This window comes from Taudactylus pleione, unplaced genomic scaffold, assembly GCF_031769625.1.
Source record: "Taudactylus pleione unplaced genomic scaffold, aTauple2 ptg000405l, whole genome shotgun sequence".
Lineage (NCBI taxonomy): Eukaryota > Metazoa > Chordata > Amphibia > Anura > Myobatrachidae > Taudactylus > Taudactylus pleione.
Window position 1 is genome coordinate 1,832,196 of NW_028284807.1, and position 144,179 is coordinate 1,976,374.

General features: G+C 50.4%; 1 protein-coding gene across 3 annotated transcripts; it reads right to left on the reverse strand.

The window, feature by feature from the left end:
* Positions 1–42,624: 42,624 nt before the first annotated feature.
* IGSF3 (immunoglobulin superfamily member 3) lies at positions 42,625–116,914 on the reverse strand. Of its 3 annotated transcripts, none has more exons than XM_088446801.1 (11): positions 116,893–116,914; positions 114,753–114,929; positions 99,836–100,213; positions 96,606–97,013; positions 95,295–95,684; positions 94,275–94,676; positions 87,065–87,469; positions 53,223–53,624; positions 45,106–45,522; positions 44,597–44,995; positions 42,625–44,111 (listed from the first exon to the last, which is right to left on the reverse strand). In XM_088446801.1, exons 2-11 carry the CDS (start codon positions 114,799–114,801, stop codon positions 43,861–43,863), a joined length of 3,501 nt encoding a protein of 1,166 aa, XP_088302927.1. In that variant the 5' UTR covers positions 114,802–114,929; positions 116,893–116,914; the 3' UTR covers positions 42,625–43,860. The 3 variants fall into 3 exon arrangements, with proteins under 3 accessions (XP_088302927.1, XP_088302926.1, XP_088302928.1); XM_088446800.1 differs by having other exon boundaries at positions 116,821–116,905; XM_088446802.1 differs by lacking the exon at positions 116,893–116,914 and adding an exon at positions 116,707–116,727.
* Between the last annotated feature and the right edge of the window lie 27,265 nt (positions 116,915–144,179).

Sequence of the window (144,179 nt, forward strand, 5' to 3'; positions counted from 1 at the left end):
AGAAGGCAGCAGTGGGTGTCCCTATGCTGGGCTGTGCTTACACTGTACGGATATGAGAAGGCAGCAGTGGGTGTCCCTATGCTGGGCTGTGATTACACTGTTCAGATATGAGAAGGCAGCAGTGGGTGTCCCTATGCTGGGCTGTGATTACACTGTTCAGATATGAGAAGGCAGCAGTGGTGTCCCTGTGCTGGGCTGTGATTACATTGTACAGATATGAGAAGGCAGCAGTGGGTGTCCCTATGCTGGGCTGTGCTTACACTGAACAGATATGAGAAGGCTGCAGTGGGTGTCCCTATGCTGGGCTGTGCTTACACTGTACGGATATGAGAAGGCAGCAGTGGGTGTCCCTATGCTGGGCTGTGATTACACTGTTCAGATATGAGAAGGCAGCAGTGGGTGTCCCTATGCTGGGCTGTGATTACTCTGTACAGATATGAGAAGGCAGCAGTGGTGTCCCTATGCTGGGCTGTGATTACATTGTACAGATATGAGAAGGCAGCAGTGAGTGTCCCTATGCTGGGCTGTGATTACGCTGTACGGATATGAGAAGGCAGCAGTGGGTGGCTCTATGCTGGGCAATGCTTACACTGTACGGATATGAGGAGGCAGCAGTGGGTGGCTCTATGCTGGGCAATGCTTACACTGTACGGATATGAGAAGGCAGCAGTGGGCGTCCCTATGCTGGGCTGTGCTTACACTGTACAGATATGAGAAGGCAGCAGTGGTGTCCCTATGCTGGGCTGTGATTACGCTGTACGGATATGAGGAGGCAGCACTGGGCGTCCCTATGCTGGGCTGTGCTTACTCTGTACGGATATGAGAAGGCAGCAGCGGGTGTCACTATGCTGGGCTGTAATTATGCAGGGCTGTGATTACGCTGTACGGATATGAGGAGGCAGCAATGGGCGTCCCTATGCTGGGCTGTGCTTACACTGTACGGATATGAGAAGGCAGCAGTGGGCGTCCCTATGCTGGGCTGTGCTTACACTGTACGGATATGAGGAGGCAGCACTGGGCGTCCCTATGCTGGGCTGTGCTTACTCTGTACGGATATGAGAAGGCAGCAGTGGGCGTCCCTATGCAGGGCTGTGCTTACACTGTACGGATAAGAGGAGGCAGCAGTGGGCGTCCCTATGCTGGGCTGTGCTTACACTGTACGGATATGAGGAGGCAGCAATGGGCGTCCCTATGCTGGGCTGTGCTTACACTGTACAGATATGAGGAGGCAGCAGTGGGCGTCCCTATCCTGGGCTGTGCTTACACTGTACGGATATGAGGAGGCAGCAGGGGGTGTCCCCTATGCTGGGCTGTGCTTACACTGTACGGATATGAGGAGGCAGCAGTATCGTCCCTCTGCTGGGCTGTGCTTACACTGTACAGATATGAGAAGGCAGCAGTGGGTGGCCCTTTGCTGGGCTGTGCTTACACTGTACAGATATGAGGAGGCAGCAGTGGGCGTCCCTATGCTGGGCTGTGCTTACACTGTACGGATTTGAGGAGGCAGCAGTGGGCGTCCCTATGCTGGGCAGTGCTTACACTGTACGGATATGAGAAGGCAGCAGGTGGTGTCCCTATGCTGGGCTGTGCTTACACTGTATGGATAGGAGGAGGCAGCAGGTGGTGTCCCTATGCTGGGCTGTGCTTACACTGTACAGATATGAGGAGGCAGCAGGTGGTGTCCCTATGCTGGGCTGTGCTTACACTGTACAGATATGAGAAGGCAGCAGTGGGTGTCCCTATGCTGGGCTGTGCTTACACTGTACGGATATGAGAAGGCAGCAGTGGGCGTCCCTATGCTGGGCTGTGCTTACACTGTATGGATATGAGAAGGCAGCAGTGGGTGTCCCTATGCTGGGCTGTGCTTACACTGTACGGATATGAGAAGGCAGCAGTGGGTATCCCCATGCTGGGCTGGGCATACGCTGTACGGATATGAGAAGGCAGCAGGGGTGTCCCTATGCTGGGCTGTGCTTACACTACGGATATGAGGAGGCAGCAGTGGGGGCTCTATGCTGGGCTGTGCTTACACTGTACTGATAGGAGAAGGCAGCAGTGGGTGGCCCTATGCTGGGCTATGCTTACTCTGTACGGATATGAGAAGGCAGCAGTGGGCGTCCCTATGCTGGGCTGTGCTTACACTGTACAGATATGAGAAGGCAGCAGTGGTGTCCCTATGCTGGGCTGTGATTACGCTGTACGGATATGAGGAGGCAGCAGAGGGCGTTCCTATGCTGGGCTGTGATTATGCTGGGCTGTGCTTACACTGTACAGATATGAGAAGGCAGCAGTGGGCGTCCCTACGCTGGGCTGTGCTTACACTGTACGGATATGAGAAGGCAGCAGGGGGCGTCCCTATGCTGGGCTGTGCTTACACTGTATGGATATGAGAAGGCAGCAGTGGGCGTCCCTATGCTGGGCTGTGCTTACATTGTACGGATATGAGAAGGCAGCAGTGGGTGTCCCTATGCTGGGCTGTGCTTACACTGTACAGATATGAGAAGGCAGCAGTGAGCGTCCCTATGCTGGGCTGTGATTACACTGTACAGATTTGAGAAGGCAGCAGTGGTGTCCCTATGCTGGGCTGTGCTTACACTGTACGGATATGAGAAGGCAGCAGTGGGCGTCCCTATGCTGGGCAGTGCATACACTGTACGTATATGAGAAGGCAGCAGTGGGCGTCCCTATGCTGGGCTGTGCATACACTGTACGGATTTGAGGAGGCAGCAATGATGTCCCTATGCTGGGCTGTGCTTACACTGTATGGATATGAGGAGGCAGCAGTGGGCGTCCCTATGCTGGGCTGTGCTTACAAACTACGGATATGAGAAGGCAGCAGTGGGCGTCCCTATGCTGGCCTGTACTTACACTGTACGGATATGAGAAGGCAGCAGTGATGTCCCTATGCTGGGCTGTGCTTACACTGTACGAATATGAGAAGGCAGCAGTGGGCGTCCCTATGCTGGGCTGTGCTTACACTGTATGTATATGAGAAGGCAGCAGTGGGCGTCCCTATGCTGGGCTGTGATTACACTGTACGGATATGAGAAGGCAGCAGTGGGCGTCCCCATGCTGGGCTGTGATTACACTGTATGGATATGAGAAGGCAGCAGTGGGCGTCCCTATGCTGGGATGTGCTTACACTGTACAGATATGAGAAGGCAGCAGTGGGCGTCCATATGCTGGGCTGTGCTTACACTGTACGGATATGAGGAGGCAGCAGTGGGCGTCCCTATGCTGGGCTGTGCTTACACTGTATGGATATGAGAAGGCAGCAGTGGGCGTCCCTATGCTGGGATGTGCTTACACTGTACAGATATGAGAAGGCAGCAGTGGGCGTCCCTATGCTGGGCTGTGCTTACACTGTACGGATAAGAGGAGGCAGCAGTGGGCGTCCCTATGCTGGGCTGTGATTACACTGTACAGATATGAGGAGGCAGCAGTGGGTGTCCCTATGCTGGGCTGTGATTACACTGTACGGATATGAGATGGCAGCAGTAGCGTCCCTATGCTGGGCTGTGCTTACACTGTATGGATATGAGGAGGCAGCAGGGGGCGTCCCTATGCTGGGCTGTGCTTACACTGTACGGATATGAGATGGCAGCAGTAGCGTCCCTATGCTGGGCTGTGCTTACACTGTATGGATATGAGGAGGCAGCAGTGGGCGTCTCTATGCTGGGCTGTGCTTACGCTGTACGGATATGAGAAGGCAGCAGTGGGCGTCCCCTATGCTGGGCTGTGCTTACACTGTACGGATATGAGGAGGCAGCAGTGACGTCCCTTTGCTGGGCTGTGCTTACACAGTACAGATATGAGGAGGCAGCAGTGGGCATCCCTATGCTGGGCTGTGATTACACTGTATGGATATGAGAAGGCAGCGGTGGGCGTCCCTATGCTGGGCTGTGATTACACTGTACTGATATGAGAAGGCAGCAGGTGGGCGTCCCTATGCTGGGATGTGCTTACACTGTACAGATATGAGGAGCCAGCAGTGGGTGTCCCTATGCTGGGCTGTGCTTACACTATACGGATATGAGAAGGCAGCAGTGACGTCCCTATGCTGGGCTGTGCTTACTCTGTACAGATATGAGATGGCAGCAGTGGGCGTCCCTATGCTGGGCTGTTCTTACACTGTATGGATATGAGGAGGCAGCAGGGGGTGTTCCCTATGCTGGGCTGTGCTTACACTGTACGGATATGAGGAGGCAGCAGTATTGTCCCTATGCTGGGCTTTGCTTACACTGTACGGATATAAGGAGGCAGCAGTGGGCGTCCCTATGCTGGGCTGTACTTACACTGTACAGATATGAGGAGGCAGCAGGTGGTGTCCCTATGCTGGGCTGTGCTTACACTGTACAGATATGAGGATGCAGCAGTGGGTGTGCCTATGCTGGGCTGTGCTTACACTGTACGGATATGAGAAGGCAGCAGTGGGCGACACGATGCTGGGCTGTGCTTACACTGTACGAATGAGAAGGCAGTAGTGGGTATCCCTATGCTGCGCTGGGCATACGCTGTACGGATATGAGAAGGCAGCAGGGGTGTCCCTATGCTGGGCTGTGCTTACACTACGGATATGAGGAGGCAGCAGTGGGCGTCCCTATGCTTGGCTGTGCTTACACTGTACAGATATGAGAAGGCAGCAGTGGGTGGCTCTATGCTGGGGTGTGCTTACACTGTACGGATATGAGAAGGCAGCAGTGGACGTCCCTATGCTGGGCTGTGCTTACACTGTACAGATATGAGAAGGCAGCAGTGGTGTCCCTATGCTGGGCTGTACTTACACTGTGCGGATATGAGGAGGCAGCACTGGGCATCCCTATGCTGGGCTGTGCTTACACTGTACGGATATGAGAAGGCAGCAGTGGGCGTCTCTATGTTGGGCTGTGCTTACACTGTACGGATATGAGGAGGCAGCAGTGAGCGTCCCTATGCTGGGTTGTGATTACACTGTACGGACATGAGGAGGCAGCAGTTGGCTTCACTATGCTGGGCTGTAATTATGCAGGGCTGTGATTACGCTGTACGGATATGAGGAGGCAGCAGTGGGCGTCCCTATGCTGGGCTGTGCTTACACTGTACGGATATGAGAAGGCAGCAGTGGGCGTCCCTATGCTGGGCTGTACTTACACTGTACGGATTTGAGGAGGCAGCACTGGGAGTCCCTATGCTGGGCTGTGCTTACACTGTACGGATATGAGAAGGCAGCAGTGGGCGTCTCTATGCTGGGCTGTGCTTACACTGTACAGATATGAGGAGGCAGCAGTGAGCGTCCCTATGCTGGGTTGTGATTACACTGTACGGACATGAGGAGGCAGCAGTGGGCGTCCCTATGCTGGGCTGTGCTTACACTGTACTGATATGAGGAGGCAGCAGTGGGTGTCCCTATGCTGGGCTGTGCTTACACTGTACGGATATGAGAAGGCAGCAGTGGGCGTCCCTATGCTGGGCTGTACTGACACTGTACAGATATGAGGAGGCAGCAGTAGGTGTCCCTATGCTGGGCTGTGCTTACACTGTACAGATATGAGAAGGCAGCAGTGGGCGTCACGATGCTGGGCTGTGCTTACACTGTACAGATTTGAGAAGGCAGCAGTGGGCGTCACGATGCTGGGCTGTGCTTACACTGTACGGATTTGAGAAGGCAGCAGAGGGCGTCCCTATGCTGGGCTGTGCTTACACTGTACAGATATGAGAAGGCAGCAGTGGGCGTCACGATGCTGGGCTGTGCTTACACTGTACGGATTTGAGGAGGCAGCAGTGATGTCCCTATGCTGGGCTGTGCTTACACTGTATGGATATGAGGAGGCAGCAGTGGGTGTCCCTATGCTGGGCTGTGCTTACACTGTACGGATATGAGAAGGCAGCAGTGGTGTCCCTATGCTGGGCTGTGCTTACACAGTACGGATATGAGAAGGCAGCAGTGGGCGTCCCTATGCTGGGCTGTGCTTACACTGTACGTATATGAGGAGGCAGAAGGGGGTGTCCCCTATGCTGGGCTGTGCTTACACTGTACGGATATGAGGAGGCAGCAGTATCGTCCCTATGCTGGGCTGTGCTTACACTGTACAGATATGAGAAGGCAGCAGTGGGTGTCCCTTCGCTGGGTTGTGCTTACACTGTACGGATATGAGGAGGAAGCAGTGGGCGTCCCTATGCTGGGCTGTGTTAACACTGTACAGATATGAGGAGGCAGCAGTGGGCGTCCCCATGCTGGGCTGTGCTTTCACTGTACAGATATGAGAAGGCAGCAGGTGGGCGTCCCTATGCTGGGCTGTGCTTACACTGTACGGATATGAGAAGGCAGCAGGTGGTGTCCCTATGCTGGGCAGTGCTTACACTGTATGGATATGAGGAGGCAGCAGGTGGTGTCCCTATGCTGGGCTGTGCTTACACTGTACAGATATGAGGAGGCAGCAGGTGGTGTCCCTATGCTGGGCTGTGCTTACACTGTACAGATATGAGGAGGCAGCAGTGGGTGTCCCTATGCTTGGCTGTGCTTACACTGCATGGATATGAGAAGGCAGCAGTGGGCATCACGATGCCGGGCTGTGCTTACTCTGTACGGATATGAGAAGGCAGCAGTGGGTATCCCCATGCTGGGCTGGGCATACGCTGTATGGATATGAGAAGGCAGCAGGGGTTTTCCTATGCTGGGCTGTGCTTACACTACGGATATGAGGAGGCAGCAGTGGGCATCCCTATGCTGGGCAGTGCTTACACTGTACGGATATGAGAAGGCAGCAGTGGGTGGCTCTATGCTGGGCTGTGCTTACTCTGTACAGGTATGAGAAGGCAGCAGTGGGTGGCCCTATGCTGGGCTATGCTTACACTGTACGGATATGAGAAGGCAGCAGTGGGCGTCCCTATGCTGGGCTATGCTTACACTGTACGGATATGAGAAGGCAGCAGTGGGCGTCCCTATGCTGGGCTGTGATTACTCTGTACGGATATGAGGAGGCAGCAGTGGGCATCCCTATGCTGGGCTGTACTTACACTGTACGGATATGAGGAGGCAGCAGTGGGCGTCCCTATGCTGGGCTGTGCTTACACTGTACGGATATGAGAAGGCAGCAGTGGGCGTCCCTATGCTGGGCTGTGATTACACTGTTTGGATATGAGAAGGCAGCGGTGGGCGTCCCTATGCTGGGCTGTGATTACACTGTACGGATATGAGAAGGCAGCAGGTGGGCGTCCCTATGCTGGGATGTGCTTACACTGTACGGATATGAGGAGCCAGCAGTGGGTGTCCCTATGCTGGGCTGTGCTTACACTATACGGATATGAGAAGGCAGCAGTGGGTGTCCCTATGCTGGGCTGTGCTTACACTGTACGGATATGAGAAGGCAGCAGTGGTGTCCCTATGCTGGGCTGTGCTTACACTGCACGGATATGAGGAGGCAGCAGTGGGTGTCCCTATGCTGGGCTGAGCTTACTCTATACGGATATGAGAAGGCAGCAGTGGGTGTCCCTATGCTGGGCTGTGCTTACACTGTACGGATATGAGGAGGCAGCAGTGGGCGTCCCTATGCTGGGCTATTCTTACACTGCACGGATATGAGGAGGCAGCAGTGGGCGTCCCTATGCTGGGCTGTGCTTACATTGTATGGATATGAGAAGGCAGCAGTGGGTGTCCCTATGCTGGGCTGTGCTTACACTGTACGGATATGAGAAGGCAGCAGTGGGCGTCCCTATGCTGGGCTGTGATTACACTGTACGGATATGAGAAGGCAGCATTGGGCGTCCCCTATGCTGGGCTGTGCTTACACTGTATGGATATGAGGAGGCAGCAGTGACGTCCCTATGCTGGGCTGTGCTTACACAGTACAGATATGAGAAGCAGCAGTGGGCGTCCCTATGCTGGGCTGTTCATACACTGTACGGATATGAGAAGGCAGCAGTGGGCGTCCCTATGCTGGGCTGTGCTTACACTGTACGGATATGAGAAGGCAGCAGTGGGCGTCCCCTATGCTGGGCTGTGCTTACACTGTATGGATATGAGGAGGCAGCAGTGACGTCCCTATGCTGGGCTGTGCTTACACAGTACAGATATGAGAAGCAGCAGTGGGCGTCCCTATGCTGGGCTGTTCATACACTGTACGGATATGAGAAGGCAGCAGTGGGCGTCCCTATGCTGGGCTGTGCTTACACTGTACGGATATGAGGAGGCAGAAGGGGGTGTCCCTAAGCTGGGCTGTGCTTACACTGTACGGATATGAGAAGGCAGCAGTGGTCGTCCCTATGCTGGGCTGTGATTACACTGTTCGGATATGAGAAGGCAGCAGTGGGCGTCCCTATGCTGGGCTGTGATTACACTGTATGGATATGAGAAGGCAGCAGTGGGTGTCCCTATGCTGGGCTGTGCTTACACTGTACGGATATGAGGAGGCAGCAGTGGGTGTCCCTATGCTGGGCTGAGCTTACTCTATACGGATATGAGAAGGCAGCAGTGGTGTCCCTATGCTGGGCTGTGCTTACACTGTACGGATATGAGGAGGCAGCAGTGGGTGTCCCTATGCTGGGCTGTGCTTACTCTGTACGGATATGAGAAGCAGCAGTGGTGTCCCTATGCTGGGCTGTGCTTACACTGTACAGATATGAGAAGGCAGCAGTGGGCGTCCCTATGCTGGGCTGTTCTTACACTGCACGGATATGAGGAGGCAGCAGTGGGTGTCCCTATGCTGGGCTGTGCTTACACTCTATGGATATGAGAATGCAGCAGTGGGTGTACCTATGCTGGGCTGTGCTTACACTGTACGGATATGAGAAGGCAGCTGTGCTTACACTGTACGGATATGAGAAGGCAGCAGTCGGTGTCCCTATGCTGGGCTCTGCTTACACTGTACGGATATGAGAAGGCAGCAGTGGGTGTCCCTATGATGGGCTGTACTTACGCTGTACGGATATGAGAAGGCAGCAGTGGGCGTCCCTATACTGGCCTGTGCTTACACTGTACGGATATGAGAAGGCAGCAGTGGGCGTCCCTATGCTGGGCTGTGCTTACACTGTACGGATATGAGAAGGCAGCAGTGGGCGTCCCTATGCTGGACTGTACTTACACTGCACGGATATGAGAAGGCAGCAGTGGGCGTCCCTATGCTGGGCTGTGCTTACACTGTACGGATATCAAGAGGCAGCAGTGGGCGTCCCTATGCTGGGCTGTGCTTACACTGCACGAATATGAGAAGGCAGCAGTGAGCGTCCCTATGCTGGGCTGTGCTTACACTGTACGGATATGAGGAGGCAGCAGTGATATCCTTATGCTGGGCTGTGCTTACACTGTACGGATATGAGAAAGTAGCTGTGGGTGTCCCTATGCTGGGCTGTGCATACACTGTACGGATATGAGGAGGCAGCAGTGGGCGTCCCTATGCTGGACTGTGCTTACACTGTACGGATATGAGATGGCAGCAGTGGGCGTCCCTATGCTGGGCTGTGCTTACACTGTACGGATATGAGGAGGCAGCAGGGGGTGTCCCCTATGCTGGGCTGTGCTTACACTGTACGGATATGAGGAGGCAGCAGTGGGCGTCCCTATGCTGGGCTGTGCTTACACTGTACGGATATGAGGAGGCAGCAGGGGGTGTCCCCTATGCTGGGCAGTGCTTACACTGTACGGATATGAGAAGGCAGCAGTGGGTGGCTCTATGCTGGGCTGTGCTTACTCTGTACAGGTATGAGAAGGCAGCAGTGGGTGGCCCTATGCTGGGCTATGCTTACACTGTACGGATATGAGAAGGCAGCAGTGGGTGTCCCTATGCTGGGCTATGCTTACACTGTACGGATATGAGAAGGCAGCAGTGGGCGTCCCTATGCTGGGCTGTGATTACTCTGTACGGATATGAGGAGGCAGCAGTGGGCATCCCTATGCTGGGCTGTGCTTACACTGTACGGATATGAGGAGGCAGCAGTGGGCGTCCCTATGCTGGGCTGTGCTTACACTGTACGGATATGAGAAGGCAGCAGTGGGCGTCCCTATGCTGGGCTGTGATTACACTGTATGGATATGAGAAGGCAGCGGTGGGCGTCCCTATGCTGGGCTGTGATTACACTGTACGGATATGAGAAGGCAGCAGGTGGGCGTCCCTATGCTGGGATGTGCTTACACTGTACGGATATGAGGAGCCAGCAGTGGGTGTCCCTATGCTGGGCTGTGCTTACACTATACGGATATGAGAAGGCAGCAGTGGGTGTCCCTATGCTGGGCTGTGCTTACACTGTACGGATATGAGAAGGCAGCAGTGGTGTCCCTATGCTGGGCTGTGCTTACACTGCACGGATATGAGGAGGCAGCAGTGGGCGTCCCTATGCTGGGCTATTCTTACACTGCACGGATATGAGGAGGCAGCAGTGGGCGTCCCTATGCTGGGCTGTGCTTACATTGTATGGATATGAGAAGGCAGCAGTGGGTGTCCCTATGCTGGGCTGTGCTTACACTGTACGGATATGAGAAGGCAGCAGTGGGCGTCCCTATGCTGGGCTGTGATTACACTGTACGGATATGAGAAGGCAGCAGTGGGCGTCCCTATGCTGGGCTGTGCTTACACACTACAGATATGAGATGGCAGCAGTGGGCGTCCCTATGCTGGGCTGTGCTTACACTGTACGGATATGAGAAGGCAGCAGTGGGCGTCCCCTATGCTGGGCTGTGCTTACACTGTACGGATATGAGGAGGCAGCAGTGACGTCCCTATGCTGGGCTGTGCTTACACAGTACAGATATGAGAAGCAGCAGTGGGCGTCCCTATGCTGGGCTGTTCATACACTGTACGGATATGAGAAGGCAGCAGTGGGCGTCCCTATGCTGGGCTGTGCTTACACTGTACGGATATGAGGAGGCAGAAGGGGGTGTCCCTATGCTGGGCTGTGCTTACACTGTACGGATATGAGAAGGCAGCAGTGGTCGTCCCTATGCTGGGCTGTGATTACACTGTACGGATATGAGAAGGCAGCAGTGGGCGTCCCTATGCTGGGCTGTGATTACACTGTTCGGATATGAGAAGGCAGCAGTGGGCGTCCCTATGCTGGGATTTGCTTACACTGTACGGATATGAGGAGGCAGCAGTGGGTGTCCCTATGCTGGGCTGAGCTTACTCTATCCGGATATGAGGAGGCAGCAGTGGGTGTCCCTATGCTGGGCTGTGCTTACACTGTATGGATATGAGAATGCAGCAGTGGGTGTCCCTATGCTGGGCTGTGCTTACACTGTACGGATATGAGAAGGCAGCTGTGCTTACACTGTACGGATATGAGAAGGCAGCAGTCGGTGTCCCTATGCTGGGCTCTGCTTACACTGTACGGATATGAGAAGGCAGCAGTGGGTGTCCCTATGATGGGCTGTACTTACGCTGTACGGATATGAGAAGGCAGCAGTGGGCGTCCCTATACTGGCCTGTGCTTACACTGTACGGATATGAGAAGGCAGCAGTGGGCGTCCCTATGCTGGGCTGTGCTTACACTGTACGGATATGAGAAGGCAGCAGGTGGGCGTCCCTATGCTGGGCTGTGCTTACACTGTACGGATATGAGAAGGCAGCAGGTGGTGTCCCTATGCTGGGCTGTGCTTACACTGTATGGATATGAGGAGGCAGCAGGTGGTGTCCCTATGCTGGGCTGTGCTTACACTGTACAGATATGAGGAGGCAGCAGGTGGTGTCCCTATGCTGGGCTGTGCTTACACTGTACAGATATGAGGAGGCAGCAGTGGGTGTCCCTATGCTTGGCTGTGCTTACACTGCATGGATATGAGAAGGCAGCAGTGGGCATCACGATGCCGGGCTGTGCTTACACTGTACGGATATGAGAAGGCAGCAGTGGGTATCCCCATGCTGGGCTGGGCATACGCTGTATGGATATGAGAAGGCAGCAGGGATTTTCCTATGCTGGGCTGTGCTTACACTATGGATATGAGGAGGCAGCTGTGGGCATCCCTATGCTGGGCAGTGCTTACACTGTACGGATATGAGAAGGCAGCAGTGGGTGGCTCTATGCTGGGCTGTGCTTACTCTATACAGGTATGAGAAGGCAGCAGTGGGTGGCCCTATGCTGGGCTATGCTTACACTGTACGGGTATGAGAAGGCAGCAGTGGGCGTCCCTATGCTGGGCTATGCTTACACTGTACGGATATGAGAAGGCAGCAGTGGGCGTCCCTATGCTGGGCTGTGATTACTCTGTACGGATATGAGGAGGCAGCAGTGGGCATCCCTATGCTGGGCTGTGCTTACACTGTACGGATATGAGGAGGCAGCAGTGGGCGTCCCTATGCTGGCTGTGCTTACACTGTACGGATATGAGAAGGCAGCAGTGGGCGTCCCTATGCTGGGCTGTGATTACACTGTATGGATATGAGAAGGCAGCGGTGGGCGTCCCTATGCTGGGCTGTGATTACACTGTACGGATATGAGGAGGCAGCAGGTGGGCGTCCCTATGCTGGGATGTGCTTACACTGTACGGATATGAGAAGGCAGCAGTGGGTGTCCCTATGCTGGGCTGTGATTACGCTGTACGGATATGAGGAGCCAGCAGTGGGTGTCCCTATGCTGGGCTGTGCTTACACTATACGGATATGAGAAGGCAGCAGTGGGTGTCCCTATGCTGGGCTGTGCTTACACTGTACGGATATGAGAAGGCAGCAGTGGTGTCCCTATGCTGGGCTGTGCTTACACTGTACGGATATGAGAAGGCAGCAGTAGCGTCCCTATGCTGGGCTGTGCTTACACTGTATGGATATGAGAAGGCAGCAGGGGGTGTCCCTATGCTGGGCTGTGCTTACACTGTACGGATATGAGGCAGCAGTGGGCGTCCCTATGCTGGGCTGTGATTACACTGTACGGATATGAGATGGCAGCAGTGGGCGTCCCTATGCTGGGCTGTGCTTACACTGTATGGATATGAGGAGGCAGCAGGGGGTGTCCCCTATGCTGGGCTGTGCTTACACTGTACGGATATGAGGAGGCAGCAGTGGGCGTCCCTATGCTGGGCTGTGCTTACACTGTACAGATATGAGGAGGCAGCAGTGGGCGTCCCTATGCTGTGCTGTGCTTACACTGTACAGATATGAGAAGGCAGCAGTGGGTGTCCCTTTGCTGGGCTGTGCTTACATTGTACGGATATGAGGAGGCAGCAGTGACGTCCCTATGCTGGGCTGTGCTTACACAGTACAGATATGAGAAGGCAGCAGGGGGCGTCCCTATGCTGGGCTGTGCTTACACTGTACGGATATGAGGAGGCAACAGTGGGCGTCCCTATGCTGGGCTGTGCTTACACTGTACGGATATGAGGAGGCAGCAGTGACGTCCCTATGCTGGGCTGTGCTTACACAGTACAGATATGAGAAGGCAGCAGGGGGCGTCCCTATGCTGGGCTGTGCTTACACTGTACGGATATGAGGAGGCAACAGTGGGCGTCCCTATGCTGGGCTGTGCTTACACTGTACAGATATGAGGAGGCAGCAGTGGGCGTCCCTATGCTGGGCTGTGCTTACACTGTACAGATATGAGAAGGCAACAGGTGGGCGTCCCTATGCTGGGCTGTGCTTACACTGTATGGATATGAGGAGGCAGCAGGTGGTGTCCCTATGCTGGGCTGTGCTTACACTGTACAGATATGAGGAGGCAGCAGGTGGTGTCCCTATGCTGGGCTGTGCTTACACCGTACAGATATGAGGAGGCAGCAGTGGGCGTCACGATGCTGGGCTGTGCTTACACTGTGCGGATATGAGAAGGCAGCAGTGGGTATCCCCATGCTGGGCTGGGCATACGCTGTATGGATATGAGAAGGCAGCAGGGGTTTTCCTATGCTGGGCTGTGCTTACACTATGGATATGAGGAGGCAGCAGTGGGCATCCCTATGCTGGGCTGTGCTTATACTGTACGGATATGAGAAGGCAGCAGTGGGTGGCTCTATGCTTGGCTGTGCTTACTCTGTACAGATATGAGAAGGCAGCAGTGGGCGTCCCTATGCTGGGCTGTGCTTACACTGTACGGATATGAGAAGGCAGCAGTGGGCGTCCCTATGCTGGGCTATGCTTACACTGTACGGATATGAGAAGGCAGCAGTGGGCGTCCCTATGCTGGGCTGTGATTACTCTGTACGGATATGAGGAGGCAGCAGTGGGCGTTCCTATGCTGGGCTGTGATTACGCTGTACTGATTTGAGGAGGCAGCAGTGGGCGTCCCTATGCTGGGCTGTGCTTACACTGTACGGATATGAGGAGGCAGCAATGGGCGTCCCTATGCTGGGCTGTGCTTACACTGTACGGATATGAGAAGGCAGCAGTGGGCGTCCCTATGCTGGGCTGTGATTACACTGTACGGATATGAGAAGGCAGCAGTGGGCGTCCCTATGCTGGGCTGTGATTACACTGTACGGATATGAGGAGGCAGCAGTGGGCGTCCCTATGCTGGGCTGTGATTACACTGTACGGATATGAGGAGGTAGGAGTGGGCGTCCCTATGCTGGGCTGTGCTTGCACTGTACGGATATGAGGAGGCAGCACTGGGCGTCCCTATGCTGGGCTGTGCTTACACTGTACGGATATGAGGAGGCAGCAGTGGGCTTCCCTATGCTGGGCTGTGCTTACACTGTACAGATATGAGAAGGCAGCAGTGGGCGTCCCTATGCTGGGCTGTGATTACACTGTACAGATATGAGAAGGCAGCAGTGGGTGTCCCTATGCTGGGCTGTGCTTACACTGTACGGATATGAGAAGGCAGCAGTGGGTGTCCCTATGCTGGGCTGTGATTACACTGTACGGATATGAGAAGGCAGCAGTGGGCGTCCCTATGATGGGCTGTGCTTACACTGTACGGATATGAGAAGGCAGCAGTGGGCGTCCCTATGCTGGGCTATGCTTACACTGTACGGATATGAGAAGGCAGCAGTGGGCGTCCCTATGCTGGGCTATGCTTACACTGTACGGATATGAGAAGGCAGCAGTGGGCGTCCCTATGCTGGGCTGTGATTACTCTGTACGGATATGAGGAGGCAGCAGTGGGCATCCCTATGCTGGGCTGTGCTTACACTGTACGGATATGAGGAGGCAGCAGTGGGCGTCCCTATGCTGGGCTGTGCTTACACTGTACGGATATGAGAAGGCAGCAGTGGGCGTCCCTATGCTGGGCTGTGAATACACTGTATGGATATGAGAAGGCAGCGGTGGGCGTCCCTATGCTGGGCTGTGATTACACTGTACGGATATGAGAAGGCAGCAGGTGGGCGTCCCTATGCTGGGATGTGCTTACACTGTACGGATATGAGGAGCCAGCAGTGGGTGTCCCTATGCTGGGCTGTGCTTACACTGTATGGATATGAGAAGGCAGCAGTGGGCGTCCCTATGCTGGGCTGTGCTTACACTGTACGGATATGAGAAGGAAGCAGTGGTGTCCCTATGCTGGGCTGTGCTTACACTGTACGGATATGAGAAGGCAGCAGTAGCGTCCCTATGCTGGGCTGTGCTTACACTGTATGGATATGAGAAGGCAGCAGGGGGTGTCCCTATGCTGGGCTGTGCTTACACTGTACGGATATGAGGCAGCAGTGGGCGTCCCTATGCTGGGCTGTGATTACACTGTACGGATATGAGATGGCAGCAGTGGGCATCCCTATGCTGGGCTGTGCTTACACTGTATGGATATGAGGAGGCAGCAGGGGGTGTCCCCTATGCTGGGCTGTGCTTACACTGTACGGATATGAGGAGGCAGCAGTATCGTCCCTCTGCTGGGCTGTGCTTACACTGTACAGATATGAGAAGGCAGCAGTGGGTGTCCCTTTGCTGGGTTGTGCTTACACTGTACGGATATGAGGAGGCAGCAGTGGGCGTCCCTATGCTGGGCTGTGCTTACACTGTACAGATATGAGGAGGCAGCAGTGGGCGTCCCTATGCTGGGCTGTGCTTACACTGTACAGATATGAGAAGGCAGCAGTGGGTGTCCCTTTGCTGGGCTGTGCTTACACTGTACGGATATGAGAAGGCAGCAGGTGGGCGTCCCTATGCTGGGCTGTGCTTACACTGTATGGATATGAGAAGGCAGCAGGTGCTGTCCCTATGCTGGGCTGTGCTTACACTGTATGGATATGAGGAGGCAGCAGGTGGTGTCCCTATGCTGGGCTGTGCTTACACTGTACAGATATGAGGAGGCAGCAGGTGGTGTCCCTATGCTGGGCTGTGCTTACACCATACAGATATGAGGAGGCAGCAGTGGGTGTCCCTATGCTGGGCTGTGCTTACACTGTACGGATATGAGAAGGCAGCAGTGGGCGTCACGATGCTGGGCTGTGCTTACACTGTGCGGATATGAGAAGGCAGCAGTGGGTATCCCCATGCTGGGCTGGGCATACGCTGTACGGATATGAGAAGGCAGCAGGGGTTTTCCTATGCTGGGCTGTGCTTACACTATGGATATGAGGAGGCAGCAGTGGGCATCCCTATGCTGGGCTGTGCTTACACTGTACGGATATGAGAAGGCAGCAATGGGCGTCCCTATGCTGGGCTATGCTTACACTGTACGGATATGAGAAGGCAGCAGTGGGCGTCCCTATGCTGGGCTGTGATTACTCTGTACGGATATGAGGAGGCAGCAGTGGGCGTTCCTATGCTGGGCTGTGATTACGCTGTACTGATTTGAGGAGGCAGCAGTGGGCGTCCCTATGCTGGGCTGTGCTTACACTGTACGGATATGAGGAGGCAGCAATGGGCGTCCCTATGCTGGGCTGTGCTTACACTGTACGGATATGAGAAGGCAGCAGTGGGCGTCCCTATGCTGGGCTGTGATTACACTGTACGGATATGAGAAGGCAGCAGTGGGCGTCCCTATGCTGGGTTGTGATTACACTGTACGGATATGAGGAGGCAGCAGTGGGTGTCCCTATGCTGGGCTGTGATTACACTGTACGGATATGAGGAGGCAGCAGTGGGCGTCCCTATGCTGGGCTGTGATTACACTGTACGGATATGAGGAGGCAGCAGTGGGCGTCCCTATGCTGGGCTGTGCTTGCACTGTACGGATATGAGGAGGCAGCACTGGGCGTCCCTATGCTGGGCTGTGCTTACACTGTACGGATATGAGGAGGCAGCAGTGGGCATCCCTATGCTGGGCTGTGCTTACACTGTACAGATATGAGAAGGCAGCAGTGGGCGTCCCTATGCTGGGCTGTGATTACACTGTACAGATATGAGAAGGCAGCAGTGGGTGTCCCTATGCTGGGCTGTGTTTACACTGTACAGATATGAGAAGGCAGCAGTGGGCGTCCCTATGCTGGGCTGTGATTACACTGTATGGATATGAGAAGGCAGCAGTGTGCGTCCCTATGATGGGCTGTGCTTACACTGTACGGATATGAGAAGGCAGCAGTGGGCGTCCCTATGCTGGGCTGTGCTTACACTGTACGGATATGAGGAGGCAGCAATGGGCGTCCCTATGCTGGGCTGTGCTTACACTGTATGGATATGAGAAGGCAGCAGTGGGCGTCCCTATGCTGGGCTGTGACTACACTGTACGGATATGAGAAGGCAGCAGTGGGCGTCCCTATGCTGGGCTGTGCTTACACTGCACGGATATGAGGAGGCAGCAGTGGGCGTCCCTATGCTGGGCTGTGCTTACACTGTACGGATATGAGAAGGCAGCAGGGGGCGTCCCTATGCTGGGCTGTGCTTACACTGTACGGATATGAGAAGGCAGCAGGGGGCGTCCCTATGCTGGGCTGTGCTTACACTGTACGGATTTGAGAAGGCAGCAGTGGGTGTCCGTATGCTGGGCTGTGCTTACACTGTACGGATATGAGGAGGCAGCAGTGGGCGTCCCTATGCTGGGCTGTGACTACACTGTACAGATATGAGAAGAAGCAGTAGGTGTCCCTATGCTGGGCTGTTCTTACACTGTACAGATATGAGAAGGCAGCAGTGGGTATCCCTATGCTGGGCTGTGCTTACACTGTACAGATATGAGGAGCCAGCAGTGGGAGTACCTAGTACCTATGCTGGGCTGTGCTTACACTGTACAGATATGAGGAGGCAGCAGTGACGTCCCTATGCTGGGCTGTGCTTACACTGTACGGATATGAGGAAGCAGCAGTGGGCATCCGTATGCTGGGCTGTGCTTACACTGTACAGATATGAGAAGGCAGCAGTGGGCGTCCCTATGCTGGGCTGTGCTTACACTGTACAGATATGAGAAGGCAGCAGTGGGCGTCCCTATGCTGGGCTGTGCTTACACTGTATGGATATGAGAAGGCAGCAGTGGGTGTCCCTATGCTGGGCTGTGCTTACACTGTACATATATGAGAAGGCAGCAGTGGGCGTCCCTATGCTGGGCTGTGCTTACACTGTACGGATATGAGAAGGCAGCAGTGGGCGTCCCTATGCTGGGCTGTGCTTACACTGTACGGATATGAGAAGGCAGCAGTGGGCGTCCCTATGCTGGGCTGTGCTTACACTGTACAGAAATGAGGAGCCAGCAGTGGGCGTCCCTATGCTGGGCTGTGATTACACTGTACGTATATGAGGAGGCAGCAGTGACGTCCCTGGGCTGGGCTGTGCTTACACTGTACGGATATGAGGAGGCAGCAGTGGGCGTCCCTATGCTGGGCTGTGCTTACACTGTACAGATATGAGAAGGCAGCAGTGGGCGTCCCTATGCTGGGCTGTGATTACACTGTACGGATATGAGAAGGCAGCAGTGGGCGTCCCTATGCTGGGCTGTGCTTATACTGTACGGATATGAGAAGGCAGCAGTGGGCGTCCCTATGCTGGGCTGTGCTTACACTGTACGGATATGAGAAGGCAGCAGGGGGCATCCCTATGCTGGGCTGTGCTTACACTGTACAGATATGAGAAGGCAGCAGTGGGTGACCCTATGCTGGGCTGTGCTTACACTGTACAGATATGAGGAGCCAGCAGTGGGCGTCCCTATGCTGGGCTGTGCTTACACTGTACGGATATGAGAAGGCAGCAGGGGGCATCCCTATGCTGGGCTGTGCTTACACTGTACAGATATGAGATGGCAGCAGTGGGTGTCCCTATGCTTGGCTGTGCTTACACTGTATTGAAATGAGAAGGCAGCAGTGGGCGTCCCTATGCTGGGCTGTGCTTACACTGTACGGATATGAGAAGGCAGCAGTGGGCATCCCTATGCTGGGCTATGCTTACACTGTACAGATATGAGAAGGCAGCAGTGGGCGTCCCTATGCTGGGCTGTGATTACTCTGTACGGATATGAGGAGGCAGCAGTGGGCGTTCCTATGCTGGGCTGTGATTACGCTGTACTGATTTGAGGAGGCAGCAGTGGGCGTCCCTATGCTGGGCTGTGCTTACACTGTACGGATATGAGGAGGCAGCAATGGGCGTCCCTATGCTGGGCTGTGCTTACACTGTACGGATATGAGAAGGCAGCAGTGGGCGTCCCTATGCTGGGCTGTGATTACACTGTACGGATATGAGAAGGCAGCAGTGGGCGTCCCTATGCTGGGTCGTGATTACACTGTACGGATATGAGGAGGCAGCAGTGGGCGTCCCTATGCTGGGCTGTGATTACACTGTACGGATATGAGGAGGCAGCAGTGGGCGTCCCTATGCTGGGCTGTGATTACACTGTACGGATATGAGGAGGCAGCAGTGGGCGTCCCTATGCTGGGCTGTGCTTGCACTGTACGGATATGAGGAGGCAGCACTGGGCGTCCCTATGCTGGGCTGCGCTTACACTGTACGGATATGAGGAGGCAGCAGTGGGCATCCCTATGCTGGGCTGTGCTTACACTGTACAGATATGAGAAGGCAGCAGTGGGCGTCCCTATGCTGGGCTGTGATTACACTGTACAGATATGAGAAGGCAGCAGTGGGTGTCCCTATGCTGGGCTGTGTTTACACTGTACAGATATGAGAAGGCAGCAGTGGGCGTCCCTATGCTGGGCTGTGCTTACACTGTATGGATATGAGAAGGCAGCAGTGGGTGTCCCTATGCTGGGCTGTGATTACACTGTATGGATATGAGAAGGCAGCAGTGTGCGTCCCTATGATGTGCTGTGCTTACACTGTACGGATATGAGAAGGCAGCAGTGGGCGTCCCTATGCTGGGCTGTGCTTACACTGTACGGAAATGAGGAGGCAGCAATGGGCGTCCCTATGCTGGGCTGTGCTTACACTGTATGGATATGAGAAGGCAGCAGTGGGCGTCCCTATGCTGGGCTGTGACTACACTGTACGGATATGAGAAGGCAGCAGTGGGCGTCCCTATGCTGGGCTGTGCTTACACTGCACGGATATGAGGAGGCAGCAGTGGGCGTCCCTATGCTGGGCTGTGCTTACACTGTACGGATATGAGAAGGCAGCAGGGGGCGTCCCTATGCTGGGCTGTGCTTACACTGTACGGATATGAGAAGGCAGCAGGGGGCGTCCCTATGCTGGGCTGTGCTTACACTGTACGGATTTGAGAAGGCAGCAGTGGGTGTCCGTATGCTGGGCTGTGCTTACACTGTACGGATATGAGGAGGCAGCAGTGGGCGTCCCTATGCTTGGCTGTGCTTACACTGTATGGATATGAGAAGGCAGCAGTGGGCGTCCCTATGCTGGGCTGTGACTACACTGTACAGATATGAGAAGAAGCAGTAGGTGTCCCTATGCTGGGCTGTTCTTACACTGTACAGATATGAGAAGGAAGCAGTGGGTGTCCCTATGCTGGGCTGTGCTTACACTGTACGGATATGAGAAGGCAGCAGTGGGCGTCCCTATGCTGGGCTGTGCTTACACTGTACAGATATGAGGAGCCAGCAGTGGGAGTACCTAGTACCTATGCTGGGCTGTGCTTACACTGTACAGATATGAGGAGGCAGCAGTGATGTCCCTATGCTGGGCTGTGCTTACACTGTACGGATATGAGGAAGCAGCAGTGGGCATCCGTATGCTGGGCTGTGCTTACACTGTACAGATATGAGAAGGCAGCAGTGGGCGTCCCTATGCTGGGCTGTGATTACACTGTACAGATATGAGAAGGCAGCAGTGGGCGTCCCTATGCTGGGCTGTGCTTACACTGTACAGATATGAGAAGGCAGCAGTGGGCGTCCCTATGCTGGGCTGTGCTTACACTGTACAGATATGAGAAGGCAGCAGTGGGTGTCCCTATGCTGGGCTGTGATTACACTGTACAGATATGAGAAGGCAGCAGTGGGTGTCCCTATGCTGGGCTGTGTTTACACTGTACAGATATGAGAAGGCAGCAGTGGGCGTCCCTATGCTGGGCTGTGCTTACACTGTATGGATATGAGAAGGCAGCAGTGGGTGTCCCTATGCTGGGCTGTGATTACACTGTATGGATATGAGAAGGCAGCAGTGTGCGTCCCTATGATGTGCTGTGCTTACACTGTACGGATATGAGAAGGCAGCAGTGGGCGTCCCTATGCTGGGCTGTGCTTACACTGTACGGATATGAGGAGGCAGCAATGGGCGTCCCTATGCTGGGCTGTGCTTACACTGTATGGATATGAGAAGGCAGCAGTGGGCGTCCCTATGCTGGGCTGTGACTACACTGTACGGATATGAGAAGGCAGCAGTGGGCGTCCCTATGCTGGGCTGTGCTTACACTGCACGGATATGAGGAGGCAGCAGTGGGCGTCCCTATGCTGGGCTGTGCTTACACTGTACGGATATGAGAAGGCAGCAGGGGGCGTCCCTATGCTGGGCTGTGCTTACACTGTACGGATATGAGAAGGCAGCAGGGGGCGTCCCTATGCTGGGCTGTGCTTACACTGTACGGATTTGAGAAGGCAGCAGTGGGTGTCCGTATGCTGGGCTGTGCTTACACTGTACGGATATGAGGAGGCAGCAGTGGGCGTCCCTATGCTTGGCTGTGCTTACACTGTATGGATATGAGAAGGCAGCAGTGGGCGTCCCTATGCTGGGCTGTGACTACACTGTACAGATATGAGAAGAAGCAGTAGGTGTCCCTATGCTGGGCTGTTCTTACACTGTACAGATATGAGAAGGAAGCAGTGGGTGTCCCTATGCTGGGCTGTGCTTACACTGTACGGATATGAGAAGTCAGCAGTGGGCGTCCCTATGCTGGGCTGTGCTTACACTGTACAGATATGAGGAGCCAGCAGTGGGAGTACCTAGTACCTATGCTGGGCTGTGCTTACACTGTACAGATATGAGGAGGCAGCAGTGATGTCCCTATGCTGGGCTGTGCTTACACTGTACGGATATGAGGAAGCAGCAGTGGGCATCCGTATGCTGGGCTGTGCTTACACTGTACAGATATGAGAAGGCAGCAGTGGGCGTCCCTATGCTGGGCTGTGATTACACTGTACAGATATGAGAAGGCAGCAGTGGGCGTCCCTATGCTGGGCTGTGCTTACACTGTACAGATATGAGAAGGCAGCAGTGGGCGTCCCTATGCTGGGCTGTGCTTACACTGTACGGATATGAGAAGGCAGCAGTGGGTGTCCCTATGCTGGGCTGTGCTTACACTGTACATATATGAGAAGGCAGCAGTGGGCGTCCCTATGCTGGGCTGTGCTTACACTGTACGGATATGAGAAGGCAGCAGTGGGCGTCCCTATGCTGGGCTGTGCTTACACTGTACGGATATGAGAAGGCAGCAGTGGGCGTCCCTATGCTGGGCTGTGCTTACACTGTACAGAAATGAGGAGCCAGCAGTGGGCGTCCCTATGCTGGGCTGTGATTACACTGTACGTATATGAGGAGGCAGCAGTGACGTCCCTGGGCTGGGCTGTGCTTACACTGTACGGATATGAGGAGGCAGCAGTGGGCGTCCCTATGCTGGGCTGTGCTTACACTGTACAGATATGAGAAGGCAGCAGTGGGCGTCCCTATGCTGGGCTGTGATTACACTGTACGGATATGAGAAGGCAGCAGTGGGCGCCCCTATGCTGGGCTGTGCTTATACTGTACGGATATGAGAAGGCAGCAGTGGGCGTCCCTATGCTGGGCTGTGCTTACACTGTACAGATATGAGGAGCCAGCAGTGGGCGTCCCTATGCTGGGCTGTGCTTACACTGTACAGAAATGAGGAGCCAGCAGTGGGCGTCCCTATGCTGGGCTGTGATTACACTGTACGTATAAGAGGAGGCAGCAGTGACGTCCCTGGGCTGGGCTGTGCTTACACTGTACGGATATGAGGAGGCAGCAGTGGGCGTCCCTATGCTGGGCTGTGCTTACACTGTACAGATATGAGAAGGCAGCAGTGGGCGTCCCTATGCTGGGCTGTGATTACACTGTACAGATATGAGAAGGCAGCAGTGGGCGTCCCTATGCTGGGCTGTGCTTATACTGTACGGATATGAGAAGGCAGCAGTGGGCGTCCCTATGCTGGGCTGTGCTTACACTGTACAGATATGAGGAGCCAGCAGTGGGCGTCCCTATGCTGGGCTGTGCTTACACTGTACGGATATGAGAAGGCAGCAGGGGGCATCCCTATGCTGGGCTGTGCTTACACTGTACAGATATGAGAAGGCAGCAGTGGGTGTCCTTATCCTTGGCTGTGCTTACACTGTATTGATATGAGAAGGCAGCAGTGGGCGTCCCTATGCTGGGCTGTGCTTACACTGTACGGATATGAGAAGGCAGCAGTGGGCGTCCCTATGCTGGGCTGTGCTTACACTGTACGGATATGAGAAGGCAGCAGAGGGCGTCCCTATGCTGGGCTGTGCTTACACTGTACGGATATGAGAAGGCAGCAGTGGGCGTCCCTATGCTGGGCTGTGATTACACTGTACGGATATGAGGAGGTAGCAGTGGTGTCCCTATGCTGGGCTGTGCTTACACTGTACGGATATTAGAAGGCAGTAGTAGCGTCCCTATGCTGGGCTGTGATTACACTGTACAGATATGAGAAGGCAGCAGTGGGTGTCCCTATGCTGGTCTGTAATTACACGTATATGAGAAGGCAGCAGTGGGTGTCCCTATGCTGGGCTGTGCTTACACTGTACAGATATGAGGAGGCAGCAGTGACGTGCTTATGCTGGGCTGTGCTTACACTGTACGGATATGAGGAGGCAGCAGTGGGCATCCCTATGCTGTGCTTACACTGTACAGATATGCGAAGGCAGCAGTGGGCGTCCCTATGCTGGGCTGTGCTTACACTGTACGGATATGAGAAGGCAGCAGTGGGTGTCCCTATGCTGGGCTGTAATTACACATATATGAGAAGGCAGCAGTGGGTGTCCCTATGCTGGGCTGTGCTTACACTGTACGGATATGAGAAGGCAGCAGTGGGCGTCCCTATGCTGGGCTGTGCTTACACTGTACGGATATGAGAAGGCAGCAGTGGGTGGCTCTATGCTGGGCTATGCTTACACTGTACAGATATGAGGAGGCAGCAGTGACGTCCTTATGCTGGGCTGTGCTTACACTGTACGGATATGAGGAGGCAGCAGAGGGCATCCCTATGCTGGGCTGTGCTTACACTGTACAGATATGAGAAGGCAGCAGTGGGCGTCCCTATGCTGGGCTGTGCTTACACTGTACGGATATGAGAAGGCAGCAGTGGGTGTCCCTATGCTGGGCTGTGCTTACACTGTACGGATATGAGAAGGCAGCAGTGGGCGTCCCTATGCTGGGCTGTGCTTACACTGTACAGATATGAGGAGCCAGCAGTGGGCGTCCCTATGCTGGGCTGTGCTTACACTGTACGGATATGAGAAGGCAGCAGGGGGCATCCCTATGCTGGGCTGTGCTTACACTGTACAGATATGAGAAGGCAGCAGTGGGTGTCCCTATGCTGGGCTGTGCTTACACTGTACTGATATGAGAAGGCAGCAGTCGGAGTCCCTATGGTGGGCTGTGCTTACACTGTACGGATATGAGAAGGCAGCAGTGGGCGTCCCTATGCTGGGCTGTGCTTACACTGTACTAATATGAGAAGGCAGCAGTGGGCGTCCCTATGCTGGGCTGTGCTTACACTGTACGGATATGAGAAGGCAGCAGTGGGCGTCCCTATGCTGGGCTGTGCTTACACTGTACGGATATGAGAAGGCAGCAGTGGGCGTCCCTATGCTGGGCTGTGATTACACTGTACAGATATGAGGAGGTAGCAGTGGTGTCCCTATGCTGGGCTGTGCTTACACTGTACGGATATTAGAAGGCAGTAGTAGCGTCCCTATGCTGGGCTGTGATTACACTGTACAGATATGAGAAGGCAGCAGTGGGTGTCCCTATGCTGGGCTGTAATTACACGTATATGAGAAGGCAGCAGTGGGTGTCCCTATGCTGGGCTGTGCTTACACTGTACAGATATGAGGAGGCAGCAGTGTCGTCCTTATGCTGGGCTGTGCTTACACTGTACGGATATGAGAATGCAGCAGTGGGCGTCCCTATGCTGGGCTGTGCTTACACTGTACGGATATGAGAAGGCAGCAGTGGGCGTCCCTATGCTGGGCTGTGCTTACACTGTACAGATATGAGGAGCCAGCAGTGGGCGTCCCTATGCTGGGCTGTGCTTACACTGTACAGATATGAGGAGGCAGCAGTGACGTCCCTGGGCTGGGCTGTGCTTACACTGTACGGATATGAGGAGGCAGCAGTGGGCGTCCCTATGCTGGGCTGTGCTTACACTGTACAGATATGAGAAGGCAGCAGTGGGCGTCCCTATGCTGGGCTGTGATTACACTGTACAGATATGAGAAGGCAGCAGTGGGCGTCCCTATGCTGGGCTGTGATTACACTGTACAGATATGAGAAGGCAGCAGTGGGCGTCCCTATGCTGTGCTTACACTGTACGGATATGAGAAGGCAGCAGTGGTTGTCCCTATGCTGGGCTGTGCTTACACTGTACATATATGAGAAGGCAGCAGTGGGCGTCCCTATGCTGGGCTGTGCTTACACTGTACGGATATGAGAAGGCAGCAGTGGGCGTCCCTATGCTGGGCTGTGCTTACACTGTACGGATATGAGAAGGCAGCAGTGGGCGTCCCTATGCTGGGCTGTGCTTACACTGTACAGAAATGAGGAGCCAGCAGTGGGCGTCCCTATGCTGGGCTGTGATTACACTGTACGGATATGAGGAGGCAGCAGTGACGTCCCTATGCTGGGCTGTGCTTACACTGTACGGATATGAGAAGGCAGCAGTGGGCGTCCCTATGCTGGGCTGTGCTTACACTGTACAGAAATGAGGAGCCAGCAGTGGGCGTCCCTATGCTGGGCTGTGCTTACACTGTACAGATATGAGGAGGCAGCAGTGGGCGTCCCTATGCTGGGCTGTGCTTACACTGTACAGATATGAGAAGGCAGCAGTGGGCGTCCCTATGCTGGGCTGTGATTACACTGTACAGATATGAGAAGGCAGCAGTGGGCGTCCCTATGCTGGGCTGTGCTTACACTGTACGGATATGAGAAGGCAGCAGTGGGCGTCCCTATGCTGGGCTGTGCTTACACTGTACAGATATGAGGAGCCAGCAGTGGGCGTCCCTATGCTGGGCTGTGCTTACACTGTACGGATATGAGAAGGCAGCAGGGGGCATCCCTATGCTGGGCTGTGCTTACACTGTACAGAAATGAGAAGGCAGCAGTGGGTGTCCCTATGCTGGGCTGTGCTTACACTGTACTGATATGAGAAGGCAGCAGTGGGCGTCCCTATGCTGGGCTGTGCTTACACTGTACGGATATGAGAAGGCAGCAGTGGGCGTCCCTATGCTGGGCTGTGCTTACACTGTACGGATATGAGAAGGCAGCAGAGGGCGTCCCTATGCTGGGCTGTGCTTACACTGTACGGATATGAGAAGGCAGCAGTGGGCGTCCCTATGCTGGGCTGTGATTACACTGTACGGATATGAGGAGGTAGCAGTGGTGTCCCTATGCTGGGCTGTGCTTACACTGTACGGATATTAGAAGGCAGTAGTAGCGTCCCTATGCTGGGCTGTGATTACACTGTACAGATATGAGAAGGCAGCAGTGGGTGTCCCTATGCTGGTCTGTAATTACACGTATATGAGAAGGCAGCAGTGGGTGTCCCTATGCTGGGCTGTGCTTACACTGTACAGATATGAGGAGGCAGCAGTGATGTCCTTATGCTGGGCTGTGCTTACACTGTACGGATATGAGGAGGCAGCAGTGGGCATCCCTATGCTGGGCTGTGCTTACACTGTACAGATATGCGAAGGCAGCAGTGGGCGTCCCTATGCTGGGCTGTGCTTACGCTGTACGGATATGAGAAGGCAGCAGTGGGTGTCCCTTTGCTGGGCTGTAATTACACGTATATGAGAAGGCAGCAGTGGGTGTCCCTATGCTGGGCAGTGCTTACACTGTACGGATATGAGAAGGCAGCAGTGGGTGTCCCTATGCTGGGCTGTGCTTACACTGTACGGATATGAGAAGGCAGCAGTGGGTGGCTCTATGCTGGGCTATGCTTACACTGTACAGATATGAGGAGGCAGCTGTGACGTCCTTATGCTGGGCTGTGCTTACACTGTACGGATATGAGGAGGCAGCAGAGGGCATCCCTATGCTGGGCTGTGCTTACACTGTACAGATATGAGAAGGCAGCAGTGGGAGTCCCTATGCTGGGCTGTGCTTACACTGTACGGATATGAGAAGGCAGCAGTGGGTGTCCCTATGCTGGGCTGTGCTTACACTGTACGGATATGAGAAGGCAGCAGTGGGCGTCCCTATGCTGGGCTGTGCTTACACTGTACGGATATGAGAAGGCAGCAGGGGGCATCCCTATGCTGGGCTGTGCTTACACTGTACAGATATGAGAAGGCAGCAGTGGGTGTCCCTATGCTGGGCTGTGCTTACACTGTACTAATATGAGAAGGCAGCAATGGGCGTCCCTATGCTGGGCTGTGCTTACACTGTACGGATATGAGAAGGCAGCAGTGGGCGTTCCTATGCTGGGCTGTGCTTACACTGTACAGATATGAGAAGGCAGCAGTGGGCGTCCCTATGCTGGGCTGTGATTATACTGTACGGATATGAGGAGGTAGCAGTGGTGTCCCTATGCTGGGCTGTGCTTACACTGTACGGATATTAGAAGGCAGTAGTAGCGTCCCTATGCTGGGCTGTGATTACACTGTACAGATATGAAAAGGCAGCAGTGGGTGTCCCTATGCTGGGCTGTAATTACACGTATATGAGAAGACAGCAGTGGGTGTCCCTATGCTGGGCTGTGCTTACACTGTACAGATATGAGGAGGCAGCAGTGACGTCCTTATGCTGGGCTGTGCTTACACTGTACGGATATTAGAAGGCAGTAGTAGCGTCCCTATGCTGGGCTGTGATTACACTGTACATATATGAGAAGGCAGCAGTGGGTGTCCCTATGCTGGGCTGTAATTACACGTATATGAGAAGGCAGCAGTGGGTGTCCCTATGCTGGGCTGTGCTTACACTGTACAGATATGAGGAGGCAGCAGTGTCGTCCTTATGCTGGGCTGTGCTTACACTGTACGGATATGAGAATGCAGCAGTGGGCGTCCCTATGCTGGGCTGTGCTTACACTGTACGGATATGAGAAGGCAGCAGTGGGCGTCCCTATGCTGGGCTGTGCTTACACTGTACAGATATGAGGAGCCAGCAGTGGGCGTCCCTATGCTGGGCTGTGCTTACACTGTACAGATATGAGGAGGCAGCAGTGACGTCCCTGGGCTGGGCTGTGCTTACACTGTACGGATATGAGGAGGCAGCAGTGGGCGTCCCTATGCTGGGCTGTGCTTACACTGTACAGATATGAGAAGGCAGCAGTGGGCGTCCCTATGCTGGGCTGTGATTACACTGTACAGATATGAGAAGGCAGCAGTGGGCGTCCCTATGCTGGGCTGTGATTACACTGTACAGATATGAGAAGGCAGCAGTGGGCGTCCCTATGCTGTGCTTACACTGTACGGATATGAGAAGGCAGCAGTGGTTGTCCCTATGCTGGGCTGTGCTTACACTGTACATATATGAGAAGGCAGCAGTGGGCGTCCCTATGCTGGGCTGTGCTTACACTGTACGGATATGAGAAGGCAGCAGTGGGCGTCCCTATGCTGGGCTGTGCTTACACTGTACGGATATGAGAAGGCAGCAGTGGGCGTCCCTATGCTGGGCTGTGCTTACACTGTACAGAAATGAGGAGCCAGCAGTGGGCGTCCCTATGCTGGGCTGTGATTACACTGTACGGATATGAGGAGGCAGCAGTGACGTCCCTATGCTGGGCTGTGCTTACACTGTACGGATATGAGAAGGCAGCAGTGGGCGTCCCTATGCTGGGCTGTGCTTACACTGTACAGAAATGAGGAGCCAGCAGTGGGCGTCCCTATGCTGGGCTGTGCTTACACTGTACGGATATGAGGAGGCAGCAGTGGGCGTCCCTATGCTGGGCTGTGCTTACACTGTACAGTTATGAGAAGGCAGCAGTGGGCGTCCCTATGCTGGGCTGTGATTACACTGTACAGATATGAGAAGGCAGCAGTGGGCGTCCCTATGCTGGGCTGTGCTTACACTGTACGGATATGAGAAGGCAGCAGTGGGCGTCCCTATGCTGGGCTGTGCTTACACTGTACAGATATGAGGAGCCAGCAGTGGGCGTCCCTATGCTGGGCTGTGCTTACACTGTACGGATATGAGAAGGCAGCAGGGGGCATCCCTATGCTGGGCTGTGCTTACACTGTACAGAAATGAGAAGGCAGCAGTGGGTGTCCCTATGCTGGGCTGTGCTTACACTGTACTGATATGAGAAGGCAGCAGTGGGCGTCCCTATGCTGGGCTGTGCTTACACTGTACGGATATGAGAAGGCAGCAGTGGGCGTCCCTATGCTGGGCTGTGCTTACACTGTACGGATATGAGAAGGCAGCAGAGGGCGTCCCTATGCTGGGCTGTGCTTACACTGTACGGATATGAGAAGGCAGCAGTGGGCGTCCCTATGCTGGGCTGTGATTACACTGTACGGATATGAGGAGGTAGCAGTGGTGTCCCTATGCTGGGCTGTGCTTACACTGTACGGATATTAGAAGGCAGTAGTAGCGTCCCTATGCTGGGCTGTGATTACACTGTACAGATATGAGAAGGCAGCAGTGGGTGTCCCTATGCTGGTCTGTAATTACACGTATATGAGAAGGCAGCAGTGGGTGTCCCTATGCTGGGCTGTGCTTACACTGTACAGATATGAGGAGGCAGCAGTGATGTCCTTATGCTGGGCTGTGCTTACACTGTACGGATATGAGGAGGCAGCAGTGGGCATCCCTATGCTGGGCTGTGCTTACACTGTACAGATATGCGAAGGCAGCAGTGGGCGTCCCTATGCTGGGCTGTGCTTACGCTGTACGGATATGAGAAGGCAGCAGTGGGTGTCCCTTTGCTGGGCTGTAATTACACGTATATGAGAAGGCAGCAGTGGGTGTCCCTATGCTGGGCAGTGCTTACACTGTACGGATATGAGAAGGCAGCAGTGGGTGTCCCTATGCTGGGCTGTGCTTACACTGTACGGATATGAGAAGGCAGCAGTGGGTGGCTCTATGCTGGGCTATGCTTACACTGTACAGATATGAGGAGGCAGCTGTGACGTCCTTATGCTGGGCTGTGCTTACACTGTACGGATATGAGGCAGCAGAGGGCATCCCTATGCTGGGCTGTGCTTACACTGTACAGATATGAGAAGGCAGCAGTGGGAGTCCCTATGCTGGGCTGTGCTTACACTGTACGGATATGAGAAGGCAGCAGTGGGTGTCCCTATGCTGGGCTGTGCTTACACTGTACGGATATGAGAAGGCAGCAGTGGGCGTCCCTATGCTGGGCTGTGCTTACACTGTACGGATATGAGAAGGCAGCAGGGGGCATCCCTATGCTGGGCTGTGCTTACACTGTACAGATATGAGAAGGCAGCAGTGGGTGTCCCTATGCTGGGCTGTGCTTACACTGTACTAATATGAGAAGGCAGCAATGGGCGTCCCTATGCTGGGCTGTGCTTACACTGTACGGATATGAGAAGGCAGCAGTGGGCGTCCCTATGCTGGGCTGTGCTTACACTGTACAGATATGAGAAGGCAGCAGTGGGCGTCCCTATGCTGGGCTGTGATTATACTGTACGGATATGAGGAGGTAGCAGTGGTGTCCCTATGCTGGGCTGTGCTTACACTGTACGGATATTAGAAGGCAGTAGTAGCGTCCCTATGCTGGGCTGTGATTACACTGTACAGATATGAAAAGGCAGCAGTGGGTGTCCCTATGCTGGGCTGTAATTACACGTATATGAGAAGACAGCAGTGGGTGTCCCTATGCTGGGCTGTGCTTACACTGTACAGATATGAGGAGGCAGCAGTGACGTCCTTATGCTGGGCTGTGCTTACACTGTACGGATATGAGAATGCAGCAGTGGGCGTCCCTATGCTGGGCTGTGCTTACACTGTACGGATATGAGAAGGCAGCAGTGGGCGTCCCTATGCTGGGCTGTGCTTACACTGTACAGATATGAGGAGCCAGCAGTGGGCGTCCCTATGCTGGGCTGTGCTTACACTGTACAGATATGAGGAGGCAGCAGTGACGTCCCTGGGCTGGGCTGTGCTTACACTGTACAGATATGAGGAGCCAACAGTGGGCGTCCCTATGCTGGGCTGTGCTTACACTGTACAGATATGAGGAGGCAGCAGTGACGTCCCTGGGCTGGGCTGTGCTTTCACTGTACGGATATGAGGAGGCAGCAGTGGGCGTCCCTATGCTGGGCTGTGCTTACACTGTACAGATATGAGAAGGCAGCAGTGGGCGTCCCTATGCTGGGCTGTGATTACACTGTACAGATATGAGAAGGCAGCAGTGGGCGTCCCTATGCTGGGCTGTGCTTACACTGTACGGATATGAGAAGGCAGCAGTGGGCGTCCCTATGCTGGGCTGTGCTTACACTGTACAGATATGAGGAGCCAGCAGTGGGCGTCCCTATGCTGGGCTGTGCTTACATTGTACGGATATGAGAAGGCAGCAGGGGGCGTCCCTATGCTGGGCTGTGCTTACACTGTACAGATATGAGAAGGCAGCAGTGGGTGTCCCTATGCTGGGCTGTGCTTACACTGTACGGATATGAGAAGGCAGCAGTGGGCGTCCCTATGCTGGGCTGTGATTACACTGTACGGATATGGAGGTAGCAGTGGTGTCCCTATGCTGGGCTGTGCTTACACTGTACGGATATTAAAAGGCAGTAGTAGCGTCCCTATGCTGGGCTGTGATTACACTGTACAGATATGAGAAGGCAGCAGTGGGTGTCCCTATGCTGGGCTGTAATTACACGTATATGAGAAGGCAGCAGTGGGTGTCCCTATGCTGGGCTGTGCTTACACTGTACAGATATGAGGAGGCAGCAGTGACGTCCTTATGCTGGGCTCTGCTTACACTGTACGGATATGAGAAGGCAGCAGGGGGCATCCCTATGCTGGGCTGTGCTTACACTGTACAGATATGAGAAGGCAGCAGTGGGTGTCCCTATGCTGGGCTGTGCTTACACTGTACTGATATGAGAAGGCAGCAGTGGGCGTCCCTATGCTGGGCTGTGCTTACACTGTACGGATATGAGAAGGCAGCAGTGGGCGTCCCTATGCTGGGCTGTGCTTACACTGTACGGATATGAGAAGGCAGCAGAGGGCGTCCCTATGCTGGGCTGTGCTTACACTGTACGGATATGAGAAGGCAGCAGTGGGCGTCCCTATGCTGGGCTGTGATTACACTGTACGGATATGAGGAGGTAGCAGTGGTGTCCCTATGCTGGGCTGTGCTTACACTGTACGGATATTAGAAGGCAGTAGTAGCGTCCCTATGCTGGGCTGTGATTACACTGTACAGATATGAGAAGGCAGCAGTGGGTGTCCCTATGCTGGTCTGTAATTACACGTATATGAGAAGGCAGCAGTGGGTGTCCCTATGCTGGGCTGTGCTTACACTGTACAGATATGAGGAGGCAGCAGTGACGTCCTTATGCTGGGCTGTGCTTACACTGTACGGATATGAGGAGGCAGCAGTGGGCATCCCTATGCTGGGCTGTGCTTACACTGTACAGATATGCGAAGGCAGCAGTGGGCGTCCCTATGCTGGGCTGTGCTTACACTGTACGGATATGAGAAGGCAGCAGTGGGTGTCCCTTTGCTGGGCTGTAATTACACGTATATGAGAAGGCAGCAGTGGGTGTCCCTATGCTGGGCAGTGCTTACACTGTACGGATATGAGAAGGCAGCAGTGGGCGTCCCTATGCTGGGCTGTGCTTACACTGTACGGATATGAGAAGGCAGCAGTGGGTGGCTCTATGCTGGGCTATGCTTACACTGTACAGATATGAGGAGGCAGCTGTGACGTCCTTATGCTGGGCTGTGCTTACACTGTACGGATATGAGGAGGCAGCAGAGGGCATCCCTATGCTGGGCTGTGCTTACACTGTACAGTTATGAGAAGGCAGCAGTGGGCGTCCCTATGCTGGGCTGTGCTTACACTGTACGGATATGAGAAGGCAGCAGTGGGTGTCCCTATGCTGGGCTGTGCTTACACTGTACGGATATGAGAAGGCAGCAGTGGGCGTCCCTATGCTGGGCTGTGCTTACACTGTATAGATATGAGGAGCCAGCAGTGGGCGTCCCTATGCTGGGCTGTGCTTACACTGTACGGATATGAGAAGGCAGCAGGGGGCATCCCTATGCTGGGCTGTGCTTACACTGTACAGATATGAGAAGGCAGCAGTGGGTGTCCCTATGCTGGGCTGTGCTTACACTGTACTAATATGAGAAGGCAGCAATGGGCGTCCCTATGCTGGGCTGTGCTTACACTGTACGGATATGAGAAGACAGCAGTGGGCGTCCCTATGCTAGGCTGTGCTTACACTGTACGGATATGAGAAGGCAGCAGTGGGCGTCCCTATGCTGGGCTGTGATTACACTGTACGGATATGAGGAGGTAGCAGTGGTGTCCCTATGCTGGGCTGTGCTTACACTGTACGGATATTAGAAGGCAGTAGTAGCGTCCCTATGCTGGGCTGTGATTACACTGTACAGATATGAGAAGGCAGCAGTGGGTGTCCCTATGCTGGGCTGTAATTACACGTATATGAGAAGGCAGCAGTGGGTGTCCCTATGCTGGGCTGTGCTTACACTGTACAGATATGAGGAGGCAGCAGTGATGTCCTTATGCTGGGCTGTGCTTACACTGTACGGATATGAGAAGGCAGCAGTGGGCGTCCCTATGCTGGGCTGTGCTTACACTGTACAGATATGAGGAGCCAGCAGTGGGCGTCCCTATGCTGGGCTGTGCTTACACTGTACAGATATGAGGAGGCAGCAGTGACGTACCTGGGCTGGGCTGTGCTTACACTGTACAGATATGAGGAGCCAGCAGTGGGCGTCCCTATGCTGGGCTGTGCTTACACTGTACAGATATGAGGAGCCAGCAGTGGGCGTCCCTATGCTGGGCTGTGCTTACACTGTACAGATATGAGGAGGCAGCAGTGACGTCCCTGGGCTGGGCTGTGCTTACACTGTACAGATATGAGGAGCCAGCAGTGGGCGTCCCTATGCTGGGCTGTGCTTACACTGTACAGATATGAGGAGGCAGCAGTGACGTCCCTGGGCTGGGCTGTGCTTTCACTGTACGGATATGAGGAGGCAGCAGTGGGCGTCCCTATGCTGGGCTGTGCTTACACTGTACAGATATGAGAAGGCAGCAGTGGGCGTCCCTATGCTGGGTTGTGATTACACTGTACAGATATGAGAAGGCAGCAGTGGGCGTCCCTATGCTGGGCTGTGCTTACACTGTACGGATATGAGAAGGCAGCAGTGGGCGTCCCTATGCTGGGCTGTGCTTACACTGTACGGATATGAGGAGGCAGCAGTGGGCGTCCCTATGCTGGGCTGTGCTTACACTGTACGGATATGAGAAGGCAGCAGGGGGCGTCCCTATGCTGGGCTGTGCTTACACTGTACAGATATGAGAAGGCAGCAGTGGGTGTCCCTATGCTGGGCTGTGCTTACACTGTACGGATATGAGAAGGCAGCAGTGGGCGTCCCTATGCTGGGCTGTGATTACACTGTACGGATATGGAGGTAGCAGTGGTGTCCCTATGCTGGGCTGTGCTTACACTGTACGGATATTAGAAGGCAGTAGTAGCGTCCCTATGCTGGGCTGTGATTACACTGTACAGATATGAGAAGGCAGCAGTGGGTGTCCCTATGCTGGGCTGTAATTACACGTATATGAGAAGGCAGCAGTGGGTGTCCCTATGCTGGGCTGTGCTTACACTGTACAGATATGAGGAGGCAGCAGTGACGTCCTTATGCTGGGCTGTGCTTACACTGTACAGATATGTGGAGGCAGCAGTGGGCATCCCTATGCTGGGCTGTGCTTACACTGTACAGATATGAGAAGGCAGCAGTGGGCGTCCCTATGCTGGGCTGTGCTTACACTGTACGGATATGAGAAGGCAGCAGTGGGTGTCCCTATGCTGGGCTGTAATTACACGTATATGAGAAGGCAGCAGTGGGTGTCCCTATGCTGGGCTGTGCTTACACTGTACGGATATGAGAAGGCAGCAGTGGGCGTCCCTATGCTGGGCTGTGCTTACACTGTACGGATATGAGAAGGCAGCAGTGGGTGGCTCTATGCTGGGCTATGCTTACACTGTACAGATATGAGGAGGCAGCAGTGACGTCCTTATGCTGGGCTGTGCTTACACTGTACAGATATGAGGAGGCAGCAGTGGGCGTCCCTATGCTGGGCTGTGATTACACTGTACGGATATGAGAAGGCAGCAGTGGGTGTCCCTATGCTGGGCTGTGCTTACACTGTACTGATATGAGGAGGCAGCAGTGGGCATCCCTATGCTGGGCTGTGCTTACACTGTACAGATATGAGAAGGCAGCAGTGGGCGTCCCTATGCTGGGCTGTGCTTACACTGTACGGATATGAGAAGGCAGCAGTGGGTGTCCCTATGCTGGGCTGTAATTACACGTATATGAGAAGGCAGCAGTGGGCGTCCCTATGCTGGGCTGTGCTTACACTGTACGGATATGAGAAGGCAGCAGTGTGCGTCCCTATGCTGGGCTGTGCTTACACTGTACGGATATGAGAAGGCAGCAGTGGGCGTCCCTATGCTGGGCTGTGCTTACACTGTACGGATATGAGAAGGCAGCAGTGGGCGTCCCTATGCTGGGCTGTGCTTACACTGTACGGATATGAGATGGCAGCAGTGGGCGTCCCTATGCTGGGCTGTGCTTACACTGTACGGATATGAGAAGGCAGCAGTGGGCGTCCCTATGCTGGGCCGTGCTTACACTGTACGGATATGAGAAGGCAGCAGTGGGCGTCCCTAAGCTGGGCTGTGATTACACTGTATGGATATGAGGAGGCAGCAGGGGGTGTCCCTATGCTGGGCTGTGCTTACACTGTATAGATATGAGGAGCCAGCAGTGGGAGTACCTATGCTGGGCTGTGCTTACACTGTACGGATATGAGGAGGCAGCAGTGGGCGTCCCTATGCTGGGCTTACACTGTACAGATATGAGGAGGCAGCAGTGGGCGTCCCTATGCTGGGCTGTGATTACACTGTACAGATATGAGAAGGCAGCAGTGGGTGTCCCTATGCTGGGCTGTGCTTACACTGTATAGATATGAGGAGGCAGCAGTGGGCGTCCCTATGCTGGGCTGTGCTTACACTGTACGGATATGAGAAGGCAGCAGTGGGCGTCCCTATGCTGGGCTGTGATTACACTGTACAGATATGAGAAGGCAGCAGTGGGTGTCCCTATGCTGGGCTGTGCTTACACTGTACGGATATGAGGAGGCAGCAGTGGGCGTCCCTATGCTGGGCTGTGATTACACTGTACAGATATGAGAAGGCAGCAGTGGGCGTCCCTATGCTGGGCCGTGCTTACACTGTACGGATATGAGAAGGCAGCAGTGGGCGTCCCTATGCTGGACTGTGATTACACTGTATGGATATGAGGAGGCAGCACGGGGTGTCCCTATGCTGGGCTGTGCTTACACTGTATAGATATGAGGAGCCAGCAGTGAGAGTACCTATGCTGGGCTGTGCTTACACTGTACGGATATGAGGAGGCAGCAGTGGGCGTCCTTATGCTGGGCTTACACTGTACAGATATGAGGAGGCAGCAGTGGGCGTCCCTATGCTGGGCTGTGATTACACTGTATGGATATGAGAAGGCAGCAGTGGGTGTCCCTATGCTGGGCTGTGCTTACACTGTACAGATATGAGGAGGCAGCAGTGGGCGTCCCTATGCTGGGCAGTGCTTACACTGTACGGATATGAGAAGGCAGCAGTGGGCGTCCCTATGCTGGGCAGTGCTTACACTGTATAGATATGAGGAGCCAGCAGTGGGAGTACCTATGCTGGGCTGTGCTTACACTGTACGGATATGAGGAGGCAGCAGTGGGCGTCCTTATGCTGGGCTTACACTGTACAGATATGAGTAGGCAGCAGTGGGCGTCCCTATGCTGGGCTGTGCTTACACTGTATGGATATGAGAAGGCAGCAGTGGGCGTCCCTATGCTGGGCTGTGCTTACACTGTACAGATATGAGTAGGCAGCAGTGGGCGTCCCTATGCTGGGCTGTGCTTACACTGTATAGATATGAGGAACCAGCAGTGGGAGTACCTATGCTGGGCTGTGCTTACACTGTACGGATATGAGGAGGCAGCAGTGGGCGTCCCTATGCTGGGCTTACACTGTACAGATATGAGGAGGCAGCAGTGGGCGTCCCTATGCTGGGCTGTGATTACACTGTACAGATATGAGAAGGCAGCAGTGGGTGTCCCTATGCTGGGCTGTGCTTACACTGTACAGATATGAGGAGGCAGCAGTGGGCGTCCCTATGCTGGGCTGTGCTTACACTGTACGGATATGAGAAGGCAGCAGTGGGCGTCCCTATGCTGGGCTGTGATTACACTGTACGGATATGAGGAGGCAGCAGTGGGCGTCCCTATGCTGGGCTTACACTGTACAGATATGAGGAGGCAGCAGTGGGCGTCCCTATGCTGGGCTGTGATTACACTGTACAGATATGAGAAGGCAGCAGTGGGCGTCCCTATGCTGGGCCGTGCTTACACTGTACGGATATGAGAAGGCAGCAGTGGGCGTCCCTATGCTGGGCTGTGATTACACTGTACGGATATGAGGAGGCAGCAGTGGGCGTCCCTATGCTGGGCTTACACTGTACAGATATGAGGAGGCAGCAGTGGGCGTCCCTATGCTGGGCTGTGATTACACTGTACAGATATGAGAAGGCAGCAGTGGGCGTCCCTATGCTGGGCCGTGCTTACACTGTACGGATATGAGAAGGCAGCAGTGGGCGTCCCTATGCTGGGCTGTGATTACACTGTATGGATATGAGGAGGCAGCAGGGGGTGTCCCTATGCTGGGCTGTGCTTACACTGTATAGATATGAGGAGCCAGCAGTGGGAGTACCTATGCTGGGCTGTGCTTACACTGTACGGATATGAGGAGGCAGCAGTGGGCGTCCTTATGCTGGGCTTACACTGTACAGATATGAGAAGGCAGCAGTGGCGTCCCTATGCTGGGCTGTGCTTACACTGTATGGATATGAGAAGGCAGCAGTGGGCGTCCCTATGCTGGGCTGTGCTTACACTGTACAGATATGAGAAGGCAGCAGTGGGTGTCCCTATGCTGGGCTGTGCTTACACTGTATGGATATGAGGAGGCAGCAGTGGGTGTCCCTATGCTGGGCTGTGCTTACACTGTATGGATATGAGAAGGCAGCAGTGGGCATCCCTATGGTCGGCTAAGCTTTGGAAGCCATTAGCATATTTTCGCAATTGCGACCCGTGAGATCGCAGTTGCATTGTATTAGCGTAAATCTCTAAAGCCGGCGCAAAGGATGCGAGAAGGTTGCCGCGCCCAATAGACTCTGCTGTAACAAGAACTAAAGGTTCTTCTACCGAGCGTACAATGTGATTACGTATTGACTGTTATATTTATTTATCTAATATTTTTTTTCAGTCATCTGAGGAACATGTATGAAGGTATGATCAGCCCGTTGTCTGTACACGCGTGTGCATGCGTTTAGACTTCCATGTCTCCTGCATAATTGATACAAATAGAGCTGCATAAAGTCATTAAGCCGGGCGCACGGGCAGCTCCGGATCTGCAGATAAATCCCCATCATCGGCTTTTTGTTTATGCATTTTAATATTTCATTGTCAGAGAGCGGACGGAGCCCCCAGGGCGCAGTATACGCTCATATTACATCTCCCTGTCTAATTACTTCTGTTCCAAGGTTATATAAAGAAAGTTCTGGAAGAATTAGCATTCTGTATACAGCTTATATCCCTCACTGATCATCATACACAATCAGAGGCTCCATAATCCTATAAATACATGAAATTGGGAGATGGGCCCAGTACACAGCGCCTCCGGGACATCATGTGTGCGAAGGCCTCAGTCTGTTACATATAATACTGCTGACCCTGCCTACACCCGGGGGACCCTCTTCCCACTGATACCATGTGCCGTCCCCCCACTGCACCCAAAGTCATACCCTCCCCTATCCTGACTACCACCAGTGTCCTCCTTCCCACTCCCACCTATACCGTGTGCCCCCCCCCCCACTGCACCCAAAGTCATACCCTCCCCTATCCTGACTACCACCAGTGTCCTCCTTCCCACTCCCACCTATACCATGTGCCCCCCCCACCTGCACCCAAAGCCATACCCTCCCCTATCCTGACTACCACCAGTGTCATCCTTCCCACTCCCACCTATACCGTGTGCCCCCCCCACTGCACCCAAAGCCATACCCTCCCCTATCCTGACTACCACCAGTGTCCTCCTTCCCACTCCCACCTATACCGTGTGCCCCCCCCACTGCACCCAAAGTCATACCCTCCCCTATCCTGACTACCACCAGTGTCCTCCATCCCACTCCCACCTATACCATGTGCCCCCCCCACTGCACCCAAAGTCATACCCTCCCCTATCCTGACTACCACCAGTGTCCTCCTTCCCACTCCCACCTATACCGTGTGCCCCCCCCACTGCACCCAAAGCCATACCCTCCCCTATCCTGACTACCACCAGTGTCCTCCTTCCCACTCCCACCTATACCGTGTGCCCCCCCCACTGCACCCAGTCATACCCTCCACTATCCTGACTACCACCAGTGTCCTCCTTCCCACTCCCACCTATACCATGTGCTCCCCCCCACTGCACCCAAAGTCATACCCTCCCCTATCCTGACTACCACCAGTGTCCTCCTTCCCACTCCCACCTATACCATGTGCCCCCCCCCACTGCACCCAAAGTCATACCCTCCCCTATCCTGACTACCACCAGTGTCCTTCCCACTCCCACCTATACCATGTGCCCCCACTGCTCCCAAAGTCATACCCTCCCCTATCCTGACTACCACCAGTGTCCTCCTTCCCACTCCCACCTATACCATGTGCCCCCCCCCCCACTGCACCCAAAGTCATACCCTCCACTATCCTGACTACCACCAGTGTCCTTCCCACTCCCACCTATACCGTGTGCCCCCACCCCCCCACTGCTCCCAAAGTCATACCCTCCCCTATCCTGACTACCACCAGTGTCCTCCTTCCCACTCCCACCTATACCATGTGCCCCCCCACTGCACCCAAAGTCATACCCTCCCCTATCCTGACTACCACCAGTGCCCTCCTTCCCACTCCCACCTATACCGTGTGCCCCCCCCCCACTGCACCCTAAGTCATACCCAATCCTACTACCACCAGTGTCGTCCTTCCCACTCCCACCTATACCGTGTGCCCCCACCCAAAGTCATATCCTCCCCTATCCTGACTACCACCAGTGTCCTCCTTCCCACTCCCACCTATACTGTGCGCCCCCCCCCACTGCACCCAAAGTCATACCCTCCTCTATCCTGACTACCACCAGTGTCCTCCTTCCCACTCCCACCTATACCGTGTGCCCCCCCCACTGCACCCAAAGTCATACCCTCCCCTATCCTGACTACCACCAGTGTCCTTCCCACTCCCACCTATACCATGTGCCACCCCCACTGCACCCAAAGTCATACCCTCCCCTATCCTGACTACCACCAGTGCCCTCCTTCCCACTCCCACCTATACCGTGTGCCCCCCCCACTGCACCCTAAGTCATACCCAATCCTACTACCACCAGTGTCGTCCTTCCCACTCCCACCTATACCGTGTGCCCCCACCCAAAGTCATATCCTCCCCTATCCTGACTACCACCAGTGTCCTCCTTCCCACTCCCACCTATACTGTGCGCCCCCCCCCACTGCACCCAAAGTCATACCCTCCTCTATCCTGACTACCACCAGTGTCCTCCTTCCCACTCCCACCTATACCGTGTGCCCCCCCCACTGCACCCAAAGTCATACCCTCCCCTATCCTGACTACCACCAGTGTCCTTCCCACTCCCACCTATACCATGTGCCACCCCCACTGCACCCAAAGTCATACCCTCCCCTATCCTGAGTACCACCAGTGTCCTCCTTCCCACTCCCACCTATACCGTGTGCCCCCCCCACTGCACCCAAAGTCATACCCTCCCCTATCTTGACTACCACCAGTGTCCTCCTTCCCACTCCCACCTAGGCCCAAAATCATACCAACCTTCCTGACTGAACCCACTGCTGTTCCTGTATGTGCCAAGTGTCCCTTCTTCCTTCCTACACCCAGTGCCCTCCTCCCCACACCCACAATCATACCACCCACCTTCCAGACTGCAACCAGTGCCCCCTCTGTTCCCAGTATCCTCCTTCCCATTCCTGCCTAGACAATATCATAATGACCTTACTGTCTGCTCCCAGTGTCCTTCTACCCCCTCCAACCTACACCTAAAATTAGACCCCTTTACTGACTGGACCTAGTCTCCCCCCCCCTCTACTTTCCCACCTGCGCCCAGTGTCTCCCCCCCCCCCCGGCTCCACTTGCTATGTCTGTATGGTACTGATTGCCTCTATCCCCCTGTAATGTATACAGCCATTCCGCCTATATGTAATTACTGCTGATAGTCCGGCTATGTGCCATGTTCTGTCTCCCTCGCGGTCAGCAAGCTGGTGAGGACGGAGGTGGGCAGGCTTGGGAACATCTCTCTATATCTATGTATTCTATATCCCCTGTAACCTGCTGTATACAGGGACCTCAGTGTACACAATGGGAGGGCTGTACATACCACTAATTGTATAGCAGTAATAATACGTCATTCCGGACCCACCTCATATTTCCTGCTACACTCAGGCTTGTGTTTATTATACAGTGGAAGATGTATATTATAAAGGTCACTTTATTGCTTTGTTTCGGGGACTCCGTTCCTTCGGGAACCACTGCTGCGGTTGTATTTACCTCAGAGGAGCAGTATACATGGTGCCCGCTGCCCCCTGTAGATATGAGGGCTCTCTCAAACATCACCGCCATAGTCTCCCCCTATCTGCGAGATCACCGACTTCATGTGGTTCCATCACATCTACAAAATAATCTTCATCCACCTCCTTCCAGTGACATCACAGCTCCAGTGCACAGGAGGCATGATGTCACTGGGGGGTGGGGCCAGATTCCCGTTATTTGCAGGGTATATTATCCGCTTCCACTAAATCTCCCCAACAGCCAATCTGATCCCCCCCAATCCATGAGGAGCAGAAAGCGACAGTGAAACAGAAACGCCCACAAGACCCCCGAACAGCACAACGCGTCCCCCACAAATAAGAACAAAACACAGATTTTACTATTGTCAAACAAAGATCATATAAAACAAGCTTCAGTGCAACAGATCACAAAATGGAGTTTGGGGGAGGAGTGGGGGGGGTAACAGGTATAAAAGGTACCAGCCTGGGTCATCGGTAACATGGTATTAACCATTGCGCATCCAGAAATGAAACCAGTGGCTGTAGCACCAATTTATCACAGAATAATGAGAGCGCTCGGCCGCATACAGCGGAGCGCCGGGCTCGCAATGGGAGGTTGAGTGTCGGGAAGTCGGCCATATTTACAATGCTCCTTGTAAGCGCAAACAGGAGTGGAGACTGGAATGGGACGGTATGAGAAGGAAGACGAGTTGGCAGCAGGGCGCACTTTGTGTGCAGAGCTACACTGGTTTCATTCCTAAGAGCTCTCCTCACAAAAAAAATGCTGCTAAAATTAACATATTCACCCAGAGTCCGGCGCCTGAGCCATTCAGCAGGCTGAGAGATTTACAAGATGGCCGCCCCATGGGCAAAGCCGTAGGAAGACCGGGCTGATCTCGGCGAGGAGTCAGGGTCATCGGGAGATCCTGAAACGCTCCCATTAATACTTTCACTCCTGGAGTGTATTTACAGGCTGCACCGTCAACCACGGAACGGATGCAGCAGTTACCCATAACCCCACAGTGCAACAAATAAAACATACAGAAAATATTCAGGGCTAAAAACATGATGTACATAAATGATCCACAGGCAGATACAGCTGGGCGGGCACAGAAGAGGCCACCGGAAGCTATTAAACAGGCATTACTGCGCTACGGTCTGTGCCGAGACCCTCCTGCCAGATATAACAGCAGAGCGGCAGCGGCAACCTGTCCCAGCGGGGCCCCAGGAGGCCACACTAACGTCCTTCATGTGAATGAAATGCACTTCTCAGAAATAATACAATCTCTTGCTGATTGCAGGAACGTATCCCGTTATTCCAAGCCCCCCCCCCCCACCCCAAGCTTCCAGAGCAGGGGTGGCAGCAAGACGTATCAGTAACCCATCCATTGGGAGGTCTGCGTACAACGCGGAGGCCCGGAAATCAGCCAAACCATTCTCCTCAATCCTAAAGCATCCGCGGGGGTCACCCCTCTGTACAAGGCTTTGTCGAGGGCCACAGAAAACGTTTCCAGCACAAATATCCCCAGGTCCGTCAACAATTTATACGGTTCCCCTCCCTGGAGCCGGCACAACACGAAGCTTCGGTATATCTCTAGTCTATGGTGCCGGGGTGGATACTGAGGACGGGGGGCTCCAGGCAGGTAGGAGAATAATTCAGGTGTGGTTCCTTGATCCATAGGAGGGGAACCCCGTTTTTCCCCTCGCCCGTCTTTCCCGACGGCCGGCTGCGAAACCTCACCAGCAGGATTGTGATGATGAGGATGCCGAATATTGGGAAAGGGTAGAAGAAGACCAAGTAGAAGAGGGCATCGTTGGAGCAGATGACGGACTGCAAGTTGGATTCTGTAAGAGACAAAATGAGACAAAAGTAGACCTTTAACACTTGCCCGAATCTTACCCCCAAGTCTAACTGGTATTTTAGGGAATACACTACTAATGTGCATCCATCTACTGACTAAGCCCTAGAACGCTGGAAGGATTCGGTCTGGTTTGGACAATCCCCCTAAAACCCCCATGACAAATGGGCGGAGGGGAATAAGATGACGGAACCGGAGGCCGCAGCGAGGAGTCAACTGCTCCCTGAACACGTGACGGCCCCAAACTGCTCAGGTCACAGGTTTATGTCATACCGGAGAATTCGGGGCGCACTATAATTTAGGTATAGGTACCAGGAAGGGAGGATTAGGATTCTGACGGTCAGGATCCAGAGCACCGGCATTCCGCACCAAACCCTTCTAACGGGCAGTCCGAGCCTGGCTCAGTTCTTCCATACCGCAATAATATTACTACTGAATCAGCACAAAGATGGAGCCTTGGCCCCTCCCTACCTTTGCTCTGCACGGTGATCCAACCAATCAGGGCTTCGTCCTGAGCCAGGAGGTACCAGTCGCCCCGCGGCCCCATCAGCCACTCCTGCACAGAGCAGGTGTAATTCCCAGAGTCCACTGCACCAGCCTGAGGAACACGCAATTTAAAGACTGTGGGAGACAACTGCAGCTGCTGCAGGCGACCCTCCCAGCGTGGGGCGAGGGGGCTCCACACCCCGGATCGGTCTGTACTTAGTATGGTCTCTGGATCTGCCGCCCGGCCCCCTCTGTGGAAAGACCAGGACACAGCTAACTGGGAGTCCATGCGAGATCGAGACAAGACGGTACAGTCCAGAATAAAATGGCCGCCATCCAACACAGAGATATTTTGAGGATTGACATCCAGCTGCAACGTGGCATCTGCGGGAGAAGAAGAGGGGGTTACAATCGCTGTGTCATCTATCATCTCTGCACGTATGGGTCTTTCCTATGAGCCTCACACATTTCAGGTGGTTCAGTCAGATACTCACCCGGCCGTCGCACGCTCACATAGGTGGCTGCTGATCGGTCGTCTGCCCTCTTGTACCACTGGCGACTTGGATCCTGCAGCCATTCTTGCACCCGGCAGCTATAGGCTCCGCTGTCCTGGTCCATGGCCGCATGCAGAGTAAGGGTGTAGAGCCCGGGGGCCGGCTGGGTGAGCTGCAGGCGACCGGCCAGGTCAGAGTTCCCCCGATATTCCTCCTCAGAGGGCGGCAGAGTGATCCCGTCAGTTGACAACCTGGCCAAGGCTCTTCTCTCAGACTCAGCCGCCGGCCAGACGAGCCACTCCAGGGACAGGCGAGACTCTGGTAAAGTGCGGTTCAGGACCTGGCAGGTCACAGTCAGGCTCTCGCCCTCTAAGACGGACACATTCCGAGGGAGCTGATCCAATTGTAAGTTACTATCTGGAGAGAAGAGAAAGAACAGGTCACTAGGAGATGGGAGACTGGGGCCGTGTTCGACCTACAGAGCACTCCTATCCGCTCACTACACCATATGGTCCTAACACTCTTCTCATACTGTCTCACCAGCACTACTCCACCGTACCCCGCTCACTAGCACTGTCTCACCACCACTACTCTACCGTACCCCGCTCACTAGCACTGTCTTACCACCACCACTCCATCCCTCCTGCTCACTAGTACTGTCTCACCACCACTACTCCACCGTACCCCGCTCACTAGTACTGTCTCACCACCACTACTCCACCACCGTACCCCGCTCACTACACCATATGGTCCTAACACTCTCCTCATACTGTCTCACCACCACTACTCCACCGTACCCCGCTCACTAGTACTGTCTCACCACCACTACTCTACCGTACCCCGCTCACTACACCATATGGTCCTAACATTGTCCTCATACTGTCTCACCAGCACTACTCCACCGTACCTCGCTAACTAGCACTGTCTCACCACCACTACTCCACCGTACCCCGCTCACTACACCATATGGTCCTAACATTATCCTCATACTGTCTCACCAGCACTACTCCACCGTACCCCGCTCACTAGCACTGTCTCACCACCACTACTCTACCGTACCCCGCTCACTACACCATATGGTCCTAACATTGTCCTCATACCGTCTCACCAGCACTACTCCACCGTACCCCGCTCACTAGCACTGTCTCACCACCACTACTCTACCGTACCCCGCTCACTAGCACTGTCTTACCACCACCACTCCATCCCTCCTGCTCACTAGTACTGTCTCACCACCACTACTCCACCGTACCCCGCTCACTACACCATATGGTCCTAACACTCTCCTCATAGGGTCTCACCAGCACTACTCCATCGTACCCCGCTCACTAGCACTGTCTTACCACCATTACTCCACCGTACCCCGCTCACTAGCACTGTCTTACCACCATTACGCCACCATACCCTGCTCATTAGTACCGTCTCTCTACCACTACTCCACCGTACCCCGCTCACTAGTACTGTCTCACCATCACTACTCCACCGTACCCCGCTCACTAGCACTGTCTCACCACCATTACTCCATCCCTCCCGCTCACTACACCATATGGTCCTAACACTCTCCTCATACTGTGTCACCACCACTACTCTACCGTACCCCGCTCACTAGCACTATCTCACCACCACTATGCCATCCCTCCCGCTCACTACACCATATGGTCCTAACACTCTCCTCATACTGTGTCACCACCACTACTCTACCGTACCCCGCTCACTAGCACTATCTCACCACCACTACTCCACCGTACGCCGCTCACTACACCATATGGTCCTAACATTGTCCTCATACTGTCTCAGCAGCACTACTCCACCGTACCCCGCTTACTAGCACTGTCTCACCACCACTACTCCATCCCTCCCGCTCACAAGCACTGTCTCACCACCACTTCACCGTACCCGGCTCACTAGCACTGTCTCACCATCACTACTCCATCCCTCCCGCTCACTACACCATATGGTCCTAACACTCTCCTCATACTGTCTCACCATCACTACTCCACCGTACCCCGCTCACTAGCACTGTCTCACCACCACTACTCCACCGTACGCCGCTCACTACACCATATGGTCCTAACATTGTCCTCATACTGTCTCACCAGCACTACTCCACCGTACCCCGCTCACTAGCACTATCTCACCACCACTATGCCATCCCTCCCGCTCACTACACCATATGGTCCTAACACTCTCCTCATACTGTGTCACCACCACTACTCTACCGTACCCCGCTCACTAGCACTATCTCACCACCACTACTCCACCGTACGCCGCTCACTACACCATATGGTCCTAACATTGTCCTCATACTGTCTCACCAGCACTACTCCACCGTACCCCGCTTACTAGCACTGTCTCACCACCACTACTCCATCCCTCCCGCTCACAAGCACTGTCTCACCACCACTTCACCGTACCCGGCTCACTAGCACTGTCTCACCATCACTACTCCATCCCTCCCGCTCACTACACCATATGGTCCTAACACTCTCCTCATACTGTCTCACCATCACTACTCCACCGTACCCCGCTCACTAGCACTGTCTCACCACCACTACTCCACCATACCCTGCTCATTAGTACCGTCTCACCACCACTACTCCACCGTACCCCACTCACTAGTACTGTCTCACCACCATTACTCCACCGTACCCCGCTCACTAGTACTGTCTCACCATCACTACTACACCGTACCCCGCTCACTAGCACTGTCTCACCACCACTACTCCAACCCTCCTGCTCACTAGTACTGTCTCACCACCACTACTCCACTGTACCCCGCTCACTAGCACTGTCTCACCACCACTACTCCATCCCTCCTGCTCACTAGTACTGTCTCACCACCACTACTCCAACCCTCCTGCTCACTAGTACTGTCTCACCACTACTCCACTGTACCCCGCTCACTAGCACTGTCTCACCACCACTACTCAATCCCTCCCGCTCACTCGTACTGTCTCACCACTACTCGACTGTACCCTGCTCACTAGCACTGTCTCACCACCACTACTCCACCGTACCCCGCTCACTAGCACTGTCTCACCACCACTACTCCACCGTACCCCGCTCACTAGCACTGTCTCACCACCACTACTCCATCCCTCCCGCTCACTAGTACTGTCTCACCACCACTACTCCATCCCTCCCGCTCACTAGTACTGTCTCACCACTACTCCACCGTACCCCGCTCACTAGCACTGTCTCACCACCACTACTCCACCGTACCCCGCTCACTAGCACTGTCTTACCACCACTACTCGATCCATCCCGCTCACTAGCACTGTCTCACCACCACCACTCCATCCCTCCCGCTCACTAGTACTGTTTCACCACTACTCCACCGTACCCCGCTCACTAGCACTGTCTCACCACCACTACTCCACCGTACCACGCTCAATAGCACTGTCTCACCACCACTACTACAACCCTCCTGCTCACTAGTACTGTCTCACCACCACTACTCCACTGTACCCGCTCACTAGCACTGTCTCACCACCACTACTCCATCCCTCCTGCACACTAGTACTGTCTCACCACCACTACTCCAACCCTCCTGCTCACTAGTACTGTCTCACCACTACTCCACTGTACCCCGCTCACTAGCACTGTCTCACCACCACTACTCCATCCCTCCCGCTCACTCGTACTGTCTCACCACTACTCCACCATACCCAGCTCACTACCACTGTCTCACCACCACTACTCCATCCCTCCCGCTCACTAGTACTGTCTCACCACCACTACTCCATCCCTCCCGCTCACTAGTACTGTCTCACCACCACTACTCCACCGTACCCCGCTCACTAGCACTGTCTCACCACCACTACTCCATCCCTCCCGCTCACTCGTACTGTCTCACCACTACTCGACTGTACCCCGCTCACTAGCACTGTCTCACACCACTACTCCACCGTACCCCGCTCACTAGCACTGTCTCACCACCACTACTCCATCCCTCCCGCTCACTCGTACTGTCTCACCACTACTCGACTGTACCCCGCTCACTAGCACTGTCTCACACCACTACTCCACCATACCCTGCTCACTAGCACTGTCTCACCACCACTACTCCACCGTACCCCGCTCACTAGCACTGTCTCACCACCACTACTCCATCCCTTCCGCTCACTCGTACTGTCTCACCACTACTCGACTGTACCCCGCTCACTAGCACTGTCTCACACCACTACTCCACCATACCCTGCTCACTAGCACTGTCTCACCACCACTACTCCACCGTACCCCGCTCACTAGCACTGTCTCACCACCACTACTCCATCCCTTCCGCTCACTAGTACTGTCTCACCACCACTACTCCATCCCTCCCGCTCACTAGTACTGTCTCACCACTACTCCACCGTACCCCGCTCACTAGCACTGTCTTACCACCACTACTCGATCCATCCCGCTCACTAGCACTGTCTCACCACCACCACTCCATCCCTCCCGCTCACTAGTACTGTCTCACCACTACTCCACCGTACCCCGCTCACTAGCACTGTCTCACCACCACTACTCCACCGTACCCCGCTCACTAGCACTGTCTCACCACCACTACTCCAACCCTCCTGCTCACTAGAACTGTCTCACCACCACTACTCCACTGTACCCCGCTCACTAGCACTGTCTCACCACCACTACTCCATCCCTCCTGCTCACTAGTACTGTCTCACCACCACTACTCCAACCCTCCTGCTCACTAGTACTGTCTCACCACTACTCCACTGTACCCCGCTCACTAGCACTGTCTCACACCACTACTCCACCATACCCCGCTCACTAGCACTGTCTTACCACCACCACTCCATCCCTCCCGCTCACTAGTACTGTCTCACCACCACTACTCCACCGTACCCCGCTTACTAGTACTGTCTCACCACCACTACTCCACCGTACCCCGCTCACTAGTACTGTCTCACCACTACTCCATCCCTCCCGCTCACTCGTACTGTCTCACCACCACTACTCCACCATACCCCGCTCACTAGTACTGTCTCACCACTACTCCATCCCTCCCGCTCACTCGTACTGTCTCACCACTACTCCACCGTACCCCGCTCACTAGCACTGTCTCACCACCACTACTCCACCGTACCCCGCTCACTAGTACTGTCTCACCACCACTACTCCACCGTACCCCGCTCACTACACCATATGGTCCTAACATTGTCCTCATACTGTCTCACCAGCACTACTCCACCGTACCCCGCTCACTAGCACTGTCTCACCACCACTACTCTACCGTACCCCGCTCACTAGCACTGTCTTACCACCACCACTCCATCCCTCCTGCTCACTAGTACTGTCTCACCACCACTACTCCACCGTAACCCGCTCACTACACCATATGGTCCTAACACTCTCCTCATAGGGTCTCACCAGCACTACTCCATCGTACCCCGCTCACTAGCACTGTCTTACCACCATTACTCCACCGTACCCCGCTCACTAGCACTGTCTTACCACCATTACGCCACCATACCCTGCTCATTAGTACCGTCTCTCTACCACTACTCCACCGTACCCCGCTCACTAGCACTGTCTCACCATCATTACTCCATCCCTCCCGCTCACTACACCATATGGTCCTAACACTCTCCTCATACTGTGTCACCACCACTACTCTACCGTACCCCGCTCACTAGCACTATCTCACCACCACTACTCCATCCCTCCCGCTCACTACACCATATGGTCCTAACACTCTCCTCATACTGTGTCACCACCACTACTCTACCGTACCCCGCTCACTAGCACTATCTCACCACCACTACTCCACCGTACCCCGCTCACTACACCATATGGTCCTAACATTGTCCTCATACTGTCTCACCAGCACTACTCCACCGTACCCCGCTCACTAGCACTGTCTCACCACCACTACTCCATCCCTCCCGCTCACTAGCACTGTCTCACCACCACTACTCCACCGTACCCTGCTCACTAGCACTGTCTCACCATCACTACTCCATCCCTCCCGCTCACTACACCATATGGTCCTAACACTCTCCTCATACTGTGTCACCACCACTACTCTACCGTACCCCGCTCACTAGCACTATCTCACCACCACTACTCCACCGTACCCCGCTCACTACACCATATGGTCCTAACACTCTCCTCATACTGTCTCACCAGCACTACTCCACCGTACCCCGCTCACTAGCACTGTCTCACCACCACTACTCCACCGTACCCCGCTCACTACACCATATGGTCCTAACACTCTCCTCATACTGTCTCACCACTACTCCACCATACCCCGCTCACTAGTACTGTCTCACCACTACTCCATCCCTCCCGCTCACTCGTACTGTCTCACCACCACTACTCCACCATACCCCGCTCACTAGTACTGTCTCACCACTACTCCATCCCTCCCGCTCACTCGTACTGTCTCACCACTACTCCACCGTACCCCGCTCACTAGCACTGTCTCACCACCACCACTCCACCGTACCCCGCTCACTAGTACTGTCTCACCCCTACTCCATCCCTCCCGCTCACTAGTACTGTCTCACCACCACTACTCCACCATACCCCGCTCACTAGTACTGTCTCACCACTACTCCACTGTACCCCGCTCACTAGCACTGCCTCACCACCACTACTTCACTGTACCCCGCTCACTAGCACTGTCTCACCACCACTACTCCATCCCTCCCGCTCACTAGTACTGTCTCACCACCACTACTCCACCATACCCCGCTCACTTGTACTGTCTCACCACTACTCCATCCCTCCCGCTCACTAGTACTGTCTCACCACCACTACTCCACCATACCCCGCTCACTAGTACTGTCTCACCACTACTCCATCCCTCCCGCTCACTAGTACTGTCTCACCACCACTACTCCACAGTACCCCGCTCACTAGCACTTTCATACCACCACTACTCCATCCCTCCCGCTCACTAGTACTGTCTCACCGCCACTAGCATTGTCTCACATATACGGCATCAGTGGGAGATAATTCCCTGTGACCTCTGAGTGGGAGCACTGTGCCTTCCTCAGGTCACTGGGTGGGGAACAAAGAACTAGTACAGAATATACAGAGAATCAATGGCTGCTCCTTCCACAGCCCAGCAGCATCCACTCATCCTGCCTGCTCCTGCCTCCTTCCCAATCATCCTGCCTGCTCCTGCCTCCTTCCCAATCATCCTGCCTGCTCCTGCCTCCTTCCCAATCATCCTGCCTGCTCCTGCCTCCTTCCCAATCATCCCGCCTGCTCCTCCCCCATCAACCTGCCTGCTCCTCCCTCCTTCCCAGTCATCCTGCCTGCACCTTCCTCCTTCACAATCATCCTGCCTGCTCCTCCCTCCTTCCCCATCATCCTGCCTGCTCCTCCCTCCTTCCCCATCATCCTGCCTGCTCCTCCCTCCTTCCCCATCATCCTGACTGCTCCTTCCTCCTTCCCAATCATCCTGCCTTCTCCTGCCTCCTTCCCAATCATCCTGCCTGCTCCTGCCTCCTTCCCAATCATCCCACCTGCTCTTCCCTCCTTCCCAATCATCCCGCCTGCTCCTCCCTCCTTCCCAATCATCCCGCCTGCTCCTTCCTCCTTCCCAATCACCCTGCCTGCTCCTTCCTCCTTCCCAATCATCCTGCCTGCTCCTTCCTCCTTCCCAATCATCCTGCCTGCTCCTTCCCAATCATCCTGCCTGCTCCTTCCCAATCATCCTGCCTGCTCCTTCCTCCTCAATCATCCTGCCTGCTCCTTCCTCCTTCCCAATCATCCTGCCTGCTCCTTCCTCCTTCCCAATCATCCTGCCCGCTCCTTCCCAATCATCCTGCCTGCTCCTTCCTCCTTCCCAATCATCCTGCCTGCTCCTTCCCAGTCATCCTGCCTGCTCCTTCCTCCTTCCCAATCATCCTGCCCGCTCCTTCCCAGTCATCCTGCCCGCTCCTTCCCAGTCATCCTGCCTGCTCCTCCCTCCTTCCCAATTATCCTGCCCGCTCCTTTCTCCTTCCCAATCATCCTGCCTGCTCCTTCTCAATCATCCTGCCTGCTCCTTCCCAGGAAGCCTCCCATTGCTCTATAGCCCCAAAATAGTATACTCTGTCACTCCCTGCCCTCTCTCTCCGTGACGCTGTATCTGCTCCCCCCTACATCTTCCTTACCAGGTATTTTCACAACAAGCTCAGTGAGCCCCGAGGCGTCCTTAGCCAGCTGGTACCAAGCCTGGTTGGGGTCCAGCACCCACTCCTCCACATGGCAGTAGTAGCTGCCACTGTCCTCACGTCGAGCCCCCAGCAAGGTGAGAGTGTACTGCCCCGGAGAGAGCACTTCTAGCTGCAGCCTGTCCTTCAGAGACGCCTCATCTGCGTAGGTACCATACTCCATCCCAGCTCCGCTGCGCACAATCAGCTTTCCGTCAGCACCGGAGGGGCGGTGAGCAAACCACAGCACTGAGAAGCGGGAATCCGGGCTGGTCTGAGAGCGCACAGAGCAGGTCAGAGAGACCGCTGAGCCCTCCAACACGATGAGGGAGCGCTTCACCTTACTAACCTGCAGGCGAGACACTGAGAGAAGAAGAGACAGTCATTACCAGTACCATACACTACAACAAGGGTACTACAAACCCCAGCATGCCCAACCTATGAGCCTTGTAGTTCCAGTACAGCTGGATAGCCCCCTACCTGCCTAATCCCGCAATAGACGGATAATATATTATCTAAATAAATACGCTTTTCAATAAGACCACACGTGTGTGACAGCAGGAGGAGTGATAATTGTAGTGACCCATCTGCCAACAGCGCAGGTAGCCATCTTTTCACACTGCTAGAATGGCTGCTTAATGTGTCTCCTCCCTGTCACTGGTGACAGATCATCATCAGGGAGCAGAGGAGACGGCATAAAGAAGGGAAACAGATTGCATAACATGTGGCTATACAGTAAGGGAATTAGAGGTCTATGTACTTAGCCTTGGAAGGAAATAGAGTACTAGCCAATCAGCTCCTGTCATTTTTCAAACACAGCCTGTAACGTGACAGTTAGGAACTAATTGGTTGGTACTTTATCTCTCTCCAAGGCTTAGTACATAGACTCCTTAAGTGCCTGGCGTCCATCCAGTTATATAGTAATCTATGGACCGGCGCCACAAATAGTAGCAGGATCACCAGGCGTACTCTCAGACCTGGGACTAATCTATTCATAGCGCTCCCACACGCTGCTTAATATTCCAGGTCCCCCGTGCCCCATTTGTACTGCTTCCAAATGATACTGGTACCCTCAGACTGCGATCACCTCCTGCCTAGGAAACGGTTACTAAGGAGATCCAGGTTTCCAGGGGAACTGTACGCACGGTGCAGCGAGGAGTGGGCGGCGGAGGACAGTGGTAGAAATAGGAATGCCACAACTCACTGATACGTAATTAGCTGTGGTGGGACTAGACTGCAATGAGACATTATGAATGATACCTGGCTGCTATGGGCCATTATGCATGGTACCTGGTTGCAATGGGCCATTATGCATTGTACCTGGTTGCAATGGGCCAGTATGCATGGTACCTGGATGCAGTGGGCCATTATGCATGGTACCAGGATGGAGTGGGCCATTATGCATGGTACCTGGATGCATTATGCATGGTACCAGGATGGAGTGGGCCATTATGCATGGTACCTGGATGCAGTGGGCCATTATGCATGGTACCTGGATGCACTGGGCCATTATGCATGGTACTTGGATGCAGTGGGCCATTATGCATGGTACCTGGATGCACTGGGCCATTATGCATGGTACCTGGATGCACTGGGCCATTATGCATGGTACCTGGATGCACTGGGCCATTATGCATGGTACCTGGATGCACTGGGCCATTATGCATGGTACCTGGATGCACTGGGCCATTATGCATGGTACCTGGATGCAATGGGCCATTATGCATGGTACCTGGATGCAATGGGCCATTATGCATGGTACCTGGATGCAGTGGGCCATTATGCATGGTACCTGGATGCAGTGGGCCATTATGCATGGTACCTGGATGCAGTGGGCCATTATGCATGGTGCATGGATGCAGTGGGCCATTATGCATGGTGCCTGGATGCAATGGGCCATTATGCATGGTACCTGGATGCAGTGGGCCATTATGCATGGTGCCTGGATGCAATGGGCCATTATGCATGGTACCTGGATGCAATGGGCCATTATGCATGGTACCTGGATGCATTGGGTTCCCCCTATAAATCAGAGAGAATACAGCAAATGTTCCAGGTACAGGAGCCGGGATTCTGTGCAAAGCATCTGATGTTTCCTGGGACCCCCGTGGAGAAATAGAGAGGAAGGGGGGAGAGAGGGGGAGGACCCTGCTCATTACTAATAAACACAAACTGCCCTTCTGGGCATAGAGGAACGATCATTACTGAGCGAGAGCTGCGCAGAGACATCCGGGGGGGGGAACAGCTAATGGTTTCCAGTTTATGAGCTGAAAGGGGGGGTCGGGGGAAGAGACACAAAGAATATGAGACAGCTACACCAGCAGAGAGAGCGCGGACGTCAAGGAGAGAACGCAAAGAGGCAGAAAGGGGGAGATGCACTAAGCCTTGGAGAGAGATAAAGTACCAACCACTCAGCTCCTGTCATGTTACAGGCCATGTATGAAAAATGGCAGTTAGGTTGGTACTTTATGCTATGAAGAGACATACAGAGACCGACAGTGAGAGAAAGAGTCAGAGACAGATACTGTAAGAGAGAGACAGGCAAACAATAGGTACAAATCAAAGTCAGAGAAAGAAAGCCAGGGAGACGGAGACAGATTTGAGAGAGAAACACAGATAAATAGAGATGCAGAGTGAGACAAGAGAGACAGCTAGAGAGAGAAAGAGACACACTAAGAGTAGGGCACCATACAAAAGAGAGCCGAGATAATCTGCTGTGACAGAAAATGAGACCACGTAATAAAGAGGGAGAACATACAGACCAGCACTAATAGAGGGAGAGCAGAGAGACATAGTAAGAGACATAGACCAGCACTAATACAGGGAGAGCAGAGAGACATAGTAAGAGACAGAGACCAGCACTAATAGAGGGAGAGCAGAGAGACATAGTAAGAGACAGAGACCAGCACTAATAGAGGGAGAGCAGAGAGACATAGTAAGAGACAGAGACCAGCACTAATAGAGGGAGAGCAGAGAGACATAGTAAGAGACAGAGACCAGCACTAATAGAGGGAGAGCAGAGAGACATAGTAAGAGACAGAGACCAGCACTAATAGAGGGAGAGCAGAGAGACATAGTAAGAGACAGAGACCAGCACTAATAGAGGGAGAGCAGAGAGACATAGTAAGAGACATAGACCAGCACTAATAGAGGGAGAGCAGAGAGACATAGTAAGAGACAGAGACCAGCACTAATAGAGGGAGAGCAGAGAGACATAGTAAGAGACAGAGACCAGCACTAATAGAGGGAGAGCAGAGAGACATAGTAAGAGACATAGACCAGCACTAATAGAGGGAGAGCAGAGAGATATAGACCAGCACTAATAGAGGGAGAGCACAGAGACATAGTAAGAGACATAGACCAGCACTAATAGTGGGAGAGCACAGAGACATAGTAAGAGACAGAGAACAGCACTAATAGAGGGAGAGCACAGAGACATAGTAAGAGACAGAGACCAGCACTAATAGAGGGAGAGCAGAGAGACATAGTAAGAGACAGAGACCAGCACTAATAGAGGGAGAGCAGAGAGACATAGTAAGAGACAGAGACCAGCACTAATAGAGGGAGAGCAGAGAGACATAGTAAGAGACAGAGACCAGCACTAATAGAGGGAGAGCAGAGAGACATAGTAAGAGACAGAGACCAGCACTAATAGAGGGAGAGCAGAGAGATATAGACCAGCACTAATAGAGGGAGAGCAGAGAGACATAGTAAGAGACATAGACCAGCACTAATAGAGGGAGAGCAGAGAGACATAGTACGAGACAGAGACCAGCACTAATAGAGGGAGAGCAGAGAGATATAGACCAGCACTAATAGAGGGAGAGCAGAGAGACATAGTAAGAGACATAGACCAGCACTAATAGAGGGAGAGCAGAGAGACATAGTAAGAGACAGAGACCAGCACTAATAGAGGGAGAGCAGAGAGACATAGTAAGAGACAGAGACCAGCACTAATAGAGTGAGAGCAGAGAGACATAGTAAGAGACAGAGACCAGCACTAATAGAGTGAGAGCAGAGAGACATAGTAAGAGACAGAGACCAGCACTAATAGAGGGAGAGCAGACAGACATAGTAAGAGACAGAGACCAGCACTAATAGAGGGAGAGCAGACAGACATAGTAAGAGACAGAGACCAGCACTAATAGAGGGAGAGCAGAGAGACTTAGTAAGAGACAGAGACCAGCACTAATAGTGGGAGAGCAGAGAGAGATAGTAAGAGACATAGACCAGCACTAATAGAGGGAGAGCAGAGAGACATAGTAAGAGACAGAGACCAGCACTAATAGAGGGAGAGCAGAGAGATATAGACCAGCACTAACAGAGGGAGAGCAGAGAGACATAGTAAGAGACATAGACCAGCACTAATAGAGGGAGAGCACAGAGACATAGTAAGAGACAGAGACCAGCACTAATAGAGGGAGAGCAGAGAGACATAGTAAGAGACAGAGACCAGCACTAATAGAGGGAGAGCAGAGAGACATAGTAAGAGACAGAGACCAGCACTAATAGAGGGAGAGCAGAGAGACATAGTAAGAGACATAGACCAGCACTAATAGTGGGAGAGCAGAGAGACATAGTAAGAGACAGAGACCAGCACTAATAGAGGGAGAGCAGAGAGATATAGACCAGCACTAATAGAGGGAGAGCAGAGAGACATAGTAAGAGACATAGACCAGCACTAATAGAGGGAGAGCAGAGAGACATAGTACGAGACAGAGACCAGCACTAATAGAGGGAGAGCAGAGAGATATAGACCAGCACTAATAGAGGGAGAGCAGAGAGACATAGTAAGAGACATAGACCAGCACTAATAGAGGGAGAGCAGAGAGACATAGTAAGAGACAGAGACCAGCACTAATAGAGGGAGAGCAGAGAGACATAGTAAGAGACAGAGACCAGCACTAATAGAGTGAGAGCAGAGAGACATAGTAAGAGACAGAGACCAGCACTAATAGAGTGAGAGCAGAGAGACATAGTAAGAGACAGAGACCAGCACTAATAGAGGGAGAGCAGACAGACATAGTAAGAGACAGAGACCAGCACTAATAGAGGGAGAGCAGACAGACATAGTAAGAGACAGAGACCAGCACTAATAGAGGGAGAGCAGAGAGACTTAGTAAGAGACAGAGACCAGCACTAATAGTGGGAGAGCAGAGAGAGATAGTAAGAGACATAGACCAGCACTAATAGAGGGAGAGCAGAGAGACATAGTAAGAGACAGAGACCAGCACTAATAGAGGGAGAGCAGAGAGATATAGACCAGCACTAACAGAGGGAGAGCAGAGAGACATAGTAAGAGACATAGACCAGCACTAATAGAGGGAGAGCAGAGAGACATAGTAAGAGACATAGACCAGCACTAATAGAGGGAGAGCAGAGAGACATAGTAAGAGACAGAGACCAGCACTAATAGAGGGAGAGCAGAGAGATATAGACCAGCACTAATAGGAAGGAGAGCAGAGAGACATAGTAAGAGACATAGACCAGCACTAATAGAGGGAGAGCAGAGAGACATAGTAAGAGACAGAGACCAGCACTAATAGAGGGAGAGCAGAGAGACAAAGTAAGAGACAGAGACCAGCACTAATAGAGGGAGAGCAGAGAGACATAGTAAGAGACAGAGACCAGCACTAATAGAGAGAGAGCAGAGAGACATAGACCAGCACTAATAGAAAGAGAGCAGAGAGACATAGACCAGCACTAATAGAGAGAGAGCAGAGAGACAGAGACCAGCACTAATAGAGGGAGAGCAGAGAGACATAGTAAGAGACATAGACCAGCACTAATAGTGGGAGAGCAGACAGACATAGTAAGAGACAGAGACCAGCACTAATAGAGGGAGAGCAGAGAGACATAGTAAGAGACAGAGACCAGCACTAATAGAGGGAGAGCAGAGAGACATAGTAAGAGACAGAGACCAGCACTAATAGAGGGAGAGCAGAGACAAATAGTAAGAGACAGAGACCAGCACTAATAGAGGGAGAGCAGAGAGACATAACAAGAGACATAGACCAGCACTAATAGAGGGAGAGCAGAGAGACATAGTAAGAGACAGAGACCAGCACTAATAGAGGGAGAGCAGAGAGACATAGTAAGAGACAGAGACCAGCACTAATAGAGGGAGAGCAGAGAGACATAGTAAGAGACAGAGACCAGCACTAATAGAGGGAGAGCAGAGAGACATAGTAAGAGACAGAGACCAGCACTAATAGAGGGAGAGCAGAGAGACATAGTAAGAGACAGAGACCAGCACTAATAGAGGGAGAGCAGAGAGACATAGTAAGAGACAGAGACCAGCACTAATAGAGGGAGAGCAGAGAGACATAGTAAGAGACATAGACCAGCACTAATAGAGGGAGAGCAGAGAGACATAGTAAGAGACAGAGACCAGCACTAATAGAGAGAGAGCAGAGAGACATAGACCAGCACTAATAGAAAGAGAGCAGAGAGACATAGACCAGCACTAATAGAGGGAGAGCAGAGAGATATAGTAAGAGACAGAGACCAGCACTAATAGAGGGAGAGCAGAGAGACATAGTAAGAGACAGAGACCAGCACTAATAGAGGGAGAGCAGAGAGACATAGACCAGCACTAATAGAGGGAGAGCAGAGAGACATAGTAAGAGACAGAGACCAGCACTAATAGAGGGAGCGCAGAGAGACATAGTAAGAGACAGAGACCAGCACTAATAGAGTGAGAGCAGAGAGACATAGTAAGAGACAGAGACCAGCAATAATAGTGGGAGAGCAGAGAGACATAGTAAGAGACATAGACCAGCACTAATAGAGGGAGAGCAGAGAGACATAGACCAGCACTAATAGAGGGAGAGCAGAGAGACATAGTAAGAGACACAGCACTAATAGAGGGAGAGCAGAGAGACATAGTAAGAGACAGAGACCAGCACTAATAGTGGGAGAGCAGAGAGACATAGTAAGAGACAGAGACCAGCACTAATAGAGGGAGAGCAGAGAGACATAGTAAGAGACAGAGACCAGCACTAATAGAGGGAGAGCAGAGAGACATAACAAGAGACATAGACCAGCACTAATAGAGGGAGAGCAGAGAGACATAGTAAGAGACATAGACCAGCACTAATAGAGGGAGAGCAGAGAGACATAGTAAGAGACATAGACCAGCACTAATAGAGGGAGAGCAGAGAGACATAGAACAGCACTAATAGAGGGAGAGCAGAGAGACATAGTAAGAGACACAGCACTAATAGAGGGAGAGCAGAGAGACATAGTAAGAGAAAGAGACCAGCACTAATAGAGAGAGAGCAGAGAGACATAGTAAGAGAAAGAGACCAGCACTAATAGAGAGAGAGCAGAGAGACATTGTAAGAGACAGAGACCAGCACTAATAGAGGGAGAGCAGAGAGACATAGACCAGCACTAACAGAGGGAGAGCAGAGAGACATAGTAAGAGACAGAGACCAGCACTAATAGAGGGAGAGCAGAGAGACTTAGTAAGAGACAGAGACCAGCACTAATAGTGGGAGAGCAGAGAGACATTGAAAGAGACATAGACCAACACTAATAGAGGGAGAGCAGAGAGACATAGTAAGAGACAGAGACCAGCACTAATAGAGGGAGAGCAGAGAGATATAGACCAGCACTAATAGTGGGAGAGCAGAGACATAGTAAGAGACAGAGACCAGCACTAATAGAGGGAAAGCAGAGAGACATAACAAGAGACATAGACCAGCACTAATAGAGAGAGAGCAGAGAGACATAGTTAGAGACAGAGACCAGCACTAATAGAGGGAGAGCAGAGAGAAATAGTAAGAGGCATAGACCAGCACTAATAGAGGGAGAGCAGAGAGACATAGTAAGAGACAGAGACCAGCACTAATAGTGGGAGAGCAGAGACATAGTAAGAGACAGAGACCAGCACTAATAGAGGGAGAGCAGAGAGACATTGTAAGAGACAGAGACCAGCACTAATAGAGGGAGAGCAGAGAGACATAGACCAGCACTAATAGAGGGAGACCAGAGAGACATAGTAAGAGACAGAGACCAGCACTAATAGAGGGAGAGCAGAGAGACATAGTAAGAGACATAGACCAGCACTAATAGAGGGAGAGCAGAGAGACATAGTAAGAGACAGAGACCAGCACTAATAGAGGGAGAGCAGAGAGATATAGACCAGCACTAATAGAGGGAGAGCAGAGAGATATAGACCAGCACTAATAGAGGGAGAGCAGAGAGACATAGTAAGAGACATAGACCAGCACTAATAGAGGGAGAGCAGAGAGACATAGTACGAGACAGAGACCAGCACTAATAGAGGGAGAGCAGAGAGATATAGACCAGCACTAATAGAGGGAGAGCAGAGAGACATAGTAAGAGACATAGACCAGCACTAATAGAGGGAGAGCAGAGAGACATAGTAAGAGACAGAGACCAGCACTAATAGAGGGAGAGCAGAGAGACATAGTAAGAGACAGAGACCAGCACTAATAGAGGGAGAGCAGAGAGACATAGTAAGAGACAGAGACTAGCACTAATAGAGGGAGAGCAGAGAGACATAGTAAGAGACAGAGACTAGCACTAATAGAGGGAGAGCAGAGAGACATAGTAAGAGACAGAGACCAGCACTAATAGAGGGAGAGCAGAGAGATATAGTAAGAGACATAGACCAGCACTAATAGAGGGAGAGCAGAGAGACATAGTAAGAGACATAGACCAGCACTAATAGAGGGAGAGCAGAGAGACATAGTAAGAGACGGAGACCAGCACTAATAGAGGGAGAGCACAGAGACATAGTAAGAGACAGAGACCAGCACTAATAGAGGGAGAGCAGAGAGATATAGACCAGCACTAACAGAGGGAGAGCAGAGAGACATAGTAAGAGACATAGACCAGCACTAATAGAGGGAGAGCAGAGAGACATAGTAAGAGACAGAGACCAGCACTAATAGAGGGAGAGCACAGAGACATAGTAAGAGACAGAGACCAGCACTAATAGAGGGAGAGCAGAGAGACATAGTAAGAGACAGAGACCAGCACTAATAGAGGGAGAGCAGAGAGACATAGTAAGAGACAGAGACCAGCACTAATAGAGGGAGCGCAGAGAGACATAGTAAGAGACAGAGACCAGCACTAATAGAGAGAGAGCAGAGACATAGTAAGAGAAAGAGACCAGCACTAATAGAGGGAGAGCAGAGAGACTTAGTAAGAGACAGAGACCAGCACTAATAGTGGGAGAGCAGAGAGACATAGTAAGAGACATAGACCAGCACTAATAGAGGGAGAGCAGAGAGACATAGTAAGAGACAGAGACCAGCACTAATAGAGGGAGAGCAGAGAGACATAGTAAGAGACAGAGACCAGCACTAATAGAGGGAGAGCAGAGAGACATAGTAAGAGACAGAGACCAGCACTAATAGTGGGAGAGCAGAGACATAGTAAGAGACAGAGACCAGCACTAATAGAGGGAGAGCAGAGAGACATAACAAGAGACATAGACCAGCACTAATAGAGGGAGAGCAGAGAGACATAGTAAGAGACACAGCACTAATAGAGGGAGAGCAGAGAGACATAGTAAGAGAAAGAGACCAGCACTAATAGAGAGAGAGCAGAGAGACATAGTAAGAGAAAGAGACCAGCACTAATAGAGAGAGAGCAGAGAGACATTGTAAGAGACAGAGACCAGCACTAATAGAGGGAGAGCAGAGAGACATAGACCAGCACTAATAGAGGGAGAGCAGAGAGACATAGTAAGAGACAGAGACCAGCACTAATAGAGGGAGAGCAGAGAGACATAGTAAGAGACAGAGACCAGCACTAATAGAGGGAGAGCAGAGAGACATAGTAAGGGACAGAGACCAGCACTAATAGAGGGAGAGCAGAGAGACATAGTAAGAGACAGAGACCAGCACTAATAGAGGGAGAGCAGAGAGACATAGTAAGAGACAGAGACCAGCACTAATAGAGGGAGAGCAGAGAGACATAGTAAGAGACAGAGACCAGCACTAATAGAGTGAGAGCAGAGAGACATAGTAAGAGACAGAGACCAGCACTAATAGAGTGAGAGCAGAGAGACATAGTAAGAGACAGAGACCAGCAATAATAGTGGGAGAGCAGAGAGACATAGTAAGAGACATAGACCAGCACTAATAGAGGGAGAGCAGAGAGACATAGACCAGCACTAATAGAGGGAGAGCAGAGAGACATAGTAAGAGACACAGCACTAATAGAGGGAGAGCAGAGAGACATAGTAAGAGAAAGAGACCAGCACTAATAGAGAGAGAGCAGAGAGACATAGTAAGAGAAAGAGACCAGCACTAATAGAGAGAGAGCAGAGAGACATTGTAAGAGACAGAGACCAGCACTAATAGAGGGAGAGCAGAGAGACATAGACCAGCACTAATAGAGGGAGACCAGAGAGACATAGTAAGAGACAGAGACCAGCACTAATAGAGGGAGAGCAGAGAGACATAGTAAGAGACAGAGACCAGCACTAATAGTGGGAGAGCAGACAGACATAGTAAGAGACAGAGACCAGCACTAATAGAGGGAGAGCAGAGAGACATAGTAAGAGACAGAGACCAGCACTAATAGAAGGAGAGCAGAGAGACATAGTAAGAGACAGAGACCAGCACTAATAGAGGGAGAGCAGAGACAAATAGTAAGAGACAGAGACCAGCACTAATAGAGGGAGAGCAGAGAGACATAACAAGAGACATAGACCAGCACTAATAGAGGGAGAGCAGAGAGACATAGTAAGAGACAGAGACCAGCACTAATAGAGGGAGAGCAGAGAGACATAGTAAGAGACAGAGACCAGCACTAATAGAGGGAGAGCAGAGAGACATAGTAAGAGACAGAGACCAGCACTAATAGAGGGAGAGCAGAGAGACATAGTAAGAGACAGAGACCAGCACTAATAGAGGGAGAGCAGAGAGACATAGTAAGAGACAGAGACCAGCACTAATAGAGGGAGAGCAGAGAGACAAAGTAAGAGACAGAGACCAGCACTAATAGAGGGAGAGCAGAGAGACATAGTAAGAGACAGAGACCAGCACTAATAGAGGGAGAGCAGAGAGACATAGTAAGAGACATAGACCAGCACTAATAGAGGGAGAGCAGAGAGACATAGTAAGAGACAGAGACCAGCACTAATAGAGAGAGAGCAGAGAGACATAGACCAGCACTAATAGAGAGAGAGCAGAGAGACATAGACCAGCACTAATAGAGGGAGAGCAGAGAGATATAGTAAGAGACAGAGACCAGCACTAATAGAGGGAGAGCAGAGAGACATAGTAAGAGACAGAGACCAGCACTAATAGAGGGAGAGCAGAGAGACATAGTAAGAGACAGAGACCAGCACTAATAGAGGGAGCGCAGAGAGACACAGTAAGAGACAGAGACCAGCACTAATAGAGGGAGAGCAGAGAGACATAGACCAGCACTAATAGAGGGAGAGCAAAGAGACATAGTAAGAGACATAGACCAGCACTAATAGAGGGAGAGCAGAGAGACATAGTAAGAGACAGAGACCAGCACTAATAGAGGGAGCGCAGAGAGACACAGTAAGAGACAGAGACCAGCACTAATAGAGGGAGAGCAGAGAGACATAACAAGAGACATAGACCAGCACTAATAGAGGGAGAGCAGAGAGACATAGTAAGAGACAGAGACCAGCACTAATAGTGGGAGAGCAGAGAGACATAGTAAGAGACATAGACCAGCACTAATAGAGGGAGAGCAGAGAGACATAGTAAGAGACAGAGACCAGCACTAATAGAGGGAGAGCAGAGAGACATAACAAGAGACATAGACCAGCACTAATAGAGGGAGAGCAGAGAGACATAGTAAGAGACATAGACCAGCACTAATAGAGGGAGAGCAGAGAGACATAGTAAGAGACATAGACCAGCACTAATAGAGGGAGAGCAGAGAGACATAGAACAGCACTAATAGAGGGAGAGCAGAGAGACATAGTAAGAGACACAGCACTAATAGAGGGAGAGCAGAGAGACATAGTAAGAGAAAGAGACCAGCACTAATAGAGAGAGAGCAGAGAGACATAGTAAGAGAAAGAGACCAGCACTAATAGAGAGAGAGCAGAGAGACATTGTAAGAGACAGAGACCAGCACTAATAGAGGGAGAGCAGAGAGACATAGACCAGCACTAATAGAGGGAGAGCAGAGAGACATAGTAAGAGATATAGACCAGCACTAATAGAGGGAGAGCAGAGACATAGTAAGAGACAGAGACCAGCACTAATAGAGGGAGAGCAGAGAGACATAACAAGAGACATAGACCAGCACTAATAGAGAGAGAGCAGAGAGACATAGTTAGAGACAGAGACCAGCACTAATAGAGGGAGAGCAGAGAGACATAGTAAGAGACAGAGACCAGCACTAATAGAGGGAGAGCAGAGACATAGTAAGAGACAGAGACCAGCACTAATAGAGGGAGAGCAGAGAGACATAACAAGAGACATAGACCAGCACTAATAGAGAGAGAGCAGAGAGACATAGTTAGAGACAGAGACCAGCACTAATAGAGGGAGAGCAGAGAGAAATAGTAAGAGGCATAGACCAGCACTAATAGAGGTAGAGCAGAGAGACATAGTAAGAGACAGAGACCAGCACTAATAGAGAGAGAGCAGAGACATAGTAAGAGACAGAGACCAGCACTAATAGAGGGAGAGCAGAGAGACTTAGTAAGAGACAGAGACCAGCACTAATAGTGGGAGAGCAGAGAGACATAGTAAGAGACATAGACCAGCACTAATAGAGGGAGAGCAGAGAGACATAGTAAGAGACAGAGACCAGCACTAATAGAGAGAGAGCAGAGAGACATAGACCAGCACTAATAGAGAGAGAGCAGAGAGACATAGTAAGAGACAGAGACCAGCACTAATAGAGGGAGAGCAGAGAGACATAGTAAGAGACAGAGACCAGCACTAATAGAGGGAGAGCAGAGAGACATAGTAAGAGACAGAGACCAGCACTAATAGAGGGAGAGCAGAGAGACTTAGTAAGAGACAGAGACCAGCACTAATAGTGGGAGAGCAGAGAGACATAGTAAGAGACATAGACCAGCACTAATAGAGGGAGAGCAGAGAGACATAGTAAGAGACAGAGACCAGCACTAATAGAGGGAGAGCAGAGAGACATAGTAAGAGACAGAGACCAGCACTAATAGTGGGAGAGCAGAGAGACATAGTAAGAGACAGAGACCAGCACTAATAGAGGGAGAGCAGAGAGATATAGACCAGCACTAATAGAGGGAGAGCAGAGAGACATAGTAAGAGACAGAGACCAGCACTAATAGAGGGAGAGCAGAGAGGTATATACCAGCACTAATAGAGGGAGAGCAGAGAGACATAGTAAGAGACAGAGACCAGCACTAATAGAGGGAGAGCAGAGAGATATAGACCAGCACTAATAGAGGGAGAGCAGAGAGACATAGTAAGAGACATAGACCAGCACTAATAGAGGAAGAGCAGAGAGACATAGTAAGAGACAGAGACCAGCACTAATAGAGGGAGAGCAGAGAGACATAGTAAGAGACAGAGACCAGCACTAATAGAGGGAGAGCAGAGAGACATAGTAAGAGACAGAGACCAGCACTAATAGAGGGATAGCAGAGAGATATAGACCAGCACTAATAGAGGGACAGCAGAAAGACATAGTAAGAGACAGAGACCAGCACTAATAGAGGGAGAGCAGAGAGACATAGTAAGAGACATAGACCAGCACTAATAGAGGGAGAGCAGAGAGACATAGTAAGAGACATAGACCAGCACTAATAGGAAGGAGAGCAGAGAGACATAGTAAGAGACATAGACCAGCACTAATAGTGGGAGAGCAGAGAGACATAGTAAGAGACAGAGACCAGCACTAATAGAGGGATAGCAGAGAGATATAGACCAGCACTAATAGAGGGAGAGCAGAGAGACATAGTAAGAGACAGAGACCAGCACTAATAGTGGGAGAGCAGAGACATAGTAAGAGACAGAGACCAGCACTAATAGAGGGAGAGCAGAGACATAGTAAGAGACAGAGACCAGCAATAATAGTGGGAGAGCAGAGACATAGTAAGAGACAGAGACCAGCACTAATAGAGGGAGAGCAGAGAGACATAACAAGAGACAGAGACCAGCACTAATAGAGGGAGAGCAGAGAGATATAGACCAGCACTAATAGAGGGAGAGCAGAGAGACATAGTAAGAGACATAGACCAGCACTAATAGAGGGAGAGCAGAGAGACATAGTAAGAGACAGAGACCAGCACTAATAGAGGGAGAGCAGAGAGACATAGTAAGAGACAGAGACCAGCACTAATAGAGGGAGAGCAGAGAGACATAGTAAGAGACAGAGACCAGCACTAATAGAGGGAGAGCAGAGAGACATAGTAAGAGACAGAGACCAGCACTAATAGAGTGAGAGCAGAGAGACATAGTAAGAGACAGAGACCAGCACTAATAGAGGGAGAGCAGAGAGATATAGACCAGCACTAATAGAGGGAGAGCAGAGAGACATAGTAAGAGACACAGCACTAATAGAGGGAGAGCAGAGAGACATAGTAAGAGAAAGAGACCAGCACTAATAGAGAGAGAGCAGAGAGACATTGTAAGAGACAGAGACCAGCACTAATAGAGGGAGAGCAGAGAGACATAGACCAGCACTAAAAGAGGGAGACCAGAGAGACATAGTAAGAGACAGAGACCAGCACTAATAGAGGGAGAGCACAGAGACATAGTAAGAGACAGAGACCAGCACTAATAGAGGGAGAGCAGAGAGACATAGTAAGAGACAGAGACCAGCACTAATAGAGGGAGAGCAGAGAGACATAGTAAGAGACAGAGACCAGCACTAATAGAGTGAGAGCAGAGAGACATAGTAAGAGACAGAGACCAGCACTAATAGAGTGAGAGCAGAGAGACATAGTAAGAGACAGAGACCAGCACTAATAGAGGGAGAGCAGAGAGACATAGTAAGAGAAAGAGACCAGCACTAATAGAGAGAGAGCAGAGAGACATTGTAAGAGACAGAGACCAGCACTAATAGAGGGAGAGCAGAGAGACATAGACCAGCACTAATAGAGGGAGACCAGAGAGACATAGTAAGAGACAGAGACCAGCACTAATAGAGGGAGAGCACAGAGACATAGTAAGAGACATAGACCAGCACTAATAGTGCGAGAGCAGAGAGACATAGTAAGAGACAGAGACCAGCACTAATAGGAGAGCAGAGAGACATAGTAAGAGACATAGACCAGCACTAATAGTGGGAGAGCAGAGAGACATAGTAAGAGACAGAGACCAGCACTAATAGGAGAGCAGAGAGACATAGTAAGAGACATAGACCAGCACTAATAGAGGGAGAGCAGAGAGACATAGTAAGAGACATAGACCAGCACTAATAGAGGGAGAGCAGAGAGACATAGTAAGAGACAGAGACCAGCACTAATAGTGGGAGAGCAGAGACATAGTAAGAGACAGAGACCAGCACTAATAGAGGGAGAGCAGAGAGACATTGTAAGAGACAGAGACCAGCACTAATAGAGGGAGAGCAGAGAGACATAGACCAGCACTAATAGAGGGAGACCAGAGAGACATAGTAAGAGACAGAGACCAGCACTAATAGAGGGAGAGCAGAGAGACATAGTAAGAGACATAGACCAGCACTAATAGAGGGAGAGCAGAGAGACATAGTAAGAGACAGAGACCAGCACTAATAGAGGGAGAGCAGAGAGATATAGACCAGCACTAATAGAGGGAGAGCAGAGAGATATAGACCAGCACTAATAGAGGGAGAGCAGAGAGACATAGTAAGAGACATAGACCAGCACTAATAGAGGGAGAGCAGAGAGACATAGTACGAGACAGAGACCAGCACTAATAGAGGGAGAGCAGAGAGATATAGACCAGCACTAATAGAGGGAGAGCAGAGAGACATAGTAAGAGACATAGACCAGCACTAATAGAGGGAGAGCAGAGAGACATAGTAAGAGACAGAGACCAGCACTAATAGAGGGAGAGCAGAGAGACATAGTAAGAGACAGAGACCAGCACTAATAGAGGGAGAGCAGAGAGACATAGTAAGAGACAGAGACTAGCACTAATAGAGGGAGAGCAGAGAGACATAGTAAGAGACAGAGACTAGCACTAATAGAGGGAGAGCAGAGAGACATAGTAAGAGACAGAGACCAGCACTAATAGAGGGAGAGCAGAGAGATATAGTAAGAGACATAGACCAGCACTAATAGAGGGAGAGCAGAGAGACATAGTAAGAGACATAGACCAGCACTAATAGAGGGAGAGCAGAGAGACATAGTAAGAGACGGAGACCAGCACTAATAGAGGGAGAGCACAGAGACATAGTAAGAGACAGAGACCAGCACTAATAGAGGGAGAGCAGAGAGATATAGACCAGCACTAACAGAGGGAGAGCAGAGAGACATAGTAAGAGACATAGACCAGCACTAATAGAGGGAGAGCAGAGAGACATAGTAAGAGACAGAGACCAGCACTAATAGAGGGAGAGCACAGAGACATAGTAAGAGACAGAGACCAGCACTAATAGAGGGAGAGCAGAGAGACATAGTAAGAGACAGAGACCAGCACTAATAGAGGGAGAGCAGAGAGACATAGTAAGAGACAGAGACCAGCACTAATAGAGGGAGAGCAGAGAGACATAGTAAGAGACAGAGACCAGCACTAATAGAGGGAGCGCAGAGAGACATAGTAAGAGACAGAGACCAGCACTAATAGAGAGAGAGCAGAGACATAGTAAGAGAAAGAGACCAGCACTAATAGAGGGAGAGCAGAGAGACTTAGTAAGAGACAGAGACCAGCACTAATAGTGGGAGAGCAGAGAGACATAGTAAGAGACATAGACCAGCACTAATAGAGGGAGAGCAGAGAGACATAGTAAGAGACAGAGACCAGCACTAATAGAGGGAGAGCAGAGAGACATAGTAAGAGACAGAGACCAGCACTAATAGAGGGAGAGCAGAGAGACATAGTAAGAGACAGAGACCAGCACTAATAGTGGGAGAGCAGAGACATAGTAAGAGACAGAGACCAGCACTAATAGAGGGAGAGCAGAGACATAGTAAGAGACAGAGACCAGCAATAATAGTGGGAGAGCAGAGAGACATAGTAAGAGACATAGACCAGCACTAATAGAGGGAGAGCAGAGAGACATAGTAAGGGACAGAGACCAGCACTAATAGAGGGAGAGCAGAGAGACATAGTAAGAGACATAGACCAGCACTAATAGAGGGAGAGCAGAGAGACATAGAACAGCACTAATAGAGGGAGAGCAGAGAGACATAGTAAGAGACACAGCACTAATAGAGGGAGAGCAGAGAGACATAGTAAGAGAAAGAGACCAGCACTAATAGAGAGAGAGCAGAGAGACATAGTAAGAGAAAGAGACCAGCACTAATAGAGAGAGAGCAGAGAGACATTGTAAGAGACAGAGACCAGCACTAATAGAGGGAGAGCAGAGAGACATAGACCAGCACTAATAGAGGGAGACCAGAGAGACATAGTAAGAGACAGAGACCAGCACTAATAGAGGGAGAGCAGAGAGACATAGTAAGAGACAGAGACCAGCACTAATAGTGGGAGAGCAGACAGACATAGTAAGAGACAGAGACCAGCACTAATAGAGGGAGAGCAGAGAGACATAGTAAGAGACAGAGACCAGCACTAATAGAGGGAGAGCAGAGAGACATAGTAAGAGACAGAGACCAGAACTAATAGAGGGAGAGCAGAGAGACATAACAAGAGACATAGACCAGCACTAATAGAGGGAGAGCAGAGAGACATAGTAAGAGACAGAGACCAGCACTAATAGAGGGAGAGCAGAGAGACATAGTAAGAGACAGAGACCAGCACTAATAGAGGGAGAGCAGAGAGACATAGTAAGAGACAGAGACCAGCACTAATAGAGGGAGAGCAGAGAGACATAGTAAGAGACAGAGACCAGCACTAATAGAGGGAGAGCAGAGAGACATAGTAAGAGACAGAGACCAGCACTAATAGAGGGAGAGCAGAGAGACATAGTAAGAGACAGAGACCAGCACTAATAGAGGGAGAGCAGAGAGACATAGTAAGAGACAGAGACCAGCACTAATAGAGGGAGAGCAGAGAGACATAGTAAGAGACATAGACCAGCACTAATAGAGGGAGAGCAGAGAGACATAGTAAGAGACAGAGACCAGCACTAATAGAGAGAGAGCAGAGAGACATAGACCAGCACTAATAGAGAGAGAGCAGAGAGACATAGACCAGCACTAATAGAGGGAGAGCAGAGAGATATAGTAAGAGACAGAGACCAGCACTAATAGAGGGAGAGCAGAGAGACATAGTAAGAGAAAGAGACCAGCACTAATAGAGGGAGAGCAGAGAGACATAGACCAGCACTAATAGAGGGAGAGCAGAGAGACACAGTAAGAGACAGAGACCAGCACTAATAGAGGGAGAGCAGAGAGACATAGACCAGCACTAATAGAGGGAGAGCAAAGAGACATAGTAAGAGACATAGACCAGCACTAATAGAGGGAGAGCAGAGAGACATAGTAAGAGACAGAGACCAGCACTAATAGAGGGAGCGCAGAGAGACACAGTAAGAGACAGAGACCAGCACTAATAGAGGGAGAGCAGAGAGACATAACAAGAGACATAGACCAGCACTAATAGAGGGAGAGCAGAGAGACATAGTAAGAGACAGAGACCAGCAATAATAGTGGGAGAGCAGAGAGACATAGTAAGAGACATAGACCAGCACTAATAGAGGGAGAGCAGAGAGACATAGTAAGAGACAGAGACCAGCACTAATAGAGGGAGAGCAGAGAGACATAACAAGAGACATAGACCAGCACTAATAGAGGGAGAGCAGAGAGACATAGTAAGAGACATAGACCAGCACTAATAGAGGGAGAGCAGAGAGACATAGTAAGAGACATAGACCAGCACTAATAGAGGGAGAGCAGAGAGACATAGAACAGCACTAATAGAGGGAGAGCAGAGAGACATAGTAAGAGACACAGCACTAATAGAGGGAGAGCAGAGAGACATAGTAAGAGAAAGAGACCAGCACTAATAGAGAGAGAGCAGAGAGACATAGTAAGAGAAAGAGACCAGCACTAATAGAGAGAGAGCAGAGAGACATTGTAAGAGACAGAGACCAGCACTAATAGAGGGAGAGCAGAGAGACATAGACCAGCACTAATAGAGGGAGAGCAGAGAGACATAGTAAGAGATATAGACCAGCACTAATAGAGGGAGAGCAGAGACATAGTAAGAGACAGAGACCAGCACTAATAGAGGGAGAGCAGAGAGACATAACAAGAGACATAGACCAGCACTAATAGAGAGAGAGCAGAGAGACATAGTTAGAGACAGAGACCAGCACTAATAGAGGGAGAGCAGAGAGACATAGTAAGAGACAGAGACCAGCACTAATAGAGGGAGAGCAGAGACATAGTAAGAGACAGAGACCAGCACTAATAGAGGGAGAGCAGAGAGACATAACAAGAGACATAGACCAGCACTAATAGAGAGAGAGCAGAGAGACATAGTTAGAGACAGAGACCAGCACTAATAGAGGGAGAGCAGAGAGAAATAGTAAGAGGCATAGACCAGCACTAATAGAGGTAGAGCAGAGAGACATAGTAAGAGACAGAGACCAGCACTAATAGAGAGAGAGCAGAGACATAGTAAGAGACAGAGACCAGCACTAATAGAGGGAGAGCAGAGAGACTTAGTAAGAGACAGAGACCAGCACTAATAGTGGGAGAGCAGAGAGACATAGTAAGAGACATAGACCAGCACTAATAGAGGGAGAGCAGAGAGACATAGTAAGAGACAGAGACCAGCACTAATAGAGAGAGAGCAGAGAGACATAGACCAGCACTAATAGAGAGAGAGCAGAGAGACATAGTAAGAGACAGAGACCAGCACTAATAGAGGGAGAGCAGAGAGACATAGTAAGAGACAGAGACCAGCACTAATAGAGGGAGAGCAGAGAGACATAGTAAGAGACAGAGACCAGCACTAATAGAGGGAGAGCAGAGAGACTTAGTAAGAGACAGAGACCAGCACTAATAGTGGGAGAGCAGAGAGACATAGTAAGAGACATAGACCAGCACTAATAGAGGGAGAGCAGAGAGACATAGTAAGAGACAGAGACCAGCACTAATAGAGGGAGAGCAGAGAGACATAGTAAGAGACAGAGACCAGCACTAATAGTGGGAGAGCAGAGAGACATAGTAAGAGACAGAGACCAGCACTAATAGAGGGAGAGCAGAGAGATATAGACCAGCACTAATAGAGGGAGAGCAGAGAGACATAGTAAGAGACAGAGACCAGCACTAATAGAGGGAGAGCAGAGAGGTATATACTAGCACTAATAGAGGGAGAGCAGAGAGACATAGTAAGAGACAGAGACCAGCACTAATAGAGGGAGAGCAGAGAGATATAGACCAGCACTAATAGAGGGAGAGCAGAGAGACATAGTAAGAGACATAGACCAGCACTAATAGAGGAAGAGCAGAGAGACATAGTAAGAGACAGAGACCAGCACTAATAGAGGGAGAGCAGAGAGACATAGTAAGAGACAGAGACCAGCACTAATAGAGGGAGAGCAGAGAGACATAGTAAGAGACAGAGACCAGCACTAATAGAGTGAGAGCAGAGAGACATAGTAAGAGACAGAGACCAGCACTAATAGAGTGAGAGCAGAGAGACATAGTAAGAGACAGAGACCAGCACTAATAGAGGGAGAGAAGACAGACATAGTAAGAGACAGAGACCAGCACTAATAGAGGGAGAGCAGAGAGACATAGTAAGAGACAGAGACTAGCACTAATAGAGGGAGAGCAGAGAGACATAGTAAGAGACAGAGACCAGCACTAATAGAGGGAGAGCAGAAAGACATAGTAAGAGACAGAGACCAGCACTAATAGAGGGAGAGCACAGAGACATAGTAAGAGACATAGACCAGCACTAATAGTGGGAGAGCAGAGAGACATAGTAAGAGACAGAGACCAGCACTAAAAGAGGGAGAGCAGAGAGATATAGACCAGCACTAATAGAGGGACAGCAGAAAGACATAGTAAGAGACAGAGACCAGCACTAATAGAGGGAGAGCAGAGAGACATAGTAAGAGACATAGACCAGCACTAATAGAGGGAGAGCAGAGAGACATAGTAAGAGACATAGACCAGCACTAATAGGAAGGAGAGCAGAGAGACATAGTAAGAGACATAGACCAGCACTAATAGTGGGAGAGCAGAGAGACATAGTAAGAGACAGAGACCAGCACTAATAGAGGGATAGCAGAGAGATATAGACCAGCACTAATAGAGGGAGAGCAGAGAGACATAGTAAGAGACAGAGACCAGCACTAATAGTGGGAGAGCAGAGACATAGTAAGAGACAGAGACCAGCACTAATAGAGGGAGAGCAGAGACATAGTAAGAGACAGAGACCAGCAATAATAGTGGGAGAGCAGAGACATAGTAAGAGACAGAGACCAGCACTAATAGAGGGAGAGCAGAGAGACATAACAAGAGACAGAGACCAGCACTAATAGAGGGAGAGCAGAGAGATATAGACCAGCACTAATAGAGGGAGAGCAGAGAGACATAGTAAGAGACATAGACCAGCACTAATAGAGGGAGAGCAGAGAGACATAGTAAGAGACAGAGACCAGCACTAATAGAGGGAGAGCAGAGAGACATAGTAAGAGACAGAGACCAGCACTAATAGAGGGAGAGCAGAGAGACATAGTAAGAGACAGAGACCAGCACTAATAGAGGGAGAGCAGAGAGACATAGTAAGAGACAGAGACCAGCACTAATAGAGTGAGAGCAGAGAGACATAGTAAGAGACAGAGACCAGCACTAATAGAGGGAGAGCAGAGAGATATAGACCAGCACTAATAGAGGGAGAGCAGAGAGACATAGTAAGAGACACAGCACTAATAGAGGGAGAGCAGAGAGACATAGTAAGAGAAAGAGACCAGCACTAATAGAGAGAGAGCAGAGAGACATTGTAAGAGACAGAGACCAGCACTAATAGAGGGAGAGCAGAGAGACATAGACCAGCACTAATAGAGGGAGACCAGAGAGACATAGTAAGAGACAGAGACCAGCACTAATAGAGGGAGAGCACAGAGACATAGTAAGAGACAGAGACCAGCACTAATAGAGGGAGAGCAGAGAGACATAGTAAGAGACAGAGACCAGCACTAATAGAGGGAGAGCAGAGAGACATAGTAAGAGACAGAGACCAGCACTAATAGAGTGAGAGCAGAGAGACATAGTAAGAGACAGAGACCAGCACTAATAGAGTGAGAGCAGAGAGACATAGTAAGAGACAGAGACCAGCACTAATAGAGGGAGAGCAGAGAGATATAGACCAGCACTAATAGAGGGAGAGCAGAGAGACATAGTAAGCGAAAGAGACCAGCACCAATAGAGAGAGAGCAGAGAGACATAGTAAGAGAAAGAGACCAGCACTAATAGAGGGAGAGCAGAGAGACATAGACCAGCACTAATAGAGGGAGACCAGAGAGACATAGTAAGAGACAGAGACCAGCACTAATAGAGGGAGAGCAGAGAGACATAGTAAGAGACATAGACCAGCACTAATAGTGGGAGAGCAGAGAGACATAGTAAGAGGCATAGACCAGCACTAATAGAGGGAGAGCAGAGAGACATTGTAAGAGACAGAGACCAGCACTAATAGAGGGAGAGCAGAGAGACATAGACCAGCACTAATAGAGGGAGACCAGAGAGACATAGTAAGAGACAGAGACCAGCACTAATAGAGGGAGAGCACAGAGACATAGTAAGAGACATAGACCAGCACTAATAGTGCGAGAGCAGAGAGACATAGTAAGAGACAGAGACCAGCACTAATAGGAGAGCAGAGAGACATAGTAAGAGACATAGACCAGCACTAATAGTGGGAGAGCAGAGAGACATAGTAAGAGACAGAGACCAGCACTAATAGGAGAGCAGAGAGACATAGTAAGAGACATAGACCAGCACTAATAGAGGGAGAGCAGAGAGACATAGTAAGAGACATAGACCAGCACTAATAGAGGGAGAGCAGAGAGATATAGTAAGAGACAGAGACCAGCACTAATAGAGGGAGAGCAGAGAGACATAGTAAGAGACAGAGACCAGCACTAATAGTGGGAGAGCAGAGAGACATAGTAAGAGACATAGACCAGCACTAATAGAGGGAGAGCAGAGAGATATAGTAAGAGACAGAGACCAGCACTAATAGAGGGAGAGCAGAGAGACATAGTAAGAGACAGAGACCAGCACTAATAGAGGGAGAGCAGAGAGACATAGACCAGCACTAATAGAGGGAGAGCAGAGAGACATAGTAAGAGACAGAGACCAGCACTAATAGAGAGAGAGCAGAGAGACATAGACCAGCACTAATAGAGAGGGAGCAGAGAGACATAGACCAGCACTAATAGAGGGAGAGCAGAGAGACATAGACCAGCACTAATAGAGAGAGAGCAGAGAGACAGAGACCAGCACTAATAGAGGGAGAGCAGAGAGACATAGTAAGAGACATAGACCAGCACTAATAGTGGGAGAGCAGACAGACATAGTAAGAGACAGAGACCAGCACTAATAGAGGGAGAGCAGAGAGACATAGTAAGAGACAGAGACCAGCACTAATAGAGGGAGAGCAGAGAGACATAGTAAGAGACAGAGACCAGCACTAATAGAGGGAGAGCAGAGAGACATAGACCAGCACTAATAGAGGGAGAGCAGAGAGATATAGTAAGAGACAGAGACCAGCACTAATAGAGGGAGAGCAGAGAGACATAGTAAAAGACAGAGACCAGCACTAATAGAGGGAGAGCAGAGAGACATAGACCAGCACTAATAGAGGGAGAGCAGAGAGACATAGTAAGAGACAGAGACCAGCACTAATAGAGGGAGAGCAGAGAGACATAGACCAGCACTAATAGAGGGAGAGCAGAGAGACATAGTAAGAGACAGAGACCAGCACTAATAGAGGGAGAGCACAGAGACATAGTAAGAGACATAGACCAGCACTAATAGAGGGAGAGCAGAGAGACATAGTAAGAGATAGAGACCAGCACTAATAGAGGGAGAGCAGAGAGACATAGTAAGAGACAGAGACCAGCACTAATAGAGGGAGAGCAGAGAGACATAGTAAGAGACATAGACCAGCACTAATAGAGGGAGAGCAGAGAGACATAGTAAGAGACATAGACCAGCACTAATAGAGGGAGAGCAGAGAGACATAGTAAGAGACATAGACCAGCACTAATAGAGGGAGAGCAGAGAGATATAGTAAGAGACAGAGACCAGCACTAATAGAGGGAGAGCAGAGAGACATAGTAAGAGACAGAGACCAGCACTAATAGTGGGAGAGCAGAGAGACATAGTAAGAGACATAGACCAGCACTAATAGAGGGAGAGCAGAGAGATATAGTAAGAGACAGAGACCAGCACTAATAGAGGGAGAGCAGAGAGACATAGTAAGAGACAGAGACCAGCACTAATAGAGGGAGAGCAGAGAGACATAGACCAGCACTAATAGAGGGAGAGCAGAGAGACATAGTAAGAGACAGAGACCAGCACTAATAGAGAGAGAGCAGAGAGACATAGACCAGCACTAATAGAGAGAGAGCAGAGAGACATAGACCAGCACTAATAGAGGGAGAGCAGAGAGACATAGTAAGAGACATAGACCAGCACTAATAGAGGGAGAGCAGAGAGACATAGTAAGAGACAGAGACCAGCACTAATAGAGAGAGAGCAGAGAGACCTAGTAAGAGACAGAGACCAGCACTAATAGAGAGAGAGCAGAGAGACCTAGTAAGAGACAGAGACCAGCACTAATAGAGAGAGAGCAGAGAGACCTAGTAAGAGACAGAGACCAGCACTAATAGAGGGAGAGCAGAGAGACCTAGTAAGAGACAGAGACCAGCACTAATAGTGGGAGAGCAGAGAGACATAGTAAGAGACATAGACCAGCACTAATAGAGGGAGAGCAGAGAGACATAGTAAGAGACAGAGACCAGCACTAATAGAGGGAGAGCAGAGAGACATAGACCAGCACTAATAGAGGGAGAGCAGAGAGACATAGTAAGAGACAGAGACCAGCACTAATAGAGAGAGAGCAGAGAGACATAGACCAGCACTAATAGAGAGAGAGCAGAGAGACATAGACCAGCACTAATAGAGGGAGAGCAGAGAGATATAGTAAGAGACAGAGACCAGCACTAATAGAGGGAGAGCAGAGAGACATAGTAAGAGACAGAGACCAGCACTAATAGAGAGAGAGCAGAGAGACATAGTAAGAGACAGAGACCAGCACTAATAGAGAGAGAGCAGAGAGACCTAGTAAGAGACAGAGACCAGCACTAATAGAGGGAGAGCAGAGAGACCTAGTAAGAGACAGAGACCAGCACTAATAGTGGGAGAGCAGAGAGACATAGTAAGAGACAGAGACCAGCACTAATAGAGGGAGAGCAGAGAGACATAGTAAGAGACATAGACCAGCACTAATAGAGGGAGAGCAGAGAGACATAGTAAGAGACAGAGACCAGCACTAATAGAGGGAGAGCAGAGACACATAGACCAGCACTAATAGAGGGAGAGCAGAGAGACATAGTAAGAGACAGAGACCAGCACTAATAGAGAGAGAGCAGAGAGACATAGTAAGAGACATAGACCAGCACTAATAGAGAGAGAGCAGAGAGACATAGTAAGAGACATAGACCAGCACTAATAGAGGGAGAGCAGAGAGACATAGTAAGAGACAGAGACCAGCACTAATAGAGGGAGAGCAGAGAGACATAGTAAGAGACAGAGACCAGCACTAATAGAGGGAGAGCAGAGAGACATAGACCAGCACTAATAGAGGGAGAGCAGAGAGACATAGTAAGAGACATAGACCAGCACTAATAGAGGGAGAGCAGAGAGACATAGTAAGAGACATAGACCAGCACTAATAGAGGGAGAGCAGAGAGACATAGTAAGAGACATAGACCAGCACTAATAGAGGGAGAGCAGACAGACATAGTAAGAGACAGAGACCAGCACTAATAGAGGGAGAGCAGAGAGACATAGTAAGAGACATAGACCAGCACTAATAGTGGGAGAGCAGAGAGACATAGTAAGAGACAGAGACCAGCACTAATAGAGGGAGAGCAGAGAGACATAGTAAGAGACAGAGACCAGCACTAATAGAGGGAGAGCAGAGAGACATAGTAAGAGACAGAGACCAGCACTAATGGAGGGAGAGCAGAGAGACATAGTAAGAGACAGAGACCAGCACTAATAGAGGGAGAGCAGAGAGACATAGTAAGAGACAGAGACCAGCACTAATAGAGAGAGAGCAGAGAGACATAGACCAGCACTAATAGAGAGAGAGTAGAGAGACAGAGACCAGCACTAATAGAGGGAGAGCAGAGAGACATAGAAAGAGACATAGACCAGCACTAATAGTGGGAGAGCAGACAGACATAGTAAGAGACAGAGACCAGCACTAATAGAGGGAGAGCAGAGAGACATAGTAAGAGACAAAGACCAACACTAATAGAGGGAGAGCAGAGAGACATAGTAAGAGACAGAGACCAGCACTAATAGAGGGAGAGCAGATAGACATAGTAAGAGACAGAGACCAGCACTAATAGAGGGAGAGCAGAGAGACATAGTAAGAGACAGAGACCAGCACTAATAGAAGGAGAGCAGAGAGACATAGTAAGAGACATAGACCAGCACTAATAGAGGGAGAGCAGAGAGACATAGTAAGAGACAGAGACCAGCACTAATAGAGGGAGAGCAGAGAGACATAGTAAGAGACAGAGACCAGCACTAATAGAGGGAGAGCAGAGAGACATAGTAAGAGACATAGACCAGCACTAATAGAGGGAGAGCAGAGAGACACAGTAAGAGACATAGACCAGCACTAATAGAGGGAGAGCAGAGAGACACAGTAAGAGACATAGACCAGCACTAATAGAGGGAGAGCAGAGAGACATAGACCAGCACTAATAGAGGGAGAGCAGAGAGACATAGTAAGAGACAGAGACCAGCACTAATAGAGAGAGAGCAGAGAGACATAGTAAGAGACATATACCAGCACTATTAGAGAGAGAGCAGAGAGACATAGTAAGAGACAGAGACCAGCACTAATAGAGGGAGAGCAGAGAGACCTAGTAAGAGACAGAGACCAGCACTAATAGAGTGAGAGCAGAGAGACATAGTAAGAGACAGAGACCAGCACTAATAGAGGGAGAGCAGAGAGACATAGTAAGAGACAGAGACCAGCACTAATAGAGGGAGAGCAGAGAGACATAGTAAGAGACATAGACCAGCACTAATAGTGGGAGAGCAGAGAGACATAGTAAGAGGCATAGACCAGCACTAATAGAGGGAGAGCAGAGAGACATAGTAAGAGACAGAGACCAGCACTAATAGAGGGAGAGCACAGAGACATAGTAAGAGACAGAAACCAGCACTAATAGAGGGAGAGCAGAGAGACAGAGACCAGCACTAATAGAGGGAGAGCAGAGAGACAGAGACCAGCACTAATAGAGGGAGAGCACAGAGACATAGTAAGAGACAGAGACCAGCACTAATAGAGGGAGAGCACAGAGACATAGTAAGAGACAGAGACCAGCACTAATAGATGGAGAGCAGAGAGACATAGTAAGAGACATAGACCAGCACTAATAGAGGGAGAGCACAGATACATTGTTATAAGACAGAGAGGACTAATAAAGAGAGTACAGAGAGACATTTAAGAGAGCTATACTAATAACATCACAGCAGAAAGACAGCTTATAAAGGGAGCGCTGCACTAGGGATAATGATTATGGGAGATCTGTCAGATGTGGACGGAGGTGGGTGGGTCTGCTGTAGGGACAGACAGGGGCGCGGGGGGGCAGGTAAGAGCGCGGGTGGGCAGTAGGAGCGTGGACTGGCATCTCTGCAGCAATCAGTGAGGGAGGTCACGCACCATGAAGGGATTCTCTGCGCTCAATCCAATTAGGGGCCTCATTTATTATCATACGCAACGAGTGATAAAACTTGTTGTATATGATAATGATGCCCCAGACAATCAGCTCCTACTTGTCAACTGTTTGATAAATGACAGTTGGGAGCTGATTGGCTGGAGCACCATTATCATACACAGTGACATATGGGAGGTGATTGGCTGGAGCACCATTTATCATACACAATGACAGTTGGGAGCTGATTGGCTGGAGCACCATTTATTATACACAGTGATAGTTGGGAGCTGATTGGCTGGAGCACCATTTATCCTACACAGTGACAGATGGGAGCTGATTGGCCAGAGCACCATTTATCATACACAGTGACAGTTGGGAGCTGATTGGCTGGAGCACCATTTATCATACACAGTGACAGTTGGGAGGTGATTGGCTGGAGCACCATTATCATACACAGTGACAGTTGGGAGCTGATTGGCTGGAGCACCATTTATCCTACACAGTGACAGATGGGAGCTGATTGGCCAGAGCACCATTTATCATACACAGTGACAGATGGGAGCTGATTGGCTGGAGCACCATTTATCATACACAGTGACAGTTGGGAGCTGATTGGCTGGAGCACCATTTATCATACACAGTGACAGTTGGGAGCTGATTGGCTGGAGCACCATTTATTATACACAGTGACAGTTGGGAGGTGATTGGCTGGAGCACCATTTATCATACACAGTGATAGTTGGGAGCTGATTGGCTGGAGCACCATTTATCATACACAGTGATAGTTGGGAGCTGATTGGCCGGAGCACCATTTATCCTACACAGTGACAGTTGGGAGCTGATTGGCTGGAGCACCATTTATCATACACAGTGACAGTTGGGAGCTGATTGGCTGGAGCACCATTTATCATACACAGTGACAGTTGGGAGCGGATTGGCTGGAGCACCATTTATCATACACAGTGACAGATGGGAGGTGATTGGCTGGAGCACCATTTATCATACACAGTGACAGTTGGGAGGTGATTGGCTGGAGCACCATTTATCATACACAGTGACAGTTGGGAGCTGATTGGCTGGAGCACCGTTTATCATACACAGTGACAGTTGGGAGCTGATTGGCTGGAGCACCATTTATCATACACAGTGACAGTTGGGAGCTGATTGGCTGGAGCACCATTTATCATACACAGTGACAGTTGGGAGCTGATTGGCTGGAGCACCATTTATCATACACAGTGACAGTTGGGAGGTGATTGGCTGGAGCACCATTTATCATACACAGTGACAGTTGGGAGCTGATTGGCTGGAGCACCATTTATCATACACAGTGACAGTTGGGAGGTGATTGGCTGGAGCACCATTTATCATACACAGTGACAGTTGGGAGCTGATTGGCTGGAGCACCATTATCATACACATGACAGTTAGGAGCTGATTGGCTGGAGCACCATTTATCATACACAGTGACAGTTGGGAGCTGATTGGCTGGAGCACCATTTATCATACACAGTGACAGTTGGGAGCTGATTGGCTGGAGCACCATTTATCATACACAGTGACAGTTGGGAGCTGATTGTCTGGAGCATCATTTATCATACACAGTGACAGTTGGGAGCTGATTGGCTGGAGCACCATTTATCATACACAGTGACAGTTGGGAGGTGATTGGCCGGAGCACCATATATCATACACAGTGACAGTTGGGAGCTGATTGGCTGGAGCCCCATTTATCACACACAGTTACAGTTGGGAGCTGATTGGTTGGAGCACCATTTATTATACACAGTGGCAGTTGGGAGCTGATTGGCTGGACCCCCATTTATCATACACAGTGACAGTTGGGAGCTGATTGGCTGGAGCACCATTTATCATACACAGTGACATGTATCACTCGTTGTGTATGATAAAACCAGTGGCGTAACTACCGTAGGTGCACGGGGTGCAGCTGCTATGGGGCCCGGACCAACCTCTGCACCTACAGTGGCCAGGCCTCGGTCTGCGACCCCCCTCCCCTCCCCCACCCTCCTCACTCCCCTCGAGTCGACTTACCTGCTCCGTGGTGGCCTCTCCCTGGCTGTTCTGTCTTCTCATGGACTGATGCTGGGAGGAGGTGTGGCCGCCGCTTCCTCCCAGCATCAAATCAGTGAGGACTGAGGAGATGGAGCCATCCGGGAGAGGCAGCGTGACCACGAAGCAGGTAATTCTACTGTCGAGGAGAGGGGAGTGAGGAGGGTGCAGGGGGAGGGGGTCGCAGACCTAGGGGAGCCCGTGAAAATTTTGCTATGAGGCCCCCCTAGGTCCAGTTACGTCCCTGTATGAAACTCGTTGATAAATGAGGCCCTAGGCCTAAGCGAATAAGTGCGGCTGTATGTGTACCTATGGTAACCCGCCCCCTTCGCACCAAGAGGACTGAGCCCTTAATGTAATACTTATAATGGTGACAGAGTATCAGAGGTAAATGTGGGTGACCAGTGAGGGGTGGGTTGGGGCACCAGGGCCAGATAAATGACTGCATGGACCTGGGGGTTAAAATGATCAAGGGCCTACAGTGATAGGAAGGTGCTGTGTGGGCGTGGCCAGTGTCATGTAGGCATGATCAGTGACGTGTGGGTGTGGCCAATGCCAAGTGGGCGTGATCAGTGATGTCTGGGTGTGGCCAATGCCAAGTGGGCGTGATCAGTGATGTGCGGGTGTGGCCAATGCCATGTGGGCGTGATCAGTGATGTGTGGGTGTGGCCAGTGCCATGTGGGCGTGATCAGTGATGTGTGGGTGTTGCCAATGCTATGTGGGCGTGATCAGTGATGTGTGGGTGTGGCCAATGCCATGTGGGTGTGATCAGTGATGTGTGGGTGTGGCTAATGCCATGTGGGCGTGATCAGTGATGTGTGGGTGTGGCCAGTGCCATGTGGGTGTGATCAGTGATGTGTGGGTGTGGCCAATGCCATATGGGTGTGATCAGTGATGTCTGGGTGTGGCCAATGCCAAGTGGGCGTGATCAGTGATGTGCGGGTGTGGCCAATGCCATGTGGGCGTGATCAGTGATGTGTGGGTGTGGCCAGTGCCATGTGGGCGTGATCAGTGATGTGTGGGTGTTGCCAATGCCATGTGGGCGTGATCAGTGATGTGTGGGTGTGGCCAATGCCATGTGGGTGTGATCAGTGATGTGTGGGTGTGGCTAATGCCATGTGGGCGTGATCAGTGATGTGTGGGTGTGGCTAATGCCATGTGGGCGTGATCAGTGATGTGTGGGTGTGGCCAGTGCCATGTGGGTGTGATCAGTGATGTGTGGGTGTGGCCAATGCCATATGGGTGTGATCAGTGATGTCTGGGTGTGGCCAATGCCAAGTGGGCGTGATCAGTGATGTGCGGGTGTGGCCAATGCCATGTGGGCGTGATCAGTGATGTGTGGGTGTGGCCAGTGCCATGTGGGCGTGATCAGTGATGTGTGGGTGTTGCCAATGCTATGTGGGCGTGATCAGTGATGTGTGGGTGTGGCCAATGCCATGTGGGTGTGATCAGTGATGTGTGGGTGTGGCCAGTGCCATGTGGGCGTGATCAGTGATGTGTGGGTGTGGCCAGTGCCATGTGGGTGTGATCAGTGATGTGTGGGCGTGGCTAATGCCATGTGGGCGTGATCAGTGATGTGTGGGTGTGGCCAGTGCCATGTGGGCGTGATCAGTGATGTGTGGGTGTGGCCAGTGCCATGTGGGCGTGATCAGTGATGTGTGGGTGTGGCCAATGCCATATGGGTGTGACCAGTGATGTGTGGGTGTGGCCAATGCCATGTGGGTGTGACCAGTGATGTGTGGGCGTGTACAGCTCCTACACTACCTGCTCCAATGTTTTCTAAATACATAAAAGCTGAAATTTAGCATCTATTATGACAAATGTAAATACAATTGATCTATGTCGGACTGTGTGGCCAGCTGGACGTTACCATGCTGTCATGATAATGGGCCTATTTTCGTGTGGAGGCCTGGAGCTGTACCTCCATCCACCCCATTGTTACTCCGGCTGTGGGGAAGGGGTGCCACAGGCCCACAGTGACAGAGATATTAGATCACGGGACACTACCATTTATATGCAGGACACAGTGAGACACATGTGACATATATAGACGTGCTCCGGCTCTGTGTTGCAGTAAGAGGACCTCGGATCTGTGCACGCAGAGGAGAAGAATATCCTGACAGCTATCATAGCGGACTGGGGCCACATCCACTGCACCAGGGGCGTTTAACATGCGGCCCTCCAGCTGCTGTGGAACTACACAGCCCAGCATGCCCTGCCACAGTTTTGCTATTAGGTCATGCTGGTATGTTTTGTTCCGCATGTTGAGTACTGCAGGGCACTACAGTAATGGAGCTGGATGGGGGCTGGTAGCGCCGTTATCCGCCCATTGGACTGTTAGACGGACGCCTCACAGCTGGGCACAGACATCACTATATACAGAATATCTCATAGGATTCCCGGCAGCCTGGATATACCGGGGGAGATACAGAAGGATCTAATGACGTCTGCAGTAATAGATCCAGGAGGATGGAGATAATATGGGAGACCAGGGACTGACTGAGGAGTTATAAAGCCTAGGACTGCATGTGATATAGCGGCATATACTCAGACCTGGCCCCATTTCTGAGGATATAAGGTTCCCCCTGACACACTATTATATATCTGCCTCTATGTATATATATTTTACCCCTCTTTTTATTCAGCCTGTCCTGATCACCAAACAATAATGGAAGTATCAGGGGAGACCCACATTTATATTAGGGGAGTCACTTTATTTATTTACTGCAAACAGTTCATGTTTTCCAGATCTCCCAGCGTGGACTCATTAGTAAGTGTAATACCCCGGCTGCCGCACAGACACTGTACTGATAACTTCACTGCAGGGGAGGAAGATGTGATCCGGGAGCCTGAGATTAATAGAGAGAGCAGAGAGACTGCAGGGGAGGCTGGGTGTAGTAGTGTGGTGTAACGGTATGAGGGGAGGCTGGGTGTAGTAGTGTGGTGTAACGGTATGAGGGGAGGCTGGGTGTAGTAGTGTGGTGTAACGGTATGAGGGGAGGCTGGGTGTAGGAGTGTGGTGTAACGGTACCAGGGGAGGCTGGGTGTAGTAGTGCAGAGTAACGGTACCAGGGGAGGCTGGGTGTAGTAGTGCAGAGTAACGGTACCAGGGGAGGCTGGGTGTTGTAGTGCAGAGTAACGGTAAAAGGGGAGGCTGGGTGTAGTAGTGCAGAGTAATGGTACCAGGGGAGGCTGGGTGTAGTAGTGCAGAGTAACGGTACCAGGGGAGGCTGGGTGTAGTAGTGCAGAGTAACGGTACCAGGGGAGGCTGGGTGTAGTAGTGCAGAATAACGGTACTAGGGGAGGCTGGGTGTAGCAGTTCAGAATAACGGTACCAGGGGAGGCTGGGTGTAGTAGTGCAGAATAACGGTACCAGGGGAGGCTGGGTGTAGTAGTGCAGAATAACGGTACCAGGGGAGGCTGGGTGTAGTAGTGCAGAATAACGGTACCAGGGGAGGCTGGGTGTAGTAGTGCAGAATAACGGTACCAGGGGAGGCTGGGAAGTTGTGTGTATGCTGCATACTGGTGTCAGTGCCCAGTCAGGGTGTATAATATAATATAATATAATATAACTGGCTTCTCTCCTGTTCCTGGAGGGGGTGTAAATCTGGATTTACCAGTCTGACAATGTGCAGAGCCTCACACCCAGCCATGTGCAGCACACAAGGTACACAGCCCCCGCTGTCGCTCTCAGTGATGGTAACGCAGCACATAGCAGCCGGGGTCCCCTCACCTGGGCGCTGGACTCTTATCTCCAGTAGGTTGGATGTCCTCTCCGCCAGGCGGGTCCAGCTGGCATTGTATTCTCTCCTCCACAGCTCGGCCACACACTGGTACTTGCCAGCCTCAGACTCGCTCGCCCGACTGACACTCAGACGCACGTTGTGGCTGGAATCTGCTTTCTCCACTATGCTGCGACCACGGAAATTACCAGCTCGCTCTCCCCACTGGACCCCACCAGAACGGCTGAATGTCACCAGATCATGGGTATCCCCTCCCCCAGCTGACTGGAATCGCCATGTCACCGAAATGCCCACCCATGGTGGGTAGTGAGGCTTTAAAATACACTGGAGGTCAAAGGAGTCGTAGTAGGTGACCCCAGGTGTACGGGAAATGGCGGTCACTGCAAAACCAGATTCTGGAACAAGAGAAAAGTTAGGGGAAAATTAGACTTTCCTACATGCAGAGAAGCAGATATAATAATAAAAGCATTAGTAGTCCCCCATAGGCACCTAGGCAGCTGGGCAACAGTCCCCCATAGGCACCTAGGCAGCTGGGCAACAGTCCCCCCACTCAGCAGCTGGGCAACAGTCCCCCCACTCAGCAGCTGGGCAACAGTCCCCCCACTCAGCAGCTGGGCAACAGTCCCCCCACTCAGCACCTAGGCAGCTCTACAACAGTCCCCCGCTCAGCACCTAGGCAGCTCTACAACAGTCCCCACTCAGCACCTAGGCAGCTCTACAACAGTCCCCACTCAGCACCTAGGCAGCTCTACAACAGTCCCCCGCTCATCACCTAGGCAGCTCTACAACAGTCCCCCGCTCAGCACCTAGGCAGCTGTGCAACAGTCCCCTGCTCAGCACCTAGGCAGCTCTACAACAGTCCCCTGCTCAGCACCTAGGCAGCTCTACAACAGTCCCCCGCTCATCACCTAGGCAGCTCTACAACAGTCCCCCACTCAGCACCTAGGCAGCTCTACAACAGTCCCCTGCTCAGCACCTAGGCAGCTCTACAACAGTCCCCTGCTCAGCACCTAGGAAGCTCTACAACAGTCCCCACTCAGCACCTAGGCTGAGTTTAGGCAGCAGTACAAGAGTAACCACGGAGGATGAGAGAGATGATCAGGGTATAATAATGTTGGGTCAGGGTGTAATAATGCTGGGTCAGGGGGAATACAGAGATGATCAGTGTAATAATGCTGGGTCAGGGGGAATATAGAGATGATCAGTGTAATAATGCTGGGTCAGGAGGAATATAGAGATGATCAGGGTGTAATAATGCTGGGTCAGGGGTAATATAGAGATGATCAGTGTAATAATGCTGGGTCAGGGGGAATATAGAGATGATCAGGGTGTAATAATGCTGGGTCACAGGGAATATAGAGATGATCAGTGTAATAATGCTGGGTCAGGGGGAATATAGAGATTATCAGGGTGTAATAATGCTGGGTCAGGGGGAATATAGAGATGATCAGTGTAATAATGCTGGGTCAGGGGGAATATAGAGATGATCAGGGTGTAATAATGCTGGGTCAGGGGGAATATAGATATGATCAGTGTAATAATGCTGGGTCAGGGGGTATATAGAGATGATCAGGGTGTAATAATGCTGGGTCAGGGGGAATATAGAGATGATCAGGGTGTAATAATGCTGGGTCAGGGGGAATATAGATATGATCAGTGTAATAATGCTGGGTCAGGGGGAATATATAGATGATCAGGGTGTAATAATGCTGGGTCAGTGGGAATATAGAGATGATCAGTGTAATAAATATGCTGGGTCAGGGGGAATATAGCGATGATCAGGGAGTAATAATGCTGGGTCAGGAGGAATATAGAGATGATCAGGGTGTAATAATGCTGGGTCAGGGGGAATAAAGAGATGATCAGTGTAATAATGCTGGGTCAGGGGGAATATAGAGATGATCAGGGTGTAATAATGCTGGGTCAGGGGGAATATAGATATGATCAGTGTAATAATGCTGGGTCAGGGGGAATATAGAGATGATCAGTGTAATAATGCTGGGTCAGGGGGAATATAGAGATGATCAGGGTGTAATAATGCTGGGTCAGGGGGAATATAGAGATGATCAGGGTGTAATAATGCTGGGTCAGGGGGAATATAGAGATGATCAGGGTGTAATAATGCTGGGTCAGGGGGAATATAGAGATTATCAGGGTGTAATAATGCTGGGTCAGGAGGAATATAGAGATGATCAGTGTAATAATGCTGGGTCAGGGGGAATATAGAGATGATCAGTGTAATAATGCTGGGTCAGGGGGAATATAGAGATGATCAGTGTAATAATGCTGGGTCAGGTGGAATATAGAGATGATCAGTGTAATAATGCGGGGGCAAGGGGAATATAGAGATGATCAGAGTAATAATGCTGGGTCAGGGGGAATATAGAGATGATCAAGGTGTAATAATGCTCGGTCAGGGGGAATATAGAGATGATCAGTGTAATAATACTGGGTCAGGGGGAATATAGAGATAATCAGTGTAATAATGCTGGGTCAGTGGGAATATAGAGATGATAAGTGTAATAATGCTGGGTCAGGGGGAATTTAGAGATGATAAGGGTGTAATAATGCTGGGTCAGGGGGAATATAGAGATGATCAGTGTAATAATGCTGGGTCAGGGGGAATATAGAGATGATCAGGGTGTAATAATGCTGGGTCAGGGGGAATATAGAGATGATCAGTGTAATAATGCTGGGTAAGGGGGAATATAGAGATGATCAGGGTGTAATAATGCTGGGTCAGGGGGAATATAGAGATGATCAGTGTAATAATGCTGGGTCAGGGGGTATATAGAGATGATCAGGGTGTAATAATGCTGGGTCAGGGGGAATATAGAGATGATCAGGGTGTAATAATGCAGGGTCAGGGGGAATATAGATATGATCAGGGTGTAATAATGCTGGGTCAGGGGGAATATATAGATGATCAGGGTGTAATAATGCTGGGTCAGTGGGAATATAGAGATGATCAGTGTAATAAATATGCTGGGTCAGGGGGAATATAGAGATGATCAGTGTAATAATGCTGGGTCAGGGGGAATATAGAGATGATCAGTGTAATAATGCTGGGTCAGGGGGAATATAGAGATGATCAGGGTGTAATAATGCTGGGTCAGGGGGAATATAGAGATGATCAGGGTGTAATAATGCTGGGTCAGGGGGAATATAGAGATTATCAGGGTGTAATAATGCTGGGTCAGGGGGAATATAGAGATGATCAGGGTGTAATAATGCTGGGTCAGGGGGAATATAGAGATGATCAGGGTGTAATAATGCTGGGTCAGGGGGAATATAGAGATGATCAGGGTGTAATAATGCTGGGTCAGGGGGAATATAGAGATGATCAGTGTAATAATGCTGGGTCAGGGGGAATATAGAGATGATCAGGGTGTAATAATGCTGGGTCAGGAGGACTATAGAGATGATCAGAGTAACAATGCTGGTTCAGGAGGAATATAGAGATGATCAGTGTAATAATGCTGGGTCAGGGGGAATATAGAGATGATCAGGGTGTAATAATGCTGGGTCAGGAGGAATATAGAGATGATCAGGGTGTAATAATGCTGGGTCAGGGGGAATATAGAGATGATCAGTGTAATAATGCTGGGTCAGGAGGAATATAGAGATGATCAGGGTGTAATAATGCTGGGTCAGGGGGAATATAGAGATGATCAGGGTGTAATAATGCTGGGTCAGGGGGAATATAGAGATTATCAGGGTGTAATAATGCTGGGTCAGGAGGAATATAGAGATGATCAGTGTAATAATGCTGGGTCAGGGGGAATATAGAGATGATCAGTGTAATAATGCTGGGTCAGGGGTAATATAGAGATGATCAGTGTAATAATGCTGGGTCAGGGGGAATATAGAGATGATCAGGGTGTAATAATGCTGGGTCACAGGGAATATAGAGATGATCAGTGTAATAATTCTGGGTCAGGGGGAATATAGAGATTATCAGGGTGTAATAATGCTGGGTCAGGGGGAATATAGAGATGATCAGGGTGTAATAATGCTGGGTCAGGGGGAATATAGAGATGATCAGGGTGTAATAATGCTGGGTCAGGGGGAATATAGATATGATCAGTGTAATAATGCTGGGTCAGGGGGTATATAGAGATGATCAGGGTGTAATAATGCTGGGTCAGGGGGAATATAGAGATGATCAGGGTGTAATAATGCTGGGTCAGGGGGAATATAGATATGATCAGTGTAATAATGCTGGGTCAGGGGGAATATATAGATGATCAGGGTGTAATAATGCTGGGTCAGTGGGAATATAGAGATGATCAGTGTAATAAATATGCTGGGTCAGGGGGAATATAGCGATGATCAGGGTGTAATAATGCTGGGTCAGGAGGAATATAGAGATGATCAGGGTGTAATAATGCTGGGTCAGGGGGAATAAAGAGATGATCAGTGTAATAATGCTGGGTCAGGGGGAATATAGAGATGATCAGTGTAATAATGCTGGGTAAGGGGGAATATAGAGATGATCAGGGTGTAATAATGCTGGGTCAGGGGGAATATAGATATGATCAGTGTAATAATGCTGGGTCAGGGGGAATATAGAGATGATCAGTGTAATAATGCTGGGTCAGGGGGAATATAGATATGATCAGTGTAATAATGCTGGGTCAGGGGGAATATAGAGATGATCAGTGTAATAATGCTGGGTCAGGGGGAATATAGAGATGATCAGGGTGTAATAATGCTGGGTCAGGGGGAATATAGAGATTATCAGGGTGTAATAATGCTGGGTCAGGGGGAATATAGAGATGATCAGTGTAATAATGCTGGGTCAGGTGGAATATAGAGATGATCAGTGTAATAATGCGGGGGCAAGGGGAATATAGAGATGATCAGTGTAATAATGCTGGGTCAGGGGGAATATATAGATGATCAGGGTGTAATAATGCTGGGTCAGGGGGAATATAGAGATGATCAGTGTAATAATACTGGGTCAGGGGGAATATAGAGATAATCAGTGTAATAATGCTGGGTCAGTGGGAATATAGAGATGATCAGTGTAATAATGCTAGGTCAGGGGGAATTTAGAGATGATCAGGGTGTAATAATGCTGGGTCAGGGGGAATATAGAGATGATCAGTGTAATAATGCTGGGTCAGGGGGAATATAGAGATGATCAGGGTGTAATAATGCTGGGTCAGGGGGAATATAGAGATGATCAGTGTAATAATGCTGGGTAAGGGGGAATATAGAGATGATCAGGGTGTAATAATGCTGGGTCAGGGGGAATATAGAGATGATCAGGGTGTAATAATGCTGGGTCAGGGGGAATATAGAGATGATCAGGGTGTAATAATGCTGGGTCAGGGGGAATATAGAGATGATCAGGGTGTAATAATGCTGGGTCAGGGGGAATATAGATATGATCAGTGTAATAATGCTGGGTCAGGGGGAATATATAGATGATCAGGGTGTAATAATGCTGGGTCAGTGGGAATATAGAGATGATCAGTGTAATAAATATGCTGGGTCAGGGGGAATATAGCGATGATCAGGGTGTAATAATGCTGGGTCAGGAGGAATATAGAGATGATCAGGGTGTAATAATGCTGGGTCAGGGGGAATATAGATATGATCAGTGTAATAATGCTGGGTCAGGGGGAATAAAGAGATGATCAGGGTGTAATAATGCTGGGTCAGGGGGAATATAGAGATGATCAGGGTGTAATAATGCTGGGTCAGGGGGAATATAGAGATGATCAGGGTGTAATAATGCTGGGTCAGGGGGAATATAGAGATTATCAGGGTGTAATAATGCTGGGTCAGGAGGAATATAGAGATGATCAGTGTAATAATGCTGGGTCAGGGGGAATATAGAGATGATCAGTGTAATAATGCTGGGTCAGGGGGAATATAGAGATGATCAGTGTAATAATGCTGGGTCAGGTGGAATATAGAGATGATCAGTGTAATAATGCGGGGGCAAGGGGAATATAGAGATGATCAGTGTAATAATGCTGGGTCAGGGGGAATATAGAGATGATCAAGGTGTAATAATGCTCGGTCAGGGGGAATATAGAGATGATCAGTGTAATAATACTGGGTCAGGGGGAATATAGAGATAATCAGTGTAATAATGCTGGGTCAGTGGGAATATAGAGATGATCAGTGTAATAATGCTGGGTCAGTGGGAATATAGAGATGATCAGTGTAATAATGCTGGGTCAGGGGGAATTTAGAGATGATCAGGTTGTAATAATGCTGGGTCAGGGGGAATATAGAGATGATCAGTGTAATAATGCTGGGTAAGGGGGAATATAGAGATGATCAGGGTGTAATAATGCTGGGTCAGGGGGAATATAGAGATGATCAGTGTAATAATGCTGGGTAAGGGGGAATATAGAGATGATCAGGGTGTAATAATGCTGGGTCAGGGGGAATATAGATATGATCAGTGTAATAATGCTGGGTCAGGAGGAATATAGAGATGATCAGTGTAATAATGCTGGGTCAGGGGGAATATAGAGATGATCAGTGTAATAAATATGCTGGGTCAGGGGGCATATAGAGATGATCAGTGTAATAATGCTGGGTCAGGGGGCATATAGATATGATCAGTGTAATAATGCTGGGTCAGGGGGCATATAGATATGATCAGTGTAATAATGCTGGGTCGGGGGGAATATAGAGATGATCAGTGTAATAATGCTGGGTCAGGGGGAATATAGAGATGATCAGTGTAATAATGCTGGGTCAGGGGGAATATAGTGATGATCAGGGTGTAAAAATGCTGGGTCAGGGGGAATATAGAGATGATCAGGGTTTAATAATGCTGGGTCAGGGGGAATATAGATATGATCAGTGTAATAATGCTGGGTCAGGGGGAATATAGAGATGATCAGGTTGTAATAATGCTGGGTCAGTGGGAATATAGAGATGATCAGTGTAATAATGCTGGATCAGGGGGAATATAGAGATGATCAGGGTGTAATAATGCTGGGTCAGTGGGAATATAGCGATGATCATGGTGTAATAATGCTGGGTCAGGGGGAATATAGAGATGATCAGGGTGTAATAATGCTGTGTCAGGGGGAATATAGATATGATCAGTCTATTCCTGCCGGCACCGGAACATTATACAACCAAGCTGTAATATAAACTATATAAAGGTCCCTCTCCCATTGACCCGGCTCTGTCTCATATCTCCGGGGAATAGCTGTGACCGCTCACCTAGCAAGGTGACCTCTACACTGGTCTGGGCCGACCTCTCACCCAGCATCTGCCACTCTCCATCGGAGGACGGCACCCATTCCGCCACGCGGCATTCGTACGATCCAGCGTCTGAGCGTTGGCTGCTCTCCAGCTCCAGGGTGAAGGTGTCAGAGCCGGTCCTCACCATCCGCAACCCGCCGGAGCCAGAACGATCCCTATACACATGACTTGCCCATGTGACCCCATCGCGGTCCTGCCGGATCACCTCTCTCTGGAGGTTTTGCTTGTCCTGTAGGTGCCACGAGGCAGAGATGCGGCTGTGTGGTCCAGACAGCGACGCCACTGCGCAGGTCAAGGTGATAGCAGCGCCTTCGAGCACAGAGCTGGAATTCGCCACCACGGTGACCGTGAGAGACGTCTCTGTGAGGGAGGAGAGAGGCTGTTACGATGTGCAGAAACAAGATGGATGACAGAAGAGCGGATACAGCGAGTTACAGAACGTTTCAGCTCGATGGATTCTTCCATGACCGTAAATACAAGATACCGGTCCCTGACATACGAGGAGCCGGATAAAAACTGAATTCTATAAAGCAGTGGTTCCCGAACTGGGTGCTTTGGCACCCTGGGGTGCTGCGGTGTCATTGGTTAGTGGTCCAGGACAAAATATAATTATTTATGGCAGGATAGGCAAAACCAGTGCTGGCGGCTGGCAAACGTAACATATACGGAGAAGCAGAAACGCAGCCCTGTCCCGTCCTCCACCACATAACTGACCCCGAGGATGACACCGAGGAACAAGTTACTGGCCTGGGGTGCAAGGAAAAAATTAGAACACTCGAAGGGCGCCGTAATTCAACAAAAGTTTGGGAACTACCACTATAAAGACTACTACAAAAGTGATTTAAAAAAAAAAAAAAAAAAAGTTCCTCCCATTACAAACATATACCGTAGTAATCCCTATAGGGAGAGAAAGCAGAGTTTACCATATGACCGTAACATCCCCCATGTCAGGGCCCCTCCCGCCTCCCCCCCACATACTTAATGGGAGCACGAAGATGGGGATGTTCTTCGGCCTCTTGCTCTCGCGGTCGGCCATCTCTCCGGACGCTGATCGTTCCCTCTCGGTCACCCGGCAGTTGTATTTCCCGCTGTCCTCTGGACGCAGCCGGAAGAGGTTGAGCGAGAAGATGCTGTCACTGTCCCTCCCCACGCGCAGCTCCCCGCGGCTCTCTCGCTGGCTGTATTCTCCGATTAGGGAGGCCACCCCCCCGGGACTCAGGCTGGCGATCAGGGAGCTGTTGAAGGCCCAGGATACGGCAAACATGCGATCGGCCGTGTTCTGAGCGTCGATGATGCACCTCAGCTGGGCGCTCTCCCCCGCGCTGTACGTACGGCGGTCTGTTTCCAGGCGTACGTTGAATTCCTTGTCTATCAGAGAGAGAAGCAGTGATTACTACAACACAAGGTGTAATAGGACAGCGCAGTACAGACCGTAACGCCTCACTAGCGAACACACCACATATATTCATCTCTAATTGTGTTTTATGGTCAATTCCAGACCTTTAACACATATACGGCCACCATTATCTCACCAACAGCCGCTGCATCGCGTCCAAGTACCTGGGTAAAAATCCTCAAATTAAATTATAATAATAAATCATTTTAGGCTGGTGATTGGTGAGGTAAAATAATATAAGGAACATTTGTGATTTCTGCATAGATTAATTAGAAGATAAAATATATAATGTCAGACCCTAAAGATTATAGATGGCTTATTGGGGTTCAGCTTGCCCCCCTTGTTTCGTCATTCATATAAGGTTTGTCTGAGAATAAAACGTCACTTCTGGAAGTAATTTACGGCACGTCTCACAGTTCCCGGAATGGACAATATAATCCTCATCCTCCGAGACGAGAGACAGAACCACCGGAGAAAAGATTCTCTACCAGCCGAACGCAGGTGACTCGACGTAATTGTTATTTATATAATCAGTGTAGGGATCACGTCTTTCCTCTCTGCCCGACCAGCACCAGAACGCCATCTCTGTGTGTCACGCCTGTGCCTGGGGTGTATACATCACGTCACTATCATTAATGCAGTCTGTCACCACCACGTGTATATACACAACACAGCCTACACGGATACACGCCCTGCTCATCTCCTGCTCCCGATGGTGACAGAATCCAGATTCCCCACCTGGGTGCCCGAGCCTCTGACCATGTTCAGTCTCCCCCTATACTGCACAGCGGAGGCTTTACCATCTGATATCGCCGCTCATCAGCCTGTATTCGTGTTGTGTGTGAGCTCTGCAGCCAAAAGGTTACACAGCTCCAATGGAAGCCATTTCTCACCTGCCGCCTGGACGCTGACATCCGACGCTTCCGATTCCTTCTTCGTCATGGCAAACCAGGACCCATCCGGATCCTCAATCCACTCCGCTCCCTGGCAGAAGAACTCTCCCTGGTCGGAGGGCTGCAGGTTGTACAGGGTGAGACGGAAGGAGCTGTCACCCACTTTATCCAGCCGTACATCCCCCACAGAGAAGCGCGGTGCGTAGGACGCCCCAGGGACCAGAGAGAACTCCCGCGTTAGAGAGATGACCTCCTCCGTCAGCTCCCCCGTCCGTCTGTACCAGGAGACTGAGAGGTGGGTGTGTTGGGAGGTGCTGTGAGACACCTCGCAGGACAGCTGCAGAGAGCCCCCCTCCACCTTCTGTAGGGTCTGAGCGGAGGACGAGACCACCAGGGAATCCGGAATCACTGTGGGCAGAGAACGGACGTTAGGTATAGAGCATGGCATGGAGTCTGCATTAAGCACAGAAGAACACATTAGAGACCAATTCCTACCGAGAATGAAGACTGTCACAAAGTACAGAGTTTAGGCATCATGCGGGGAGTAACCTGCCATCACTAACAGCGCACAAAGGTCAGCCAGATAACAGATCATGACCCCTTCCCTCGATAATATTTTAGTGTAGGCACATTAAACATCCCTATTGTCATGTTGATGTCGGGAGCGCGCATCGCTGGTCGTTTCCAACATTAATTTGTGCCCCGATTACTTAGCGATTACACGATTACGATGTCGTAATCGTGTAATCGCTCAGTAATGTCACGTAGTGGATAAAGTAGAGATGAGCAGTTCGGTTATACTCGGATTTACACGCATATGTTCGGATCTCAAAAACGGCATCCTATTGGCTATCCAGCTGTCACGTGTTTTGGATAGCCAATAAGAGAAATCCGAACTCGCGATAACTTGCCGATAAGAACCGAATAAAACCGAACCCGCACATCTCTAAGATAAAGTACCATCCAATCAGCTCCCAACTCATTTTACAGGCTGTTGGCGGGATGTACTACTCATCGCATTTTGGATGCGATACATCCCAGCATTTATCGGGTGCATAGTGGCGTTAATAACGCCGATATGCCTTTAGAATTGCGATTCAAATCACAAAAGGACAGTTGTTCCGATAAGAGCTGCGCTTTGCGATGATAGGACGTCCGGGGTTTATGACCGAGGAGGCGTTCTGACGCGCGCTGCGGGGGAAGTCCCTCTCTTCCGGAGCCATCGCAGAGGACAGGTCTTATCGGGAGAGCCATCCTGTGCGATATTCTAGGAACATACCGTGGCAATCAACCGCAGTACCCGAAGACAGGCGGAATGTACCACATCGCGGATGCAATGCTTAATACATCCCAGCCCAAGCTTTGGTACATATCTACATTAGTGGAGAGAGAAAGTACCAACCAATCAGCTCCTAACTGTCATTTTCCAAACACAGCCAGTAACATGACAGACGCCGATTGTTTGGTACTGTATCTCTCTCATGGCTTAGTACATCTCCCCCTGAGCCTACAATCCACAATCCGCCAGTCGTATACACCCCACTAATATCTGAGTGACAGGACACAATCTGAACCTCAATCATGGTTTGAATACACTAAATACCAGGTGATATTAGAACCCCACAGTAATACACATGAACCCCTATAATAAGTGACATACATCATTATAATAACGAGGGGGGAGACATATTGGTCTATTTACTAAGCCTTGGATGGAGATTATGTCCTTTCACTTTAAGTACCAGCCAACCAGCTCCTGCCATTTTTCAAACACAGCCTGTGACATGGCAGTTAGGAGCTGATTGGCTGGTACTTTATATCCGTTCACCTTCTCCATCCAGGGCTTAGACCCCATAGATTGGAGGAATGGGGGAGCTGGAGTAAGACTGGATGGAGGGGGCTACGGTGAGGTAACAGCTGGGACAAGCTCCAGAAGATGACACAGAGGTGGGGGAGGGGGAGAGGATGAGAAGCGTAGGAACAGGTGGGATTAGGTTAAGTGCCGATGTGACAGGTGGGCACCGGGCAGATGAGAGGATGTAAATCTGCTGTTTCACTTAACCCCTTCCCTGCCGGGGACTGCACACAGTTGGAGCTCGTTCCTTTATATGTCATAATGCTGGGATGAATACTCTGCTATTAGTGATGAGGGTACCAGGCAATGTCCTGTCCCCCCTAAGTGCCACACGTGTGCCAGGACCTGCCATGGAGCGCTGGCATAGCAGTAACACACAGAGCCCTGTGGCACTGATATCACCCAGTAACTTGTATAACAAATGACAGGGATCTGCATACAGGAATACAGACACTACCAGATCCGGCACATTAAGCTGTACGCTTCCCTGAGGGTCCGCCGTCTGCGATCTGCCCCCCTCTCATCACACACCAGGGTCCCCCGAGCCCCGTAAAGAGCCTCTTCCAGGGGAAGGCAGCGCTCCAGATAATGTCCCATTAACTATTTATATGGAAGCAGGGAGGAGAGTGCATGGGAAGTCAGGGGGGGGGCCAGACTCAATCATCTGTCTGTAGCCTCAGGGGCAGAGGTGGGGAGGGGGGAGGACAGAGATAGGGAGGGCATGCAAAACCAAGCCAAGGAGCGGGAAATAGGGGGTAATAGGCAGACAGGGGAGAGGTAATTATCTGGGGGGGGCAATTACACAGGGGTGAGAGAGGCAAATAACAGGTCCATGTTGCTATCAGAACATCTTCATTGTATAGGTGGAAAGCAGGAGACCCCCCAGAGCGCAGAGAGATAGAAGTTAGGTAGACAAAAGGTCATTAATAATAAAAGAGAGCTTTGGGCATTAGGAGTAAATGCGTCTGTGTATAGTACGGGCGTTATTCAGAGATCCACGCTACATATGGGAGACATCAGTGTAAGGACCTCAATGCTGGACCTCAGTAACCACAGGCAGGAGACCCCCATAGCGCAGAGAGATAGAAGTTAGGTAGATAAAAGGTCATTAATAATAAGAGAGCGCTTTGGGCATTAGGAGTAATGTGTCTGTGTATAGGACGGGCGTTACTCAGAGATCCACGCTACATATGGGAGACATCAGTGCAAGGACCTCAATGCTGGACCTCAGTAACCACAGGCAGGAGAAACGGACCAGGGAAGGATCCTCTCTCATCACACTTCCCGACAGGCACCGCCATTTTCCCCGGGAGAAAGGAGGAGGCCGCCGCGCAGTGACACAATGAGCCAAATCCACCCCAATCTCCGCTCTTACCGCTCAGGTTCATCTTGGCGCTGTAGCTGCCGTGGTAGGTGGGGTCGGTGTTGGGGGTGTGACATTCGTACTCTCCGGCGTCTCGTTCCTGCAGCTGGCGGATGTGTAGCAGCGTGTGGTCACCTGACACCCTCTCCACAGATATGTCCGCGCTCTGTACCCGCTGGCTGTATATTGCATAGGAGAAGGAGGGGTCCCCTGTGCCCACCACCTGCACCTCTCTGTCAGGGGCGGACGGCAGGTAGATGGAGTAGAGGAAGTTTTGCTCGGAAGGGCCCTGGTAGCCCCTCACCTTGCACCAGATAGTAATGTGGGAGCCCACGGTACGGTACAGGGGCCCCTGCTGGACGATCACCTGCCGCTGGGCCCAGGACACACCTGTGAGGGGAAACACATACAGACAATTACTTACAATAACAGACACAAGTGGTCTCATTTATACAGTGTAACATTGCACCAACGTCTGGGGGCTGATGTATCGAGCAACGAGAGGCAACCAATCAGCTTTTAGGTAACATTTATCAAGTACATATGTAGTACATTATATAGAATGATAGGTAATAGCCGATTGGTTGCTATGGGAATCCTCTCCAGTCTCTTCACTGTTGGATACACCTCACCCCCTGTTCTCCAAACTGGTAATAACACTTAGAGTGATACAGGTTCCGTTATAATAAATCCCGTGTCTATCCGATGTACTGGTGCCCCGGTGCCCGCTGAGGCTGAATATGGTCTCACCACGTGTATGACAGGACGGCTGCCTATTACCTATTAACCATCTAAAATCTGACCGTACCAAAAGAAGGTCAAATATATATAATGGCGTTAGCCGAGGCTCCACATTATATCGCGGTCATGTATGGAAGGATGGAGCTCGGGATATATCCTTGTGGGCAGATTAATGGGCCCCAGAGAGCGGGCTGCAGTTCCCGGGTAACTGGGCGACCGTCGGGTTACATGCCAGGAACCAGGCGACACATTGACGGTCAAAGAACGCTCCTCGTCTATCGTTGGTTAAAGAGAAACGTAGCAGCGCCCGCAGAATGGCAACTAGGGGAGTAACCGGTAACCGGGGGGTCCCATAGCAACATTTTAAAGGGGCCCTTAGGGTTCTCCTCCCCTCTGAGCAGAGTGATTTTGGAGCCCAGAATGTGTTTCCCCGCAGCGTGGCTGCTGACGCCGGAGAGGGGATCGGGGTACAGCGCAGGGGGCCCAGCAGGTGCCCCATGGCTAGTTACAGGCTGAATAGTGGGGCAGGGGGCTGGCTGGCGCAGGGATAACAGGGCAGGGAGTAAGGAATCCCCTCCCGCCTGCGATGATTAATAGATAATATAAGATATCTGACAAACCGTCCTTGCGTTGGGACACAGCAATGGAGACCGCGGTCCAGTTCCTGCGGTGGTTCCTGGCGATCGCAGAGCTCACACTCTTCCTGCAGCCCCTCCTTACCCGTGTAGCCTCATCCTTCCACCTGAATCCCCCATATCCTCCCTGTATAACACACCCATGGGCACAGGCTCAGGGCAGGCAGAGTACACGGACAGGGTACGCGGTGTGACACATTACTGCGGCCTCATAGCAGACACGCGCAATTCTCATTCTGCTACCTTATGTATCATGCCTTTCCCACACCCCGTAGATTGTAAGCTCCTTTGGGCAGGTATATCTGTACCTACTGTGCATCCATGTCCAGCGCTGTGTACAGGGGGCAGCACAGCCAGGCCTCAGACACGCGTGTAAATGTACAGGGGGCAGCACAGCCAAGCCTCAGACACGCGTGTAAGTGTACAGGGGGCGGCACAGCCAGGCATCAGACACGCATGTCAGTGTACAGGGGGCGGCACAGCCAGGCCTCATACACACGTGTAAGTGTACAGGACGGCAGCACAGCCAGGCCTCGGACATGCGTGTCAGTGTACAGGGGGCGGCACAGCCAGGCCTCAGACACGCGTGTAAGTGTACAGGGGGCAGAACAGCCAGGCCTCGGACATGCGTGTCAGTGTACAGGGGGCGGCACAGCCAGGCCTCAGACACGCGTGTAAGTGTACAGGGGGCAGCACTGTACAGGGGGCAGCACGGCCAGGCCTCGGACACGCGTGTAAGCGTACAGGGGGCGGCACAGCCAGGCCTCAGACACGCGTGTAAGTGTACAGGGGGCGGCACAGCCAGGCCTCAGACACGTGTGTAAGTGTACAGGGGGCGGCACAGCCAGGCCTCAGACACGCGTGTAAGTGTACAGGGGGCAGCACTGTACAGGGGGCAGCACAGCCAGGCCTCGGACACGCGTGTAAGTGTACAGGGGGCGGCACAGCCAGGCCTCGGACACGCGTGTAAGTGTACAGGGGGCAGCACAGCCAGACCTCGGACACGCGTGTAAGTGTACACGGGGCAGCACAGCCAGGCCTCGGACACGCGTGTAAGTGTACAGGGGGCAGCAAAGCCAGGCCTCGGACACGCGTGTAAGTGTACAGGGGGCAGCACAGTCAGACCTCGGACACGCGTGTAAGTGTACAAGGGGCAGCACAGCCAGGCCTCGGACACGCATGTAAGTGTGCAGAGGGCAGCACAGCCAGGCCACGGACACGCGTGTAAGTGTACACGGGGCAGCACAGCCAGGCCACGGACACGCGTGTAAGTGTACAGGGGGCAGCAAAGCCAGGCCTCGGACACGCGTGTAAGTGTACAGGGGGCAGCACAGTCAGACCTCGGACACGCGTGTAAGTGTACAAGGGGCAGCACAGCCAGGCCTCGGACACGCATGTAAGTGTGCAGGGGGCAGCACAGCCAGGCCTCAGACACGTGTGTAAGTGTACAGGGGGCAGCACAGCCAGGCCTCAGACACGCGTGTAAGTGTACAGGGGGCAGCACTGTACAGGGGGCAGCACAGCCAGGCCTCGGACACGCGTGTAAGTGTACAGGGGGCAGCACAGCCAGGCCTCGGACACGCGTGTAAGTGTACAGGGGGCAGCACAGCCAGACCTCGGACACGCGTGTAAGTGTACAGGGGGCAGCACAGCCAGACCTCGGACACGCGTGTAAGTGTACAGGGGGCAGCACTGTACAGGGGGCAGCACAGCCAGGCCTCGGACACGCGTGTAAGTGTACAGGGGGCGGCACAGCCAGGCCTCGGACACGCGTGTAAGTGTACAGGGGGCAGCACAGCCAGACCTTGGACACGCGTGTAAGTGTACACGGGGCAGCACAGCCAGGCCTCGGACACGCGTGTAAGTGTACAGGGGGCAGCAAAGCCAGGCCTCGGACACGCGTGTAAGTGTACAGGGGGCAGCACAGTCAGACCTCAGACACGTGTGTTAAGTGTACAAGGGGCAGCACAGCCAGGCCTCGGACACGCATGTAAGTGTACAAGGGGCAGCACAGCCAGGCCACGGACACGCATGTAAGTGTGCAGGGGGCAGCACAGCCAGGCCACGGACACGCGTGTAAGTGTACACGGGGCAGCACAGCCAGGCCTCGGACACGCGTGTAAGTGTACAGGGGGCAGCAAAGCCAGGCCTCGGACACGCGTGTAAGTGTACAGGGGGCAGCACAGCCAGGCCTCGGACACGCGTGTAAGTGTACAGGGGCGGCACAGCCAGGCCTCGGACACGCGTGTACGTGTACAGGGGGCAGCACAGCAGGATCAGAGAGATGGACAGACGGGGGTCACTATAGATGACCAGTCTCCATAAGACTCATGTCACGCAGAGACCGCTCCCTCCTCCTGTGAGACGTCAGTGACTGCTGAGACATACATGAGACAGTCTGACAAGGAGACACCAACATCGCTCTGACACATCAAGGACACAGATTCCTCACTAATGTGTGTAAATGTTCTCACGCCTGTCTGTCCCCCCCCTCCCCCACACACAGCTGGATGAGGGGGCCAGGGAGGGGGTGAGAAAGTGGGGAGGGGGCACGTCAAAGTGCATCAAATCCAGGAACCCACAAGTTCCCGGCACATTCTCACAGGACCTGTACAGATAACGCAGAGATATCACAGATACACGCAGAGATACAGCCAGCGCACACGGCGAGTACCGTGCGGCCGCTGGGGGACCCTCACTCACTTATCATGGGGGGGCTCACTCTCGCCCAGGGTCACACACGGCTGACTGGCACACACATCGATCACAGCAGCGCTTTTGTGCGTAGACCCTTGCGAGGTGTAACGTTTGGTAACGCACCATGTGAGTTTTTAGGAATTTTGAAGCAGGCGCAGTTGTAAAAGAAAAAAAAAAGAAAAATGCGCTTGACTACGTGAATATGGTCATTGCGAGCGGCACCGCGCCTTGTCACGTTACCAGTGCTGCTCGCAGTGACTGTACGCCGGCCCGTATGACGTCACCACAGGGAGGCGGCTGTTACATTGCTCTGTTTCCATATTTCTGGTGACGGTGCCCGATAAGCGAGCCTATGGTGAGCCTACAGATGTGTCCACATTCTCCTGTTCTCACATCGCCCCGTTTGGCAATGCAAGCGTCTCGCCAGTGATGTTTTCTCACATCGCCCCGTTTGTTAACGCAAGCGTCTCACCAGTGATGTTTTCTCACATCGCCCCGTTTGGCAACGCAAGCGTCTCGCCAGTGATGTTTTCTCACATCGCCCCGTTTGGCAACGCAAGCGTCTCGCCAGTGATGTTTTCTCACATCGCCCCGTTTGGCAACGCAAGCGTCTCACCAGTGATGTTTCTCACATCGCCCCGTTTGGCAACGCAAGCGTCTCGCGCCAGTGATGTTTTCTCACATCGCCCCGTTTGGCAACGCAAGCGTCTCGCCAGTGATGTTTTCTCAAAATATGCGTCTAATTAGAATCACCAATGCGACAAAAGTATAATGAGCGGGGATACGGCCTACCGGCGCTGGCATTCATGTACTTCTAGCTGCGACTCAGATTAGAGACATCTAAGCCTTGGATGGAGATAAAGGGCCTGATTCAGACCCACTCGCGAGCGGCTGTCCGCTCGCAAGTGGGTCGATGTTAGGCACTGAGCATGCGCACGACGGAGGGAGCTCCGTCGTGCGCATGCGCCAGACGCGACGAGCGAAGGAAAGTCCTTCGCTCGTTGTGTCCGATCAAAGGGGGCGTGCTGTCAATGTTGATTTACAGCACGCCCCCTTTGGTGGGCGTGCCGGGGGCGTGCCTCCCTGACGGGGGCGTTCCCACGGGAACGCCTCCCGTCAGAAGCCGGCCCACTGACATCACTAGTGATGTCAGTGGGAGTGATTTTGGCTCTGATAGAGCCAAAATCACTCCGGAGCTTGCGGTTGAAAACCTCAACCGCAGGCTCCGGCTCGCAATTTCGATGGTAGCGATGGTCTCGACCATCGCGGCCATCACAAAGCACGCTCGTATAGCCTGTGGGTGGTGACCCACAGCTATACGAGCGTCCAGGAGGACGCTCCATGAAAATGGAGCCCGGCCCTCATTCAGAGCGTGCGCTCTGCTCAGAGCGTACGGCTCTGAATGAGGGCCAAAGTCCCAAAAAACCAGCTCCTAACTGTCATTTTTCAAACACAGACTGTGACATGGCAGTTAGGAACTGGTTGGTTGGTACTTTGGACCTCATTCAGAGTCGATCGCTTGCTGCAAGCGATCGCTCTGAATGAGGGCGGCCACTTACTTATTTAAGTGCCGCCTTCTGGTCGATCGCTAGGCTGTGGGTTGCCACCCACAGCTCTAGCGACCGACCAGGGTGATGGTCGCATTGCTCCAGACCATTGCGACCATCGGGGCTTGCGACGAGACCCTAAGGTTGGGTTTCGGCGCTCACAAGCCCCAGGGAGCTTCCTGCTCTGATCGAGCAGGAAGCTCCCCACTGACATCAGCAATGATGTCAGTGGGGCTGCCCCCAAACAGTAGGCGTTCCGACTGGAACGCCTCCGTTTGGCCGGGCACGCCCCCTGCCCGCCCACCAAACGGGGCAAGCTGTCACTCGCCATCGACAGCTCGTCCCCTTTGGTGCGAGACCCCTAGCGACGGAGTGCCCGTCGCTAGCCGAGTCTTGCGCACGTCGGAGCCGGTTCCGACGTGCGCATGCCCAGTGGGGCAACATCGACCCGGTTGCGAGCGCTTAGCGCTTGCGAACGGGTCTGAATGACCCCCTTTGTCCATTCACTTTTATCTCCATCCAAGGCTTAGTAAATAGACCCCAGACTTCCGACACGAGTGACCCACGCCATGTCTCGCGCCTCATTGCGTTACGCTTAATCTGTGGCTTCATACCAATTCCTTTGTGACAAAAGCACTAATCTAGCGCGCCTACTCCACGGCGAGTCACGCTGTGTGCGGCAACGATGCGAATAAGACTCAGAAATACAGAAAAAGTATAAATCACAAACCGTGGCGGAGCATAAGTCATCCCAAGCGCCTTACGCCATACAATGCAGAAACGCTAAGTGAATGAGCCCACATCTGTATACAGACACTTTACATTATATAACTGGGGGAAGCCTGAGACAATTACATGGAAAACCTGCTTGGAGCCCCCCGCATCCCGCAGCTAAACCACCCTGAATAGGAAGACGCAGGATCTTTATTATTAAACAGATTACACACCGCTCATTACCATAACTGTGACACTGAACAGCACTCACTGCCGGGAAAGCTGGGGGAATAATCAGCAGTTACCATGGGAACGCAGAGCGCAGGCTTCAGGCCCACGTAATACAAGCCTTACCAACTGATAAATAATTAGATTGTATCCGAATCTGCTGTCTCCTGTGATATACTGACGGGCGTCGGGGAGAGGATGAAGGATACGGTACCACACTCCGGGTGCGCTTCTCACAGCGCAGCCAAAGTCCTCACTCACGGCTGCTTCCGGCACTGCGCTCGATAGAACAATCCCAGAGAGGACGTAATGTAATCAGCGCAGCCCAGGACTCAGAGCGGAGGGGGATCAGCTTACAGGGGTGGCGGGGGGATTAGGATATGGGGCGAGGAAGGAGAATGATACAACCAGTACAATAGAAATAATATCTGATGCCGCAGTAGTGGAACTATTTGGGGAGAACTGGAAGATAGAGCAGAGAAATATTAAGAGATTACAGCTAACAGGCGCAGCTTGCGCTACCGAAAGGTTCCCCCCCCAACCCCAGAGTATTTAAAAAAAACACTTGAAAAACACTTTGGTAAGTCCATCACAGAAGTGCGCGTCCGTTTTCATGCGCTGTTCCCAGTTTCCTGCCGCCTTGTGAATGAGCCCTCAGACACTATATAATTGTCTTATAAATAGAATGGTCTGTCCCTGTTACAAAGTGCAATTTACTGAACTGGCCATAGACTAACCCCCCCACCCCGGGATAGCAGGACCCCTGCAATGTATATCCCAACTTTCCCATAATGCATAACTCACGTAAATCCAACGTTTACCTCCGGGATGGAGGAGCCGAGGCCGAGAGGCCGAGACCGGCTTTGTCGCTGCGCGTTACAGCTAGGGCCACAGCGAATGCTTTAAGCATGGTATGCCTGCCGATACCGGTGCCAGACCCTCATCACATAAAGACCGCGTCGGAGAATACGGAATATCCCCCAGACATGGAGTCGTAGCCCCCCAGGTCAGGAGACTATGGGGGGAGATGTATCAGCTTATTACATAAAACGCCAGAAGCAGATTAGTTCCCTCTCCCAGGCTTGATACATTTCCCCCTCTGTCAGAAGAGGAAATGATTTGTCTTAATCTTATTAAATGACAGAGATTATTGGATGACCCCCTTTTGTCTCCATATTAATTGTAGCTACATATTTCATGCTATACATATATAGTAAGGGGTTATTGTAATCTCCCATGTGTGGTAAATAGGGACTCGCACAGGGACCCCCGGTATCAGTCGGAAGCTGTTGGCAATTGGCTGATTTCCTGTAAACAGACAGTAAACGATTTCCCCCGGCGAGCGCGCGTTTCCACGAGCGGGCACAGCGAGGACCTATACACACTTCTTGGTCATTTCTTATGAGCTGATCCATATTTTTCCTCCCATCCTAAGACCCTCGGCAGGAATCCCCACATCGGGGAAATGTGAATTTGCAGAAAATGAGATTTCCCAGCGTTCTATCCCAGGGATACTATAAATCACATATACGATTCCCCCTCCGCCAGGGACGCACATGTACACACGGAGATAAAAGCTCTTCCATACATTAGGCTGCATAAAATATTCATGTCCCAGCAGCAGACGATCAATTTTACTCTCACAGCATTAAAGGCAAAACAAAGGAAACTTCCCTCAGCGCCAGATCCGACATCTCACCCGCCGGTAACCCAACCAAGGTCACAAACACGCCGATAAGATCAGTCAGGGAGGCCGTCGTATGTTTCTATTGGTGTTACATGACCCCTTCATGTACAGCGCTGCGCAATATGCTGCCAAAGCAGGAGCCAATTCCTGCCAAGTCACAGCACGTGTCAGGGTAACGGCAGCAGGCGGCGAAACCCCAGGACCGTAGCAGGCCATAAAATCAGTGTGACCGACCCAGTAATGACCAGGTAATCCATACAACCTGGCCTGTATACAAGAGATTGTAACAGCGAGAGGGTCACAAATTGCATACATTTTATCGTTATCAGGTAATGGAGGAGCCAGGCAAAAACCAGGTGCAGATGCCCATGTAGGTGCCCCAGGAGGTGATGGGCCATCACCTGGTCTCTTGGCCAAGCCCAATGTGCCACCCAGTGAGCCTGGAAATGCACATGGAGACCATTATGGGCGATCCTTGCCCCAAAGTATAAAGAATCCCCTGTTTTGGGGAGCTGAAGCTCCAGATCCAAGGGGACACTTTGGCTGACCTCGGAGAGAAAGGTCCCCATCTGAGCCTTGTGGCGGAGGTTGGCCTGAAGTCCTTGCCCCTCCAAGTGGCTCCAAGGGTCAGTGATGTCGAGGGTCACTCCTAAGCTGTGTGTTTGTTATCTGCCCGGAGTTTTGTCCCCTTTCATGTTACGTGTGTATCACAGCGTTCACAAACAAGGACATGCGAAACTGAAGGGAACACAGCTCCCCATTTATCTAATGAGCCCCCTCCCTGTCCTGAATCTGCCCCATCTGTGTATCGGTGCAGCCATTCCCGCTGGCCGTGTGCAGGAGACCGATGGTGAAACAGGGGCTGCCCTACGTGGCCGTCCCACAAATCCCGAACACAAACCCTGACCACGGGGGAAAAGATCCGCAGAGATGGGAATACCAACATCTCAGCTCGTACAGAGGGAGAGGTCAGCGCATTATGCGTTATTCCAGCACTGCACCCACAATAACGGAGAAGGCAGGAAGAATGGGGGTGACGAGGGGTGGTGGGTGATCTATAACAGTGTCTGGGAAATCGCAGCACTTTAGTCCTAGGGTGCCATAATAGCAATGCACTAAATACAGGCAGATAAAGCACATTACTCCGACTGCAACTCATAGTAATGTATAATGGAGTATTTCCTACAATTCTTAACAGTGGGTACAAGGTGGAGGGAAGGAGACCAAGCACAGCCTGTGTGAGTGTGAGTTCTTGGTGCGACTTCCCTGGCCAGGTCCAATCCTCCCATCTGCTCAGAACTGTTACCTAGAAGACTGCAGACTTGTTGCTCAGACTCAGGCTTCAGCGCTGCCCATGAGTAAGGCAACATATAGAGCCTCACTAACCCAACGAGGGCATCAATGTCAGGAAGGGGAAGAGCATGAAGACAATGATTTAGCTTGGTGACAGATGATAGAGATAGAGATAGAGAGATCTGCAGGCTGAGTGCTGACAGCTGCCTAGGAGTACTGTGGTCGCACTTTATAAAAGGGGCCACAAATAAACAGGAGACGTTACTATACAACACAATAAACATCCCGTGTTTAGAACTGAGAAGCCAAAAATTGTCAATTAATCACACGAAGAAAAAAGTGCATCACAGGGACCAATCCAGCAAATCACAAGACCGGGCCCTATCCCGTCAGCGAGGGCCACAAGCCATGGTACTGTCCATCCTGCAAATCACAAGACCGGGCCCTATCCCGTCAGCGAGGGCCACAAGCCATGGTACTGTCCATCCTGCAAATCACAAGACCGGGCCCTATCCCGTCAGCGAGGGCCACAAACCATGGTACTGTCCATCCTGCAAATCACAAGACCGGGCCCTATCCCGTCAGCGAGGGCCACAAACCATGGTACTGTCCATCCTGCAAATCACAAGACCGGGCCCTATCCCGTCAGGGAGGGCCACAAGCCATGGTACTGTCCATCCTGCAAATCACAAGACCGGGCCCTATCCTGTCAGTGAGGGCCACAAGCCATGGTACTGTCCATCCTGCAAATCACAAGACCGGGCCCTATCCCGTCAGCGAGGGCCACAAACCATGGTACTGTCCATCCTGCAAATCACAAGACCGGGCCCTATCCCGTCAGGGAGGGCCACAAGCCATGGTACTGTCCATCCTGCACATCACAAGACCGGGCCCTATCCCGTCAGGGAGGGCCACAAGCCATGGTACTGTCCATCCCTGCAAATCATAAGACCGGGCCCTATCCCGTCAGGGAGGGCCACAAGCCATGGTACTGTCCATCCTGCAAATCACAAGACCGGGCCCTATCCCGTCAGGGAGGGCCACAAGCCATGGTACTGTCCATCCTGCAAATCACAAGACCGGGCCCTATCCCGTCAGCGAGGGCCACAAGCCATGGTGCTGTCCATCCTGCAAATCACAAGACCGGGCCCTATCCCGTCAGCGAGGGCCACAAGCCATGGTACTGTCCATCCTGCAAATCACAAGACCGGGCCCTATCCCGTCAGTGAGGGCCACAAGCCATGGTACTGTCCATCCTGCAAATCACAAGACCGGGCCCTATCCCGTCAGCGAGGGCCACAAACCATGGTACTGTCCATCCTGCAAATCACAAGACCGGGCCCTATCCCGTCAGCGAGGGCCACAAGCCATGGTGCTGTCCATCCTGCAAATCACAAGACCGGGCCCTATCCCGTCAGCGAGGGCCACAAGCCATGGTACTGTCCATCCTGCAAATCACAAGACCGGGCCCTATCCCGTCAGCGAGGGCCACAAGCCATGGTACTGTCCATCCTGCAAATCACAAGACCGGGCCCTATCCCGTCAGCGAGGGCCACAAACCATGGTACTGTCCATCCTGCAAATCACAAGACCGGGCCCTATCCCGTCAGGGAGGGCCACAAGCCATGGTACTGTCCATCCTGCAAATCACAAGACCGGGCCCTATCCCGTCAGGGAGGGCCACAAGCCATGGTACTGTCCATCCTGCAAATCACAAGACCGGGCCCTATCCTGTCAGTGAGGGCCACGTGCTGGACAGAGGGCCAGGTATATGTTAGAAACAGGAGGAAACCGTTAGAATAACTTATCTACCAAAATAAAAACGACAGCACAAAGAGGAATCTGTCTTTTTAAACTACTAGAAGGCTGCTGAATCTGTCTCATCCCTGTCACGAGTGCATAGGATTCCCCTGCAGAGCTTGCACTCTAATGAGCAAAAAGATAGCTTTACATATTCTCTGCAGATATTTAGGAACAGATAAGAAGAAGACATCATTACATGACGAGTGTGGCTATACACGTTGGACACGATAGTCACGGAAACAACTGAAAAATAAAACATACCTAGCGCTCCCCCCCCGAGTAATGCCTCCTCCCACTCCATGTAATGCCCCCCCTCACCCCATGTAATGCCTCCTCCCACTCCATGTAATGTCCCCCCTCACCCCATGTAATGTCCTCTCTCACCCCATGTAATGCCCCCCCTCACCCCATGTAATGCCCCCTCCCACTCCATGTAATGCCCCCCCACTCAATGTGATGTCCCCTTTGTTCCCTGTCAAGTCTCTTTTCTAAGCTCTTTAAAAAACAGACCTTCCACTAATTCAGCAGGTTACCTTTACCAGGTGAGGAGAGAGATGTAATGCGTTACGTTTATACAGTAAGTGAGGGGCCCCAGGCAGAGGGGTGTATAGTGTTAGTTGTACCTTGGGGTGGGGGGCCCCAGGCAGAGGGGTGTATAGTGTTCGTTGTACCTTGGGGTGAGGGGCCCCAGGCAGAGGGGTGTATAGTGTTAGTTGTACCTTGGGGTGAGGGGCCCCAGGCAGAGGGGTGTATAGTGTTAGTTGTACCTTGGGGTGGGGGCCCCAGGCAGAGGGGTGTATAGTGTTAGTTGTACCTTGGGGTGGGGGGCCCCCAGGCAGAGGGGTGTATAGTGTTAGTTGTACCTTGGGGTGGGGGGCCCCCCAGGCAGAGGGGTGTATAGGGATAGTTGTACCTTGGGGTGGGGGGCCCCAGGCAGAGGGGTGTATAGGGATAGTTGTACCTTGGGGTGGGGGCCCCCCAGGCAGAGGGGTGTATAGTGTTATTTGTACCTTGGGGTGGGGAGCCCCAGGCAGAGGGGTGTATAGTGTTAGTTGTACCTTGGGGTGGGGGGCCCCCAGGCAGAGGGGTGTATAGGGATAGTTGTACCTTGGGGTGGGGGGCCCCCAGGCAGAGGGGTGTATAGGGATAGTTGTACCTTGGGGTGGGGGGCCCCAGGCAGAGGGGTGTATAGGGATAGTTGTACCTTGGGGTGGGGAGCCCCAGGCAGAGGGGTGTATAGTGTTGGTTGTACCTTGGGGAGGGGGCCCCAGGCAGAGGGGTGTATAGGGATAGTTGTACCTTGGGGTGGGGGGCCCCAGGCAGAGGGGTGTATAGGGATAGTTGTACCTTGGGGTGGGGGGCCCCAGGCAGAGGGGTGTATAGGGATAGTTGTACCTTGGGGTGGGAGGCCCCAGGCAGAGGGGTGTATAGTGTTGGTTGTACCTTGGGGTGAGGGGCACCAGGCAGAGGGGTGTATAGTGTTGGCTGTACCTTGGGGTGAGGGGCACCAGGCAGAGGGGTGTATAGGGAAAGAGATGGGTGAGACAGGGAAATAATCTGTCTGCACCCTGTGTATTGACACACTGACAACTTACCTGCCCTCAGGTGTTGGTGGGTGGGTGGTGAAACCTCCGTGACCCATGTGAGGGGTGTGGGGGTGGGTGACGGGAATGACAGATTCAGTGACTCAGCCAGTGTGAATCAGAACTTTTTACGTAGCTAAAATCCGGTCTTTTAACCCTTCCTGTGCCAGTCCCTGCATTCCCCATTCACATAACCCTTCCTGTGCCAGTCCCTGCATCCCCCATTCATATAACCCTTCCTGTGCCAGTCCCTGCATCCCCCATTCATATAACCCTTTCTGTGCCAGTCCCTGCATCCCCCATTCATATAACCCTTTATGTGCCAGTCCCTGCATCCCCCCATTCATATAACCCTTCCTGTGCCAGTCCCTGCATCCCCCATTCATATAACCCCTCCTGTGCCAGTCCCTGCATCCCCCATTCATATAACCCTTTCTGTGCCAGTCCCTGCATCCCCCCATTCATATAACCCTTCCTGTGCCAGTCCCTGCATCCCCCATTCATATAACCCTTCCTGTGCCAGTCCCTGCATTCCCCATTCATATAACCCTTCCTGTGCCAGTCCCTGCATTCCCCATTCATATAACCCTTCCTGTGCCAGTCCCTGCATTCCCCATTCATATAACCCTTTCTGTGCCAGTCCCTGCATCCCCCCATTCATATAACCCTTCCTGTGCCAGTCCCTGCATCCCCCATTCATATAACCCCTCCTGTGCCAGTCCCTGCATCCCCCATTCATATAACCCTTTCTGTGCCAGTCCCTGCATCCCCCCATTCATATAACCCTTCCTGTGCCAGTCCCTGCATCCCCCATTCATATAACCCTTCCTGTGCCAGTCCCTGCATTCCCCATTCATATAACCCTTCCTGTGCCAGTCCCTGCATTCCCCATTCATATAACCCTTCCTGTGCCAGTCCCTGCATTCCCCATTCATATAACCCCTCCTGTCCCAGTCACCCGCAACCATATTAAGCCCTCCTGAGCCAGTCGCCATCATCCTACATTATTAACCCCTCCTGTGCCAGTCATCTGCAGCCTACATTCATATTAACCCCTTCTGTGCTAACCACGAGAATCGTGAATTCAAATAACCCCTTCTGTGCCAGTCACTTGCATCCTGCAATCATATTAACCCTTCCTGTCCCGGGCACCCACATTCATATTAACCCCTGCTGTGCCAGTCACCTGCATCTCACTTTCATGTTCACCCCTCCTGTGCCAGTCATCTATAGTCTACATTTATATTAACCCCTCTTGTGCCAATCACGAGGATCCTGCATTCATATAATCACTTATGTGCCAGTCCCCACATTCATATTAACCCCCATGTGCCAGTTACCTGCATACTGTGATCCTATTAACCCCTCTCATGCCATTTACCATGATTTACATGCTTTACCTATAAAAAACCCCTTCTATGCCAGACACTAGAGCACTGACTTCTATATCCATATTAGTATCATAAACAGATTAACCCATTCTGTGCCAGTCACTGCATCTTGCACCCATATTAACCCCTTCACGTCAGGAGCATGCCCAGCATTGAGTCAGCTGCAATGTACAGGACCAGCTGTCCATACTAACCCTTTACATTGCAGACAAAAGCAGAGCATTGCATCCTGTGTACACATTAACTCTTCCGGTCCCAGAGTCCTGCATCCAGCGTATATATTTACCACACAGAGCATTGCACATTCTATGCATAGGAACCCCATCCATCCAAGCACATTCCCTGCCAAACACATGCAGAGTACAGCACCCTGTATTCACACCCAGCCCTGCAGAGCATCACACATTGTGGCATTATGTGCGGCACCACTCACTGACAGCACCTGCTCCACCAGTGCCAGCTCACTACTAATCACCCAACGTAATGCCAGTGCACTGTACCTGATGCTAGTAACCCTTTAGTTGCTAGAAATACATCAATAAATAGAGACATCCTTGTAACCCCAGGAATTTGGTGCCACTTCTAAAGCATCGCACATAGGGGCACTTACCTACTGCACAGATCCCGGTAAGGAGAAGCCAGATGCCAACACTGCCCATGATGACTTGCTATCACAGTGCCATGTGTGCGGGCTGTCCGAATGCTGGTACTAGCAGAATATCCACAGAATAACCCAGCGTGGTCCAGGGATTAGAGGTCAGCGGCAGCTGGTGTTGCCCACTCTGCCCTAGGGGATGCCAGGAGAAGGGGGTGTGAGTGGGGAGGGAACATGCTACACATATAACACCATGTACACAACATGACACCATATACACAGCCTGCACAGCGCTACACATATAACACAACATGACACCATATACACAGTGCTACACATATAACACAACATGACACCATATACACAGTGCTACACATATAACACAACATGACACCATATACACAGGGCTACACATATAACACCATGTACACAGTCTGTACAGTGCTACACATATAACACAACATGACACCATATACACAGGGCTACACATATAACACAACATGACACCATATACACAGCCTGCACAGTGCTACACATATAACACAACATGACACCATATACACAGGGCTACACATATAACACAACATGACACCATATACACAGTGCTACACATATAACACAACATGACACCATATACACAACCTGCACAGTGCTACACATATAACACAACATGACACCATATACACAACCTGCACAGTGCTACACATATAACACAACATGACACCATATACACAGGGCTACACATATAACACAACATGACACCATATACACAGTGCTACACATATAACACAACATGACACCATATACACAGCCTGTACAGTGCTACACATATAACACAACATGACACCATATACACAGTGCTACACATATAACACAACATGACACCATATACACAGCCTGCACAGTGCTACACATATAACACAACATGACACCATATACACAGTGCTACACATATAACACAACATGACACCATATACACAGGGCTACACATATAACACCATGTACACAGCCTGTACAGTGCTACACATATAACACAACATGACACCATATACACAGTGCTACACATATAACACAACATGACACCATATACACAGCCTGCACAGTGCTACACATATAACACAACATGACACCATATACACAGGGCTACACATATAACACAACATGACACCATATACACAGTGCTACACATATAACACAACATGACACCATATACACAGCCTGTACAGTGCTACACATATAACACAACATGACACCATATACACAGCCTGTACAGTGCTACACATATAACACAACATGACACCATATACACAGTGCTACACATATAACACAACATGACACCATATACACAGCCTGCACAGTGCTACACATATAACACAACATGACACCATATACACAGGGCTACACATATAACACAACATGACACCATATACACAGTGCTACACATATAACACAACATGACACCATATACACAACCTGCACAGTGCTACACATATAACACAACATGACACCATATACACAACCTGCACAGTGCTACACATATAACACAACATGACACCATATACACAGTGCTACACATATAACACAACATGACACCATATACACAGGGCTACACATATAACACAACATGACACCATATACACAGTGCTACACATATAACACAACATGACACCATATACACAGGGCTACACATATAACACAACATGACACCATATACACAGGGCTACACATATAACACCATATACACAGGGCTACACATATAACACAACATGACACCATATACACAGGGCTACACATATAACACCATGTACACAGCCTGTACAGTGCTACACATATAACACCATATACACAGGGCTACACATATAACACAACATGACACCATATACACAGCCTGCACAGTGATACAACATTCACTAACATAACCCAGCATAGGCACAATATGTAAATACACAACAAAACATGTGTTACATACACAGTATAGTATAATGAGACATATACACAATGTAACACACGGTAGATACACAATATCACATTCGGTATAGGATAAGGAGACATATACACAATGTAACACACAATATATACACACCCAGCTCTCTCACACAGATCAAGGAGACTCAGTCCCGGCTGACAATGAAATCCCAGCCAAGCCTAGACCCACCTCTAGGAGACAGCCCACACCCCACCAAGAGACAGCCCACACCCCACCAAGAGACAGCCCACACCCCACCAAGAGACAGCCCACACCCCACCAAGAGACAGCCCACACCCCACCAAGAGACAGCCCACACCCCACCAAGAGACAGCCCACCTCTAGGAGACAACCCACACCCCACCAAGAGACAGCCCACCTCTAGGAGTCAACACAGCACACCCTTACAGCACGACTATCCCTCCCAACCAGAGACACCCAGCCCACTGAGTCAGCCCTCTCCCCAACACCCTATGTCCCACCTCTAGGACTAAGCCCATCCTAGAGAGACAGCAGCTCCACCTCTAGTAGACAGCCCAGCCCCATACCCATAGCCACACACAGAGCAGCCTACATACATCTGAGAGACTGCAGCCTCCCAGCACCAGCCTGTCTCACCTGGATCATGGAAACAACAGCCAGAGACCCCCAGAGGCAGATTATACCCCTGATGTACTGCTACAGGGACATACTCTCATTGTATATGAGACTTCCATATACTAATATTACATACAGTGAGACTTCCATACACTAATATTACATACAGTGAGACTTCCATACACTAATATTACATACAGTGAGACTTCCATACACTAATATTACATACAGTGAGACTTCCATATACTAATATTACATACAGTGAGACTTCCATACACTAATATTACATACAGTGAGACTTCCATATACTAATATTACATACAGTGAGACTTCCATACACTAATATTACATACAGTGAGACTTCCATATACTAATATTACATACAGTGAGACTTCCATACACTAATATTACATACAGTGAGACTTCCATATACTAATATTACATACAGTGAGACTTCCATACACTAATATTACATACAGTGAGACTTCCATATACTAATATTACATACAGTGAGACTTCCATATACTAATATTACATACAGTGAGACTTCCATACACTAATATTACATACAGTGAGACTTCCATATACTAATATTACATACAGTGAGACTTCCATACACTAATATTACATACAGTGAGACTTCCATATACTAATATTACATACAGTGAGACTTCCATACACTAATATTACATACAGTGAGACTTCCATATACTAATATTACATACAGTGAGACTTCCATATACTAATATTACATACAGTGAGACTTCCATACACTAATATTACATACAGTGAGACTTCCATATACTAATATTACATACAGTGAGACTTCCATACACTAATATTACATACAGTGAGACTTCCATATACTAATATTACATACAGTGAGACTTCCATACACTAATATTACATACAGTGAGACTTCCATATACTAATATTACATACAGTGAGACTTCCATACACTAATATTACATACAGTGAGACTTCCATATACTAATATTACATACAGTGAGACTTCCATACACTAATATTACATACAGTGAGACTTCCAAACACAAATACTAATATATATTATATACACAGTCAGGCAGTGAGACTTCCATACACTAATACTAATATGTATTATATACACAGGCAGTGAGACTTCCATACACTAATACTAATATGTATTATATACACAGCCAGGCAGTGAGACTTCCATATACTAATACTAATATGTATTATATACACAGGCAGTGAGACTTCCATACACTAATACTAATATGTATTATATACACAGGCAGTGAGACTTCCATACACTAATACTAATATGTATTATATACACAGGCAGTGAGACTTCCATACACTAATACTAATATGTATTATATACACAGTCAGGCAGTGAGACTTCCATACACTAATACTAATATGTATTATATACACAGTCAGGCAGTGAGACTTCCATACACTAATACTAATATGTATTATATACACAGGCAGTGAGACTTCCATACACTAATACTAATATGTATTATATACACAGCCAGGCAGTGAGACTTCCATATACTAATATGTATTATATACACAGGCAGTGAGACTTCCATACACTAATACTAATATGTATTATATACACAGGCAGTGAGACTTCCATACACTAATACTAATATGTATTATATACACAGTCAGGCAGTGAGACTTCCATACACTAATACTAATATGTATTATATACACAGTCAGGCAGTGAGACTTCCATACACTAATACTAATATGTATTATATACACAGTCAGGCAGTGAGACTTCCATACACTAATACTAATATGTATTATATACACAGGCAGTGAGACTTCCATACACTAATACCAATATGTATTATATACACAGTCAGGCAGTGAGACTTCCATACACTAATACTAATATGTATTATATACACAGTCAGGCAGTGAGACTTCCATACACTAATACTAATATTTATTATATACACAGTCAGGCAGTGAGACTTCCATACACTAATACTAATATATATTATATGCACAGTCAGGCAGTGAGGCTTCCATACACTAATACTAATATGTATTATATACACAGGCAGTGAGACTTCCATACACTAATACTAATATGTATTATATACACAGGCAGTGAGACTTCCATACACTAATACTAATATGTATTATATACACAGGCAGTGAGACTTCCATACACTAATACTAATATGTATTATATACACAGGCAGTGAGACTTCCATACACTAATACTAATATGTATTATATACACAGGTAGTGAGACTTCCATACACTAATACTAATATGTATTATATGCACAGTCAGGCAGTGAGACTTCCATACACTAATACTAATATTTATTATATACACAGCCAGGCAGTGAGACTTCCATACACTAATACTAATATTTATTATATACACAGGCAGTGAGACTTCCATACACTAATACTAATATGTATTATATACACAGGCAGTGAGACTTCCATACACTAATACTAATATTTATTATATACACAGGCAGTGAGACTTCCATACACTAATACTAATATGTATTATATACACAGGCAGTGAGACTTCCATACACTAATACTAATATGTATTATATACACAGCCAGGCAGTGAGACTTCCATACACTAATACTAATATGTATTATATACACAGTCAGGCAGTGAGACTTCCATACACTAATACTAATATGTATTATATACACAGCCAGGCAGTGAGACTTCCATACACTAATACTAATATTTATTATATACACAGTCAGGCAGTGAGACTTCCATACACTAATACTAATATGTATTATATACACAGCCAGGCAGTGAGACTTCCATACACTAATACTAATATTTATTATATACACAGCCAGGCAGTGAGACTTCCATACACTAATACTAATATGTATTATATACACAGTCAGGCAGTGAGACTTCCATACACTAATACTAATATGTATTATATACACAGCCAGGCAGTGAGACTTCCATACACTAATACTAATATATATTATATGCACAGTCAGGCAGTGAGACTTCCATACACTAATACTAATATGTATTATATACACAGCCAGGCAGTGAGACTTCCATACACTAATACTAATATTTATTATATACACAGTCAGGCAGTGAGACTTCCATACACTAATACTAATATTTATTATATACACAGCCAGGCAGTGAGACTTCCATACACTAATACTAATATTTATTATATACACAGTCAGGCAGTGAGACTTCCATACACTAATACTAATATTTATTATATACACAGGCAGTGAGACTTCCATACACTAATACTAATATTTATTATATACACAGCCAGGCAGTGAGACTTCCATACACTAATACTAATATTTATTATATACACAGCCAGGCAGTGAGACTTCCATACACTAATACTAATATTTCTACTTCAGGGTCCTTAGGGTCCACAGGGTTGACCTTGGGGTATAGGTTGGGGAACCAAATCTGGGCACCACGCAGTTAAAGTTTTCAGCTCCCAGGATGCACTGGGTCCACTCTCCCTATAACCCCGCCCCCCAGCCAGAGGCACCTCAGTTTAAGTTGGTGCCCGGCCGGAGTCGGGTCACCGTTTAGTGCAGTGGGGGCTGTTTAGCAGCCCCTAAGCTTTATTTTATTTTATTTTTTCAAAGAACAAAGTTTTTATTTTTACCTTGGACTATTAGAGCGGCAGCGTCGGACTGTCCATAGGACGTCTAAGCCGCCGCTCCGTCACCCCGCCGGCGCTGAGACGCCAGTACAGATCTTGGGATCTCAGCAGGACCGCAGAGTCTGTAGTAGCTGGACTCTGCGGGCGCCCGGGACTGCTGCCGGATCCACGGGAGCAGGTAAGGTTGCGGATCACGGCTTGCATTTAATATGCAGTCCTGTGCCTCCGGTCTCTGGGGACAGACCGTAGGCGCCGGCAGTGGCGGCGTGCCCCCCATACCCCGTGTGTCCACTAGACCACCAGGGACTTAGCGATCGGCACTGGGAGCCGGCGTCCCGGGGGTTAATAGCCGGCCAGGGGAGCAAGCCTTCCCTGTTACCGCGCCTCCTCAGCTCAGCGCGCCTTTCAGTATCCATAGTCTGGCGTCGCTGAGCTGCTTCCTCCGCGGGCCACGCTTCTGAGGTCTCCAGCGGCCATTTCTTTGTGGTGCAGCAGCAGAGCTCCGGAGATGGCAGTGAGTCCAGTCCCCCTGCGTACCTCACCATCAGGTCAGTGTACACAGCGCTGTAGCCTTCCCAGACACTGAATCTGGGAAGTTGAATGCAGTGACATAGTGCAGTATATTATATGACATGTTTATGTATATATGTATATATCTGCATTGTATGTGATTTATGCTAGTGCTGACTGTCTGTACTTTATTCTCTCAACTGTCAGTGTATATCTATCCCTTTTCTTTACAATCTGCCCTAATACAGCTGTACTTGGGGTGGTTCTGAGACCTCACATTTATATACTTGTTAATATTTGTGAGGTTTGTCACATACTGTTGCGTGCTGCACGTTGCCATATTTTAGGTGGAACTGTGTGTTGCATACGCAGAAAATGGGTCCCTGCAGCTAATTTTAGTATCAGTCAGGACCGGTATAGCGCTGCTTGATATTTCCGCCAAGATGGTTAGTCAGATAGGTCTGACCAGGAGATAGAGCGTTATACGGCACCCATTTTTACTATCCTGCAAGCAATGTGCTGCAGGTGTTAGTGTGGAGGATTTGACTCATAAAGGGTTCTGTATGTGGCGTCATCTGGTGCCGGCCCCTTTCACGACCCCCTTGGCCGGTTTGTTTCTTGGGATCCTCTCAATTGCGGATCGCCGGGCGGGCCCCTTTGTTGTAACTCACTTGGGGTTACTTCACCATACTGCCCTTTTCATCTCAGGGTATCTCACAGTTTCTTGCACTCTTCCCCTGTGACACAGACTATCGCTCCTTACAGGTTTTCACAGTACATGTATTCCCTCCCCCTGGTGCCACAATAGTCTGTCATTCCCCTTGCAGGGATTACCACAGCCACCCTGGGTGGATATCGTTTTTCTACAAAACGCGAAATGGCGTGGTTGACGCCCTGTGGTTACTTCCCTGTTGGCTCTGCCGTGAACTGGATACTGTTTTGGGCTCTTTCCCTCTTACACAGGGGGAAGCCTATTTCAGGTATTATTATCCCTGCTTTGGGGCTGGTAGCAGGTCCATTCTGGTAGAGTGAATGTTGACCTGCACCTGTATCATACACCCTCAGTCTTACGTGCCTTCGGGTTCCCTGTTGCTGACTAGCGGGTGGATCGCATGGCGGGACTCTGGCTGTCGCTAGATACGAAGTATCACAACAGCGATTTGGCCTCCTGTCCCAAATTCCCTGAGGGTCATCACGAGCCCCTCCTGGGGGGATCGGCATGTAACTCGTCTGATTACAGACGTTACTACGCCTTATATTCCTGCGTGGTCGGATTCTACGGATCCGTAGGTGGTAACTCTGCCTGAAATCAGTATACTCGCTTTCAGGGACTGTTACCCATCCTACCATGGCTATAGCATGGTTGGTTGCTACTATTGCATACTGGCTGATGCATTTGTGACATTTTTTCCCCTCCATCACGTCTGGGGTTCAAATGTCTTTGGTCGCTCACATAATGTATGCAGTTGTCGTATGTGGTTGGATACCAGTCTCCTAACTTTCAGAGTTCCGGCTGCGACTGTATCCACTGTACTACCCTATGGCTGAGCTCTGGGAATGCAGAGGTGCAGATACCATCTAGAGGGAAGATCTTGTTTGGTCCTGACCTTGACAAGATTGTAGTAACATTGGTAGTTTTACTAACGACACGTTTACCGCCTTCAGCTATGCCCACTACAAGGCCTCAGACTGTTACGTCTTTCGGTCCTCAGAGTCAGCCTAAAGGCCTGTTTCTTCTTAGGCTGTCGGCCTCTACAAGGGCCGCCATATCCAGTACCGAGCAGACCTGGACTTCCAGCCGACCCTGCTTCTGAACCTCAGGATAATTCTTCAGCCTGACGGGACAGGTCTACAACTGGGGGATTCCAGAGTGAGTTACTGACTTTCTCAGTGCGCCCACTGCTGGTGTCAAGTCGCTACGGCTGCATAGGTAGGAGTGGTACTCTCTCACGGGTACACCCTCTCATTGCTCAGGCGGCCTCCTTACAGGTGGTGGTGCGTGGGCCCTTCTTCAGACCCGAACAGGGCCTTACATATCCAGAAAAGCTATACAGTTTTTGCGGTAAGCAGAGCTAGTTAGGCCATCCCCACTATCTCAACGAGGGACTGGTTGTTCTGCGTTCTTTCTGGTGCAGTGGCTGAATGGTCTTCTTTGGCCTATTCTCTGTTTCAATTCCCTGAACCAGTTTCTAAAGGTACCTGGGCTCAGGAGGAAACTCCTATGCTCCATCATCCGATGTTTGGATCCTGGGGACTTCATGGTATCCCTGGATAGGCGGGACACGTGCCTACGGGTACATATAGAGACCTCTCATCAGCATGGGCTCAGGTTTGCTGTGCCACAGCAACACTTGCAATTTTTCAGGCTCTGCCTTTTGGGACTGTCCTCAGCCCCACAGGGGTTTACGAGCTCTATGGATTTTCTGACAGTTCACCGGTTCAGTATATCCGACTGCTCCAGTATCTGGACGGCCTCCTGCTCTTAGCAGGATGACCGAAGTACTCTACAGCCAGATCAGAATAACCGTGGCTTCTTCACGGCGCAGATGTTCATCAACGGGGGAAAAAGTCCTACTTGCATCCCTCTCAGGGTATTCTTCATCTGGGAGCCCTGCTGGATTCTCAGAAATCTGAGAATTCTTCTGACATAAGACGGGATCTCCACTCCTTGACTAGGAGTGTGCGGATGTCTATGTAGTCAACATATGTCAGTACACTCTGGGATGCGTGGTCAAATATCCAGTGTGTCTGCCTTTGGATGGGTGGAATGGGCTTAGTTCTATTCCAGGCCTTTCCATAATTGGCTCCTCTCCAGGTGGAATGAGTTTTTTCCGTCGGATCACTGTTCATACGACGATGCTCTCTCCGGAGGCGAGTCGGTCTCTGTCCGGGTGGCTATGGCCATCTCGTCCAGGGTATTCTTTTGCTACGAACAGTGTCTGGTTCGCATTCGTTTCAGTGCAGTTGGACGTCTGTCGATTCCGCCCTACCAATTAACTTGTTGGAACTTGGGCCTTCCCTGGCATTACACGTATTTCAGGGTAAACCTCAATAGGGTCAGTCTGACAGTGTTACGACAGTGGCTTCCATCTTGGCAACACTGTTAGTTGGGTGGCTATGACAGAATTGTCTCACATTCTGACATAGGCCGAGGGTTTCCTCCAGGCCATCTCTGCAGCGTTCAGTCTAGGAGCTCTCCATTGGGAAGCGGTCTTCCTCAGCCGTCACGAGGTGCATCCCGGGGACTAGTCTCTTCTCCAAGAGACGTTTCGTCTCCTGGTGAGCAGAGGGGGCCTCCCTGAGGTGATCCTCATGGCCTTCTGACTTTATCACACACTACCGGTGTTACGGTCCAGCACTAGGGGTTTGTGAAGCTACCTTCAGTGACTTTGTCGGTGAAGTGGTCCTTCCACTTTGTGGGTCCTCTGGTCTCCTTTCTTCCTCGAGGTCATCGGAAGCTTCATTTGAGACAGAGATGCTTTCCTGCTGGTGGCTCCTGATTGCCCCCGATGTCAGGGGTACTTGGATTTTCCGAATTTCCCCTCCGAAACTCCATTCATGATGCTTCACTATCCGTACCTGTTGTCTCGGGGGCCTTGTGTTGCCCTGGACCTGGATCGTTTGTCTTTGACTACGTCCCTGCAGGGGTCCTACGGCTTCCCTGGCTTTGTCATCAGAGCACATAGATCAGCTTTTGCCGGGACCTTCCACAGACTGTGGCAGGCTTAATTCCGGCGTTCAGGATTTCCAGATATTCTGGCATTCCTTCCAGCTGGCTGGGGTCTCACCCTCCGCCTAGCCCTCCTGACAGTGCGGATCTCTACACTGTCAGTATGGTTTAGGTGTGGAATTGCTCCACTCTGGTATCCAGTTCATCCTTCAGAGTGTTTTCTGGATTATGCCGCCATTTGTCCCTCCCTAGGGGCTCCTTGGGAGTTAGCAGTGGTTCTTCGTTCCCTCCGGGGACAGTCAATGGAATCACTGGGTGTGATAGCCATTACATGGTCTCTCTCTCTCCCTCTCTCCCTTTCCCCTCAGCCCCCCCCCCCCAGGTGAGTGTCGGAATTTGGAGAGTTCTCAGGTGGCTCCCTCTTCTGGATGGTATTATGTCAGGGTGTGAGTTGCACTCGCCCTGTGTTTCTTCCTAAAGTGGTTTTTAGGCTCCATATTATTCTGGAGCTTAGGGTACGACCATTCAGTCTCCAGTCCTCTCGGCTGGTGTGGCCTCATTGACTGCGGTCCGGCCTCTTTGGATTTATGTGATCCGTTCAAGTTCCTTAAGGAAATCGGACTCCTTATTTGTGGTCTAAGATTTCTGGTTTTCACAGGAAGGGATGGCCGGCCTATAATCAGATGTTGGCTGGATGGCTTCGTATGTCTTCCTCAGGGGCTTACCCATGGGTAGGCCTTTCTGTTGTTGATGTTTGTTTTTCTTGGGCCGTGTATCCCTTGTGGGCGGCTCGCTGTGGCGCCACGGCTGTTTTGCCTTACTAGGTGGCCACGTGGTCTTCTGTCCACACCTTTTTAAGGTTCTAGGCATTGGTTTCCTTTGCCTCTCAGGATGCTTCCTTTTGGGCAACGGATTCTCCTCTCAGCACAGGAGCGTCCCCACCCTTGGTTGAACTGCTTTGGGACATCCCCAAGGTCAACCCTGTGGACCCCCTATGGACCCTGAAGTAGAAAACAAGAGATATGGTAAGAACTTACCTTTGTTATCTCTGTTTCTATGAAGTCCATAGGGTCCACAGGGCGCCCACCCTGACGCACCTGGCTTCATATGGGCTGTATTACTGGTCACCGGTTTCCCGTCTCCTTTTCTGTGAGTATGGTTCTTGAGTGTTCCAGTTTTCTCTCTCTTTTCTCTCCTCCTCCGGCCTTTGGCTACTTACAAACTGAGGTGCCTCTGGCTGGGGGGCGGGGTATAGGGGAGGATGGACCCAAGTGCATCCTGGGAGCTGAAAGCTTTAACTGCGTGGTGCCCGGATTTGATTCCCCAACCTATACCCCAAGGTCAACCCTGTGGACCCTATGGACTTCGTAGAAACAGAGATAACAAAGGTAACTTCTTACCATATCTCTTGTTTTATTATATACACAGTCAGGCAGTGAGACTTCCATACACTAATACCAATAGTATATACACAGCCAGGTACTGAAATTTCCATACACTAATATTTATTATAGACACAGTAGGCAGTGAGCCTTCCATATATTAATACTAATATTATATACACAGCCAGGTAGTGAGACTTCCATACACTAATACTAATATTTATTATATACACAGTCAGGCAGTTAGACTTCCATATACTATTATTACATACAGTGAGACTTCCATACACAAATATCACATACAGTGAGACTTCCATACACAAATACTAATATTACATACACAGCCAGACAGTGAGACTTCCATAAACTAATACTAATATTATATACACAGCCAGGCAGTGAGACTTCCATACACTACTACTAATATTTATTATATACACAGTCAGGCAGTGAGACTTCCATACACTAATATTTATTATATACACAGCCAGGCAGTGAGACTTCCATACACTAATACTGATATTATATACACAGCCAGGCAGTGAGACTTCCATACACTAATACTAATATTTATTATATACACAGCCAGGCAGTGAGACTTCCATACACTAATACTAATATTTATTATATACACAGTCAGGCAGTGAGAATTCCATACACTAATACTAATATTTATTATATACACAGTCAGGTAGTGAGACTTCCATACACTAATACTAATATTTATTATATACACAGCCAGGCAGTGAGACTTCCATACACTAATACTAATATTTCTTATATACACAGTCAGGTAGTGAGACTTCCATACACTAATACTAATATTTATTATATACACAGTCAGGCAGTTAGACTTCCATATACTATTATTACATACAGTGAGACTTCCATACACAAATATCACATACAGTGAGACTTCCATACACAAATACTAATATTACATACACAGCCAGACAGTGAGACTTCCATAAACTAATACTAATATTATATACACAGCCAGGCAGTGAGACTTCCATACACTACTACTAATATTTATTATATACACAGCCAGGCAGTGAGACTTCCATACACTAATATTTATTATATACACAGCCAGGCAGCGAGACTTCCATACACTAATACTAATATGTATTATATACACAGCCAGGCAGTGAGACTTCCATACACTAATACTAATATTTATTATATACACAGCCAGGCAGTGAGACTTCCATACACTAATACTAATATTTATTATATACACAGTCAGGCAGTGAGAATTCCATACACTAATACTAATATTTATTATATACACAGTCACGTAGTGAGACTTCCATACACTAATACTAATATTTATTATATACACAGCCAGGCAGTGAGACTTCCATACACTAATACTAATATTTCTTATATACACAGTCAGGCAGTGAGACTTCCATACACTAATACTAATATTTATTATACACACAGTCAGGCAGTGAGACTTCCATACACTAATACTAATATTTATTATATATATACACAGACTGGTAGTGAGACTTCCATACACTAATACTAATATTTATTATACACACAGTCAGGCAGTGAGACTTCCATACACTAATATTTATTATATACACAGCCCGGCAGTGAGACTTCCATACACAAATAGTAATATTTATTATATACACAGCCAGGCAGTGAGACTTCCATACACTAATACTAATATTTATTATATACACAGACTGGCAGTGAGACTTCCATACACTAATACTAATATTTATTATACACACAGTCAGGCAGTGAGACTTCCATACACTAATACTAATATTTATTATATACACAGCCAGGCAGTGAGACTTCCATACACTAATACTGATATTATATACACAGCCAGGCAGTGAGATTTCCATACACTAATACTGATATTATATACACAGCCAGGCAGTGAGACTTCCATACACTAATACTGATATTATATACACAGCCAGGCAGTGAGACTTCCATACACTAATAAGAATATTTATTATATACACAGTCGGGCAGTGAGACTTCCATACACTAATACTAATATTTATTATATACACAGACTGGCAGTGAGACTTCCATACACTAATACTAATATTTATTATATACACAGACCGACAGTGAGACTTCGATACACTAATTCTAATATTTATTATGCACACAGTCAGGCAGTGAGACTTCCATTCACTAATACCAATATTATATACACAGCCAGGCAGTGAGATTTCCATACACTAATACTAATATTTATTATATACACAGTCAGGCAGTGAGACTTCCATACACTAATATTTATTATATACACAGCCAGGCAGTGAGACTTCCATACACTAATACTAATATATATTATATACACAGTCAGGCAGTGAGACTTCCATACACTAATACTAATATTTATTATATACACAGCCAGGCAGTGAGACTTCCATACACTAATACTGATATTATATACACAGCCAGGCAGTGAGACTTCCATACACTAATACTGATATTATATACACAGCCAGGCAGTGAAACTTCCATACACTAATAGTAATATTACGTACACAGCCAGGCAGTGAGACTTCCATACACTAATAAGAATATTTATTATATACACAGTCGGGCAGTGAGACTTCCATACACTAATACTAATATTTATTATACACACAGTCAGGCAGTGAGACTTCCATACACTAATACTAATATTTATTATATACACAGACTGGCAGTGAGACTTCCATACACTAATACTAATATTTATTATACACACAGTCAGGCAGTGAGACTTCCATACACTAATACTAATATTTATTATATACACAGCCAGGCAGTGAGACTTCCATACACTAATACTGATATTATATACACAGCCAGGCAGTGAGACTTCCATACACTAATACTGATATTATATACACAGCCAGGCAGTGAGACTTCCATACACTAATACTGATATTATATACACAGCCAGGCAGTGAGACTTCCATACACTAATGCTGATATTATATACACAGCCAGGCAGTGAGACTTCCATACACTAATACTGATATTATATACACAGCCAGGTAGTGAGATTTCCATACACTAATACTAATATTTATTATGCACACAGTCAGGTAGTGAGACTTCCATACACTAATACTAATATTTATTATACACACAGTCAGGCAGTGAGAATTCCATACACTAATACTAATATTTATTATATACACAGTCAGGCAGTGACACTTCCATACACTAATATTTATTATATACACAGCCAGGCAGTGAGACTTCCATACACAAATAGTAATATTTATTATATACACAGCCAGGCAGTGAGACTTCCATACACTAATACTAATATTTATTATATACACAGCCAGGCAGTGAGACTTCCATGCACTAATACTGATATTATATACACAGCCAGGTAGTGAGACTTCCATACACTAATACTGATATTATATACACAGCCAGGCAGTGAAACTTCCATACACTAATAGTAATATTACGTACACAGCCAGGCAGTGAGACTTCCATACACTAATAAGAATATTTATTATATACACAGTCGGGCAGTGAGACTTCCATACACTAATACTAATATTTATTATATACACAGACTGGCAGTGAGACTTCCATACACTAATACTAATATTTATTATATACACAGACCGGCAGTGAGACTTCCATACACTAATACTAATATTTATTATAAACACAGCCAGGCAGTGAGACTTCCATACCCTAATACTAATATTATATACACAGCCAGGCAGTGATACTTCCATACACTAATACTAATATTTATTATATACACAGCCAGGCAGTGAGACTTCCATGCACTAATACTGATATTATATACACAGCCAGGTAGTGAGACTTCCATACACTAATACTGATATTATATACACAGCCAGGCAGTGAAACTTCCATACACTAATAGTAATATTACGTACACAGCCAGGCAGTGAGACTTCCATACACTAATAAGAATATTTATTATATACACAGTCGGGCAGTGAGACTTCCATACACTAATACTAATATTTATTATATACACAGACTGGCAGTGAGATTTCCATACACTAATACTAATATTCATTATAGACACAGTCGGGCAGTGAGACTTCCATACACTAATACTAATATTTATTATATACACAGTCAGGCAGTGAGACTTCCATACACTAATACTAATATTTATTATATACACAGCCAGTCAGTGAGACTTCCATACACTAATACTAATATTTATTATATACACAGCCAGGTAGTGAGACTTCCATACACTAATACTAATATTTATTATATACACAGCCAGTCAGTGAGACTTCCATACACTAATACTAATATTTATTATATACACAGCCAGGTAGTGAGACTTCCATACACTAATACTAATATTTATTATATACACAGCCAGGTAGTGAGACTTCCATACACTAATACTAATATTTATTATATACACAGCCAGGTAGTGAGATTTCCATACACTAATAATAATATGTATTATATACACAGTCAGACAGTGAGACTTCCATACACTAATACTAATATTTATTATATACACAGTCAGGCAGTGAGACTTCCATACACTAATAGTAATATTTATTATATACACAGGTAGTGAGATTTCCATACACGGATACTAATATTTATTATATACACAGCCAGTCAGTGAGACTTCCATACACTAATACTAATATTTATTATATACACAGCCAGGCAGTGAGACTTCCATACACTAATACTAATATTTATTATATGCACAGTCAGGTAGTGAGAATTCCATACGCTAATAGTAATATTACATACACAGCCAGGCAGTGAGGCTAACATACACTAATACTAATATTTATTATACACACAGCCAGGCAGTGAGACTTCCATACACTACTGTAATACTAATATTACATATAAAGCCAGGCAGTGGATTGCCATACACTAATACTAATATTTGTTATATACACAGCCAGGCAGTGAGACTTCCATACCCTAATACTATTATTACATACACATCTAGGCAGTGAGACTTCCATACACTAATAGTAATATTACATAGACAGCCAGGCAGTGAGACTTCCATACACTAATACTAATATTACATACACAGCCAGGCAGTGAGACTTCCATACACTAATACAATTATTACATACCTAGCTAGGCAGAGAAACTGCCATACACTACTGTAATAGTAATATTACACATAAAGCCAGGTAGTGAGACTTCCATACACTAATAGTAATATTACATACACAGCATGATAGTGAGAATTCCATATGCTAATAGTAATATTACATACACAGCCAGGCAGTGAGACTTCCATACACTAATAGTAATATTACATACACAGCCAGGCAGTGAGACTTCCATACACTAATAGTAATATTATAAACACAGCCAGGCAGTGAGACTTCCATACACTAATAGTAATATTACATACACAGCCAGGCAGTGAGAATTCCATACACTAATACTAATATTACATACACAGCCAGGCAGTGAGACTTCCATACACTAATAGTAATATTATACACAGCCAGGCAGTGAGACTCATCACATCCAATGCCACTGCAGCCAGAATGGCACAAACAGGGCTATCCTGTTTCTCTTTACATGCTGCATCTTATCTGATTTTACTGTGGGCAATAGAGAATGGCACACACAGGACTATCCTGCTTCTCTGTACATGCTGCACCTTATCTGATGTCACTGCAGGCAGTAGAGAATGGCACACACAGGCCTATCCTGCTTCTCTGTACATGCTGCACCTTATCTGATGTCACTGCGGGCAGTAGAGAATGGCACACACAGGCCTATCCTGCTTCTCTGTACATGCTGCACCTTATCTGGTGTCACTGCGGGCAGTAGAGAATGGCACACACAGGCTTATCCTGCTTCTCTGTACATGCTGCACCTTATCTGGTGTCACTGCGGGCAGTAGAGAATGGCACACAGGCTTATCCTGCTTCTCTGTACATGCTGCACCTTATCTGGTGTCACTGCGGGCAGTAGAGAATGGCACACACAGGCTTATCCTGCTTCTCTGTACATGCTGCACCTTATCTGGTGTCACTGCGGGCAGTAGAGAATGGCACACACAGGCTTATCCTGCTTCTCTGTACATGCTGCACCTTATCTGGTGTCACTGCGGGCAGTAGAGAATGGCACACACAGGCCTATCCTGCTTCTCTGTACATGCTGCACCTTATCTGATGTCACTGCGGGCAGTAGAGAATGGCACACACAGGCCTATCCTGCTTCTCTGTACATGCTGCACCTTATCTGATGTCACTGCGGGCAGTAGAGAATGGCACACACAGGCTTATCCTGTTTCTCTTTACATGCTGCATCTTATCTGATTTTACTGTGGGCAATAGAGAATGGCACACACAGGACTATCCTGCTTCTCTGTACATGCTGCACCTTATCTGATGTCACTGCAGGCAGTAGAGAATGGCACACACAGGCCTATCCTGCTTCTCTGTACATGCTGCACCTTATCTGATGTCACTGCGGGCAGTAGAGAATGGCACACACAGGCCTATCCTGCTTCTCTGTACATGCTGCACCTTATCTGATGTCACTGCGGGCAGTAGAGAATGGCACACACAGGCCTATCCTGCTTCTCTGTACATGCTGCACCTTATCTGGTGTCACTGCGGGCAGTAGAGAATGGCACACACAGGCCTATCCTGCTTCTCTGTACATGCTGCACCTTATCTGATGTCACTGCGGCAGTAGAGAATGGCACAACAGCTTCTCTGTACATGCTGCACCTTATCTGATGTCGCTGCGGGCAGTAGAGATGGCACACACAGGCTTATCCTGCTTCTCTGTACATGCTGCACCTTATCTGGTGTCGCTGCGGGCAGTAGAGAATGGCACACACAGGCTTATCCTGCTTCTCTGTACATGCTGCACCTTATCTGGTGTCGCTGCGGGCAGTAGAGAATGGCACACACAGGCTTATCCTGCTTCTCTGTACATGCTGCACCTTATCTGGTGTCACTGCGGACAGTAGAGAATGGCACACACAGGCTTATCCTGCTTCTCTGTACATGCTGCACCTTATCTGGTGGCACTGCGGGCAGTAGAGAATGGCACACACAGGCTTATCCTGCTTCTCTGTACATGCTGCACCTTATCTGGTGTCACTGCGGGCAGTAGAGAATGGCACACACAGGCTTATCCTGCTTCTCTGTACATGCTGCACCTTATCTGGTGTCACTGCGGGCAGTAGAGAATGGCACACACAGGTTTATCCTGCTTCTCTGTACATGCTGCACCTTATCTGGTGTCACTGCGGGCAGTAGAGAATGGCACACACAGGCTTATCCTGCTTCTCTGTACATGCTGCACCTTATCTGGTGTCACTGCGGGCAGTAGAGAATGGCACACACAGGCTTATCCTGCTTCTCTGTACATGCTGCACCTTATCTGGTGTCACTGCGGGCAGTAGAGAATGGCACACACAGGCTTATCCTGCTTCTCTGTACATGCTGCACCTTATCTGGTGTCACTGCGGGCAGTAGAGAATGGCACACACAGGCTTATCCTGCTTCTCTGTACATGCTGCACCTTATCTGATGTCACTGCGGGCAGTAGAGAATGGCACACACAGGCTTATCCTGCTTCTCTGTACATGCTGCACCTTATCTGGTGTCACTGCGGGCAGTAGAGAATGGCACACACAGGCCTATCCTGATTCTCTGTACATGCTGCACCTTATCTGGTGTCACTGCGGGCAGTAGAGAATGGCACACACAGGCCTATCCTGCTTCTCTGTACATGCTGCACCTTATCTGGTGTCACTGCGGGCAGTAGAGAATGGCACACACAGGCCTATCCTGCTTCTCTGTACATGCTGCACCTTATCTGGTGTCACTGCGGGCAGTAGAGAATGGCACACACAGGCTTATCCTGCTTCTCTGTACATGCTGCACCTTATCTGGTGTCACTGCGGGCAGTAGAGAATGGCACACACAGGCCTATCCTGCTTCTCTGTACATGCTGCACCTTATCTGATGTCACTGCGGGCAGTAGAGAATGGCACACACAGGCCTATCCTGCTTCTCTGTACATGCTGCACCTTATCTGATGTCACTGCGGGCAGTAGAGAATGGCACACACAGGCCTATCCTGCTTCTCTGTACATGCTGCACCTTATCTGATGTCACTGCGGGCAGTAGAGAATGGCACACACAGGCCTATCCTGCTTCTCTGTACATGCTGCACCTTATCTGGTGTCACTGCGGGCAGTAGAGAATGGCACACACAGGCTTATCCTGCTTCTCTGTACATGCTGCACCTTATCTGGTGTCACTGCGGGCAGTAGAGAATGGCACACAGGCTTATCCTGCTTCTCTGTACATGCTGCACCTTATCTGGTGTCACTGCGGGCAGTAGAGAATGGCACACACAGGCTTATCCTGCTTCTCTGTACATGCTGCACCTTATCTGGTGTCACTGCGGGCAGTAGAGAATGGCACACACAGGCTTATCCTGCTTCTCTGTACATGCTGCACCTTATCTGGTGTCACTGCGGGCAGTAGAGAATGGCACACACAGGCCTATCCTGCTTCTCTGTACATGCTGCACCTTATCTGATGTCACTGCGGGCAGTAGAGAATGGCACACACAGGCCTATCCTGCTTCTCTGTACATGCTGCACCTTATCTGATGTCACTGCGGGCAGTAGAGAATGGCACACACAGGCTTATCCTGTTTCTCTTTACATGCTGCATCTTATCTGATTTTACTGTGGGCAATAGAGAATGGCACACACAGGCTTATCCTGCTTCTCTGTACATGCTGCACCTTATCTGATGTCACTGCGGGCAGTAGAGAATGGCACACACAGGCCTATCCTGCTTCTCTGTACATGCTGCACCTTATCTGGTGTCACTGCTGGCAGTAGAGATGGCACACACAGGCCTATCCTGCTTCTCTGTACATGCTGCACCTTATCTGGTGTCACTGCGGGCAGTAGAGAATGGCACACACAGGCCTATCCTGCTTCTCTGTACATGCTGCACCTTATCTGATGTCACTGCGGGCAGTAGAGAATGGCACACACAGGCCTATCCTGCTTCTCTGTACATGCTGCACCTTATCTGATGTCACTGCGGGCAGTAGAGAATGGCACACACAGGCTTATCCTGTTTCTCTTTACATGCTGCATCTTATCTGATTTTACTGTGGGCAATAGAGAATGGCACACACAGGACTATCCTGCTTCTCTGTACATGCTGCACCTTATCTGATGTCACTGCAGGCAGTAGAGAATGGCACACACAGGCCTATCCTGCTTCTCTGTACATGCTGCACCTTATCTGATGTCACTGCGGGCAGTAGAGAATGGCACACACAGGCCTATCCTGCTTCTCTGTACATGCTGCACCTTATCTGATGTCACTGCGGGCAGTAGAGAATGGCACACACAGGCCTATCCTGCTTCTCTGTACATGCTGCACCTTATCTGGTGTCACTGCGGGCAGTAGAGAATGGCACACACAGGCCTATCCTGCTTCTCTGTACATGCTGCACCTTATCTGATGTCACTGCGGCAGTAGAGAATGGCACAACAGCTTCTCTGTACATGCTGCACCTTATCTGATGTCGCTGCGGGCAGTAGAGATGGCACACACAGGCTTATCCTGCTTCTCTGTACATGCTGCACCTTATCTGGTGTCGCTGCGGGCAGTAGAGAATGGCACACACAGGCTTATCCTGCTTCTCTGTACATGCACCTTATCTGGTGTCGCTGCGGGCAGTAGAGAATGGCACACACAGGCTTATCCTGCTTCTCTGTACATGCTGCACCTTATCTGGTGTCACTGCGGACAGTAGAGAATGGCACACACAGGCTTATCCTGCTTCTCTGTACATGCTGCACCTTATCTGGTGGCACTGCGGGCAGTAGAGAATGGCACACACAGGCTTATCCTGCTTCTCTGTACATGCTGCACCTTATCTGGTGTCACTGCGGGCAGTAGAGAATGGCACACACAGGCTTATCCTGCTTCTCTGTACATGCTGCACCTTATCTGGTGTCACTGCGGGCAGTAGAGAATGGCACACACAGGCTTATCCTGCTTCTCTGTACATGCTGCACCTTATCTGGTGTCACTGCGGGCAGTAGAGAATGGCACACACAGGCTTATCCTGCTTCTCTGTACATGCTGCACCTTATCTGGTGTCACTGCGGGCAGTAGAGAATGGCACACACAGGCTTATCCTGCTTCTCTGTACATGCTGCACCTTATCTGGTGTCACTGCGGGCAGTAGAGAATGGCACACACAGGCTTATCCTGCTTCTCTGTACATGCTGCACCTTATCTGGTGTCACTGCGGGCAGTAGAGAATGGCACACACAGGCTTATCCTGCTTCTCTGTACATGCTGCACCTTATCTGATGTCACTGCGGGCAGTAGAGAATGGCACACACAGGCTTATCCTGCTTCTCTGTACATGCTGCACCTTATCTGGTGTCACTGCGGGCAGTAGAGAATGGCACACACAGGCCTATCCTGATTCTCTGTACATGCTGCACCTTATCTGGTGTCACTGCGGGCAGTAGAGAATGGCACACACAGGCCTATCCTGCTTCTCTGTACATGCTGCACCTTATCTGGTGTCACTGCGGGCAGTAGAGAATGGCACACACAGGCCTATCCTGCTTCTCTGTACATGCTGCACCTTATCTGGTGTCACTGCGGGCAGTAGAGAATGGCACACACAGGCTTATCCTGCTTCTCTGTACATGCTGCACCTTATCTGGTGTCACTGCGGGCAGTAGAGAATGGCACACACAGGCCTATCCTGCTTCTCTGTACATGCTGCACCTTATCTGATGTCACTGCGGGCAGTAGAGAATGGCACACACAGGCCTATCCTGCTTCTCTGTACATGCTGCACCTTATCTGATGTCACTGCGGGCAGTAGAGAATGGCACACACAGGCCTATCCTGCTTCTCTGTACATGCTGCACCTTATCTGATGTCACTGCGGGCAGTAGAGAATGGCACACACAGGCGTATCCTGCTTCTCTGTACATGCTGCACCTTATCTGATGTCACTGCGGGCAGTAGAGAATGGCACACTCAGGCCTATCCTGCTTCTCTGTACATGCTGCACCTTATCTGATGTCACTGCGGGCAGTAGAGAATGGCACACACAGGCCTATTCTGCTTCTCTGTACATGCTGCACCTTATCTGGTGTCACTGCGGGCAGTAGAGAATGGCACACACAGGCTTATCCTGCTTCTCTGTACATGCTGCACCTTATCTGGTGTCACTGCGGGCAGTAGAGAATGGCACACACAGGCTTATCCTGCTTCTCTGTACATGCTGCACCTTATCTGGTGTCACTGCGGGCAGTAGAGAATGGCACACACAGGCTTATCCTGCTTCTCTGTACATGCTGCACCTTATCTGGTGTCACTGCGGGCAGTAGAGAATGGCACACACAGGCTTATCCTGCTTCTCTGTACATGCTGCACCTTATCTGGTGTCACTGCGGGCAGTAGAGAATGGCACACAGGCTTATCCTGCTTCTCTGTACATGCTGCACCTTATCTGGTGTCACTGCGGGCAGTAGAGAATGGCACACACAGGCCTATCCTGATTCTCTGTACATGCTGCACCTTATCTGGTGTCACTGCGGGCAGTAGAGAATGGCACACACAGGCCTATCCTGCTTCTCTGTACATGCTGCACCTTATCTGGTGTCACTGCGGGCAGTAGAGAATGGCACACACAGGCCTATCCTGCTTCTCTGTACATGCTGCACCTTATCTGGTGTCACTGCGGGCAGTAGAGAATGGCACACACAGGCTTATCCTGCTTCTCTGTACATGCTGCACCTTATCTGGTGTCACTGCGGGCAGTAGAGAATGGCACACACAGGCCTATCCTGCTTCTCTGTACATGCTGCACCTTATCTGATGTCACTGCGGGCAGTAGAGAATGGCACACACAGGCCTATCCTGCTTCTCTGTACATGCTGCACCTTATCTGATGTCACTGCGGGCAGTAGAGAATGGCACACACAGGCCTATCCTGCTTCTCTGTACATGCTGCACCTTATCTGGTGTCACTGCGGGCAGTAGAGAATGGCACACACAGGCCTATCCTGCTTCTCTGTACATGCTGCACCTTATCTGATGTCACTGCGGGCAGTAGAGAATGGCAAACACAGGCTTATCCTGCTTCTCTGTACATGCTGCACCTTATCTGATGTCACTGCGGGCAGTAGAGAATGGCACACACAGGCCTATCCTGCTTCTCTGTACATGCTGCACCTTATCTGATGTCACTGCGGGCAGTAGAGAATGGCACACACAGGCCTATCCTGCTTCTCTGTACATGCTGCACCTTATCTGATGTCACTGCGGGCAGTAGAGAATGGCACACACAGGCCTATGCTGCTTCTCTGTACATGCTGCACCTTATCTGATGTCACTGCGGGCAGTAGAGAATGGCACACACAGGCCTATCCTGCTTCTCTGTACATGCTGCACCTTATCTGATGTCACTGCGGGCAGTAGAGAATGGCACACACAGGCTTATCCTGCTTCTCTGTACATGCTGCGCCTTATCTGATATCACTGCTGCGCCTTATCTGATGTCACTGCGGGCAGTAGAGAATGGCACACACAGGCCTATCCTACTACTCTGTACATGCTGCACCTTATCTGATGTCACTGTGGGCAGTAGAGAATGGCACACACAGGCCTATCCTGCTTCTCTGTACATGCTGCACCTTATCTGGTGTCACTGCGGGAAGTAGAGAATGGCACACACAGGCCTATCCTGCTTCTCTGTACATGCTGCACCTTATCTGGTGTCACTGCGGGCAGTAGAGAATGGCACACACAGGCTTATCCTGCTTCTCTGTACATGCTGCACCTTATCTGGTGTCACTGCGGGCAGTAGAGAATGGCACACACAGGCTTATCCTGCTTCTCTGTACATGCTGCACCTAATCTGATGTCGCTTATCTGATGTCACTGCAGGCAGTAGAGAATGGCACACACAGGCCTATCCTGCTTCTCTGTACATGCTACACCTAATCTGATGTCGCTGCAGGCAGTAGAGAATGGCACACACAGGCCTATCCTGCTTCTCTGTACATGCTGCACCTAATCTGATGTCGCTGCGGGCAGTAGAGAATGGCACACACAGGCCTATCCTGCTTCTCTGTACATGCTGCACCTTATCTGATGTCACTGCTGGCAGTAGAGAATGGCACACACAGGCCTATCCTGCTTCTCTGTACATGCTGCACCTTATCTGGTGTCACTGCTGGCAGTAGAGAATGGCACACACAGGCCTATCCTGCTTCTCTGTACATGCTGCACCTTATCTGAAGTCACTGCGGGCAGTAGAGAATGGCACACACAGGCCTATCCTGCTTCTCTGTACATGCTGCACCTTATCTGATGTCACTGCGGGCAGTAGAGAATGGCACACACAGGCCTATCCTGCTTCTCTGAACATGCTGCACCTTATCTGGTGTCACTGCTGGCAGTAGAGATGGCACACACAGGCCTATCCTGTTTCTCTGTACATGCTGCACCTTATCTGATGTCACTGCTGGCAGTAGAGAATGGCACACACAGGCCTATCCTGCTTCTCTGTACATGCTGCACCTAATCTGATGTCGCTGCGGGCAGTAGAGAATGGCACACACAGGCCTATCCTGCTTCTCTGTACATGCTGCACCTTATCTGATGTCACTGCTGGCAGTAGAGAATGGCACACACAGGCCTATCCTGCTTCTCTGTACATGCTGCACCTTATCTGGTGTCACTGCTGGCAGTAGAGAATGGCACACACAGGCCTATCCTGCTTCTCTGTACATGCTGCACCTTATCTGATGTCACTGCGGGCAGTAGAGAATGGCACACACAGGCCTATCCTGCTTCTCTGTACATGCTGCACCTTATCTGATGTCACTGCGGGCAGTAGAGAATGGCACACACAGGCCTATCCTGCTTCTCTGTACATGCTGCACCTTATCTGGTGTCACTGCTGGCAGTAGAGATGGCACACACAGGCCTATCCTGCTTCTCTGTACATGCTGCACCTTATCTGGTGTCACTGCGGGCAGTAGAGAATGGCACACACAGGCCTATCCTGCTTCTCTGTACATGCTGCACCTTATCTGGTGTCACTGCTGGCAGTAAAGAATGGCACACACAGGCCTATCCTGCTTCTCTGTACATGCTGCACCTTATCTGATGTCACTGCGGGCAGTAGAGAATGGCACACACAGGCCTATCCTGCTTCTCTGTACATGCTGCACCTTATCTGATGTCACTGCGGGCAGTAGAGAATGGCACACACCGGCTTATCCTGCTTCTCAGTACATGCTGCACCTTATCTGATGTCACTGCGGGCAGTAGAGAATGGCACACACAGGCTTATCCTGCTTCTCTGTACATGCTGCACCTTATCTGATGTCACTGCGGGCAGTAGAGAATGGCACACACAGGCTTATCCTGCTTCTCTGTACATGCTGCACCTTATCTGATGTCACTGCGGGCAGTAGAGAATGGCACACACTGGCCTATCCTGCTTCTCTGTACGTGCTGCACCTTATCTGATGTCACTGCGGGCAGTAGAGATGGCACACACAGGCTTATCCTGCTTCTCTGTACGTGCTGCACCTTATCTGATGTCACTGCAGGCAGTAGAGAATGGCACACACAGGCTTATCCTGTTTCTCTGTACATGCTGCACCTTATCTGATGTCACTGCAGGCAGTAGAGAATGGCACACACAGGCCTATCCTGCTTCTCTGTACATTCTGCACCTTATCTGATGTCACTGCAGGCAGTAGAGAATGGCACACACAGGCCTATCCTGCTTCTCTGTACATGCTGCACCTTATCTGATGTCACTGCGGCAGTAGAGAATGGCACACACAGGCCTATCCTGCTTCTCTGTACATGCTGCACCTTATCCGGTGTCACTGCGGGCAGTAGAGAATGGCACACACAGGCTTATGCTGCTTCTCTGTACATGCTGCACCTTATCCGGTGGCACTGCGGGCAGTAGAGAATGGCACACACAGGCTTATCCTGCTTCTCTGTACATGCTGCACCTTATCCGATGTCACTGCGGGCAGTAGAGAATGGCACACACAGGCTTATCCTGCTTCTCTGTACATGCTGCACCTTATCCGGTGTCACTGCGGGCAGTAGAGAATGGCACACACAGGCTTATCCTGCTTCTCTGTACATGCTGCACCTTATCTGGTGTCACTGCGGGCAGTAGAGAATGGCACACACAGGCTTATCCTGCTTCTCTGTACATGCTGCACCTTATCTGGTGTCACTGCGGGCAGTAGAGAATGGCACACACAGGCTTATCCTGCTTCTCTGTACATGCTGCACCTTATCTGGTGTCTCTGCGGGCAGTAGAGAATGGCACACACAGGCTTATCCTGCTTCTCTGTACATGCTGCACCTTATCTGGTGTCACTGCGGGCAGTAGAGAATGGCACACACAGGCTTATCCTGCTTCTCTGTACATGCTGCACCTTATCTGTTGTCACTGCGGGCAGTAGAGAATGGCACACACAGGCTTATCCTGCTTCTCTGTACATGCTGCACCTTATCTGGTGTCACTGCGGGCAGTAGAGAATGGCACACACAGGCCTATCCTGCTTCTCTGTACATGCTGCACCTTATCTGGTGTCACTGCGGGCAGTAGAGAATGGCACACACAGGCCTATCCTGTTTTTCTGTACATGCTGCACCTTATCTGGTGTCACTGCGGGCAGTAGAGAATGGCACACACAGGCCTATCCTGCTTCTCTGTACATGCTGCACCTTATCTGGTGTCACTGCGGGCAGTAGAGAATGGCACACACAGGCCTATCCTGCTTCTCTGTACATGCTGCTCCTTATCTGGTGTCACTGCGGGCAGTAGAGAATGGCACACACAGGCTTATCCTGCTTCTCTGTACATGCTGCACCTTATCTGGTGTCTCTGCGGGCAGTAGAGAATGGCACACACAGGCTTATCCTGCTTCTCTGTACATGCTGCACCTTATCTGGTGTCACTGCGGGCAGTAGAGAATGGCACACACAGGCCTATCCTGCTTCTCTGTACATGCTGCACCTTATCTGATGTCACTGCTGGCAGTAGAGAATGGCACACACAGGCCTATGCTGCTTCTCTGTACATGCTGCACCTTATCTGATGTCACTGCGGGCAGTAGAGAATGGCACACACAGGCCTATCCTGCTTCTCTGTACATGCTGCACCTTATCTGATGTCACTGCGGGCAGTAGAGAATGGCACACACAGGCTTATCCTGCTTCTCTGTACATGCTGCGCCTTATCTGATATCACTGCTGCGCCTTATCTGATGTCACTGCGGGCAGTAGAGAATAGCACACACAGGCCTATCCTACTTCTCTGTACATGCTGCACCTTATCTGATGTCACTGTGGGCAGTAGAGAATGCCACACACAGGCCTATCCTGCTTCTCTGTACATGCTGCACCTTATCTGGTGTCACTGCGGGCAGTAGAGAATGGCACACACAGGCCTATCCTGCTTCTCTGTACATGCTGCACCTTATCTGGTGTCACTGCGGGCAGTAGAGAATGGCACACACAGGCTTATCCTGCTTCTCTGTACATGCTGCACCTTATCTGGTGTCACTGCGGGCAGTAGAGAATGGCACACACAGGCTTATCCTGCTTCTCTGTACATGCTGCACCTAATCTGATGTCGCTTATCTGATGTCACTGCAGGCAGTAGAGAATGGCACACACAGGCCTATCCTGCTTCTCTGTACATGCTACACCTAATCTGATGTCGCTGCAGGCAGTAGAGAATGGCACACACAGGCCTATCCTGCTTCTCTGTACATGCTGCACCTAATCTGATGTCGCTGCGGGCAGTAGAGAATGGCACACACAGGCCTATCCTGCTTCTCTGTACATGCTGCACCTTATCTGATGTCACTGCTGGCAGTAGAGAATGGCACACACAGGCCTATCCTGCTTCTCTGTACATGCTGCACCTTATCTGGTGTCACTGCTGGCAGTAGAGAATGGCACACACAGGCCTATCCTGCTTCTCTGTACATGCTGCACCTTATCTGAAGTCACTGCGGGCAGTAGAGAATGGCACACACAGGCCTATCCTGCTTCTCTGTACATGCTGCACCTTATCTGATGTCACTGCGGGCAGTAGAGAATGGCACACACAGGCCTATCCTGCTTCTCTGTACATGCTGCACCTTATCTGGTGTCACTGCTGGCAGTAGAGATGGCACACACAGGCCTATCCTGCTTCTCTGTACATGCTGCACCTTATCTGATGTCACTGCGGGCAGTAGAGAATGGCACACACAGGCCTATCCTGCTTCTCTTTACATGCTGCACCTAATCTGATGTCGCTGCGGGCAGTAGAGAATGGCACACACAGGCCTATCCTGCTTCTCTGTACATGCTGCACCTTATCTGATGTCACTGCTGGCAGTAGAGAATGGCACACACAGGCCTATCCTGCTTCTCTGTACATGCTGCACCTTATCTGGTGTCACTGCTGGCAGTAGAGAATGGCACACACAGGCCTATCCTGCTTCTCTGTACATGCTGCACCTTATCTGATGTCACTGCGGGCAGTAGAGAATGGCACACACAGGCCTATCCTGCTTCTCTGTACATGCTGCACCTTATCTGGTGTCACT

What these genes read in the sequence shown, in the direction of transcription:
- IGSF3 (XM_088446801.1), bottom strand. Translation starts at nt 114,801, where the DNA reads ATGGGCAGTGTTGGCATCTGGCTTCTCCTTACCGGGATCTGTGCAGTA. An exon ending in TACCGGGATCTGTGCAGTAG is followed by an intron (nt 100,214 to 114,752) that starts GTAAGTGCCCCT and finishes TTCCCCTCACAG; the next exon opens with GTGTGTCCTGGGCCCAGCGG. An exon ending in TGTGAGCGTGCGACGGCCGG is followed by an intron (nt 44,996 to 45,105) that starts GTGAGTATCTGA and finishes CTTCTCCCGCAG; the next exon opens with ATGCCACGTTGCAGCTGGAT.